The sequence below is a fragment of the Hyla sarda genome, chromosome 1, assembly GCF_029499605.1.
Source record: "Hyla sarda isolate aHylSar1 chromosome 1, aHylSar1.hap1, whole genome shotgun sequence".
Lineage (NCBI taxonomy): Eukaryota > Metazoa > Chordata > Amphibia > Anura > Hylidae > Hyla > Hyla sarda.
Window position 1 is genome coordinate 383,711,408 of NC_079189.1, and position 144,179 is coordinate 383,855,586.

Genomic DNA, 144,179 nt, shown 5'->3' on the forward strand with positions numbered 1-144,179 from the left:
CTGGCGTACGAATTTTCGCATATGTGAAAATTTGCATATATGCAAATTTCCACTTATGCTAATTTGCACATGTGCGAATTTTCGTTTATGCTAATTTTTGCATATGTTACGGTAATTTTCGCATAAGTGAATATTCGCATATGCAAAAAATAAACGCAAATATTACGAATATGCGAATTTAGCGAATATATGACGAATATTCGTCCATATATTCGCGAAATATCACGAATTCGAATATGGCCTATGCCCTCAACACTAAAGATCACCATGGAGGGTATATTTGCCATTATGCGAGAACATCCATCCATCCATGACGGATATATCCATCATGGGTTGTTAAAGGGTTATGGCTCCGGGCCTGATTGTAAAATTTGTTCCTGCTAAGTGCCTTTTATAATACAAGCGTCTTCTTATGACAGTGGGCACTTTGGGGCAACTCAGGTGTCAGGGCCCAGGTGCAACTGCTACCTCTACACCCCTCCAAGTTATACCCCAGTATGCAGAGTATAGAGGTAGCATATAACACAACCTTTAGACTGTAGCTAGCATGTTTGGAGGTTTACTTAAAGGGGTTATCCAGGAATACAAAAACAGAGTCAATTTCTTCAAAAAACAGCACCACGCCTGTCCTCAGGTCGTGTGTGGAATTTAAACATGGCTCCATCCTCTTCAATGGAACTGAGCTGTAATACTACAACCTGAGGACAGGTGTGGTGCTGTTTTGTTTAGAGAGGAAATTAGCTGCATTTTTCTAATCCTGGATAACCCCTTTAATGTTTCTTACTCCACATACATTTACTCACAGTAAAATGCAAGTGGTTTTGGTGCACAGTGATTGACTGCATTACCTGAAACTGCATGTTAACCCCTTAAGGACCAGGGTTTTTTCTGTTTTTGCACTTTCGTTTTTTCCTCCTTACCTTTAAAAAATCATAACTCTTTAAATTTTGCACCTAAAAATCCATATGATGGCTTATTTTTTGCGCCACCAATTCTACTTTGTAATGACATCAGTCATTTTACCCAAATTTCTACGGCGAAACAGAAAAAAAAAATCATTGTGAGACAAAATTGAAAAAAAAACAAAAAACGCCATTTTGTTAATTTTGGGGGCTTCTGTTTCTACACAGTACATTTTTCGGTAAAAATGACACATTCCCTTTATTCTGTAGTTCCATACGATTAAAATTATACCCTACTTTTATAGGTTTTATTTTTTCGTATTTGTGAAAAAAATCATAACTACATACGGGAAAATTTATACGTTTAAAATTGTCATCTTCTGACCCATATAACTTTTTTATTTTTCCGCATATGGGGCAGTATGAGGGCTCATTTTTTGCAACGTGATCTGAAACTTTTAGCGGTACCATTTTTGTATTGATAGGACTTATTGATTGCTTCATTATTTCATTATATAAAAAGTGACCAAAAATGCTCAATTTTGGACTATGGAATTTTTTTTGCGCGTACACCATTGACCGTGCGGTTTAATTAATTATGTATTTTTATAGTTCGGACATTTCCGCACGTGGCAATATCACATATGTTTATTTTTATTTACACAGTTTTTTTTTAAATGGGAAAAGGGGGGTGATTCAAACATTTATTAGGGGAGGGGTTAAATGATCTTTATTCACTTTTTTTTCCCACTTTTCTTTTGCAATGTTATAGCTCCCATAGGGGGCTATAAAACTGCACACACTGATCTTTTACATTGATCAGTGGTTTCTCATAGGAAACCAGTGATCAATGATTCTGCCGCTTGACTGCTCATGCCTGGATCCCAGGCACTGAGCAGTCATTCGGTGATCAGACACCAGGAGGCAGGTAGGGATCCTCCTCGTGACCCACCTCTCCACGTCGTGGCCCCGCGTTATAGAAAGGGAAAGGACTCAGGACGTACCGGTACGTCCTTGGTCCTTAAGAGGTTAAAGGGGTACTCCCGTGGAAAACTTTTTTTTTTTTATCAACTGGTGCCATAAAGTTAAACAGATTTGTAAACTACTTCTATTAAAAAAATCTTAACCCTTCCAGTACTTTTTAAGGGCTGTATACTACAGAGGAAATGTTTTTCTTTTTGGATTTCTCTTATGTCACGACCACAGTGCTCTCTGCTGACCTCTGCTATCCATTTTAGGAACTGTCCAGAGCAGCATATGTTTGCTATGGGGATTTTCTCCTGCTCTGGACAGTTCCTAAAATGGGCAGCAGAGGTCAGTAGAGAGCACCGTGGTCGTAACATAAGAGAAATCAAAAATTTTAAACATTTTCTCTGTAGTATACAGCCCCTAAAAAGTACTGGAAGGATTAAGATTTTTTTAATTGAAGTCATTTACAAATCTGTTTAACTTTCTGGCACCAGTTGATCTAAAAACGGGAGTACCCCTTTAAAGCCTAGATTTAGCATTGCTCTCTTGCTAGTTCTGAAAAGTTTGGCGTGGACAGATCCTGGACTTTTGCATAGAGAGCCATAGGCTGGATCTCACAGGTGAACTGTCAGTATAATAGGTTTAAAGTATAAAAATTGAATGTTTTTCAATAAATAAAACCCTATATTATCACAAAATCCCTATACATAATTGGTATTGCCACGTTCATAATGACTTGTACTATAAAACTATAAGGTCATGTTCATATGTCCGCTGGAGATTCAACAGGATTCTGCTGCACTGTGCACACAGCGGAATTTCAGTGACAGATGCTTCTGGCACGGAAATTTAGTTTTCCGTGTCCGCAGAAAGAATTAACCTGTTTATTCTTTCTGTGGACTCCACATAGAATGCATAGCCGCCCGCACTCTCTGGAATGTTCGCATCCAGATTTTCCGTGCGGACATGCCGGAAGTGTGAACATAGCCTAATGATAACTTTTCTGCATGGTGAACGCTGAATAAAAAAAAAAAAAAAAAAAAAACACAAGAATGACTAATTTTGGTCCAAAAAGTGGAATAGAAATGATCAAAAGGTAGCATATATCACATAAATAGTAGAAATAAAAAGTTGTCACACAAAAATTAAGTCCTCATACAATGAGGTCTGACAAAAAAATAAAAAAGTTATGGCTGTTGGAACATGGCAATACAAAAAAGAGAAAAAAGGATTTTGTTTTGAAAAGGAAAAAAACATATAAAATCTATATAAATAATTGTATCAATTCACAGATAAAGAAAACCAAATTTTTACCACACAGTAAACGCCATAAAAATAATTTTAATAATGTAATAAATAATGTAATAAAATAATGTAATAAAAAATAAACATATGTGGTATTGCTGCGTGCGCAAATGTTAATTAAACCGCACAGTCAATGGCGTATAGATAAAAAATAACAAAGTCCAGAATTGTGTATTTTTGATCACTTCATATATCATAAAAAAGTCATAAAAAGCTATTACAAAGTCCCATCTCAACAAAAATTGTACCGATAAATACTATAAGATCACTGTGCAAAAACATATCCCTCATACATCTTCATATACAGAAAAAGAAAAAAGTTATAGGGGACAAAATAGGGCGATTTTAAGCATAAAAAATTTTTGTATAAAAAGTTCTAATTCTTCAAAAGTAGTAAAACAAAATAAAACCTATTTATATTGAGTATTGTCATAATCGTATGGGCCTACAGAATAAAGTGTTCTTTTTACTGAACAAGGCACTGGCTCAGATTTATCAAACTGTATGAGAGATAAAGTGGAGTGATTTTCCTTTAGCAACCAATCACAGCTCAGCTTTCACTTTACCAGAGCTCGTTAGCTGAGCTGTGATTGGTCGCTGTGGAAAAATCACTCCACTTTTTCTCTCATACAGTTTGATAAATCTGGGCCACTGTGTAGAAACCGAAGCCCCCAAAATCGAATGTTTTTTTACACAAAGTCGCCTCACAAATAATTCATTTTTGGTTTTGGCATAAATCTTGCGGTGAAATGATTGATGTCATTACAAAGTAAAATTGGTGGCGCAAAATACAAGGCCTCATATGGGTCTGCAGGTGGAAAGTTGAAAGTGTTATGGCTAATAGAAGGTGGGGAGGAAAAAACTAAAGTGCAAAAATAAAAATAAACTGCGTACTTTAAAACAGGTTTACTTTATCTGGATGAAGGCAGAAAAGGTTTTTTTTGGTTTTTTTTTCCAGTCATTTATAAGAAAATGCTTGAAGGAGAAGCCAACTCCAGCCTCCTCCATTCATGACACAAGTGTCTATACCAGTGTTTCCCAACCAGGGTGTCTGCTGCTGTTGCAACACTACAACTCTCAGCATGCCAGGCTTTTGTGGGGAAATACTGGTCTGTGCACACAGCAGAACCCAACATCTGACTGTGTACTGACTGCTTGACTCCTCCCCATCATGTGACTGATCACATGGCTGTGACGTCATGAAAGGTCCTTTAGCTCAGTAGTGTAGTTTATGTTTCTTGCAGGATGAGATGCAGTCAGCTGTACAATGCCCATAACATGGAGGAGGCAGGGGCTGCAGTGCTGTACCACAGGACAGTGTGGGGCTGTGGACACCTGGCATGCAGTTAGCAGTGAAGTCAATGCGCCCTCCTCCTAGTGTTCTTTAATCAGGGCTCTCACCTGTCCCTTCATGTTTTGTAGAGATCAGTGGTGACAAGTGACAGATCCAGGCACAAACATGGAGGCACAAGGCAAGTACATGGTCTGTTCTGCTCTATATCAACCTGTTCTGCTCTATATCAACCTGTCCTCTCAGGGCAGCTCGTGTAAGTTCACACTCTGCTGGATTTACTGCGACATTCATGTGAATTGTGTTTATTGAAATCCCAAAACAACCACGATCAGGTACATGGGTTTTCAGTTGCAGATATTAGCAGCAGTGTGTGAACGCACCCTAATAGTCAGATTCCACTGTGGGCAACAGGGACGCTTTTTGTTTGCACTACTTGTTCATCTATCGCTTCATCCAGGCTTTAAAGGAGTAGTCCAGTGCTGAAAAACTTATCCTGAGGATAGGGGATACGTTTCAGATCGCTGGAGCCCCCCGCGATCTCATGTACGGGGTCCTGGCTCGCTGGGCAGATAGCAGTCGTCGGCCACACCCCCCCTCAATACAGCGCTGTGGCAGAGACGGTGATTGCGAAGGCAGCGCTCCGGCTCTGTCACAGAGTTGTATTGAAGGGGTGTGTCAGCCGCCGCTTGGTGCGGTGGTCAACATGCCCCTTTCCCGCTGGCTGCCAGGGCCCAGTACAGGAGATCGAGGGGGGCACCAGTGGTCGCCCCCCCCCCTGCGATCTGAAACTCATCCCCTTAGGATAGGGGATACGTTTTTCAGCACTGGTTTCCCATAGCAACCAACCAGATCCCTTCTTTCATGTTGCAGATGCCTTGTTTAAAATGAAAGAAGCAATCTGATTGATATGGGCAATTTTTCCTCTGCATAGTTTTTGATAAATCTCCCCCTAGGTCTCCAAACTGTGCACCTCCCGCTGTTGCAAAACTACAACTCCCGGACAGCCCGGTCATGCTGGGAGTTGTAGTTTTGCAAAGGCTGTAGGTACACAGTTTAGACACCTAGGTATTAAAGGAACTGTCAGGTTTAAAAAATCTCCTAATATCCTAGCATAATTAGCTGTATACAGTATTTTGCAGCAGATTTTCCTCAGCAGATTTTGCTACCCATAAGTCAATGGGTAACAAAATCAGGTACAGAAAAACCTGCCGCCCACGGGGAAGCACCCTAAGGGTAGGGTCACACGTGCCGTATTTTGTTGCGTAATTTGCTGCAGCCGATTTCGCTACCCATTGGTAGGAAAAATACGCGGTAGCGAAACACGGCACGCGTGACCCTACTCTAAGGGTCCGTTCGCATGTCCTTATTTTTGCTGCAGATTTGCTTCAGCAGATTTTACTGACTATTGACTTCAATGGATGGCAAAATCTGCTACAGCAAAAATGCAGCAGAAAATCCGTACATGTGAACTGACCCTTCGAGTGTATTCACACTTGTAGGATCTGCTGCGTGTTTGATGCTTCGTTCAATTAGTTAGTTTCCATTGAAATCTGCATCAGATACCGTATATATGAATGTACCCTAAGGGTCACACGCAATGTGTAGGCAGCATATTTGACGTTGTGCAAGATCCGCTGTGCAGCCGGGAATATGCTGCATATTCTCCTATGAGCAGACACACAGGGCTATCCAGCAGTAGCCCTGTGTGAGCAGTAAAGGTTTGAAGGTGGGCCCGCTCGTCACAGTCACGTCAGCGTCCTGGTGCCGCCTCCAAACCTCGCTGCTCACACTGTACTGCAGTGTCTGCTCATAGGAGATTATAAACCAAAGATAAATTGAAGTCACTTTGGTACAATAAAATTATATGATTTATTGGTATGCATTAAAAACAATAATATTTCATGATAAAAAAGGAGAAACGGCATCAAAAAAACATAACAGCGACATCACCGGTACATCTGACGAACAACAAAATGGTAATGTGCGGGTAAACGTATCACTAATACACATGTAAGTGCAGAAAAAGAGCAGCAAATGGAACACTATATAGCAAATTTAAACATAAGTACACGGTAAACAGGTTTAAAGTGCCATGCAAATAAAGTGTTAAGTTACATGAGAGACATCAAACTATGGCAATGTATAGGATGCAGTGAATAATACCCACTAACTGTGCATCTCAGCATGCTAACCTTCATCCAACGTGTGTTTTGGCAAGCTAACCTTCATCCTTCACTCTTGGACGAAGGTTAGCGTGCTGAAATGCGTGTTGGAGTGGCGCCATCCCTGTCCCTGCTGTACAACTACTTACTACCATTTAGTGGGTATTATTCACTGCATCCTATACATTGCCAATATGTCTCTCATGTAACTTAGCTTTTTATTTGCATGGCACTTTAAACCTGTTAACCGTGTACTTATGTTTACATTTGTTATATAGTGTGCCATTTGCTGCTCTTTTTCTGCACTTTAACGTGTATCAGTGATACGTTTACCCACACGTTACCATTGTGTTCTTCGGCAGTTGTACCGGTGATGTTGCTGTTATGTTTTTTTGTGATGCTGTTTCTCCTCTTTATCATGAAATACTATTGTTTTTAATGCATACCAATAAATCCTATCATTTTATTGTACCCAAGTGATTCCAATTTTCATTTTCTTTGGTTTATGCTAGTATTCGGAGGTCATTGAATATTGTGCCTACACATACGAGGGTTGATATACTTTTATGGGTACTGCGCCCCACACAGTAACTGCTTCTTGCACATACCCCTCATGAATGTGTTTTTGTCTTTGTGGTTAATTCATAGGAGAATACGCAGCGTATTTCCCTTTAGGGTGTGTTTCTACCTGAAGTATACACAGCGTATTTCAAGCTGCGCAAGATTTGCGGCAGCAGCGGGAAATACGCTGCGTATTCCACGCTCACTATACACACAGGGCTTTCCAGTGGCAGCCCTATGTGTGCAGTGAGTTTTGGAGGCGGGGCCATGTGCCGGCGTGACCGACGCACGGCTCTGCCTCCAAAAACTCACTGCACACATAAGGCATTCTCTCTAGGGAATCCGCTTAGAAATGCATTGCTGTTTATGGTGCTGTCCTAGTGCTGGCATGTTCTGCCAGTGTCTGCTGTCTGTGGAATGTTCAGTGGAAATTTTCAGATGGTAATTTTCTGCTGAAATTACATTGTGTGGAATTTCCTCTGCAGCAGTGTGAATTGTTGTCAGTGGGATTCTGCTACACATTGCACACTATTTAATTTAGCCACTGTGATCTTGGCCATTCTTTTGTCCAAATACATTGCTGTCTATGGGGACGACAATGTCCGTGTGGTCCTAGCGCCAACTGATTCTGTAGGCGATAGCCTTCCTTCTGAATTCCTCAATGTAAACCTAGCCCTAGAAAGCCACAAATAGCGGAACACTGCAACACTGTCAGCACTTTTAATAAACTGTGCTGCACTTCCATTGTCGTGTGGTGGCGCTGGCAGGAAATCGAACTTAGAGGCAAAGTAGGGCTCCCTGCCATTCTTCTAAGGCACAATACCCCCATGTCCTGCACGGACTGGACTAAGTAGCTTTGTAAGATCTGTACAATGGTCTCTTCTATGTGTATGATCCCAATGGTCAGTGTTTTCCAGGCAGGGTGCCTCCAGGGGTTGCAAAACTACAACTCCCAGCCAAATACTGTCCCGGCATGCTAAGCAACAGTTTATGTCACCTTGGTTGTTAAACGCTGCCATAGGCCATGTACAGTCATAACTGTTTCAGCTACAGAAATGGCTAAAACCTACAGCATTGTGAATGAGCCCTAAGGCAGTAAAGAAGCCCTAGGGCTCATTTACATGGCAGAGTATCCACCTGGAAAAATTCTGGGTGGCAGGCACATGTCGCTAGGACCATTTGGAAATGCGTCGTCTCCATAGACTGCAATGTATTTCCGAGAGGATTCCGCTGAAAGAATCCAGAGTTTGAATTTTCGCTGCAGAATTTTCCACCGTGGAAATTTTGCTGTATGCACCAAAATTCCTGTAGATTCCTGAGGAATTTCCTGTAGATTTTATCCCTTTGACTTGCAATGTACTATATTTTTTGTTGTGAACCTTAAAATATATCAGAGCTCTCTAGATAGCACCAGTTATTATAAGGAAGCATAGATTTCACTATGTTGTTTTGCAGAGAATTATTCTTGGTGAGCCCTACTTTCTGTGACTTATAACAATACTTATATTTACATATTGCGTTTCACATACTATTCTAGGCATATGGAACATCAACGATCACTGCTTAGCTCCTTACTCGGACGATGATGAGCTCAAGGAAGCTGTTATAAAGTCCATTGCATATAAGGACACAGACCGATCATATGCAGTGGTTACATTTTTGGATGCCAGAGAAAAGAAGGTTCCTTTTTTACAGCTTTGTAAAGTCTCCGACAGCTCCTGGAACACATCCATGTTTGATGATGAAGATCTGGAGAAACCTAATTTCCCAGGCAGGAAACCTACATCCCCTGCAGAAGATTTTCCATTATCAGACAATGGAATTTGTGTTCCTTACACCATCAATCGATATTTACGAGACTACCAAAGAGAAGGTGTCCAGTTCATCTATGAACACTATGCTCGATCAAGAGGATGCATACTTGGCGATGACATGGGTCTTGGAAAGACGATACAGGTGTGTATTTCCTGAACAGTGGTACACTTGAAGTATGATATTTTGTCATTTATGTGAACATGTCAGTGTCTGATCTTACAATACACTTAAAGGGGTACTCCGGCCCTAAGACATCTTATCCCCTATAAAAGGATAGGGGATAATATGTCTGGTCACGGGGGGGCCCGCTGCTGGGGACCTCCGCAATCTCTCATGCAGCAACCCACCTGTGTGAGCTCCACGCAGTGCTGGAGGCTCTGAGTCTGAAGGCTCACAACCACTGGGCTGGAGTATCGTGACGTCAAGACTCCGCACCCGTGTGACGTCACGCCCCGCCCCCTCAATGCAAGTCTATGGGAGGGGGTGTGATGGCCATCACGCCCCCTCCCAAAGACTTGCATTGAGGGGTGGATGGACGTGACGTCATATGGGGCTAAGTCGTGAGCTGCATGGAGCTCATACAGGTGGGTTGCTGCCTGAGAGATTGGCTACTATGCAATGCAGGATTAGACAGAGAATCATGTATAGGCAAAGCTAGCACTTGCAGATAAAAACATGAAAAACTTAAATGAAAAATATCCATAAAAATTATAGGAACGGCAGGGCAGCACAAGACATAGAAAAATAGCACACGAAGAATTACCCCTCTGTCCTGGCTCACTTTTGACATAGAGTTGCTATACTCCAATATCCCCCAGGATTTGGCTTTAGTTGCTATATCAGATATTCTAGATAAGTTTTCGAACTACACTCTTGATTTCCGCCTGGGTATCTAAGGTCGCCTCGGTTTGGGCTTCTCAGCTGCTCCAAGGCATCCTGTCTGGCGCTCCTCAGAAGGACTTAGGGGATCTCGCTTGTCAACTCTCTCAGGCTGGGGACTTCCTCTGTTTGGCTTCATTGGAGTCTGCATGATGTACGGCTTTTGCCTCAGGTAACTTGGCTGCGATTCGTCGTTCTATGTGGCTGAAGGCAGATGCTGCTTTGAAGAAATCTCTGAGTTGCCCTTATCAGGTTCTCAGCTTTTTGGGAAACGGCTGGATGAGATCATATCCAAAGCTACTGGAGGTAAAAGCTTTCTGGTGCCGCAGAGCAAACCCCGCCCTTCCGTCCCCCTTCCTTTCGGTCCTTTGCATCGGGTTGTCCTCCCAAGCAGGTTCCCTCCCAAGCACGCAAAGCCCCTTTTTTCAAAGCACGTCCTTTCTGGAGACAAGACAACCGTGCTGGTGGTTTCTCAGCCAAGTACGGTAGCCTTGCTATTCCTGAAGGGATGCCCCCACCCATATCCCCCTTTTGTCTCTGAGGGACAAAGGGGGTGGGCAGAAAACCAGGGAGGGAAATCAGGGCCATGGGCGAAGCATAAAGTGTAAGGATATAATCCATAAATCTGCCAGTAAAACCCATGGCATGCATAACTGACCACAGCCACTCCCATCTCACGCTATCAAATGCCTTCTCGGTGTCTATGGACAAGATAGCGGAAGATGGGTGAAGACATACGTCATCTAGGGATAGCCAGGACTTTACGTATATTGGCTACAGCAGCCCTTCCCCTAACGAAACCCATTTGAGAAGGATGAACAAGGCAGGGCAACACCAAAGCCAAACAGTCGACAATAATCTTAGAAAGGAGTTTTAGGTCAACATTGATTAGCGATATTGGACTGTACCCATCTGGAGTGGTATGGTCTTTATCTGGCTTTGGAATAACCTGAATAAACACTGTGTTCATCTCTTTTGAGATACCAGTATCGTTAAGATAGTTATTGTATAGTGTCAGAAGCGTGGGAGTTATTTCAGGCATGAGAAGTTTATCCCCAGAGAAGCCATCCGTCTTGGGGCCTTAGCGGACGGTCAGGATTTAATGGCATTAGATAGTTCTTCAGTGCTAATGGGGGCATTTAAATGATCAAGATCTGATTCTGTCAAGGTGGGGAGATTTGCTTCCACAATCAATCTTCTAACAGGGGAAGAAGAATCACCTGTGTCAGAATATAGAGCCTCAAAATAGGACCGTAGTAAGGCAAAGATGTTTTTTGGGTCAGTCACATGAGTTCCGACCGCATCCCTTAGTAAAGGAATGGGAGTGGGAACATGTGAGCCTTTGGCAAAACGCGCCAGCAATTTGTCTGGTTTGTTGCCAAACCTGAAAAATGTTGCATCAAGGTAGAACCTATTCAGATTTTCCTGCTTTTCCACGTATTGTCATCAGTAGGGTAGTTCAGAACGGTGGTATAAGCCGCCCTCAGGCGCTCACCCTTTTCTGAAATTTGCCGTGCCACCTGTTTTTTGGAGGAAGTGACATATGCCATGTTTCGCCCCCTTAAAACTGATTTTGCTGCCTCCCAGCAAATCTGTGGATCCACATCAGGGGTTGAGTTATGTTGTACATATTCGTCCCACCAACCCTGTAGAAGAGACTGAAACTGTTCATCTTTCGCCAATCCCTGAGGAAAGCACCAGATGTAGTCTGTCCCTCTGGAAAAGACATTCGAGGAAGAAATAATTACTGGGGCGTGGTTGGATCTGACTGTCAGTGATGCAGTGTTGAGTGATTCTGAGTAAAAGAGAAGGAGTGGTGAGAATGTAATCTATTCTGGACTATGAATTATGTGCACTTGAGTAATGTGTATATTCTCTGGAATCAAGATGAATTATGAATTATGTGCACATGAGTAATGTGTATATTCTCTGGAATAAACGTTAAGGCCTACCTGAGATGCCCATGTAGCAATAGTGCGGTCAGCTCTATGTCTCTGTCAAGCTGTGGGCAACTCCATCCTTCTCAACAGTCATCACAGAGTTAAAGCGCAACTGTCATGAAATTTTGGTGCAATAACCTGCACACAGTCTTTGTACTGTGTGCAGGTGGTGGGTATAGCAATATTTTTACCTGATGTTTGCAGGCTTTCATGACTGCAAAAAATGCTTTTATTCAAAGCCACTGACGGTCGGATAGGCGTGGCGTGAGGTACGCGATGCCCCGCCGCCGCCACCCCCACCCCTTCCCCGTATGTCCGCGCTGGGACCTCTGTGTGATTGACACACAGGTCCCAGCGTATGCGCCCTTCAGCTAATCTAACCTGCGCGCCTCTGTGTGTCATCCAGCAAGCGCTCGCTCCCACCACTGTCTTCCTCCGAGAGCAGAGCAGCGCGCAATCGGGTTAGTTCTCGATACTAGGTGCAGAGAGGAAGCTCGCTCTCTGCACCTAGCACTGCGCAGGCGCACTGAGGTGGAAGACTGCGGCGGGAGCGAGCGCTTGCTGGTTAGATTATCTGAAGGGCGCATGCGCTGGGACCTGTGTGTCAATCACACAGAGGTCCCAGCGCGGACATACGGGGTAGGCGTGGGGGTGGGCGTGGCGGCGGTGGGGCATCGCGCCAAGCCTATCCGACCATCAGTGACTTTGAATAAAAGCCTTTTTTGCAGTCATGAAAGCCTGCAAATTTCAGTTAAAAATATTGCTATACCCACCACCTGCACACAGTACAAAGGCTGTGTGCAGGTTATTGCACCAAAATTTCATGACAGTTGCGCTTTAAAATCGCCACCTACAATCTTGTCTCGCACCGCACTGGAGCGCAGTAAAGATGCAAGTTCTTCCAGGAAAAAACGATTATCATCGTTAGGACCATATGCATGTAGGATCTCCTAGTCCCCCAATGCGGAGGTACCGTGTGCCCTACACCACCTCCCGCTAAAGGAAGAAGACATCAACTTGTAAGAGCAGTACTTATTAAACAAGATTAAAAACCCAGCCTTCCTGTCTACAGCTGGAGCCCAATAACCATTCTCCTACCCACCATTTTTGCATTCTAACAAAATCTTCCTCCACTAAATCGGTTTCTTGCAACATAGCAATATCAGGAGATAAACGTCTAAGGTTGTCTGAGGATCATATTTTGTTTGTGGGGAGATTTTAGGCCCTTAACATTCCAGGTAACTGTGCATAAAACAAATATAACAGGTGGAACTGGCAGTGCGAGAATATTACATAATACAGATAAAGTGCTTCCGAGCTACAGCAAATGAACCCCGAAAAAACAAATCCCAATTCCCACCCCCCCCCCCTCCCCAAAACAAACCCCCTGAGAAAGAGCTCACTATAAAGCCACCCATAAGAGCTCCCACAAATATCTTTTGGATTTCGCTTCTTCCCACACAGTATAGAAATGTGCAAAAACAAGAAATTCGCAATAAAAGTTTGTCCACTCCCAGCTTACTCTAAGAGGTGTGCATATAGGATAGCAACAAGAATGCAATCAAGTACTTAAGTGGTGCATGTTTCCGAACTCGCGTCCCGATCAGCAGGTAAGTTCTCAAGGTGCAGGTCCCATGCAGAGATTCTAGCGGTATCTGCGCCAATGCCGCGGCTGGGTGAATGTGATGCCTCCAGACGAGGCGGCTACGGTTGTCATGGAGGAGTGGAGCGATGCCTGCCCCGTGACGATCCTGGTGGAGAATGGGAGGGAAGATCCATGTATTGGGTAAGTCCAGCATGAGCTTCCTCTGATGAAGAAAAGGTGGAAAGCGATCCATTCAGGTGGTATACTCATAGAACAGTCGGGTATAGGAGCGCAAATCTCACCAGCTGTCGGTGGAGAGTGGTGCAGATAGGTGAGAAAAGTTTGCGCTTCCGAGGCACTTCTGCTGAAAAGTCTGCAAATAACAGTAAGCGGTTACCATACAAGAATAGGCCATCACGCTTCTGTCGGTAAGCACGTAACAGTTTGGTCTTGTTAGTGAAGTCCAGGTACTTAGCAATCACCTGTCGAAGTCTATTATGGTGAGCCAAGCCGGGATGCACTCCACTATCCGGCGGCTCTCTGGTCTGGGCCAAGTCGATGTGCCCGCAATGGTGAGGTAAGCCAAGTAGTTGAGGAAGGGTGGACTCACAAAGATGGCAGAGGTCACGTGGGTGGACCTTCTTTGGGGCTCCCACTATCCTAGGGTTGTTTCGTCGAACGATTTTCTATGTTGTGAATCATTCTGAGCAGGTACCTCTCCATAAAGAGGTCCCACAACTGGAGAACCAGGTAGAGCCCTGTGAAGGGCATTAGATGTGGGTAATAGGGTTTTGTGTAGAGCTAGTGGGAGCAGAGTCTAAGTGCCATGCGTCTTTACAGCATGGTGCCGGAACCCGAAGTCTGAGGATCCATATTTTGTGGCAGTAATATTTCATCACCAGGGTTCCCGGCATCTAGGAAGCCCTGCAGTCAGCTGACCTTTGGCCTATTATACAGGTAATTTCCTATTGCACCATCTTCGTGCTGTTTCCAGTATGTTATTTGATTTTATTTGTATGGGAATATTAAAGATATTTCAAAACTAAATTTATTTCTGCACTCCTTGCTTTAGGTCATATCATTCCTAGCCGCAGTGTTACACAAGAAGGGTACACGAGAAGACATTGAAAACAATATGCCTGAATTTCTGCTGAGTACAATGAGAAAGGAACAGTTAGCATCGTTCACTAAAAAGGTATGGATATTAAACGTATGAGAGGAAACTATCATATGCTCAGATTCTTCTGCTATAAGTATCTTGCTAAAACTATTGATAGACTAGTTTTTCAGTGTGTAAGCTATCATTGGTGTGAAGCCTTGTTTATTCCATGGCCCGTTCGCCACTAGTACATAAACTGTCCCTCGATTTAACATTGAAAATAAACCGCTTCCTGTGTGACCTCAAAAGGTGATTTTTTATTTTTTTTATTTATTTATTTTTTTAAAATTTTTTATTTATTTAATAAATTCAGAACATAATATAGACCCTGTTAAAGCAAAAGTCAGCGAAAGCATTTTTCGCATTAGCATTTTGGGAGCTGTGCAAACTTTTGCAATGATTCAAAACAAAATACACATCATTTGAATGATACATTCTCCTCTCTTTGTTTATATTAAAGGAATACTCCTGTAGAAAACTTTTTTTTTTTTTTTTTTTTAAATCAACTGGTGCCAGAAAGTTAAACAGATTTGTAAATTACTTCTATTAAAAACTTAATCCTTCCAGTTCTTATTAGCTGCTGAATACTACAGAGGAAATTGTTTTCTTTTTGGAACACAGAGCTCTCTGCTGACATCACGAGCACAGTGCTCTCTGCTGACATCTCTGTCCATTTTAAGAACTGTCCAGAGTAGGAGAAAATCCCCATAGCAAACATATGCTGCTCTGGTCAGTTCCTAAAATGGACAGAGATGTCAGCAGAGAGCACTGTGGTCATGATGTCAGCAGAGAGCTCTGTGTTCCAAAAAGAGAACCATTTCCTCTATAGCATACGGACCCTAAAAAGTACTGGAAAGATAAACATTTTTTAAGAGAAGTAATTTACAAATCTGTTTAACTTTCTGGCACCACAAGTTGACTTTCATCTGATAATAAATCAGCTTAGCAGTTTGTTCAGGAGGAGAGGCAAGGACCCTGATACAGAATGACAATCTACATGGGACACAGCAGCCTGCACTGTACTTGAATACAAGGAGGCTGTAGAAGAGAAACTAAGCAACATTTTTAATAAAGAACTTAAAGAGGTTGTGCGCTGCCCTGCCTTTTGGAGCTCCGCTCACAGCGTCCGGAAGTTCATTACTCCGAACGCAGTGTGCGGGCTTCCGTGTTCGCAGCCGCGGGGGAGACGTCACGAAGGGGCCGGGCGTGACATCACGCCCGGCGGCTGCGAACACGGAGGCCCGCACACAGCGTTTGGAGTAATGAACTTCCGGACGCTGTGAGCGGAGCTCCGAAAGGCAGGGCAGCGCACAACCCCTTTAAGAGTGTTTTTGTACCAAGTACAACGCAAGAATAAAAAATGCATTCAAAGGTGTCCGAAGCCTTTTGGCTGTATTCTCACCAGACTGCAATATTGAAACCATTATTATTTTTAACCAAACAACACAGTCACCAACTTAATTTTTTGATATGTTGTAGTACTTATGTACTACAACATATCTCTAATATACTTTTATTATTATTTTTTTTCATTAAAAAGGTTTAATTTACATTTAAAAACCGGCTACTGAAAAAGGACTGATTTTGGAGTGGCAATCAGTCCTTTTTCAGTTAGGCTGCACTCGCTCCCTGCCTGTCAATCAGACAGGTGGGAGCGAGCGTATTGGCTCCCCGGCCACTGGCTGGGAGGCCACTCCTCCCGCACATCGCCGCCGCCACCTCGTTGCCGCCGCTGTCCCTGCACGCCCGCTGACGGACTCTGCAGTAACCGCAAGTGTAATGAGGGAACGGGGTATGCGGGGCGGGGGTGGGGGGGAGGGGTTAATGGGCTAGTGCCGTAGCGGGGGGGACGTAGCGCCTGGGGGAATGGGCTAGCAAAAAAAAATAAAAAATAGGATGGTGGGAGCTACCCTTTAAGTTAGAAGCTAGTTACTCCCTGGTCATAGGTCGTGGTGCCAGTTTATATAAGTAGTAATTCAAATGGCATTTAGACATCCCCCGGATGAAGCAGGATGTGAAATGTACATAGGGGTGGGCATACTAGTGTGGATGTTCTGTCCTTTTGCTGTTGGTAAACGACATTGTTTATCTGCGTGCACTCTTTTTCATCTTGTTCTGCTGACACTTGTAGTACTTTAGTGTTTCTGCCATCATAGATGCAGGTTTCCTTATTCTGGTTCAATATTTTTATTGAAGATTTAACAAGTTATATAAAACAAATACAGTCAATTTTCACATGAGAAAGAATAAGCATCACTCCGGACAAAGCAAAGTGCAAACATGGGTATAAACATGAGAACAAGGCACGTTGGGTCACTAATGACACTGTAGGAAATGAAGTCACATAACAAAGCCATAGTTAACAAAGCAGTAAGTAACTTTTTGTCGACTTTACATACACAGAAAAACATTTTTTTCCACTGTTTCCTTCTAGTTATAGACTTATGAGTAGAGGGGAGTGTTGCGTCACATACTAATACAATAATTCACGTCAACACTTTAATGCAACTTCATATTTGTAGGGTGCTGCATAGTGTTACTTCTGAATGAATTATTAAAGGCGATATTGTTCCCAACCAGTGACACTTTTTTTCTAGTTGCTACCTTTCCCTTTTTTATATATCTGTCTTAGATTATTTAATAAAGTGATATTCCTTTATATTGGTGCGCAAGTCTTTTGATTTATTGTAGATGAAAAAAAAAATAAAATGAAGCATCCCTCGATTCCCTGACGCTTCCGTTCTGCCTGCTCAGCCAAACACTGGCTGTGATGTCACAGTGATGTCTTTGCGTAATCTCTTTTAAGGTATAAGAATAATCTTGGTTTAATATAACTCTTATTAATAATGTTCGAAATAATGTTAGATCTATACTTGTTAAAAGATTTTGTGAGCTAAAAATTATGGCCGGGATTTTTTTTATTTTAGTTCTTACTTGTTTGTATTTATTCTGTTTGTATTTCATACTATTCATTTGTCTTCATGTGTGCTGCCTTGACCTTGAGTGACCTAGGGTGGTCTCTATCATTTAACAACCAGCTTCTCTTTGGTGAATGAGATCTGCCCCATAGCAGATTGTGTGCCAGTTTCTGTGGCCTGTTTCTTCTGGTCATCCAGTGTGTCTCTGTGTGCGTTCTCTGAAGCTGTGCCAGTGTTTTCATACGGTTCACTGCACATTGTGCCATTGTTGGAGCATTCTCTTTAGTTTACTTTGTCTACATAACTTTGATAGCATCTATCTCAGCAGCTGAGGATTCAGATGAACCTGGAACAAATAATTACCCAGCATGTACCATGTTATTATTCACAAGCATGTGGACTTGGCAGTACAGTTAGGGGCCTCTTTTTAAGGCTTTAAATCAGCTGGACATACACTTTTTCATCTTCAGCCATGCTTGAGGTTTGCTTCTCGCTGATGCCAGGCTGTTGTGTGCCAGCTTTGCTGGGGAAGACAATAATGGAAGGATTGCCTTGATTGTTTTCAGATTAATTTCACCATATCCGTTTTAATAAAAATTGAGTTTTTTGAAAGTGCTGCACAGTTGTTTCCTTCCATTTCACTTGTGAGTTTATTCAGAACATATGTACTCTATATTGAATGTCTGACTGTTATGCAGTTGACCGTTCAACAGTATTACAGTATAGATAAAGGCAGATTTGGTTTATAAGACGTAGGGTCTTAGGATGCACAGCAACTCATATCTTGTACCGGAATAAATCATTGTTGTCGTGTTGTGGCATTTTCATGAAAAGACTTTATATAGATTATGATAAACATAGCCTTTTTTTTTTGTTTTGTCTTGTTTTGTTTTTTTTGTAGTTAAAGGAGTTTACCCATGAATAACTCTTATCCTTGATTGGGGACAAGTGTTTTATTTGTAGGGGTCCGATCACCTGGACAGTGACTGATCACAGGTACACCCAGGTGGATTGGAGCATGTTGGACATGTCTGCCTCCTCTTATTTCTATTCTGGGCTTACCAAAGCTAGCCAATTACAGTGCTTGCTGAATGGAGGAGCAGCTCACATGTTTGACTTTCACAATTTAACCACCACTTTCGTGGGCATGTAATAAAAGTTGATTGTAGGAGAAACACTTTTTTTTTAAATATTAACATTAATTTATTAACCAGAACAAATCGTACAAACCATACAAAGGGTACAATAAAGAGGACACAGTTGATATCACAGCATCGCATATCTGGGAGTAGAAAATGATGGAGAGTCTAACTACTCAGGATCTCTAGCGTAGCAAATATCTACGGTCATCCAGTCATAGCAGAGACAATATAACGTAACAATATAACATAACTAGTCTAGTTATGTTATAACAATATGACATAACTAGATTTATGGAGAGCTATAGATGTCAGGGGCATGACCTGACATCAAATGAGTTTCTTGGAAGCAAGCAATGCTTGTGGAGATGATGCAGAATCTGCGTCCGTTTCGCCGGAGCATTAAGTCCCTGAGCATTAAAGGAGGCAACGTTGAGTTCCGCCGCCGAGGACATCGGAGAAGAAAGCGCAGGAAAGAAAAAGCGAGGAAGAGGCAAGAAAAAGGGAAGTGAGAAAGAGAAGAGGAGTGAGCAGAGACAAGAGAAAGAAACTACAAAAACCGCAGTAGCTCCACTACCGCATCTCAAGCTAAGAGAGATGTGGTCCAAGACCAGGGAGACGTACATCGGGAGAGAAGCCCGGCAGTGTCTCCACCCTACGGGGGGGGGGGGGGGGAATGTAGGAAACCAGCAAGCAAGAGGGGATCCCAAGCCCAGCACCCCTAACTGAGCCAAACAGAGCAACCAGAATGGAGAAGAGTCCTCCGGGGGAATAGCCGGAGCAGCAGTGGAGACATGGAAAAAAGGTAGAGACCGGAGATCCCTGGAGAGTAAGACAGAAAAACAAAAGCAGGAAGGAAGGGCATGAAGGACAGGGGGAAGGGAAAGAGAGGGGCCAAGAGAAAGGAAAGAGAGGGTAGGAGAGGACAAGAGAAAAGTCACAAGAGAACTCTCCAGGAATCAACGTGAACCTGCAAAACAAAACATCATAAAAAGGCAGTAATAAACAACAAAATGTAATAACATAAAGTGGCAGAGTGGGGCCCTGCATGGGATGGATTAGGGACAGATTCCCAGCGGGTTACTAGCCGTGGATGGCGGGAACCTCTAGGTGGAAGTCCAGGACGGGGTTGTTTGGGGGACTTTTGAGGGGACTGTTGAATTGGCCTCTTGGGAGCTAGGGAAGTGAGGGATGGCCAGTCTGGCAGGGAGAGGGAGGTAATGTCCAAGTCCTGGAGAAAACCTGGAAGGTCATCTGGAGAGCTTAGGGTGTAAATCCTGCCATCCTTCCGAACCGTAAGAGCGAACGAGAACCCCCAGCGGTAATTCAGACCCCGTTCACGCAGGACTTCAAGGAGCGGTCTGAGGGCCGCACGCTGAGACAAAGTATGGCGGGACAAGTCCGGGAACAGCTGTACCCCGATGTCCTTGTAGAGAATTCGGCGCCGAGAGCAGGCCACTCGCAAGATATCATCTTTAATAGCATAGAAGTGTACTCGACATATGACATCCCTGGGGCGTTTGTCATCAGGATGAGGAGGGCGAAGAGCCCTGTGTACCATATCCAGCTCAAAATGGTTATCCGCTGGCCTATCCAACAAGTCATTGAAAATCTTCAACAAAGCAGGATACAGTTCCTCAGGGCCAACAGCTTCGGGTAAACCGCAAACGCGGATATTGTTGCGTCTATTACGGTTTTCAATGTTTCAATGCACTGTTTCCTGAAGAGCTTGAAGCGAGGCAGCGGAAGAGTCCTGAGCAATGACAACCGTGTCCACCCTAGATGATAAGGTGGACACCTCAGAGCGTAGTTGAGCAAATTCCTGTTTGCATTCCCGCACCATTTGTTTAGCCATGAAGGAGAAGTCCTCTCTAGTAGGTAATAAAGATATTAAAGACTGAAGATCCACCAATGTGACCGGGCGATCGGGTGTAGTAGCAGAAGCGGGAACAACAGCAGATGCCATCCCCAGCGCAGGAGAAGCAGGAGAGGACGGGTATGGAGAAGTGCGGAAAACAGGTGGTGTGCCCCTCAAACTCAGTGGGGGGGGGGTCCCCAGGCATTGGGGCAGCCAACTCCCGAGGGTGCAGAGGTTGGCAGCTGTCCCATCTTTAGGGGGAGATGAGGGGCATTGAGGAGGAGGATCCCAGGAGGAGCCAGATGACCACTGTGGGGATGGGGTGCCATGGTCAGCTTAGGAGCTGAACCAGGGGACGGCACAGCATAGATAGTCATCACCGGGGAGGGACACTGTCCAGGTAGTGGGGGCCAATCCAGGTTGGCAGATGGCGGGCCCACTGTGGAGCTCCAAGGAGGAGAAGCCAGAGTCCCCAGGGGCAGTGAACAGGGGGATGGTTGGGGCCAGTGGAGACCCCCTGCAGCAGAGGAGTGGTGGAGGGGGGAAATGCAGGCACAGCTTCAGGAGCGGAGGGCCCAGGTCCCTGGAGCATGGCTACATCGCCATTTATGGGGGATCCCCGGCTCACCTGATCTCCCAAGGGAGCCGGAGGTCCGCTGGATGCAGGTGGCAAGGGACCGGTGTGTGGAGGCAGCAGAGTGTCCAAGGACCGCGCCGCACCACGAGCTGGCGCAGCACACCGCGTCTCCCGGAGCTCCGTCTGCTGCTACTGAGAAGCGCCAGCCTAAGGATGCAGCGCAGCAGAGACAGCGGTGGTTTGTGGCTGGAGTCCGGGAGGTGATGAGGAGAGCACAGGCGCTGGGTCCCGGAGAGCCATAGTGCAGGAGGAGGCATGCAACCCGCCCGCCGGCCGTTCAGCGAGGTCCGCAGCAGGAGATGAGTGATCCGCCATCTTGCCCGGCGGCAGTAAGGAGCTTCGGCACCGCTGTGAGCGGGTAAAGTAGTCGGTAAGGTCCCGCTGGGGAGTTGCAGGTCGGGACTGGGCCCCTTTACGGTGCTTTTTACGGGTGGTGTCCATCAAAATCCCCCGGAGGTCTCGGGGATCACAGGGGTGCAGGATCGGAGCTCAGGCGCACACGTCCTCACACCAGCATGGCTCGCCATGCCCCCCCCAGCAAATTTTTTTTTAATGATAGTGCCCATTTAAGTTTGTGACCTCCAGTTGACACACAAATCCCAAAAGGAATCGGTTGGTCACACTTTGGAGCAGCAGGGCCCTGAAGTGGTTTCCTATTAGGAAATAAAGTGCCTGGTAAGAGTGGGGAACAGGGAAGCCATTTTCCCTCATTATGTATATGCTCGGTGGGCAAAATAGGTTTTGGCTGGAGTGTCCCTAAGATATATTTTCAGGTTGGGAAATGCACATGCATTTTAATTAGGATGCATAAAGGTCTGTTTACTCACAACATATGTATCCTTTTCAATGTATTATATTTATTTTTAGTTCCAAATTGTGCAGCATTCTGCATTTTTGATCCACTTTCAGACATGTGGCCCAATAAAGGACCCAGTTAAGCAAAAAAAAAAAGTATGAAAAGTGTAGCAAAGGGATACCAATAAAAAAATCAACAAAGAAAACTAACTTTCTGGAATTCCCAAACAAAAGTAGACATTGTGGAATTTGAGAGTAATAAGAAAAGTGCGATAGTATTTCACTTACAAATTGTGATCTTGGAGCGCTGGTTAGAACCTTCAGTAATAGATGCAAATAAACCCCTCCAAACTGATGACCCCCTATACACAAGTTGGAACATATCACTATTTGCTATGGCACTGTCTTCTTGTGTGTTTTTCAGAAGTTTTGAGAAGAACGTTACTCTAATCCTAGAATTTCAGCAGGTTTCATTTACGTCTTAGCCACGGAATTAGCGTCTTAATATTTTATGTAGACGTTGTCAATACGTCGTCTTACAATATGTTTTTTTTGTAAGTTTTGTCTGTAGGGGATAAAAATGTCAGCTATTGTCCTGTGTGATTTGCAACACACACAGTATGTACCATAGAGATTATAGGTGTTATTCAGTGACGGATTCAGGAGGTTCGGGACAGGATTGAATTTGTCTGCCAAAGCCTTGCTTTGTTTGATGAAATCTCAGTATGAAAGCATAGTTATGTGTTTTGCCTTCATTTTGTGCTTAAAGCTTTGCTGGAATATTTGAGGTGCATGAAATGGAGATGATGCTTTGCCACCCTTCTATTCAAAATGTATGGAAGCTTAAGGGAGTTCAGTACAAGCACTTTCCATTTGTGAGGGGCTGGGGGGGCTCGTGCCTTTGAGTTTGCTTTGTGGTGTGTGAATGAAAGATTTGTAAAATGTCATGGTTTTCCATTCTGTTCCTTCCTGAATGAGGACTAGAATACATACTGTCTTAACTCGTGTGATTATCTCTTACGTTTTAGTGAGTTGGGGGCTCTGTTCTATTTAAAGGGAAGGCTGAGATTGTTTTCTTTCTTCCTTCATAATTTTCTTTCCATTTATATTGTAATCCCTTAGTAAAGCACTTCTAGTTTTCTGCGTTTGAGAAGTACATTTGGATATTTAATACAAAGCTTAAAGTGGGTTTTATATATATGTTTTTTTCTTTGCCTAGCTATCATTATGGGAACGTTGCCTAGCTGGATAAAAGCTAAGATAACTCTGAGCGCTCCCAGTACGGCAGCATCTTCATGGTTAGACAGAGACATCTTCCCACTTTCAACCCATGGCCCAGTGCAGTCTCAGAGTGCTGATAGGTTTTTATGCCAACTTAAGGACCTAATTAAGACCTTGGGTCTGCCATCTTGGTATATCTATTGTGCCCTGCCAGAAGCCTTCATAGAAATGCTTATTCACTGTAACGCTGTAAGTTTTAAATTTTTTTTCTTCATTCGTAAAAAAAAAGGCTTTTCCATAAAAAGCGATCAATAATTTGCATGTTCTCCATAATGGTAGTAGTCAAAATGTCAACTCCTCTTGCAAAAAGCAAGCTTGCCTGCAGTGACACCAAAACTTAGTGTTTTTTTATTGTCAAGTAAGTAAAGTAAACTGCTGTCCATAATTGTACTGTCTCATAAAATAAAGTTAAGGCTAAGTTCACACTGCCGTTGTGCTCCGACCCGTTTAAAGTCTGTTCAGCTCTCTCTTCCCATCCATCCCCCCAACCACCCCCCTGGACTGAATGGACACTGAACAGCTTGGATCGCAAAGTCCCAATGGATCCCATTGACTTAAATTGTATGGTAAGTGGCGACACATAATAGAGGTTAATATAAAGTGTTCTACTATGCATGGATGTCTGCTCGTACAGCTAAAAATTTGGAAAATGAAACTTTCCTAAATGTCACATGGGCGATAATAGAGCCTGAATAGGCGTGATTATGGTTGTGACTTTGTAAGCCTTATTTAAATACTGGGTTTGATATTTATAAATGTTGATTTCCCCACATTTTTAGATGTACCAACAGCCATCCAGGCATGATAGGACACACATTACCTCTCTTACTTGTTTCCGCTGGTTATATAGGGTAAAACTTAGTGACAGGTTCCCTTTAACAGGAGTAAAGCGGAGGAAACAAACTATTTTTTTTTTTTCTCCACTCAGTTCACACTAAGAAATTTCTGAGCAGAATTCCTTTCCGTATATGGGGATGGCAATGTCTGCATGGTCCTAGCGCCAACTGTTTCAGTCGCTGACTGCACTCAGAAACTCCAGACTGAAAGCGTGAGTGAACCCGGCCTAAATGTATACAATATAGATCTTTTACTTCTTTATGTGCTGTATTATGTAGGCTATGTGAAGGTTAATTTATCACAGTGGCTATTGCTATATGATAAATTTGATTCATATTCAGACCCTGTTGTCTAACTTTATGCCACCTATAGGTAAGTTTAGTTTCTGCCAACATTTTCTGGTGCATTTTATGCTGTTCTCCCTCTTTTTTTATGAGCCCCATTTTTTAGAAGAGCCAGGCTCCTCTGTCTTCCCTAAGACAGAAACCTGTCTAAAACACTTTCCAGTACATTTTGAATAGTAAATCTGGCCCAAGATGTATACTTTTCTCCAGTATTTTAGAAATGTTGATTCCCACAGCTCAGAGCAAATTCAGCTCTCCTGTGTAGGAACTGCAAATAATCTTACTACTGAAAATAGATTTTTGACATGTTTTTCATTACTGTTGAAAGCTTGAGGTCTTTTTTTCGCTGTCATTCGGTAACCCCTTGTAGACCACTTCCCATAAATGACCCCTTTGCCCTCCACAGTGTGAAGTGGAAAAACAAAACAGATTGCTCATTCACAGCCCAGATTTGGACCGGCACATACAAGATAAACCTTGTCTCGACTTGAGCTTAACTCCTAAAACATGTAAAGGGCATATTTTGGAGGAATTTCTTGGCCACAGAAAGGATTTTGAGGGCTGGGCGTTGATGAATTAATCTCCCCAGAGCTGACCTCTTGTATTGTTGCTGCACTTGAAGAGGAAATGAATGTGTATTTGTCCTTCATATGACAAGGTGATCAGATAAAGTTATTAGACCTGAGACACGTGATACAATTTAAAAAATGTGCCCTGGAGGAGCTGGGGAAATCCTTTTTTCTTTTGTTGACCTATTGGGTTGAGTTTTGCAAGAAACATCACATCTTTAACTATAAAACCAGAATTCAGAGTTGTATGGTGAGTGATCTGTAACACTAATAATATGTGACAGATTATGTGCAGTAATATTTAATCATATGTCTGGTGGATACTCATGCGGGTCATTTGTTATTTGAGACCTAATAGATGATATTATTATTTTTATATATTTTATTAGAAATATTGCAATTGCATAAGAAAAAAAGACATTAATAAGCCGTTATTACAGATATAATGCTTGATGTAATAAAGACTTTAAGGGTACGTTCACACTAGCGGATTTTCGCAGCGTATTTCTCTGCGGATCCGCTGGTGAAGGCCCGCTCAATGCTGTCTTTACATGTGCCTGCTCGTAGCGGCAATGCGCCGCTACGAGTCGACACACTGCGATGTGCGAGTCGCAGTATACTCAGCTCAGAGCAGGGAGAGTGGCCACGATGTGCGAGTATGCCACGCACATCGCTGCAGTGTGTCTGCTTGTTGCGGCGTATTGCTGCTACGAGCAGGCACATGTAAAGACAGCATAGAGCGGGCCTTCACCAGCGGATCCGCAGCGTAAAATACGCTGTAAATCCGCTCGTGTGAAGGTACCCTAAGGGGACTTTACGGAGACCAGTGTTTCACACATCGGTTTCAAGTAGGGGGTGCAGTGAAATTTTGGACCAAAAACGAAATTTGAGAATGTGTTCAGCCGAAAACCGGAGTTGTATGCCACAGTGCACCTATAGAATAGGATTTGTTGAATCTTTCTGCTTGAGGTACGGTATATGTTTGGAGATCCTCCAGAAGTTACTTTTGATGTTGGCTCAAAAGGAAATAAGAGCAGAGCCTCATAACTGTCTCCAGTAATAAAGGTAGGCATGACAGTAATGTGAAGAGGGCCTTACTACTATACGTGTATTCTTTGGTGGATATACAGTTTTCAGTATATTTGAAATGTCCTTGTATCTTTTTCAGCTCGTTATCAACCAGTCCATTTACAGATATATACACAGTGCCAATGTGGCTTACTACTCTAACATGTCAGTGCTTATTCTTTTAGACACTCAAGATATTTATAATGAAATGCATTAGACCACTTATGTTCTTTCCAACTCTTCAAATGAAGTAAACATACCTTTTTGTCCTGCTCAAAAATGATATACAACTGAGATACTGTATACTATAATGAAGCAGGTGCCATATAGCTGCCATGGAACTGCAGTGCTGTAAGGTTAAAAAGTATTTAAAATTAACAAAGAAAAAAAAAAGTTTTAGGGTATGTTCACACAAACTATGCCATGGAGATAAGTGACATGTCACTTACCTCTGGTGGAATCAATGGGGCCCTATTGAATCATAATGGGTCAAATCCTTGCTTGTATCTGCCGAATAACTGCATGTCAGATTTGAATCCTTTATTTAACCATAACTTTATATACTATGGGTCACAGCTAGAAAGCTTTAAATGAACGAATGTGTTTATTTTGTAAACAATGAAGGGGGTTAACACGGGGCTTTACAAATCCCGGGCGTCATGGCGACTAGTAATTTTGTGGTGGCGCCCAGGTTTTTGTCAGCCTATTTCAATAAGGATTGACCATCTTTTAATGGACAAACTGTTTAACTTACCTCTGCCTCTGTTCCTGCTCTGATTTCCCTGTCCTGTCTGTGGTCAGCGCTCCAGTGTTACATGAGCAGCAGATGTCAGATGACTGCCACAGCACTCTGGAATAGTGCTGGGCGGTATGACCTAAAACTTATATCATGGTATTTTTTCAGGTTATGGCGGTATCACGGTATTACCGTGGTACCACGTGGGAAACAGTGTAGAAATGCAGCGGCTGACAGTTAACCCCTTCCCCGCTATGGGGACCGTGCGCACGGCCCCTATAGGGGGGAAGGGGTTAACCGTCAGCCGCAGCGCTATCGTGATTCCCCCCACGGGCGCACTGTCAGCTATTTACAAACATTGTCCACCGCTTCAGTTTATAATCCCCGTCCCCAGCCGCTGCAGAGCCTTCTCCCCCCTGTGACAGGCAGGCACAGGGCATCTTATCTTCATCCCCGCTCTGTTCTCTGATCCCCGAGCAGAGATGGGAATGTAAGAATCAGCAGAGCCTTCTCCTCCTGCAAGCGCTGAATGTACTGGCGCGGCAGAGCTTCTGATCCCCGTCCCTGCTTGGGGATCAAAGAACAGAGCGGGGGGATGAAGATAAGATGTCCTGTGCCTGCATGTCACATTTAGTGCTTGCAGGGGGAGGAGGTCCTGCAGAGCCCGCACCTGGGGACTGGTATGATAAACAAATAGCCTGTGGGAAGGGGAGAGGGGGGGCTGAACAGGCTCGGGGCTGAGGGAAACATCAGAGCCAGGGGATGAAGTTTCTTTGCTTTCCCCTGGCTCTGATCACTGAGAACAAGCGGAAGCTGCAGGGGGAGCGGGGATGTGCACCGCACATGAGCTCAGCGGCTCCCGCTCCTGCACATCCCGCCGCTCCGTCACAAGTAATTCATTCGGGGGTGGGGGGAAGGGCCCGACCGGTATGCCGGTATGGGCAAAAATTGATATCGTGCGACAAAAAAATAACGGTATCCGGTATGAACCAGTATACCGCCCAGCCCTACTCTGGAGTGTGGAACATCACCTCCGAGACCGCTCATTGGCTGTGGCATTGATGTCAAACGGGAATGCCAACCAAAGACATGTATAGTATTTCCCACATTGACAGGTAAGGCAATATACAACATAGTTAGAGCGGCATGTAATGGGCTGTTTAATTTGTATTCTGTGGCCACCTAGTTTGATGTTTTTGCCTTTTTTACATAGATTGCAAAAAGAACAGCTCCCGCATTGGAACATTACAATTGGTCGGGTGTCGCTGAGCCATGTTCTTTTTGTCTAATGTTGAATTTTTTTATTTTTTAGAAAATCACCTATAGTTTTATTGCGTTTGTACGTTATAATGGGTTTTTCAACTGTGAACTCTTTCAGATCTGGATCTCTTTGTAATATATACCAATACTTATTAATTATTTTGTAAATAGTGTTATTCATGTGAGTATTAGAAAAGGGGAAACAAAACCTCGTAGTCCTTTTTTCTTTTCTGTTTTTTTGTCTGTGTGGTGTATCCAACAAAGAATCACGAGAAACTGAATGAATGTGTTTTTTTGCTTCATTGACTACACGGAGAGGATATTCACGCATTAGGAATCTTTCACTTTGTTCTTCTAACTGTTTGGCACATAAGTTGGGATCGTTATTTACCCTTTTAATACGAGCTATTCGGCTATATGGAATGCTGTTTTTCAGTCCGACAGGGTGAGACGATTGATAATGGAGGAGGGCGTTTTTTGAGGTATTTTTTTCTGAATCCTGAGGTAATGATATGATTATTTTGAATTTGGATGAACACATCCAAAAATTCCAACTATGAACCCCCAAACACGGAGGTGAAGGTCATATTCATGTTGTTAATATCGTTCAGATATGAGACAAATTCCTGAAAGTGGGCTTCAGACTCATCCAATATCAGGAATATGTCATCGAAATAACGAAACATTAATTTAATATGGCTAATGAAGGGATTAAGAGGAGAGAACATGTAATACTGTTCAAACATAGTTAGAAAGATGTTTGCGGATAGACAGGAGATTGGTGTCCCCATCGCAGTTCCATACAGCTGTTTAAACCACTGCCCTTTATGTTGGAAAAAATTATTATTAAGAATAATGGTGACCGCTTCTGTTACAAATGAAATAAACCCTTGCGATTTTTTCCTAAGTTGTAGGAAGTCTGTATACCCGCCCCGTGTGGAATACGGGTATACAGGCTCTCCACGTCAATGCTAGCCAACTGATAATTTTCTTTCCATTCAAAATCATGGAGAGCTTTGATAAGTTCTCCTGAGTCTTTTAGAAAAGTGGGGATGGAACTGAGGACCGGAGACACCAGCCAGTCAACGTAGCTGGACAGGTAGGCAGTTGGAGCCCCTATTCCAGCCACGATTGGCCGACCCGGAGGGGGAAAAACTTTGTAAATATGAGGTTTTGCAGGGTTAGATGGTAAAAGTTTTTCTGCTGCGGATTCAGATATAATGCGATTCTGGACCGATCTGCGCAGAAAATCCCTCACTACATCCATAGTTTTGGTGGTGGGATCATAAGCAATTTTAGCATAAACTTTTTCATCCATCAATTGTCTGTTTAATTCCCTGTCGTATACATCAGTGCCCCAAAGAACAATCCCCCCGCCTTTGTCTGCTCGAGAGATTTGTAGATCGGTCCTGCTACCTAGCCAGGTAAGTGCCTCCCACTCTTCACGACTCAAATTTGGTATAGCTTGAGGATATAATAACAATTTTACCTCCCGCAACACTGTCTTACAGAACAGGTCTAGTGGGGTGCCCGGAGAAATGCGGGGGGGGGGGGGGGGGGGGGTCAAAACATAGATGGATTGCCTCCAGAAAAATATGGGGAAAAAGAATCCCCTAACAAATTATCTACCTCTTCAGGAAAATGTATTTCCAAATCTCCGGACAATTCCAGCTGTATAGTCTTGTGTGTCAAAACCTGGGGTGATATTAAATCCTAGTGGACCAATTTTACACTGCTGCTCCCCCTCTAATCTAGACACTTCATTCTTGCTTTTAAATTTCTTAGGATTTAAGTTGCGCATCGATGTGAAATATTTTTTTAGATTGATCTTTCTCGTTGCTTTGAAAAACTCCTCCTCAAACACAGTATAGATAAAGTTCTCAGTAAGTCCAAAATTAAGGCCTTTATTCAGGGCAGATATACATGCCGGTGTGAGAGTCACTTCTGTTAGGTTAGTAATTACATTTTGTGTGGGGGGTCGCGCCATGTTCCCGTCCGTTTTTTGACCGGTTTCTTGATTGCATTTTCGTAGGCGACGACGGCCCCCCCCCTCCTTGTCCGTTTCCTAAAGGGGCACTTGCACCTCCTTTGTTAATATGTGACTCTGCTTCATCGGGGCTCGATTCCGATTCCGTCGTTAGATAGTCGGTAGATTTGGTTTTTCTTTTATAGCTTGTTTTCTTTCCAAATGATGATTTATTATGACTCCATGATTGCTGTTGGGTACGGGTTTTATTCCAATTAAAAATCTGACCGAGTTCAGAGTCTTTTTTTGTCCCGTAATAGTTTATCACGTTTTACTTCTTTAATGGAACTTTGCAATAAGGTAAGTTTCTTAGTTAAATTTGTTTCAAACATGGTCTATAAAATAGTGTTAACTTTATTTATTTATTTTTTAGTTTTTTAACGTGAATTAACCTCCTCCCTTATAAAAGTTTGAATCACCCCCCTTTTCCCTTTTTAATAAAAAAAAAAGTATGTTAACAAAAATAAACAAACATATGTGCAAACTATAAAAATATCACATAAATTAAACCGCACGGTCAATAACAAAATTGCGCATTTTTGGTCACTTTTGTGTACCCAAACAATTTATAAAAAGCGATCAAAAAGACCCATCAAAACAAAAATGTGAACGATAAATACTTCAGATCACGGCGCAAAAAAGAGACCTCATACATATGCGGAAAAATGAAAAAAGTTATTGGGTCAGAAGATGACAATTTTAAAGATACTAATTTTGATGCATGTAGTTATCATTTTTTTTAAAGTAGTAAAATAAAATAAAACAAATATAAATTAGGTATCCTCGTGACCGTATGGACCTACAGAATCAAAATGTAATTTTTACTGAAAAGTGCACTGCGTAGAATCGGAAGCCCCCAAAAGGTACAAAATGGTGTTTAGTTATTTATTTATTTATTTTGCCCCACAAATATATATTTTTTTCTGGTTTCGCCATAGATTTTGTGGTGAAATGATTGATGGTATTACAAAGTAAAATTGGTGGTGCAAAAAACAAGCCCTCATCTGGGTCTTTAGGTGGAAAATTGAAAGTGCTATGATTTTTATAAGGTGAGGAGGAAAAAACAAAAGAGCAAAAATGACAAAACCCATGGTCCTGAAGGGGTTAAATGGACCTTCTAGCAGATCTTCTAGGTTGTATAATTTTGTTTGTTTATTGATGTCAGGTTCTGCATTTTAATAAAAAAAAACAATTTAAAAAAATTGGTGCGAGAACATGAGAGAATGCGAGTATGTGAATCTTCTGCATAGGATTGAATATTAGAGATCATCCAGAGACAGGTGAAGCACACGGATACATGTTAGGCTTCTTTCATGATGTCTGTCGAGAGAGCTTGGGAGGATAGTTGGAGGAAAAACGCATCATGCAACATTTTTTTCTTCCTCCCGCTACTCCCGTTGTGAAACGACACCTGAGGGACCCCATAATAGTAAATGGGATCTGTCGGGACACATTGTTTCTCGTTGTGCCCTATTAAAAATAACATCCGTTAAGGCACACGCAAAAAAGTGCCTCATGGATGTTCTCCGACGGGCCACAACGTCAGTATGAAAGGAGCCTTACTATAGGCCAATCAGGTGCAGTAACTTCTCTGCAAGGAAAGGCAATGTCTGAGACAGCAATGTGTACAATGCATATTGCGGTCTCCCATAAGAATAGGTATTATAGAATAGGGAACATGTGCACCAATACCTTTTTATGACGCAATATTGTTGTGTTCATTCTTTTTCAGGTATTTCTGATTGTTTCGCCTTTATCGGTGCTTTTCAACTGGAAAGATGAGCTTGAGACATGGGGATATTTTAAATTGACAGTCATACATGGAAACCGGAAAGATTTTGAACTAGTGCGACTAAGACAAGGAAAATATGAAATAGCTTTAACTACCTATGAGACACTTCGTCTGTGTTTAGATGATCTAAACAGGTAAGTGGAACACAGTGCCAAAGTCTGGGTTTAGCTCTGTAATGCACAGTTGCTGTTATATTACCTAGCTTGTGATGATGATATACTGCACTGTTTTATACATAGCACATCTTGGCATATTATACATGCACTGTTTTATACATAGCACATCTTGGCACATCTTGGTTTTCTTTTATTTTGCAGCCCGGACAGGATAAATGGGGAAAAAAGTGCACACCGGAGTACTCCTTTAAGTACAAGCTAACAAACTGTTGCCTTATAGGGGTATTCCTATATGCATGTCTATCTGCATCCTGTGGATATGCCATAAATGTCTAAAAGATGTGGGTCCCACCTCTGGGATTCACACCTATGTTGACAACAAGGGCCCCAAAGCCTGTCTGGCAATATGTTAGCAGTCAAAGGTGGTCAGGAAGCTGAAACCATCTGAATGGCTTGCTTTGCTCACTTCACATGAAAAACTGTAAAAAGAATAAAAAACAAAGCATACCCACTCAACAATCCTCAGACATATTGTTTTTTTAATACCCTACCTTCTAATGACCTTCATTTTATCTTAAGAATTCCCACACTATAGGTATTTGGTTATCTAGCCAATGATTTCCTATAATTTTTCTCACTTAATTAAATGTTTTACATTAGGGCTCTTTGCCACTGCCACCCAGAATCTCAAGAGAAACAGCTGTATATAGAGGTTACAGTAAAGCTGTATGTGTACAGTACAGTTATTCAAAGTTGAGTAGAACTTATTCAGATAATGCACTGGACCTGGACCTTGTACTTTAACTCTTTTGCCGGGGACTATTTGAATATAAGAATTGATGGTGTGCAGGAAAATGAGTGATTAAATCTAACCCATTCTAGAATGTTCTGTTTGCACATTTTTCAGTACTAGAATCTGGAGAGCTGATTCAGACAGAGCTTGATGCCTATAGAGACGCTGCTTTCTTTGGTGGCACACTGCTGGTTTTGTAAAAACAAAGAAAATATGATTTAAGGGCAGAGACACCCCAGGTAGCACTGTATTAAAATCTGTGTACTGTATTTCTATGTAACCTTTTTAAGGGTCCAGCAATAGAGGGAGGCTGTTTTGCAACATAATCTTTATGGATCTTTGTTTTCTTTCTCTTGAAGGAGGTAAAATAGGTTTGTTAAAGTAAGTAAAGAGTGTGCTCAGCAGCTCCCGTTTCCACTGCTGTAAAAACTATTTTGTTAGAGGCTATGTATTGGCAGATAATTATTCATTGTTTAGATCAAGTTTTTATTAAAAAAATAAAAATAAAGTTTTAAAGGGAACCAATCAGCATATTTTAGCATCTGTATATTTGGCAATGTGTTATATATTATAAATTCATTATCCTCACTATCCCCTGGGGATGTTTATGCCCCCAGGAATGGTGAATATATTAAGTTATAAAGTCCCCCCGTGCCGCCCGGCAAGTAGTCCCCTGGGCGGGGACTTACACTCACCAGCTCTGTTCGCTGCGGCCGTTGCCCCACCCCGGTGGTTTGAATGACAGCTCACGTCACCGCTCTGCTCCCTAAGCAGACCGAGCAGAGTGGTGACACGAGCTGTCATTCAAGCTGTCGGGGTGGGGCCACGGCTTCAGCGAACGGAGCTGGTAAGTTTAAGTCCCCTCCCAGGGAACTACTTACCGGGGGACTTTATAACTTAATATCTTAACCATCCCTGGGGGCACAAATATTGCCCGGGGATGGTGAGGATAATGATTTTAGCATTGCCAAGCTAGCCTCTGAGTATAAGAATGATTACACTAAAAAGTAACACCTCTGTTATGGTAAACAAGGCACATAACACAGGTCACAAAGCTATTGATTTGCATTAGACTTCAATATGACAATATGTTCTTTCCTTTCTTCAGTATAGAGTGGTCAGCTGTTATTGTAGATGAGGTGCATAAACTAAAAAATCCAAAGGCAAGAGTGACCGAGGTAATGAAAGCTTTAAGGTGCAAAATTCGTATTGGACTTACTGGGACCATACTACAGAATAATATGGAGGAGTTGTGGTGCGTTATGGACTGGTAAGTATCTTTGTGATTGGGACATTTTCCTTCTCCTTCCTCCATTTCTACGACTATGTGTAAACAATAAGTATAGAAAAAGCTGCTGGTCTTGGGTTTCTTTGGTTAAGAAGGAACTTGCTCGTGACTTTATTTACGGAGACTAAGCGAGACGAAGCATGTTTTAAAAAATTAGCAAATCAAGGTTTATTGGGAATGTACAAGTGCTAATACAGAAGTAAACAGTATAAAGTAAGGGTATGTTCACACGTGTGCATTTTGCTACCCATTGACTTCAGTGGCTAGGAAAATCAGCAGTAAAATAAGCAGCAAAATATGCACATGCTAATGTACCCCAAAGGTAGGGTCACATGTAAAAAGCATTCGCAGTGTATTTTGCTGCATATTTTCTGCTGCTGATTTTCCTACCCATTGACTTCAATGGGTAGGAAAATCTGCAGCAAAAATTTGCTGTTTGTAGGTTGTAAGTAGACTATAGATGTCCGACATCATTACCTCGATAAATAAAGTATAAAAGGGGAACATAGTAAAATACAAAAACAATTGTTTTGACATTCCTGCAGATGGAGATAGTAGTAGGACATTTCGGTGATAGAGAAGGAGCTCCCTACTACAGCATCCAAATGGCAGGGTACGTTCACACGTGATAACTCACAGCAGGTTTCTTGCTGTGGAAGATCCCCTGTAATTTTTACTACCATGCACTTCAATGGGTCCACCGGCAATCTGCAAATCTGCCACTATAGCAGATATATAGAGGAAAAACATGGATGGGTAGTAGGGGATGACAGACAGAATAAAAGGAGGAGAAGGGGGGGGGTGCACACAGGATAGAAGAGGAGCTACAAGTCAAGAGGTTCCAGTAGAAAAAGTAGCAAGACCATATTGTAAAAAGCGAGGGGAATCGTCAAAGTTTAGCCACGGGCACCAATGTAAGAGATACTGCTCCGATGTAGCTGTTAAAGGGGTACTCCAGTGGAAATTTTTAATTTTTTTTTAAATCATCTGTCTCCAGAAATTTAAACAGATTTATAAATTACTTTAAAAATCTTAATCCTTCCAGTACTCATCAACTGCTGTATGCTCCAGAGCAAGTTCTTTTATTTTTGAATTTATTTTCGATCTGACCACAGTACTCTCTGCTGACACCTCTGTCCATGTCAGAAACTGTCCAGAGCAGGAGCAAATCCCCATAGCAAACCTCTCCTGCTCTGGACAGTTCCTGACATGGACAGAGGTGTCAGCAGAAAGCACTTTGGTCAGACTGAAAAGAAATTCAAAAAGAGAATAATTTGCTCTGGAGCATACAGCAGCTGATAAGTACTGGAAGGATTAAGATTTTTAAATAGAAGTAATTTACAAATCTGTTTAACCTTCTGGAGCCAGTTGATTTAAAAAAAAAATTGTTCCTTTGTACCCCTCTATAAATCTGTACTAATAATTTTTTTTATTACTAATGACAATTACCGTACTATTTAAGGAGACAGCCTGGCCAAATAAAATAATAATAATTGCTAATTTTAAAGTGGTTTTACCCCTATAGACACTTACCTTTATATCTTGTGGATTTGGGGTAATTCTCTGATCTTGGATATCCGACTACTAGGACCTCCTGCAGTCTTGATTGAGACTCAACTGCAGCTCCATTTGTTGTCTACAGAATGCCAAAGCAGAGTAAATGAGAGCAGCGAAGATAGCTTTGTAGAGTGCCAGTAAATACCCCTTTAAGCTAAACTCTGTTCTAATGCTTTAGTTGAACATACTCCTGCTCTAACAATGAAGAAGGTCATAGAGCAGCCTCCTGAGTACAGCCAGATTGAGAGGAATCTCTGATTCTGACTGTTTAACCCTTTGTTTTCCATGGCCCATAAGATGACTCATTGGATCACCAAATTTCCCAGTGACCCAGCCATGGGATAGTTTCTGCAGCCTTTCACTTTCATCATAATACCAGCAGCCCTTCACTTTCATCATGTCATCCCATACAATCCCAGCTATCAGCCAACAAATTAGCATTTGCTATGTTTGTTTAAAAAAGTCCTCAATAAAGTAAATTATTGTGTTTGCCATTTTTTCCTGGATCTCTGTCCTAGAGAGACAGAACTGAATCTGAGTAGAATAAAATAATTTGGTTTCTTCTTAAATTCATGCCACCAAAAAGGAAGTTAAATCACACTTTCAAATATAAATACAGTACCTCCAAACTATGCCTAAAAATTACAATATCCACCATATAAAACTTATTTTTCATGATTATGAGACTATATGCAGCTTTTTAACTGCTGAAATGCAGATAAGCAAAAACTGGAGAAAAAGCTGGTCATTAAAGTATTTTCAGGCATGGTCATTAGGGAGTTAAAGGGTTACTCCGGTGGTAAACATTTATTTTTTAATAAACAGATTTGTAAATTACTTTCTATTTATAAATTCTTATCCCTCCAGTACTTATCAGCTGCTGTATAATACAGAGAAAGTTTTCTAGTTCTTTTCTATCTTCAATGAAGAAATTCAAAAAGAAAAGAACTTCTTGTGGAGCATACAGCAGCTGATAAGTACTGGAAGGATTAAGAATTTTTAACAGAACTAATTTACAAATCTGTTTAACTTTATGGCACCAGTTGATTTAAAAAAAAATGTTTCCACCGGAGTACCCCTTTAAGTATACTTTCCATAATAGTTCATTAAGGCATAGAAAGAATTATGCTTTAGAGTGTTCCTATATCCAGAGGTCAAGCAAAGAAAACTAGAACATCTACAGCATTTCAGTGGGGCATAAAGGGCCCAAGGTATACAGAGCTCAGCAGCCAACAAACAGATCAGTAGTCCATATATCCAATTTAGTCAGATTTTTCACTCTGTGATTGTTAGACTGTTTTTACTGTAGAATACTTTTTAATACCTTCATTATCTTCTTTCCGGTTTTCATAGTTGAGAAAAGTTAACTGCCTTTGATGTGTCTGCAAGAATATTAGTTCTAGTACTCTCTAGAGGACATTTTTTGTATTAAAGACTGATTGACATTTCTTTTAAATGTCTTCCACACCGCTACTAAACTACTTGATTTTGTAACATATTGGCCACATTCATCTGGAAATATTTAAGACTTTCAACTCATTAGGAATAGGACATTTGTAATGAAGTTGTACAGGCTGTATAGAGGACATGTTTATGGGGATTGTCTGCCCTGGGTAATCCCTTTAAATTAGAATAGTTCCTTTCATATAGGCTGATCATGGGGAGCCCCAATGCAGGGACCTCTAGTGATCAGCTGAAGTCTGCAAGGAGTATTTTTAAGAATGTGTTTAATTTTCCTGAAAACTATTGGTAGCCATACACTTTCTATAACTGTCAGCCGAGCATTTGTTCAGCCGAGGGCTATCTTACACGACCTTCCTATGCAAATAAACATTTGTCATGACTGAATGTTCGTGCATTGTCTTGAAGGAAGGGGGTAAGCAGCAGCCAAAGAGCTCCGGCGGCAAACCTGCCAAAGTTAGTGCCTTTGCCCAACTTTAGTTTGAGGACACTTTATAGCATCACATGGTGAATGTTAAAGGGGTTATCTAGGAAAAACTTTTTTTTTTTTTTTATATATATATATATATATATATATATATATATATATCAACTGGCTCCAGAAAGTTAAACAGATTTGTAAATGACTTCTATTAAAAAAATCTTAATCCTTTCAGTACTTATGAGCTTCTGAAGTTAAGGTTGTTATTTTCTGTCTAAGTGCTCTCTGATGACACGTGTCTCGGGAAACACCCAGTTTAGAAGCAAATCCCCATAGCAAACCTCTTCTCAACTGGGCGTTTCCCGAGACAGGTGTCATCAGAGAGCACTTAGACAGAAAAGAACAACCTTAACTTCAGAAGCTCATAAGTACTGAAAGGATTAAGATTTTTTAATAGAAGTAATTTACAAATCTGTTTAACTTTCTGGAGTCAATTGATATATATAAAAAAGTTTTTTCCTGGAATACCCCTTTTAAAGCTGGTAGGTTTTCTGTGTATCCAGAGAGAGACACTGTTTTGTAGCTATGCTACACTCTCCTTTATTATGGATCTCCATTAATGAGCACTCTCTTACCAGACAACCACTATACGTAAGATAAATATTTTGGTTTAAAGTATAAATATAAGGTTTTTTTTTTTTACATTTTATTATCTATTTATTATTTATTATCTATTTTATCTATTTATCTAACTAACTTATACAGAGTATGTTACCAATGTGTGTTACCAATGTCAGGACCCAATGTTCCAAGGCAGCAGTACTAACAAAGTTAAGGATGTAACTTATGTAATGCTTCAAATACTCTAGTAATGTGTTCCTTTTTAAAATTAGGGCAGTGCCTGGATGTTTAGGCGGCAAAAACCATTTCATTGAAGAATATTCACATCCTATAGAACTCGGCCAGAGGCATAATGCCACCAAGCGGGAACTAGCCACAGGAAGAAAAGTTATGCAAAAGTTGGCATTGAAAATGTCTTCATTGTTCCTAAGACGTAACAAGGCACTTATAAGCAACCAGTTACCAAAAAAGGAAGATCGGGTTCGTAGGCTACTGTTATATACTGCTTCAAGTATGATTGGAAGAACAATGTACATGTAACATTTTTGTTTACAATTTTTATTTCTAATAGTGTAAATCATTTTGCAGGCCTGTCTATATCAATAACAATGCCAGATGTTGTTAGGAGGGCACACGTGAAATATGTGGATACGCTATGATGAAATAAATCTATGAGCTTACAGTAGGAGCCTACAGTATTCCACTTTATGCTTATACAGTAGAATGCGTTGTAGCCTTTCATAGGTATACATCGGGAGATTCTCCCGATGTACACCAAGCCTTAACTAAAAGCAACTAACCACCAGTCTGTAGGAATAAGGAAATGGTTGGATTATTTGCTCATATATACAATGACTAGTGAACTTCAGTAAAAGAGAACATTGTTCTCTGCTTTAGACTGTGAACACATTTGACAATGACTGAATAACTCTGGATGTGCATGGATTAAAAGGGCTTGTTTCTTATAGAAATAGCACCACTGCTTTCATTAGTTTGTGTGTGGTATTGCAGGTCACTTCCTTAGAAAGGAATGGAGCTAAGCTGAAATACCACACGTAACCTATGGACAGTTGTGGCGCTGTTTTTGGAAAAGCACAGTTTTATGTTTTTCTAATCCTGGATATCCCCTTTAGCGTCGATTTATGCACTCAGCATCCTGTGCATATTTGATGCGCATTATTTTCAGATTTTATGCTGCAGGTTTCAATGTAAACTAAATGACAGGACACAGCATCAAATCTGCAGCTTTAAATCCTGCACATCAAATATGTGTAGGATACTGTATGTGTGAATACACCCTTAGGGTACGTCAAACACGTACGGTATCCTGTGCAGATTTGATGCGCAGGATTTTCTGCTGCATATTTCAATGTAAACTAAATGACTGAGCACAGCTTCTAATCGGCGGTTATAAATCCTGCGCATCAAATCTTCATGAAACCTGTACGTGTGAATAGACCCTTAGGGTGCGTTCATGCGTGCGTATTTTCTGATGCAGATTTGCTGTCACAGATTTTGCTAGCCATTAAAGTCAATGTGCAAAAACAATCTACAGCAGAAAATCTGCAGCAGGTGCGTGTGAACGCAACCTTTTTGCTGCAGACCCATAGGGGTGCGTTCACACATGCGCATTTTCAGCTGCAGATTTGCTTCATCAGATTTTGCTGCCCCTTGAAGTCAATGGGTAGAAAAATCATCATCAGCAAATCTGCAGCAAAAATACTCACGTGTAAACATGCCCTAAGGGTACGTAAACACATGCATATTTTCTGCTGCAGGTTTGCTGTAATAAATTGTGCTACCGATTAAAGTGAATGGGCAGCAAAATTTGCAGCAAAAATATGCACGTGTGAACATACCCTTAAGGAACACGTACGTTCACTGCGCAGATTTCACGCACATGATTTGTAACGCAGATACAACGCAGATGTAATGCTGTGCTCAGTCATTTAGTTCACATTGAAATCTGCAGCAGAAAATCCTGCGCATCAAATCTGCTAAGGATCCTGTACATGTGAATGTACCCTGTAAGGGTTTTCTGTTATGTAAGTAATGCTTAATCATTATATTTTACATAAACATAAGTATTCAGACCCTTTTGTATGACCCTTAAAATTTAGCTTCAGGGTCCTCCTATTTCTCCTGATCATCAGGGAGATGTTTCTACCCCTTGATTGGGGTCACCTGTGGTAAATTCAGATGAATGGACAAGATTTGGAAAGACACACCCCGGTCTATATAAGGTCACATCAGAGCAAAAACCAAGCCACAAGTAGAATAGAACTGGCTGTAGAGACAGGATTGTGTGAAGGCACAGATCTGGAGAAGGGGACAAACATTTCTGCTCCATTGAGAGCTCTAAGAGCAATATGGCCTTCATAATTCTTAAATGGAAGAAGTTTGGAAAAACCAGGACTGTTCTGAGAGCTGGACTCCTCACGAAACTAAGTATTCGGGAGAAGGTACTTGGTAAGAGGTGACCATAAACCCAAAGGTCCCAAGGGCTGAGTCTCTCCCAAGATCCTCTGTCCAGATTGGAGCAACTTACAGAAAGTCAGCAATCACTGTAGCACTCCACCAATATGGGCTTGATGGCACAGTGGCAGAAAGAAGCCTTTCCTCAGTAAAAGACACATAAAAGTCTGTCTGGTGTTTGCAAAAAAAAAAAAAGCACTTAAAGGACTCTTAGACTGCAAGAAAGATTCTCTGGATCTAAGAACCAAGATTGAAATTTGGCCTCAATTCTTCTCATCATGTTTGGAATAAACCAGGCACTACTTATCAACTGCCCAATACCATGCCTACAGTAAAGCATGATAGTGGCAGCATCATGTTGTGTGGGAGTTTTTTTTAGCAGTTGGGAAAAAGAGACTGGATAAAGTTGATGGAAAGCTCTATGGAGCAATGTACAGAGATCGGGTGCGTTCAAATTGGGTAAATCTTGCTGAATCTCCGCTCGCGGAATTCAGCGAGCGGAGATTGTCTGGCAGTCTCCGCAGAAATACTTAAGCGGTAGGACACTGCGCCGTCACCATTGACTGCTATGCAGAGCTTGCGGAATTCCGCTCAAAGAATGAACATGTTCATTGTTTGCGCGGAACAATTTCTGCGGCAGAATTGCCTGCTGCTGAAATTGCTCAGTGTGAACGGGTCTCACGGAAGACCCATTACGTAGTGTGAACGGACCTATATTTTTAATAAGAATCTGATCCAGACTCGTCTGGACCTCAGACTGAGCCAACGATTCCCCTTCCAACAAGACAATGAACCAAAGCACACAGCCAAGACAACACAAGAGTGGCTATGGGACCACTCTATGGATGTCTTTGAGTGGACCAGCCAGATCCTCTACTTAAACCCAAACATCCATGAAGAGACCTGAAGATAGCTGTCCACCAATAGTCCACATCCCACCTGACAGAGATCTGCAGAGAAATAGCAGTTCACAAAAAGCTAGCCACAGCGTTATGGTAATCTCCCAACATAGCCATTTAGCCCAAGACAAGCGCAGATCCTTCCTAGGCATGTCCATTACTGTCTGGCAGGTACTTACTAAAATCACCTTATGGTGGATAACTCCTTTAACTTGCCGATCTACTGTACTAGGAGTTAGCTACACTGTTTACCCACCTCCTATTAGTCATTGGGAGTTATGCAAATTGTGGAAAAACAAGTAATTGCATAGCCTGTTTTCAGATTCCTGACCACCTCCAGCAGCCACAAGCAGGCCCGAGGTGGTTGGGGAGCCCTCAGTCTAAAGATTCAGGTCTCAGGTAGCAATACCCCTTTAAACTTTTATTAACTTAAAATCTTGAAACCTTTTTAAGTTTACATAAGTGCTTAGAATACAAACTAAACTAAGCGTTTGCTATCAATTTGCATTTCTTTTATTTGCAGATAGTTTACTGTTCCATGTCAGAGTTTCAGAAGGCAGTTTACCAAGCAGTCCTGGAGACTCCAGATGTCAGCTTGGTTCTTCGAGGAAGTGAACGGTGCAGTTGTGGTAGTGGCAAGAGAAGAAGAAATTGTTGTTATAAAGTAAGACCACTGTTGTGCTATTTAAAAAAAATATTTTTCCATATTGTCTCCCATACCTAATGATGTTCAATGTTATTGTGTGTTCAAATTCAGCTTGATTCTTTTCCTACATTAGTGCTATATTCCTGTCTTGTGTTTTTATTTTTTTATATATATATATATATATATATATATTTTTTTTTTTTTACTGTATTTCTTCATTGACTACTACAGTCATTTTATACCTGTGATCAGGGCCACCAAACAGTAAAGCTTCTTTACAAATGGACGTTAAGGACTTTTTTTTTTCATTTTGACCGCTCTTAACGTCCGTTATTGTAACTGAGCCTATCGGGAGTAATAAAGGGCAAAGAGGATCCCATTCACTTGAATGGGATTCCTCTAACGTCTGTTATAACTCCCGTTTTCTCGGTCGTTCTTTATTGGGGGACACCTAACTGATGGGTATATGCTCTTGCCACTAGGAGACGCTGACACTAGGAAAAAAAGTTGGCTCCTCCCTGGCAGGATATACCCGCCCACCTGCAGTGAGGTAATCAGTTTTAACTAGTGTCATCTAGGAGGCAAGACACAGGTTTGGGAGCTCCCCAGACCTTGTCTTTTTTTGTTTAATTTTTTCTGCCGCCGCAATGTTTGTCTCGCTGTTTCCTGCTGTACAGGGGGAATAGCTGGCGGGACCCTTGTTTTCTGCTGAAAGCATTCTACAGAGCCTTTTCCTGTCTAGGCTTGTGGGCTTACGGTCAACTATCACAGCCTGGCTCCCTCTCTGTTTTTGATTGGCTACTGCTGCTCCCGCAGTCTGGCTCTCTCCTCTGTTGAAGTTTGTACATTCTCCCTGGTAGGGGTGGGTTTTTTCCTTCGCCTTTGTCAGTGTCAGTTGTACTGCACGGACACCAAAGTCTTCTGGAGTAATCCTTCCTGTGCATAGATCCTGAGAATCCCAACTGGGTTCTCATTTGTTTCTCCCTCCATTCCCATTCTGGCGGGATGTTTCTTTACTGTGCACTGGTCAACTTAGACCTCCGGGGTCTAGGACTGGTTGGTCTTTCGCTTGGACTCTGTCCTAGGATGCGGGGGCGTACCTTCCTTTTCGGCGGCTCATCCGGTTTCCTCGGGCATGGGTGATGGTTCAGGCTTTGGGCATGTGGCGTGTTCCTGCCAAGACTCCTCCACGATCCCATTAGTTTGAGGCGGTCGTTTCTGTTTGGCACTCCTTCACTACTTCACGGAAGTTTGTCGCCCGGATAATTTTTTGTGCACGTTTGTTTTCCATCTTTCTTTTTTCCTGTGGTTTTTTGTCTCTCTATGTGACCTATGTCTTGGGTCTCTACAGGGACGGCCTTTTCCTTGGCGTCCTAGTCCATCTCCTTGGACGGTGTTCTTCCAGGAGTCCAATTTTTGGGCCTAGTGTGTTTCCAGCCTGGGGGCCTCGTTCGCAGGCCTTGTGGACATGTGAGTCCAGTCTTAGGAATGATTCTTTTTCTCTGGTGGTTGTTTTTTTCCCACCCTAGAGGACTGCTTTGGTACGTCCCATCAGTTAGGTGTCCCCCAATGAAGAACGACCGAGAAAAGAGGATTTTTGTGTACTCACCGTAAAATCTCTTTCTTGTAGTCTTCATTGGGGGACACTGCACCCACCCATTTCTTCATCTTTTTTCCGGACTATTCTTTCCGGTTCTTAGGTTGTTCTCCGGGATTCCTTCTATAGTCTTTCAGACGTATTTCCTTGTTGGCTTCTCCTACTGCTTTGTGACAAAACTGATCACCTCACTGCAGGTGGGCAGGTCTATCCTGCCAGGGAGGAGCCGACTTTTTTTCCTAGTGTCAGCGCCTCCTAGTAGCAAGAGCATATACCCATCAGTTAGGTGTCCCCCAATGAAGACTACGAGAAAGAGATTTTACGGTGAGTACACAAAAATCCTCTTATTGCGGCCAAAGATAACAGGAGAAAAAGACGTGTCATGCACAAATTTTTCTCCCGCTATCTTCCTAACTGACGTCACCTACCGGGCAAAAACGATAGTGTGAAAGGAGCCTAAAATGGGATAGACGCTCTCCCATGTCTCAAAGATTTCTAAGCAATAGTCATATTGTGAGCCGTAATGGGCTTTGGAATAGACATTAAGGATTAAAGGGAAATTGACAGTTGGTTCACCCGCACTAAACCTAATACTCAGGGTTATAGTGCGGGTGAACCGCGTTTAAAATTATGTATCATTTACTCCCATCGCATGCGTCTTTCCAAGCTTGCCTGTCTCCTTCCTTCTTGCTTCTTGCTCAGAAAAGCTTCTCTGCCTCCTTCTTCTGTGCTCAGATAAGCTTCCCTGCCTCCTTCCTCCGTGCTCAGATAAGCCTTCCTGCCTCCTATCTCTGTGCTCAGATAAGCTTCTCTGCTTTCTTTCTATATTCTCGGATAACCCCTCCCACTTCTGAATATACATAAGTCTTCGCTCTCACGTCATAATGACATGAGAGCCTATGACCATGTGACCGTCCTGCATTACTAGCAGAGCAAAGGCGATGCTCCCTCACTGCAAGTCGGGTGTGGCAAGGGAGCTGTGTGTGCGCTCTGCTAGAATAACACAGCAGTCACATGGTCATAGGCTCTCATGTCATTAGGACATAAAAAGTAAATAAACCATATTTTCGAAATCTTATCTGATCTCGCAGAAAAGTGGCAGGGTAGCTCAGAAAGCAGTCTCCCACCTGCATTGTGCAAAGGACGGCATTATCACATTAGCAGCGGTGACTGTCAGTTTCCCTTTATGCTATATCTTTTCAGTGTAAGTGTGTCAGAGTTCGGTGTCATGACATTGATAAAGCTCCCTTATTTTGGAGGTTTCTGGTGGATAAAAATGGTTTAAATTAAAATACTATTGATGCTTTTGAAAGTGACAAGATATTTCTGAAGGTGAATGAAGCTTATCCTTCATATAAATGAAAAGATGGCCTTCTAAAATAATTCATAACATAGTACTAGCCAATACTCCAGGCAGAGCTCTTTTTAAAATCAAGTTAATTTGGTAAGTTTTGGCTCTAATTCCTATGAAGCCATATTTGCATCTTGGTATGTCCCCTTTGTGACAAGTGCACAACTATAAATTATAGAATGCGTCTTTGATATTCTGTATTTTGGTACTATAAGGGGATAGTATTTTCTTTCCTATTAATGGACTCCTCTAGAGCTTTGGACATTGAAGTCTGTAGTTGACACATATGTGACCTTACAGTTTATGTGTCTGCTTGCTTAAGTAGAGAGACAAATAAAGCATACCCTCCAGTGCACTGGAAACATTATAAAGTCATGTCTTGGGAAAGACTGTTAAAGCGTCTGTTCCTATGATTTGTCTGTTGCACTAATGACTTTGTGATATATGGGGCCTGTTGTTCTTGGCAGGTTGGAATATTACACTCATTCAGGCTTAGCTAAGGAAACATGCAATTATCTGATGTCATTACAACCATTTGCACAGCTTACAAAAAATGGTTTTTAAAACAGTGCGGCACTGTGTGGAATCTGAACAAATCTCTGCAACCAGACTTAAAATAGAACTGGATGTTTTATATTACTGTACATTCTTCTAACACCGGGGCAGATTTTTGATACTCCGCATGGAATTTTAGTTGTAGTTTGACACATTTTAAACGTTACCTAATAGAACAACTAGAATGTGAATAAACATTACACAAAAGTATTGCCTATTGTAAATATTTAATCAGAGATGACCACACTGGATATTAATGCTCTTGTATAGATCCAGCATGGTTAGCTTTCACAAAGAAGGGGCAGTAGTATCACCACCAGCAATTCAGCCCTTACCACTTCTTTTTTACAAATGTGGTGAGTGAAAGCCAGCAATAGGTGGTAATAAAAGAGACTGTGGGGGAAATAAATAGAGTTGGTGAGTCTGGATGTTGGCACCACCTGGATCTGGCTTTTCATAAATGAAAGCAATGCAAGTCTTTAAAGGGAATCACCTGCAAAAATAAACGTATCCCCTATCCACAGGGGATAGCGCCGGGTCCTTTCCTGGTGATCTTGGGGGGTCCCAGCGCACGGTTCCCCTATGATCAGCTACTTATCCCTTATCCTGTGGATAGGGGATAGGTTTATTTTTGCCAGATTTCTCCTTTAACAATTTCATTAATACACAAAGTTAAACTTGGTAAACACTGCACCAAGTATGCAACAAAAAATGATGGGCGACATCATAAAAATAAGTACTTTCAAGCAAAAAAAGTAATGGTTTGGACGAAAAGTGGGGAAGATTTTGGCACATCATGTACAAAATAGCCCATGCACAAAATAAGAATAAAAGGTCTGACGTAGTTTTGTTTATTTCTCTTATGGCTCCCCGGCTGAGGTTTTTGTTTCATATAATAAAAACAAAGAAATCACAGTTAACCTGTTGTACTGGAGAGTCTACACAGAGCAGTCAAGGGTCGACATCGAGAACTACAGTTTTGTAGACAAAAATAAAAAAAATATAGGGGGGAATGGTCAATAAATAAATATATAGAGTAAAACATGACAGAAGCTATACAAATTGGGTATCGGTATAATTGTACCAATATGAAGAATACAGATAAGGTCAAATGTACCGTACAGTGAATGGTGTAAAATTTACTTTAGTGTCAAGGGGTTAAAAGCAGCATGAGAGATTGAGCAAATTGTTGCTTTGCAATTTGTATACACTACAACCTAAATGAGTGTTTTAATTTACCCAGGAATGGTGTACACTGAAGTGTGACTTAATTAGAGACACCCAGCTTCTTGGGCTTCACAACCACAGCAATTCATGGTGGCATAGTGTACTCACATATTGTTAACAGTCTGTTCTACCTCATCCCAGAGATACCCTGGATACTGTGTAGGGCAGGGAAACTATCAGGTTCCTGGAACCAGTTCTTTACTACTTTTATCCATATGGCATTTTTCATTGCTCGGCTGAAAGTGCTCTCCTGCTACAGTGGAAACAGCTGCCACGAATGGATGATCAAACTGTTGTTTACACTTTCATAAGCCCTGCTATCCAAATGTCCATCCACAGGGAACCTGTCATATCTGTCTTGCTTCTTGTACCTAGGCAGCATTAAGCAAACAAAGCTCCCTTAGTACTATGACCGATGTGGTGTTTCATAGAGATCATAGTTTTAGAGAGAGTGTTTCATCAGAAAATGACCTGTTTAAAGTTTTGTTTAAAGTGATTTTTGGGTATCTATATATTATAAAATAATCCTGAAATCTTCCAGTTTTTAGTTTTTAGACTACTAAGCCTAAAACTAAGCTAAGACTTGCTATTCTGTACAAATCATTTCTCAGCAGTGCCCTTCTTATCAACACAGAAGGGAGTACAGTAAATGGTGACACCAGTATATTGACAATACAGAAAATTCCACCCTTTACAATAGCTTTAGCTCAGACCTCCCCCTTCCCTGTGGGATGACCTCTGCACAGGTCACAGAATATGCCTAGTAAACTATACCATTCATTTCAATAGGGTCCGAGCCAAACTTTTGTTTCTATGTCCATGAGGCTTGCTGGAAAGCATATCTCCAAATGCTGTTAAGAACAGCTCAGGCGAGATGGTTGCCCCATAATAATGTACTTAAAAAAAAATATATATAAAAAAAACTCACGTTGATTATCAATCTTCTCTCTATGTGTGTATGGAGTACGACTTGTCAGTCAAGCTTTTCTTCAAAGCCATGATTTCCCTAAAATACTGTAGCAATTCAGTGAATTACATGTAATGTTTAACCCCTTAAGGACCAAGCCCATTTTCACCTTAAGGACCAGGCCAATTTTATTTTTGCGTTTTCGTTTTTTATTCCTTGCCTTCTAAAATCCATAACTCTTTTATATTTTCATCTATAGACCTATATAAGGGCTTGTTTTCTGCATGACCAATTGTACTTTGTAGTGATACCTCTCATTTTACCATAAAATGTACGGCGAACCCCAAAAAATATTTTTTTAGGGAGGAAATTTAAATGAAAACCACAATTTTGCACATTTTGGAGGGCCTTGTTTTCACACTGTACACTTTTTGGTAGAAATGACGTGCTCTTTATTCTGTGGGTCAATACAATTAAAATGATACCCATGGCTAGATACTTTTATATTTTTGTACTGCTTAAAAAAAAAACTAAAACCTTTTGTACAAAATCAGTAATCTAAAATTGCCCTATTTTGACCACCTATAACTTTTTCATTTTTCCGTATATAGGGCAGTATGAGCGCTTATTTTTTGCGCCGTCATCTGTAATTTTTATTGATACCACATTTGCATATATAAAACTTTTAGATCATTTTTTATAATTTTTTTGGCAATAAAATGTGTCAAAAAAGCAGCATTTTTGGATTTTTTTATTTTTTACGTTTACGCTGTTCACCGTACGGGATCATTAACATTATATTTTTATAGATCAGACATTTACGCACGCGGCGATACCAAATATGTTTAAAAAAAAAAGTTTTACGCCTTTTGAGGGTAAAATGTGAAAAACTGACAATTTTCATTTTTATTGGGGGAGGGGATTTTTCCCTTTTTTTTTTTACTTTTTTTTTTTTACATTTTTCAACTTTTTACACTTTTTATGTTCCCATAGGGGACTATCTATAGCAATTATTTGATTGCTAATACGGTTCAGTGCTATGCATAGGACATAGCACTGATCAGTCTTATCGGCTATCTTCTGCTCTGGTCTGCTCGATCTCAGACCAGAGCAGGAGACGGACGGAGGCAGGTGAGGGGACCTCTGTCCGCCATTACAGATGATCGGATTGCCGAGGCAGCGCTGTGGGCGATCATCTATTTTAACGTGCGCATTGCCGCAGATGCCATGATATGTACTGATCACGGCATCTGAGGGGTTAATGGCGGACATCCGCTGGTAGCAGCCGGAACCTGCCGTATATGACACGAGCACCGCTCCGATGCTCGAGGTCATACACAGGACGTACATTTACGTCCGTGGTCGTTAAGGGGCTAAATGGGCACTATTGGATCCTAAAATCCTTTTGTAATATGGTTGTTTAACATTTTTTGAATATTTGATAAAGAAAAAAGGCTCCTGAAAATCCCACCACTAGGGGCCCCCATACCTACTGGGAAACTAACCAGACCTGCAGCAGCATCAGGCTTGTTCATGAGTCATGTACAAGAGATGACTCATTGGTGTCTCTGCTCTTGCTGCCTGGTCAATCACCTCCCACCACAAGGAGGGCCACGCCCCCATCCCCACTGTGAGCTAATGAAAAGAAGTATTTTTATAATAAATATAGGTGATAGAGGCATGCAAATTAGATGCTCATGGTCAGGATTAGGTACTGAGTAACATTTTTATTATTTTTTTTGTGGGATCTGAGAGGTACGCTTTAATGAGTACCTGTCATATCCCACACAAAATATTTATATGTTATAATATATCAATAATTTTTTATTTGTCTAGCACCTATATTCTTCTCACAAATACCTTCTATCTGTTTCTCAGTTGCTTTGTCATTCTGTGCTTTGGAGGGGGCATGTCCTCACTCTGCATGACTCCTCTTCCTCCCTGAGTCTGCTGTGTCTCTTCATCCAATCACTGCAGGCTGCTCTGTAACCTCCTCCTCTCTGTTTTCATGCTGCAGTCTAATAGGACACAAGTGAGCACTGAGGATTGCTAGTCCTGCCCTCACTCAGCTGGGACAAAGATAATGCTGCAGCAGGACAAGGTTATATTCTGGATTATATGGGGCCCCTTAGTGATTTCTATAAAAAGGAAATACATTTTTCTTATGAAGTATATTAGAAAAGTTAATGTCTTGTGACCTTGTACCAATTCACATTAAGAAAAGACACATCCACAGGGATTGCGATGGAATGTTTACTTTATCCATAATTTTTCCTCACTTACAAAAAAAAGTGCAATGTGCAGGATACAGAACATAATAATAACCCGGTGCGGATAGATTGCAGTCCACTAAACTCAGCATGGTGTCTTCAGAACATGTTTATCCCAATCCCGGGCATAGCGTTCCTGGCTGTCGCGAATTGCTTTCTTGTGGGCTAATCCAAAGCACTCGCTGGAAGGCGAGCAAGTAATAGGGACGTTTCAGGAGTTTCCTCCCTTTCTCAACCTAACTTCCGTGCACCAATCACCAATACATATACAGGTGAACTCTCGCGAGATCTTCCTGCCTGGAGCGTTAAAATAATAAAGACAATATTCATATTAGATTCGGTGTAAAGGTACAATAAACTGACCAGGGTTGCACATATTACACAACAGTTATACAAATTACAAAAATACATTAAATGTAAAGAAAAGAGGGACACCAAAAAAAGAAAAAATGAGGATAGGGGTTTCACTTATCTTTCTACATACGATGGACATGCTAGATTAATAAAAAAGGTAGTCAAAAAATATTGGCGTAATCAAGCAGATGAAGTATATGGGAGTTTATTTAAACAGAGACCCAGGTTTACCTATCGGAAAAATAAATCTATAGCTAATTTCTTAATCCGTTCGTATATTGCAGAGAAGAGAGTCCAAGCAGAGTTTTTTTTTAAACTAGGAGGAAAGGGACATATCCCTGTATATTCTGTCAGAACTGTAATGGAATAATTAAGGGAGACACAGTAACCCAGCCTATGAAAGGTAATAAAATCCCGATAAAAGGCTACTTTACGCGTGAGTCCAAACAAGTAATATATATGCTAAAATGCCCTTGTGGGATGGCATATATATGTCATTATGACTTTCGGAGTATCACACTGCCAGGTTTAGACGGGGGAGCTCCATACTGCGCTCTCCTAGATGTAGGCCCTCCAATCTCCTCAATACATCCGTAGTATCCCTCACATGGGAGGGTAATGCATACACGAAGGGGCGCAATATCTGGTCAATATATTCACTGGGTCTCTGTGTAAGATTGTCTATCCCAGAGACAATTGGGCGCCCTTTCAAAGGTGGGTACCCTTTATGTATCTTCGGGATACTATAAAAACATGCCACTTTTGGTGTTGTGGTTTTAAGATAATCAAATTCAGTTTGGTCTATTAGCTTATCTTGTGCTGCCTGTTCTAATATTACCAATAATTCTTTACTGAATTCTTTTGTGGGATCCTTTCTCAATTTAGTATAACATTCCTTATTATTCAAAATATCAAGGCACATTGTACGGAAGTCCTCCCTGGTCATCAATACAATGTTTCCACTCTTGTCTGAGGGCTTGATGACCAGGGAGATATCAGTTTCCAATGATACCAATGCCCTTCTCTCTAGCAGTGACAGATTCTGATGTTCCACTTTTTTATTTTCTAGCCTTTTTATTGCTTCTGTCATCACACTAACAAAAATATCAATGTGTGCATAGTCCCCCAATGGTGGGGGTCTAGTGCTCTTTTTCTTCAGTGTGGTGAACGGACCCATAGCTTCTTGGACTTGGGCTTCGCGTACCAGATCCGTCATGTCTCTGAACAGGGGTACCTCTGACTGTTCCAAACCGCGTGCATCCGCCATGCGTTAGTCTGCAAGTGAAAAATATTTTCGCCATTTTAACTTGCGGGCGTAAAGGTTAATATCCTTTACCCAATGGAATGCACTAAATTTAGTTGTTGGCACAAAAGATAAACCCTTACACAACACAATTAATTTCTTCCTCCTTCAATTCACGGTGGGACAGATTAACTTTTAATTTGTCCTCGTTAGTCCCTACTTTCTGTTCCTCAACGGGTACTGGACTGGAGGAGCTTCGCCTAAAAAAATGGAGCCTCTCTTCTTGTATGGTCCCCTTCCCCTGCCTCCCCCTCTTCCTCTCCCTCTATATTGAGCTGAGGATGGCTGTTTTATGCCTCTATCCGAATCTCCCTCCTCACACTCGGACGATGAAATGTCCGTTTCCTGTTGTATTATAGGTGCCCTTCTTATAGTCTCGTATTCTCTCTTTTCTTTAAAGTCCGCTAAGTCCCTTTTGAATTGCTGGTGCTTTCGTTCTTTCAAATACGCTATAAATCTTGATATATTTTCCTCTAGGGCTTTCTCCTTCTTTTCAAATGTGGGGTCTCCTTTAAAGCCATTGGTTTGCTCAATTGCTGTATTTAATTTTCCTGTAATATTTTCCAGCTGAATTTTTTCCTCCTCTAGGAGGACTCTCATTAATCTTAGTGAGTTTTCCGTCGCTTCTCTCTCCCACCTCTCTTTTATATTGGGGGTCTGATGTCTGGGGGCTGTCATTAGAGGGATCCGCAGGCCTCTGGGTACTCTGTTATTGCTCAGATAGTTTTCCAGGCTGTATACTTCCCACCATGTTCTGGCATGGTCTTTGTAAAATTTTCTAACTATTTTAAATGCAGTTTTCAGGGATGCTGCTTGTGAACTAAATACCACTTCTTTCTCTGAGAAGACTTCTTTTACATCTTCTAGCCATTTGGATGTATCCACTTTCCCAGACAGAAATTTTAGCCATTCCCTTTCTTAAACAGGGTAATTTGAAACTATATGATATTGTGATTCCACACACTTCAATTATTGGTCTCCATGACTGTAGATATGACTGAAAATTCTAGAGACTTTAAAACATCACTTTTATTAGTATTCTCCTTAAAATATTACCAATAGTGTATATATATATATATATATATATATATATATATATATATATATATATATATGTCATACATCTCGACCTATAAAGATTAGGCTTAATGAACATAGATGTTTCATAAGGACTTTTAAAAAGAAATTGCAAGAAGGAAAATGTGTGGAAAAACTTGATAAATTTGGGGAAACTAGCCTAGAGAGACACTTTGTAGAAAAAAGACATCAGGTATGTGAACTAAGATGGTTGGTGTTGGAAGAAATTGTAGACGATAATAGGGAACAAGTTAAAAAGAAATTAGGTCATTGAGAAGTATATTGGATACAGAGGCTGGCACCGAAGGGTATTAATGAAAGCTGGAATTGTTGTGTAATAGGTCTACTACCCTGGTCAGTTTATTGTACCTTTACACCGAATCTAATATGAATATTGTCTTTATTATTTTAATGCTCCAGACAGGAAGATCTCGCAAGAGGTCACCTGTATGTGTATTGGGGGTGGGTGCACGGAAGTTAGGTTGAGAAAGGGAGGCAACTCCTGAAACGTCCCTATTACTTGCTTGCCTTCCAGCGAGTGCTTTGGATCAGCCCACAAGAAAGCAACTCGCAACGGCCAGGAACGCTATGCCCGGGATTGGGATGAACATGTTCTGAAGACACCGCGCTGAGTTTATTGGACTGCAATCTATCCGCACCGGGTGATTATTATGTTCTGTATCCTGCACATTGCACTTTTTTGTAAGTGAGCAAAAATTATGGATAAAGTGAACATTCTATCGCAATCCCTGTGGATGTGTCTTTTCTTAACGTGAATTGGTCTATGGAGCTGGGGAGACGGAGCCTCTAGCAAAGACATAAGGGAGCCACCCAGTAATAACTATTGGAAGGATTAAGATTTTTTAATAGAAGTAATATACCAATCTGTTTAACTTTCCAGAGCAAGTTGATATATAAAAAAAAGGGGGTGCTCCGGTGGAAAAAAACTATTTTTTTTTCTTTTTTAAATCAACTGGTGCCAGAAAGTTAAACATATTTGTAAATTACTTCTATTAAAAAATATTAATCCTTCCTGTATTTATTAGCTGCTGAATACTACAGAGGAAATTATTTTCTTTTTGGAATGCTCTCTGATGACCTCACAAACACACTGCTCTCTGCTGACGTTATAATAATAATAATAATAAGTCTTTATTTATTGTTGTCCTTAGTGGGATTTGAACCCAAGGCCCCAGCACTGCAAGGCAGCAGTACTAACCACTAAGCCACCATGCTGCCCTTAGCATACATCTGCTATGCACGGTTGCTAAAATGGACAGAGATGTCAGCAGAGAGCACTGTGCTCGTGATGTCATCAGTGTTCCAAAAAGAAAGGAATTTCCTCTGTAGCATTCAGCAGCTAATAAGTACTGGAAGGATTAAGATTTTTTAATAGAAGTCATTTACAAATATGTTTAACTTTCTGGCACCAGTTGATTTAAAAAAGAAAAAAAAATAGTTTTTTTCCACCGGAGCACCCCCTTTAAGCCCTGCTACATCAGTACATGAGAAGTGAGTAATTTATCAGTATATTGATGTGAATTACATGTTTTTGAAGAATTTGCTGTGTTTTTCTGTACTAGGAACTTCAATTGACCTATTTGTTAGAAAGATCTATTGAATATATGGCATTACTGTTCTTCTTCTCTCAGAAAAATCAATATGGTGAAAGTGTGAAGACGATATATTTCAGCTACCTGGCTATTCTTCGAAAGGTTGCAAACCATGCCGCTCTGCTCCAGTCGGACTCGAACACAAGCAAAAAGCAAGTGAGTCTGCATTTAGATACTTTTATATAATACACGCAATGTACTCCTTGTTGTTTCATTATTAATGATTGGATTCCCATGGAAAGAAAGCTATAAAAGATAAGATTAGAAATTAAGAAGTGTACATAAACCAATACATTTTGCAATAAGCAGTCAGCCATGATCCATGTAATTGCTAACAGATATTCTCATCCATTTTAGCCTTTTCAGATATAAAATTGGTTAAGATTCTAACATGCGCCAAAGATGCTCCAAATCTATAACAACAGCATGTGCCCCCGAGGCCTTTTTGGTGCATTTTTGGCTTCATTCAGTTGAGCAATTAAAGGGGTATTCCAGGCAAAAACCTTTTTATATATATCAACTGGCTCCGGAAAGTTAAACAGATTTGTAAATTACTTCTATTAAAAAATCTTAATCCTTCCAATAGTTATTAGCTTCTGAAGTTTTCTGTCTAACTGCTCTATGATGATGTCACGTCCCGGGAGCTGTGCATGATGGGAAAATTTCCCCATAGGAACTGCACAGCTCCCGGGACGTGAGTCATCAGAGAGCAGTTAGACAGAAAACAGCAACTCAACTTCAGAAGCTAATAACTATTGGAAGGATGAAGATTTTTTAATAGAAGAAATTTACAAATCTGTTTAACTTTCCGGAGCCAGTTGATATATAAAAAAAAGATTTTGCCTGGAATACCCCTTTAATTATATCAATATATATTGCATGATCTCTCAGTTTTGAATTCGGGTACTAAATAAATAGTTGGCTTTGACTGCATTACTGAATGTATATAAGTTATAGGCCACAAATTCTTAGCATGTGTTTGCATCACTAGCTGCTATCAAATATTCCAAACATATCCATGGATCCCTATTAATCCAAGGGAAGCCAAAAGAGTTTTGCATACACCTGAGCCTTCTGTTGTGAGATACTTGCCTGGATACTGCTGATGGAAGGCTCCGACAAGATGCAGACAGGTTGTTATCACTGTAGTTTGCCTCCTACAAACACTGCATGAAGTGTCAAGGTTTATCTGTTATAATGCCGCAACAGTAAAACGATCAGATGTGAAGGAAATATCCTAGCATGGTTAAATATGGAGGACTATATGTTATACTAGAGCTGTGCTGCCTCTTTCATCAGCTATGTTGATCATCTATTTGTAATACTTTTAATTCATGGTAAGTGTGTGACTGTTTTTACAGGAAGATCATATCCGTAGAATCTGTAGTGAGGTATTTTCCAAGTTTCCAGAGTTTATACAGCAAAGTAAAGAATCTGCATTTGAAACAATCTCTGACCCAAAATACAGTGGAAAAATGAAGGTAGAGTTGTAATATTTTTATTCTCTTGACTATTAAGATATTGTAGATGACTTTGCGTTTTAGACTTGCATTCCAATAGTTAATAGTAGTTATCTAAGAAATTCTTTACATTTTATTATGTACAAGTGTGCTTAATGTTGGGTCAAATGTTAGGAATAAAGTTTTTATATACACCTTTTCTATACTCTGGTTGCTGTCACTTTTTCTGGAATTGCTGTCAATGAGAGGCCAGTTGATTCCTAATCTTGTTGATCATGTGTCTGTTGCTTTATTTTGCTTTTTTCTTTTCTTTTTATGCATACTCAGAACAGGTCCTCAAAATGATTGATGAGGTGCCAACAGCCGGCATGAGGCCAATCACCTTTTTGACACAGCCACAGCACTTGCATATACAGAGAATGAAGAAGACAGCTTCATATAGTGAGCAGGCTGAGCTGCAGTAACCCAGCACGGCCATAACACAATGTATGGCACCCTTTGCTCCTGGCTCCATTGTCTATATATGCAGGCTCCACAACTCTAATAGGCAGCGGTTTGATGAGGTGTCAGGTAGTGACACCCCACTGATAGATCATCAAAAATGTTAGCCCAGGAAACCCCTTTAAGTAAGGGAAAGGAAGAATTAGAAAAACTTGTCAATTTTACAAAATAGCTTTTTAGACATGGGCCGCAACTGTTTGCAGTAAACATGGTTTTTTATTAACATGAAAGGGGGAATTTTCTTCCCATTGACCAAGTATTTCTGCATGTTCAAATTGCGCAATCTAGGTTTCTTTAACGTCTGCCATCAAGCATAAACCCATTTTTTATATTGTAGATTATTATCAGGAGCCACTAAAAGCCAGTTTCAGTCCCCGATGCTCCCCACTGTATAAGGCTAGTTCACACTAGGGTTTGTGTGTATCGGAGGTTACTGAGACTCACTTTGAACTTGAGAAAATTACTTGTGGTCCACATTTTAAGCATTATGATCAGCTTATAACCTGAGAGCAGCGGGCACAGAAGTTGGCATCATATCAGGGGGAATAAAGCCACCAGTAAGGGGAGCAGGGCAACCCCTTACTTTTACCATGCTCCATGAGAGGAGAAAAAAAGTGTATGCCCCTTAAATCAAAAGTATAATATTGAGAGAGTTATTTATTCAGTAGATCATAGTGAGCAAACCAAATACAGTATGTAGTTTAGTTTCCTGAACTAAGGCTACATGAGTATTGTAAAAGTAAGCGCTATGACAGTATAGAATTTTCATGGCTGAAGTGGCATCCGAACAGTTTGACTTAATATTTTCCTTCCCACCTGCAGTATTCTTGAAGTGTGGATTGTTGGCCTGCCACTGGGTATTCTTGATGTAAATATTTATATCAGGATAAATCTAATGGTTTAAATATTTATTACCCACTGGGAGCAGCCAGCTTTACTAGTGAAGAATTCCCTTTTTCCCATAAAGCACTGCATCAGCAAACTCACATGAAACTCAAATTGCCAGATGTGGACATGCTTTTCTTAAAAATTACAGTCTTCACATTGTACGCATCTTCACATTGCTTACTTCCTCACCAGAGGAACATCTTGTGAGGGCGGTCTACTGGCATCTCAAAGTATGACAAGAATATGAGAAGTCAAAATCTTCTATAAACACAATAAGGTGGGAGAGGAGAGTGCACATCTTACAGATTGTTTTCACAAGCATCGCTCCATGAAGACTTTATTTTCAAGCAATGACTAAAACTAGGAAAAGAGTATCCCATATAAATCAATAGAAAAATGGTATACATATGTATAATATACACACATATCTGTCTGTCTATTATAAAAATAATCACAGGAAATTCTTCAATGATCATGTCCCTTTAATGGAGCATACCCAAATCATATGACCTCACTGGGTTTTAAACATATGTAGCATGGGAGACACCTACTCACCCACATAGGTACATCTGGACTGTCTAATAGTACCCAAAAGTGTATGCAAAGGAACACCCAGACACACATTGATTGCTTTGTCTGGTGGATAAGAATGACATAAACTGATATTTTTATACATAGGGATTAGAAGTACTGAAAGGGGCCAATGAGGTGACTGACAGTGTGTACTGTAAGCATTTCTAATAGGATAATCCTGCCTTTGTACATTTATTTACCATTATTTCTGATAAAAATCTGGACATAATTTTGTGTAACACAGTAACTTTTGTATCTTGTACTGATTGTTAGTGATATGATTTTTGATTCTTCACTTATACATAAAGCTAAGATTCCGCTTGGATTTCTAGTGTACCAGTGCATTATGTAATTTAGTTTTTAGGACCAGCCAGCAGAATTTAAAAAGTTCTTTAAATTTAATGAGTAGATGAGAAAGACACAAAATTGCTAAAAAAAAAAAAAATTACAAATAAAATAAATCAAGATCGGGCCAACCTATATGTAGATTGAGATAGTAAAGTGTTGTTGAAATAGGAAAATTAAATATGAGTATTAGCACATCTGATTTTTGTTTCTAAAATAGACCAATTAGAATTACACAGTTTGTCCTGTTAATAACATTTTATGACAACATTCCGAGTGTAACATCTTATTTACTTAAGAATGTTGCTGCCATTTCTGCATCATTAATAGTCCTATAAAATATTGCCCAGCATTCACTGTAAATTTTAGATCACTTGGGTCATTGCTGTCTTGTGGTTCATTTACAGGTCCTTCAGCAGCTCTTAAATCACTGCAGAAAAAACAAGGACAAGGTTCTTCTTTTCTCCTTCTCCACAAAGGTGAGCACCATATGATGCCTGCCATGGTTGGTTGCTTGGGCCATAACTTCTAATCGATAAAGCAAATGATCTTTTTACGACAGCTGTCAAGCACATTTGTGAAGTGCCACTCAATAGCATAATAAAATGCTAATGCTTTATCTTTTGGTTAAAGTAATTATTTGCTTAACTATTTTTTTTGTGTACCTTGCTGTGTTACTAACATATTGGCATCTGTAGATGTACCAGAGATTATATATAATCCCTACCATATCTACAGAATGTTAAAATGTAAGCAAACCCTGAAGGGTTGCACAATTACCCAATATACTTTCTGAAACCCCAAGGGTTTTAAAATGTCTGCTTAAAGGGTTTATCCAGGAAAAAACTTTTCTATATATCAACTGGCTCCAGAAAGTTAAACAGAATTGTAAATTACTTCTATTAAAAAATCTTAATCCTTTCAGTACTTATGAGCTTCTGAAGTTAAGGTTGTTCTTTTCTGTCTAAGTCCTCTCTGATGACACGTGTCCGCCCAGTTTAGAAGCAAATCCCCATAGCAAACCACTTCTAAACTGGGCGGTTCCCGAGACATGTGTCATCAGAGAGCACTTAGACAGAAAAGAACAACCAAGATTCACAAATCTGTTTAACTTTCTGGAGCCAGTTGATATATATAAAAAAAGTTTTTTCCTGGATAACCCCTTTAATGTTATTCAGTAGCAAACTTTGGTATCCAGTAGAGATAAATCTGTTCGGGCAGTGTGATGAATATAGATGTACACGGCTTGTTACTTCACTGGATGTAAACAAGGAAGAATTCCATTGAATGATGGCAAGCAGACATTTATTTTATTTTTTTTAAATCATATCGACTGTCATGCCCCCTCCCATAGACATGAATGGAGGGGGCGTGGCTTGACGCCATGTCTCTGGCCGCAGAGACCCAGGGTTATAAACATACTGTTTAGAATGCCGGGTGCTGCACGAAGATCACGGGGGTCCCAACGGCACGATCCCCGCGATCAGACATCTTATCCCCTATCCTTTGGAAAGGGGATAAGATTTCTGTGGTAGGAGTACCCCTTTAAAATTTACATACAGAAAAAAGATAAAATATCCAACCCCACCTCCCCAAATACAGCACCCACCCCCAACAGAACAGTCCCAAGTCCACCTTAAGTCCAAGTCCATGTGCGCCATCCTTCAAAATAAACATAAGCTCAGCAAGAAGTTCCAGGTTTCACCCAACCAAACTTTACCCAAAGAGGTAGTGGGAGACCACAATTAGAGTGGCACAAATGAATCAAGACACGTGTATTCTTATAATTAGGAATAAAAACAACCACTTTAGACACACAGGAACACAAAAGAGCTTGAGAAATAGATGGGAGAAAGGTATGAGGGCTCATTATTTGCAACGTGATCTCTATTTTTTGAGGCATCCCCCTTAGGCCCCAACCAATACAAGGGAATAGAGTTGATTAACCCCTTAACGACATCCTAAATGTACGTTCTGGTACTTAACGCACTAAGACATACATTTATGCCCTGTACATGACGTGAGCACTGGATCGTGCACGGCAGATCCCAGCTGCTATCAGCAGCCAGGGACCTGCTGGTAATTGTGGACATCAGCGAAATCGCTGATGTCTGCCATTAACTCCTCATATGCTGTAATCAAGGTAGATCACAGCATCTGCAGCAATGCAGGAGTTCAAATGGATGATCGGATCGTCTACGGCGCTCCCCCAATAAAAATTTGAAATGTGTGGGCCAACTATTAGCTGTATTTAACTGCACCAGGATTTGTGCCATAATTTTGTGTTGCAGGACCTTGCAAAAAAAAAGTGTAAAAAAAAAAATGTCTAAAACTTAAAATAAATGAAATGTAAGTCATGCAAATTGTGCCAAAATTGCACCCAAATTCTGGCACATTTGCGATTGCAAATTTGAGCCAATGTTGTTTGTTGCTTTCATTAGCTTCACAAGGCATTAAATCTCTGTAACCTCATACTTGTCTTTCAGCTGCTTGGTGTTTTAGAGCGATATTGTATGGCTTCAGGTCTGGAATATCGGAGGCTTGATGGAGGCACGAAGGCAGAAGATAGAGTTAAAATAGTGAAGGAATTTAACAGTATGCAAGATGTGAATATATGCTTAGTTTCCACTATGTAAGTCAAATCTGTTTTTCATGTTATTACAAACATGTAAACTGAACTGTAATCTTTTCATTGCTGTTTATGATCTCTTTTGTTACCTGAAGGGCTGGTGGACTTGGCCTCAATTTTGTTGGAGCAAATGTAGTTGTAGTCTTTGACCCAACTTGGAATCCGGCCAATGACCTTCAGGCAATTGACAGGTAATTTTCTAAGTGATTTTGACAAATAGTAATTTTCCTATCCCAAGCCATTTCATTTTTGCTTTTTTTCTTACCTTTCATATGAACTCTAACATAAATGCAATATGTTTTTTTTTTTTTTATATTACAGAGCTTATCGAATTGGACAGTGTAGAGATGTAAAAGTCTTAAGGTTAATATCACTCGGAACAGTGGAGGAAATCATATATTTAAGGCAGATTTACAAACAGGTATGTTACCATAAATTTCAAAATAATTTCATATGATGCATATGAGAAAGTATATTCACATAATTGTACAATATCTTATGCCAGTAATATTAGAATGCCTAATTCTTGAGAATTTTTAGCTTGAGTTAGACATCTAAGGCTCTGTTCACATCTACATCAAATGCTTGTTTCTAATTTTTGTCAGATCCTCCATCAGGTTTTCTCTGCTGTTACAATCAAAGTAAAGGCGCCCCTTCATAAGTCAGTGTCTGTTTATCTGGGTACAGATAGGATCCGCTGCATATATGAACACAGCCTCATAATGATACACTATGGCCTAGATTTATCAAACTGTGTGAGAGAAAAAGTGGAGTGATTTTCCCACAGCAACCAATCACAGCTCAGCTAACGAGCTCTGGTAAAGTGAAACCTGAGCTGTGATTGGTTGCTGGGGGAAAATAATTTTTCTCTCACACAGTGTGATAAATCTGGGCCTATATGTGCCTTACATAAATCTATTCATAAATTATTCAAACGCCTTCTCTTTTGAGAACAGAACAATACAGAGTGTTTTTTTCAGATTTCATACAAATTCAGCTAAAAAAAAGTTGTGGCATTTTCCATCAGTTGTATTATGTTCTAGTGAAGGATAGCTCGACTCAATAAAACCCGTGAAAACTTATTGTGTAAATATTTTGATGTCAGAAATGACCATAACAGGCTGTATTTACACCAGCATCATGGTCTCCGCTTTAATTTACAGTGCCTGACAGATCCCTCTAACTAAGGCTGCTTTCACACTATAAAGTTGTTCCGTTTTAAAGACCCGTTATAATATCTCGTTAGGAAAACCCTTAAAAACATCCGTTAAACGGTCGTTACATGAATAAGGGACGTTATTTGTGACGGGAGAAAAATTAGTGCATGTAACATTTTTTATCCCGTCACAAATAACGTCCGTTATTCATAACTGGCTATAACGGGTAATAACGGCTAATTACAAAATCCCATAGACTTGAATGGGATTTCGCAATGGCTGTATGGGATTTTTGTAATGGTCGTTTAACGGCCGTTTTTAAGGGTTTTCCTAACGGGACATTATAACGGGTCTTTTAAACGGAGCAACTGTATAGTGGGAAAGCAGCCTTATAATGGGATCCATTGGGTTTCATTGTGGTGGTCATTGGTTGAACAGGAAAACAGTCTTATAATACTACTATCCTATGATACTATACTACTGTAATTCTACTAGGAGTATGCAGTAGCATATGTGACCCATAGCTCCCATGCTTAAAAAAACTATTATATGTAGTTTACATTTTATTGTGTGATACCCCCGGAGTAGTGCAGTGCGGTATGTAATTCCATATTACTAAAAAAAAGATACTGATGAAGGACAAAGAACATTCTTTTCTCCTCTGCCAGATGAATGGAGGTCTATAGATACAGTGACCCCTCGACCTACGATGGCCCCGACATCTGATAATTTCAACATGCGATGGCCTCTCAGAGGCCATCGCATGTTGAAGGCAGCATCAACATACGATGCTTTTTTATGTCGGGGCCATCGCATAAACGGCTATCCGGCAGCGCTGACTGCTTCAGCTGCCACCGGATAGCCGTTTACAGTGCCCTGTGAGCTCCGGTGATGTCTCTTACCTGTCCTCGGGGCTCCCGCACGTCCTCTTCAGGATCCTCTGCATCGTCGGCCCTCTCCATCGTCATCATCATGTCGCTGCGCACGCCGTCACGTCATCCAATAGGAGCGGAGTGCGTAGAGACGTGATGGCGGCGACGGAGAATGCGGATGCCGGGGAAGCAGAGGCCTTGCCGGAGCGTCGGGGACACCTCGGGGACGCGGCGACAGCGCTGGACGGCGACATCCCGGGCAGCGGTGACGAGCAGGGACAGGTGAGTACAACTTCCTCTAACTGCAGTCTTCAACCTGCGGACCTCCAGATGTTGCAAAACTACAACACCCAGCATGCCCGGACAGCCAACGGCTGTCCGGGCATGCTGGGTTTTGTAGTTTTGCAACATCTGGAGGTGCGCAGGTTGTAGACCACTGTCCTATACTTTACATTGCACGGATCCCTCAACATGCAATGGTTTCAACAAACGATGGTCCGTTTGGAATGGATTACCATTGTATGTTGAGGGACCACTGTACATGTGACTTATGTGCTGAACGTTTTCCCTATGCAGACTCTGCACAGTGTGAAAGCAAACTTTGGTGGAGTTCACACACCGTGTATCGGTCAGTATTTTTGGTCAGTATCTTGATCAGTATTTTTAACCAAAACCAGGAGCGGGTCCAAAACACAGAAAAAGGTGCAAACTTTTCCATTAAAGTTTTTCTCTGTGTTGGTTCCACTCCTGGTTTGGCTAAAACTACTGGCCAATATTGTGTGACGCAAGCCTTAGAATTTGTAATAACTTATATAAATGTTTGTATGTATTACAATAATAGATGAAGAAGAGTTGTCTAGAGTAATTTTTATATACATATATATAATTTTAGTTTGTTTCCTTTCTGTGATCTACACCTGGCAGTTACACATCAATGAATACAGGAAGTCTTTTTTTTCTGTTTGTTTCTGTGTTTTGCAGCTGTGTACCTACTGTCTTAGATATGTTTAAGTTAAATTTCTTTGTGTTTCACAGCAACTTCACTGTGTGGCAATTGGGAGTGAAAATGCCAAACGCTATTTTAAAGCTGTACAAGGGTCGAAGGAGCATAAAGGAGAATTATTTGGTGTTCACAATCTGTTCAAAATGAGAATCCAGGGAACCTGCCTGACCAGGGATATTTTAGAGGTAACTTTTAGGATTTTTATTATCCTCAGATTCTATGTTCAATTCTTGAAATAGATACATATATATATATATATATATATATATATATATATATATATATAATAGGAACTGCTATTTATAATGTCATGTACAATTGTTATGAATAATTTACAGATAAAAAGATAAAAAGTTGTGTGACTGAACTTGTTTTCTTGCACTGATCTTAAGGTTCTGCATATCTGACAGCCCTTTTAATCTCATTCATGCGTTGGTAATTCTGCAGGCTATTGAGCTCAAATATCTTGTTCACGATATTTGTCCAGTATCTGAGCAACTCTGTTAAATTGTGTATTATGAGGTTGGAGCTTTGTATGGTACTGTCTAATATAAAAGTCACAATGGTGGGCACAGCTTCATGGTTACAACCCTGCTAAAACATAATAACATTTTGTAGGCAAGGTCCACAGACCTAAAATGGCAAAATGCACCAGGTGGTGCATAATATCAAAGAACAGTACAGTTAATTCGCTAACCAAATAATAAGAATTGGAGAGGCACTCACCAGATGGTGTATAAACTGCTTTCTTTATTTCAGTGCAGCATGCATGACCAAATGAGCTAAGATGTCATGCAGATCAACTAAGGTTACAGCTGTTTTGTGTTGCAGTCACACTGTAATCGCACTTCATCATACCATGCCAAACAGAGTGGTGTGATGCAGTGCAAAACAGCTGTAAGCCATCTGCCTGACATCTTAGCTTATTTGTTTATGCATGCTGCATTGAAATACGGTAGTTTAAATACCACCTGGATAGTGTCTTTTTTTTCTTGGTTTGTATTGTACTGTATTCTGCGAGTTGGTGCTGGTTGTACACAATACTGCAGTATTCTGGATGCAGCTGGAAATTATATTGGACTGTGATTTATGCTGTGACCCTCAGTTAGGAAATGTGGCTAAATGATTTATGTGGATTTGGCTCTGTTCACAAACTGATTGTGCTGCACATTTGATGTATCCAGTGAAAACAAACCATATGTGATTAACATGTCTATAACTCATAGAAGACACAAAGTATATCAAAATAGTTTTCTTTTGACTTGTGTTTGGACTGTATCAGGATATTCTTAACACTTTCTAAAAAGGCGGTATCCTGCAAAAAATAAACCGTGTATACTGTATTGGTGTTTAAAATTACCTGCTATTTCAAAATAATTGTATTAGAAAATATAAATATCCTGGCAGCATGTTTTATATATGAACATATGCCCATGGAGTAGGTTTTTAAACACACCTTTACATAGCTGCTGCCGGTATTATGAAGCTACTGCCACTGCTGTGCAACGCTCCTGGGTTCGGGGATGTGACATCATAGGCCTGCTCAGCCAATCAGTTGATGAAGCAGAACAACGCCGTGGTGGATAATTGGGTGATTGGGCCTATGACATCACGTAGTATGGAATAGAGTGTTGTTGTTGTTGTTTTTTTGTCTCAAATAGGTGAAAAGCAACACCTCTTGATCTATTTGTGTAAGTCTTATATGAACCCTCCACCAAGCCACCCTTAAAAATAAATTTGATTTAAAGGGGGAGAAAAAAAAGTTATTTTAAATCAACTGGTGACAGAAAGTTATACAGATTTGCAATTTATATATTGAAAAATCTCAAGCCTTCAGTACTTTTCAGCTGCTGTATACTACAGAGAAAGTTGTGTAGTCTTTTAAGTCACACACAGTGTTCCCTGCTGCCATCTCTATCTCCGTCAGCGACTGTCCAGAGCAGGAGCAAATCCCCATAGCAAACTACTACTCTGGCCAGTTATGGACACTGATAGACCTGGCAGCATGAAACACAGTGTCTGACTGGAAAAAATACATGACTTCCTAAAGGGCCTACAGCAGCTACAGTGGGGCAAAAAAGCATTTAGTCAGCCACCAATTGTGCAAGTTCTCCCACTTAAAAAGATGAGAGGGTCTGTAATTTTCATCATGGGTATACCTCAACTATGAGAGACATAATGAGAAAAAAAATCCATAAAATCACATTGTCTGATTTTGCTAATTATGGTGTAATATAAGCATTGGGTCAATAACAAAAGTTAATCTCAATACTTTGTTATATACCATTTGCAATGACAAAGGTCATCTGGCTGGGCCACTCCAGGACCTTGAAATGCTTCTTACAAAGCTACTCCTTCGTTGCCTGGGTGGTGTGTTTGGGATCATTGTCATGCTGAAAGACCCTTCCACGTTTCATCTTCAATGCTCTTGCTGATGGAAGGAGCTTTTCACTCAAAATCACACGATACATGGCCCCATTCATTCTTTCCTTTACACGGATCAGTCGTCCTGCGCCCTTAGCAGAAAAACAGCCCCAAAGCATGATGTTTCCAACCCCATGCTTCACAGTAGGTATGGTGTTCTTTGGATGCAACCTGGTATTCTTTCTCCTCCAAACACGATGAGTTGAGTTTTTACCAAAAAGTTCTACTTTGGTTTCATCTGACCATATGATATTCTCCCAATCCTCTTCTGGATCATCCAAATGATCTCTAGCAAACTTCAGACTGGCCCAGACACGTACGGCTTAAGCAGGAGGACACGTCTGGCACTGCATGATTTGAGTCCCTGGCATCATAGTGTGTTACTGATGGTAGCCTTTGTTACGTTGGTCATTCACTAGGTCCCCTTGCGTGGTTCTGGAATTTTTGCTCACCGTTCTTTTGATCATTTTGAGATCTTGCGTGGAGCCCCAGATCGAGGAAGATTATGAGTGGTCTTGTATGTCTTCCATTTTCTAATAATTGCTACCACAGTTGATTTCTTCACACCAATCTGCCTGCCTATTGCAGATTCAGTCTTCCCAGCCTGGTGCAGGTCTACAATTTTTTGTTTCTGGTGTCCTTCGACGGCTCTTTGGTCTTGGCCATAGTGGAGTTCGGAGTGTGACTGTTTGAGGTTGTGGACAGGTGTCTTTTATACTGATAACAAGTTTAAATAGGTGCCATTAATACAGGTAACAAGTGGAGGACAGAGGAGACTCTTAAAGAAGAAGTTACAGTTCTGTGAGAGCCCGAAATCTTGCTTGTTTGTAGATGACCAAATGCTTATTTTCCATCATAATTTGCAAATAAATTCTTTAAAAAATCAGACAGTGGGATTTTATGGATTTTTTTTTCTCATTATGTCTCTCATAGTTGAGGTATACTTATGATGAAAATTACAGACCTCTCTCATCTTTTTAAGTGGGAGACTTGAACAATAGGTAGCGGACTAAATACTTTTTTTCCTCACTGTAAGTGCTGGATGGTTTGAGATTTTTTTAAAGAAAAAATTTTCTTTCTCCTGAATATAATCTTTTTAATCAATGTAGATACATTGTTGCCTTGCACAGATATGTTTTTTTTTTTTACATGTGTCGCTCAGCGTGAAGGTCAAGTAGAAGCTGGAATTATAAGTTCCACTGTGTATGTGAGTCAGCAATCCAATTCAAATGATGCGGTAAGTGTACACACACACACATCTATTGTTCTATCTATCCATCAACTAATCAAGTATTGTGATACATTACATCTACAGAAGCTTTTAGGACATTCCTTTTTCAATCCATAGCCATTAATACTGTATGTTGTTTGTCCCTCCTTTGCTGTTATAACTGTTTTCATGCTTCTGGGAACATTTTGGAGTATGCATGTGGGAATTTTCCCATTCGTCCAGAAGAGCATTTGTGAGGTCACAAACTGACTTTTGGTTGAGGGGGCCTGGCTGGCAGTCTCTGTCCAAAATGAGACATTAAGATTTTCCTTCACTGTAACTAAGGGGCCTTGTCCAACTCTGGAAGACAATCCCCAAGCATTATCCCTTTTCCACCAAGCTTTTCAGTCGGCTCAAAGTTGTCTTGCCAAACCCAGAATTATCTATCAGACAGAGAAGAGTGTCTCCTCACTCTAGAACATGTCTCCAATGCACTTTGATAAAGAATCCAAGGTATTCACAGCACTGGTAAAACGTCCATTTATTTAATCCATTAAAATCCACATGAAACAAAATAAGGTGCAATCCAACATGTTGAAGGTCAGAAACCTCCCACTCTGATGTGTTTCCGCCCTATCGGGCCTTAAAGGGGTATTCTGGGCAAAAACATTTTATCCCCTATCCAAAGGATCTCGGGGGGCGAACTCCCTGCAACACCCGCATTCTATGCGGGAGCTGCTTCTCCAGTTTCGGAAACCCCGGGTTTCCGGGACTGGGACGTGACGTGACGTCACGCCCCCTCCATTCATGTCTATGGGAGGGGGCGTGACGGCCATCTCGTCCCCTCCTATAGGCATGAATGGAGGGGGCCTGGCATTATGTCACGTCCCCAGTCTCAGAAACCCGGAGGTTTCCGAAACTGGAGACGCAGCTCCCGCGATCAGACATCTTATCCCCTATCCTTTGGATAGGGAATAAAATGTTTTTGCCCGGAATACCCCTTTAATCATGCACTTTGATCCTTGACATTGTCCTTGGTGATCTAAGGCTTGCACGCAGCAGTTCAGATTATTATTCTTATAAGAAAAATCATAATAATGTTTGGGTGAATGTATATATACCCTACAACTTTAGCAGGAGTGTTTACGGCATGTGTGTAGTGCTTGTTTTCTGGCACAGGACTATGTGCATGTGACTGTTTTTAAGTGGTCGTGCTTAATCTATCTCATGGTGAATGTAACCTGGGTGTGCAAAGTATGCCTTATAAACATGATAAAGCCCTGACTTAAGATACGGTCAAGTAGTGCAACTACATTATAAAGCCATTGCATTTATTAAGCTAAAAACTGTACACAATTACTGCTTTTGTAACTTGAGATTAAACATATTTATGTATAAAAATGTGGAGATGCTGTCTATGTAATAGAAAAGAATAGATTTAATAGAATCTTAATGCCTTTTAATATGCATCTCTTGATGATATTATAAGCTCTTTTAAATATGGCAGCCTTTTTTTTTTGTTCAGCGGTTCTTTCATGTGCCATATTCCCAGCATCTTTTCCATTTTACCACCCGCTGATCATTACGATGTGTCTGTGCCTCAAGCTAAATACACACATTTATATAGCTTACTAGAAATCAAAACAGATGACAATATTGCCATTGCCTTCCACAAATGTAACTTTCTGCCAGATTTGCAGATGTGTGAGGATATTTTGTCTAGCTTTGATATATGGACAGACCAAGTTTTACCACCTCACCCTAGTGAGTCACTGGCACAGGATAAATAGTGTAAGTCACAAGCTGCATCATCTGTAGAAACACAATAGATTTGTTTTCCAACAATATGTATGGACGAAAATATGTCTAAATTCAGAATATTCTTTAAGTAAAGTAAGTGAAGTATAAATAAAGTGTACCTGCCATTTCTGGTGTAAATATCTAGGATAAGCTGTCATATATGCATAATGAACAGCACTATTTCTGGCCATTATATAACTTGTATATGTCATTTTTTCACCACTTTTACCTCTGCAGGTTCAATGTTAAAGTTTCAGCTTTTCATGAGCTCAGCTCCAGAGAGGGTAAATTATAGCTCTTCCAAAGACAGGACACACAAATAACAAATCCCACTTCCCTACCTCTCTGCAAAACCCTAAAAAGTAGCAATAGCATGGTGCACATTGTAGGGCAGTGATGACCAGCATAAGCCATGTATCCAGCATTAGATAAAACAGCAAGGCCACATGTGCACATGGCAGAAACCTTGCTTCTGTGCTGAAGCTCTTTTCATTCAATTGGACCTTAAAGGGTACCTCTCATCAAAAAAAACTTTTGATATATTATAGATTAATGTATGCAGAATAACTTTACAATTGCATGTTATTAAAAAATATGCTTCTTTCTATTTAATTTTCCACTTTGAAGAAATGACCACTAGGGGTCTCCCTACCAGTCCTGGCAGCAAGCATTTCAGACTCATGCTGGAGTCCTAAACACTACGAGCTGCCAGTCTGCTTTGTTCACAAAGGAGAACACTCAGAGCTGCCAGCCTGCTTTGTTCACAGCCTGTTTGGCTGTGAACAAAGCAGGCTGGCAGCTCTGAGTGTTTAGGACTCCAGCATGAGTCAGAAATGCTTGCTGACAGGACTGATCAGAAAAATACAATAGAAAGAAGCATATTTTTCATTAACATGCTATTGGAAAGTTATTCAACATTCATTAATCTAAAATATATCAAAAGTTTATTTGATGAGAGTTACCCTTTAAGAGCGAAACCACGTCAAAATAAGTGACCTGCTGTAATATTTTCACACAGCTCACCATCTTCCATTTAAATCAACTGAAAATTGGTTTGTGGTTTTTGGCACACAAATTGGCACAGTTAATACCAGTGTGAACATGCCCTAAGTCAGCAGTGTCTGTGTTTGTAGTTCTTTTTATGCACCTTATTCCTCCTCCTCTCCCAATAGCCTTCTATGGACAGTGTAACCAATCTCTCAGTAAAGCTGAATTCCACTCTGCTCTATGGATTCTCCTTAGTGATGAGAGAAAGTTGTTGCTTGTAATAAAAGTTATGTACATAGAAGAAGCAGAAAGTCCAGCCACTAAGGACAGATAAAATGCACAGCTTTATTGGTCCAGATAGAAACGGCCATCTCCGACATATTATGAATTTACCATACTTGATGAAAGTCCATAACATGTTGTTAGTTTCCACTTTTCTTCTCTGTATATGATATGTTTTTACTTGGACAAATAAAGCTCTGGATTTTATCTACCCCAAGACATTTTACTTTCTGCTTCTTCTGTGTATATGCTTATGGGTGTGTCAGCTGCTGGCCCATGCGCTCGGTCAGTCTCGACAGGTATGCTGGACTGTTACAGGGCTGTTAGCTGATGAGAAGTTAAAATGGCCATAGGAGTGATTCAAAAATAAACCAATAGAGCAATTACTTGTGACAATAAACATCAAATTTATACATTTACTCTTATGATTAGAGTCTAATCACACATCACTGACTGAAGCTTCTGGGGATTTTATTAAAGGTATTTACTCATACACTCTGCACTAAACTTTTGATGACAATTTCCTTAAGGGTCTATTCAAACGTACAGTATCCTGCGCAGATTTGATGCACATGATTTGAAGCTGTATTCTGTCATTTAGTTTATATTGAAATCTGCAGCAGAAAATCCTGTGCATCAAATCTGCACAGAATACTGTACATGTAAATAGACCCTAAGGGGGTGTTCACACGTGTAGTATCCTGTGCAGGATTTTATGCGCAGATTTCATGCTGCAGATTTCATGCTGCAGATTTCAGTGTAAACTAAATGACTGAGCACAGCTTCTAATCTACAGTTACAAATCCTGTACATCAAATCTGTGCAGGATCCTGTATGCATGGATTTACCCTTAGAGTACGTTCACACGTACAGGACCTGGTGCATATTTTTTGCTGCATATTTTCTGTAGATGATTTTGCTTCCCATTGAAGATAATGGGTAGCACAATCAGTGGCACAAAATATGCAGCAGATCCTGTACGTGTAAATGTACCCTAAAGAAGCAAAAAAAAACGATTCTCTGGGTCATATTTTTCTTTTTTTTTTTTTTTTTTTTTTTTTTTTAACCTTACTACTTAACAAATGTTACAATTTTTTTGTGTGTGTGTGAGCAGGACAAGCAGGTCTCTGTGCAGGCTCCTGGGTTGTCAATCAGCCTGCTGTGTGAGCCAGTGGTATGTCACAGAGCTTTAATACACAGATCCCTGCTTGTCCTGCCCACACTTCCTGTATTTTGTCTCGGCACAGAGACACACAGCTAATAGCTGAAGACAAGACAGCATTTTTTCACCCAAAAATATAATATTTTTTTAACATATGTATATTATAAATATACATATAATGTATATATATAAAAATGTTCTTGGATGTATACATATAAAAATGATCTTGGCTGACAGATACACTTTAATTTTCTACTTTTATTGCTTGTGTTGAGTTTGCTCATGCTTATTGATCTTTATTTTTCAATACAATATATGTGTTTGTTGTCCACATTGTAGAATCTAATAGCTCACAACTACCTTCAGTATCATTCTAGCATCTTGATGCTTCTTCCTGTGAACTTTAAATGTTGCTTTGTAGAAAACAAAGAATAATACTTTATTACCTTTGGGTGGATTTATTAGTTTTAGAACCCAAAAGACCCAGTAAAAAAAAGGAACAGAGGTAAAAGTAAAAGACCTTTTTATAGCAAACTGTTGTTCTTAGATTGTTAAGTGTAGCATAGTTTTCATGATATAATTCCTCATGGGACATTACACATTGTGCTATAATCATATAAACTTTGCTTGTTACATTATACATTGGGGAATATATTTCATATAGTGTCTCACATTTTTAAATAATGGTAGATTGCTTCAATAGCAGACTGCAACATATCGATGTCTGAAATGTTCTGCCCTTTGCCACATTTGCTTTAGTTTTTCTACAGTCTTTACTGGTAAAAGTATTATAGAATGTGCCTATACATTACTTATCACCATGGTATCTGGCCTTTAGCTAGCTGACACTATGGCCCACCCCTGCTGTATGTTTTCCTCGTAAATAACTTGATTATGTAATGTTTTGGCCCTGAAATGTTTCACTTGAAAAGTCGTATAACTTAAACAGTTGGCGGGTGCATTCAAAATGGGGTTTTCCATGCTATAAATCAAACTGCTTGCCAAAAAACCTGATTGGATAAAAATACTTTATTCTTAGAGGTAAATAATATTATGCTCTCTGATACTCAAACTTATTTACACAGCATCAAAACCTGTCTTGAGTATGTTAATATCTTAAAGAAAACATGTTAATATCTTAAAGAAAACATACTAGGAGCTCCGGCAGCATGGAACAGGGCAGGCACCCCTTAATTACAATGAACTATGATTTAGTCAAAAGTGCTGCAATGTTTTATCGATATCAAAGTTTATACAAAAAAAAAACAGGAATGACCCCTAAAGTCAAGAAAGTGGGTTCCCCCTTAGCTTCTCCCTTTTTCCTTGCAAAGATCGATAGGTCTTTCCCTTTTTGTGAGTAGACAGAGACTTGCCATGCATGCCCAGCAGGGTGTGGAGTAGCCAGCATAGAGAGCTCCTTGACTTTAGGCCTCCTTTCTAGCTCATCTTTAAACCTATGAATTCTTTGAAACACAAATTTAGTAGAATTAAAGGGGTACTCCCATGGAAAAAAAAAATTCATATCAACTGGCTCCAGAAAGTACTTAACAGCTGCTGTATACTACAGAGGTTAAGTTGTTATTTTTAGTCTGACCACTGTGCTCTCTGCTGACACCTCTGTCCATGTCAGGAACTGTCTAGAGGAGGAGCTAATCCCCATAGAAAACCTCTCCTGCTCCGGGCAGTTCCTGCCATGGACAGAGGTGTCAACAGAGAGCACTGTGGTCAGACAGAAAGTACAACTCAACATCCTCTGTAGCATACAGCAGCTCATAAGTACTGGAAGGATTCAGATTTTTAAATAGAAGTAATTTACAAATCTGTTTAACTTTCTGGCACCAGTTCATTTGAAAACATTTATTTTCCACCGGAGTACCCCTTTAATCATAACTCATTGTAATGAGGGAATCTTTTCATACTGCCTGTGGTTCAGGCAACATGAAGCACCTGTCAGGTTCCCTTTTATTTAGTCTTAATTACCAAATTGGGTTCAAAGTGACATTTTGCAAAGTATACATAAAATAGTGTATGCATTACGTACTTTTATGCTCTTTTATTCTTTCTTTTTCATTATTTAATTTTCTGGTTGCCTTCTTACTCGGGATAAAACGCTGATTAAGAACCCTGTTTAGATACTGATAACTATCCAATAAAAAAAAAGTAAATTGAAAATAAATAATAACTTTATAATATAAGTTTCCCATGGATTTATGGCTTTATAGACTCTTACATGTTCTCCTCTGTTTGTAGGATGCAGTTTCTGATGGCAGTAAGACAGCCATGAATGTAAAATCAATTCAACCCATTCAGAATGAGGCCTTTGATTTTAGTAGTGAAAGCGATAATGATAAGGAAACAACGAAAAAAGGAAACAAAATCACTGTGAATGCTGAAAATGGAAAGCAGCTTACGCTCCAGCAGTGTGGACTTTCAGCACTTCTACAGAAATTACCCGAGCAGTCATATAAAAGTAAATTAGATGAATCTAGTACATGTAAAGATGACAAAATAGCCAAAACGGTAATTATTCAGAGTTGTATAAGTAACCTTGATCAAAATCATGGAATCAGCAAACATAACTGGAAGATTTCATCTGACACTGATGAAGAATCCTACTCAGCAAAAGAAAAAAAGAAGTTTCCTAAAGCCATGCATGCAGTTATAGAAGCCATGAGTAGCCCAAATGAGAATGATGACATTGTCCTTCCTACACAAGTCCATAAAAGCGGAGGAATAACCCTAAAGTCTGAAAAAGTCAAGTTTCCTATTCAACAGGCAACAGACTCTAGTGACGAATGCATTAGTGATGAGTCTGATGACATTCCAATACCAAGTAAATCACTAAATAAAGCCAATTTTTCAAGCTTAAAACATAAACATTGTGATAGAAATTCCCAAACAATTGAAGCATTTTCCTCATCTGATGATGATCAGCTTCAGAGCAAGAAGATGTGTATTGCACCGAAAACCAGAAAGGTTAAAAAACCAAATCGAATAGAGAAATGGAACCCTTTCAGAAGAAAAGAAGATCACTGTGTCAGTAAAAGCAAAGTTGAAAAGCATGTGGGGACTCTAGACCAAATTTTAGGTAATTATTGCTTTATATTTGAAGAATGTTTTATGTTTTGGAGGCCAGTTATAATTTATTCTCAATTACAGTTATTGCTCTGCTACTGCACTCTTAACACATGTTATCTACTTAAAATGCAATAAAGATTAAAATGTATAATCAAGGCCAAAAGTTTTGAGACTGACACACATTTAGATATTCACAAAGTTTGTTGCTTCTGTGGTTTTACATCTTTTAGTTGTATGTTTCTATAAAATTCTGAAGTACAGTTTTAAGCTTTGTTTTTATGTTTTTAAACTTTTATGGACAAATACATCAAGTCAATGCAAAGACTTAATAGTCTTGAGCCATCTTTTCAAGATTCCTACAATTTACCTTACCATGCTGGATATTTATTCTAAGCCAAATTCTAATAGTGCTAAGAGTTTATCACAATTTCTGTTTTATTTGTCCACTCTCATGTTGAGGATTGACCACAAGTTCTCCACAGGATCATTCCTCAACAAGTGGTTGGACAAACAATAACTCAGATATTGTAATAAACTCCAAGCACTGACTATGCAAGAATGTGTTGTCTTCAGTCAGGATTTGGTCCAGAAGCTGATATTCAGCATACCAAAGGCGAATTGAAGAAGTCTTAAGAAAAAGAAGGCAAACACTTTAAATATGTAAAATACTGTAACATATTGATATACCGTATTTTTCGTCCTATAGAACGCAACGGCGTATAAGACGCACCCAATTTTTAGGGGCAAAATCTAAAAAAATAAAGATTTTGAACCCAATAGTGGTCTTCAACCTGCGGACCTCCAGATGTTGCAAAACTACAACTTCCAGCATGCCCGGACAGCCGTTGGCTGTCCGGGCATGCTGGGAGTTGTAGTTTTGCAACATCTGGAGGTCCGCAGATTGAAGACCACTGCAGGAGGAGGTAATACTCACGTGTCCCCGCCGCTCTGGACCCGTCACCGCTGCCCTGGATGTCGCTCCATTGCTGTCGCCGTGTCCCCGTCGCTCCAGAACGTCTCTGCTGCCGGCTGGGTATCCTCGCTCTCCGTCGCCGCCATCACGTCGTTACGCACGCCGACGCACGTACGCGACAATGTGATGACGAGGAAGGAGAGCGCCGGCCATACAGGGGATCCCTGAACGGAGAAGACACCGAGGAGGCAGATAAGGTCCCCCCCCCGGTGTCCTGTAAGCACTAACCCGGCTATTCTGTCGGGCTGTTCGGGACCGCCGCGGTGAAATCGCGGCGGTCCCGAACAGCCCGACTGAACAGCCGGGTTAGTGTCACTTCCCCTTCAGACGCGGCGGTCAGCTTTGATCGCCGCGTCTGAAGGGTTAATACAGGGCATCACCGCGATCGGTGATGTCCTGTATTAGCCGCGGGTCCGGGCCGTTGATGGCCGCAGGGACCGCCGCGATAGGGGTGTATTCGCCGTATAAGACGCACCGACTTTTTCCCCCCAGTTTTGGGGAAGAAAAAGTGCGTCTTATACGGCAAAAAATATGGTAATTGTCAATTTTTTTTTTTTAAACTCAGGAAATGCCTATAATTGTGTCACAACTTTTGGCCACGACTGTACATATCTTTAAGTAAAAAAAGAACAAAAAGCAAAACTTTTGACATTTCATAGAGATCAGTAGAACGAGTCACGAAAGTTGCGCGCTTAGTGCTTTCTCTCCCAGCTCTATCTCTAGTTACCATGGCAGACTCCTAATGTAAGTCTAGCTCACATAGACACATAATGTTAGAGAAGTACATGGCAGTATGGTTCTCTCCCCAGTCATTATACTGAAGTGCTGAGGTAAGAACAATTAGACCCCAATAAAAAACATTTCTTTTAATATTTGTAAATAAGTTGCAGAGTTTGATTTTTGATATTATCATTTAGATGGCGTTGCTGAAGTTGCCTTCATTCATTCAAACCAAAATGTGGTTGGATCAAGCAGAGCGGAGAATCACATGAGCCGTTGGGCAGTACAAGATGTGTTTGAATTCAATCAGTTTTCCCAGCTTCCTGCCAATGTTACATCACACACAGCAGAGGTAAGAGAATGTAGTTTATTTTATATCTCCATGTTAATTTGAGAGGGTTTCTATTTGTTGTATAAGCAAAAGAGAACATCATGGTTCAAAGAAAAAAGCTTAAATAACAATGTGCTTTGCACCTTGCCATTGTATTTCAGATTTATCTTATGTATAGTATGAATGACAGCATATTTTCAGAGGTGCCAGCTATATATGGATGATGGGTACTTGCCAATTTAGGACGATTGTAACAAGCAGGGTTCGATGCATGCTCCTGGCTTGTCAATCAGCCTGCTGTGTGAGCCGGCGGCATGTTGTAGAGCCTCAGTGAGGGAGGAAATTCCAATATAAGATGTGAGGGCAGGTGTTATGCTTGTCCAAGGAAACTCCCCCACCGCATGCAGTGTGAGTAACAAAAACAAGGTAAATAGGAGCCATAAAAGGGTTAAAAACAGGAATTAAACACATAAGATTAACATCAGTTAAATAGTAAGCCTGGAGTATTTATTTATTTCTTATACTCGTACACTTTAAAATACAATGGAAATTTGCCAAATAATGGTCTAAAAAGCGCTTTAAAGCTCAGTATATTGGGAAATTGGGTATATAACACATATCGGCAATCACTGTAAAGGGGTACTCGGCCCCTAGACATTTTATCACCTATCCAAAGGATAGGGGATAAGATGCCTGATCTCCAGCTCAGCACCCTAGTCATCCAGTGCACGGAGCAAACTCCACTCCATGCTGGATGACAGGCGACCACAGCCGGCACGCCCCCTCCATTTATGTCTATGGGAGGAGGCGTAACAGGTATTGTACTAGCCATCGCGCGTCTCCCATAGGCATAAATGCAGGGGGTGTAGCGTGACATCACGAAAACAGAAGCCCCTGGCTTCCATGTTCAGAACACTGCAGCGCTGGCCCTGAGATTGCGGGGGTCCCAGCAGCTGGACCCCCGCAATCAAGCATCTTATCCCCTATTCTTTGGATAGTGGATAAGATGTCTTGGGGCGGAGTACCCCTTTAATACTCAAGCTCAATTTACCCATTGTCGCTGAGGAGAGTAACCATTTCTGGGCCCCCACAACGGCAAAATCTGTAATCTATGTGATGGTGGAACTGGAAAAAGTGTAAAATATAAACATGTTAAATCCACAGCCCATATAATATGAACCAAACTAATTGTGATAAAAAATAGACATAATATAAGCATATTGGCCATGCTAGAACTATACAAAGTTATATGCTTACAGTATGTCTATTTTTTAGATGCATTATGGGGAAAAAAATGTTTATCCCTATTTACCATTTCTCTAATGCTTAAATATACAAGATCTCTTGGTCACAACCTTGGTCCCGTACCCAACAGTTACATACAAGTTTTTTCAATCAGTTGCATGATTTTCGTTTAAGTTTACATAAAGTTTTGCTGAAAAGAATTGTACAAAGACAACTATTCAGTTCAGGATTAATCACTATGGCAACCAAAATGTGGTGACTGAAATGGGGGAAGATTGCAGTCCTCTCCATTTCCTACTGCCTGTCATATGCAACCTCTGGGGTAAGTACTCAAGCCAAAGCATAGAGGGATCTCAGCACTAAGAAACCATATCTATACTTTTTATAAATTGGTACAAGTATCGCTATAAAAGAAGACTTTAATCCTTTAAACTGGATGACAGTCCCTTGGCTCCTTTTCTGGTGTAGGACAGGCATATAACAGAATGCTTTGTAGTCAAAGCTGGATTATTAGTAAACCCCTCTTTATGTTATGGCAGTGTGGTGTAAATGAAAGCGCTAAGCTTGCTGTCATAATTACATATGTGGGGCACTACTGACTACTGTATATACAAAGGTTGTGTTATTCTGCAGCATGTCTGTAAATGATCATTTTCCATTGCTTTAATCAGTTATTTGCAAAAATCTATCTTGTCTTAAAACTTTATGAAAGGATTTTCCAGTGTCATGTAGCTAGCACAGAGTTTACTGCTTTATCCTAGAAGTCATTCTACAACATATTCATGTACTATGACACAAATGGGTGTATTATAATTAAATAGAGAAAATAGGAGACGGGTGTAAAGCTAAGACTAAAATTAATAAGCTCTAGGGCTCTATGGCCCTTTAGACCATATAGACACCATCCTTTAAATTACTTATTTTTCTCTGGTCCATAGATGCATCATGTACGTATGTTAGCCTAGGGAACCCCTGACTATTGTTTACACTTTTTCCTCAAAAAAGTATAAGAGCAGGCAGCGTATTCTATAATTCTACAAGGCCAAAATCCTTTACCAGTAAAAAAAATACCTAATAAAACATGCAGAATCCAGAGTGGAGTCAGCACTCGAGAGACCCAACAAAAATGCAAGCGTGCAACCAGCTTGCCAGAGATGGATCAAGCATACTCCATTGTAAGCAAAGACATAGCACAGATGATGGTGTTCAGGGTGAAAAAAGTGGCTCTGTTTTTATTGCACCGATAGATATGACATGCCATAATAAAAAATGCAATAACTACAAATTCTGGTTTAAATAGAGTAAATGTGCTTGAAAAATCCTAATCCTCTGACCTCTGCTTTTTGCTTACATACAGGTTTTTGGTTAGCAAAATGCAGAGGTCATATGATTAGGATAAATGGTAGTGGAATTAAGATTGACTGGAGAATAAGGGCCTGTGCACACTATGGAAATTCAGCAAGGAATAAATGGTTGAAAAAAAATGGGCTTTTGGGAGCGGATTCCGCAAAAAATATGTTCATTCTTTCAGCGGAATCTGGACCCTAATTGGAAGTTCAGCTATGGATCTTCTGTAGTTTTTACTGAGCAGCAGAATTCCATTGAGATCATTATTGATATTATTGGTAATCCTACTTACTAACATTCATAATCAATACTCCACAGTAAGATGTAATGTTATATTTTGTAATTCGGTTTAATATGAAAATGAATAAAAACATCTTAAACAAGAGCCCTAAGACAACAAATTGTTTGAATATTCCTATGGAGACATTGTAAAGGGACCAGTAAAAGGAAGATAGTTGCACATAGTTTGTAGTAGACATTTGTAGATGGAGACAAAATCAGCCAGAAGGTCTGTATCAGTTTGTCAATCTCCAAAACCCCTGCTTAATTATTTTTTTCTGTATGAGAAAAACAGAGCACAGGCTCTTTTTTGCATTAAATGCATAGCAATTGATGACACCAACCACTAATCTGACTGCAAAGGAAACTATGGGATCAATTTTGTCATCATTTTTCCCTAAATTTTCTGTACTACTCTACAGCAATTACAAACTGGTTGGACATATGACAGGCAGTCAAACACTATAGCCACTGACAGATGAAGCGAATAACCTTGCTTATCTGGTTATAAATGGCGCCTGATAACGTGCAGCATAATATATCCAACCACTTAACAGTCTGTCCTTATAGTTGATGGAAACAGGAAAAATGGGCAATGCTGATGGCTAGACATCTGAGGGCATCACCAAAATGGCAGGCTATGTGTGCGCTGTTACCAATATACACTGTATCTACCAATAAATGGTCCAGGGAAGAATAACCAGTGAAAGGACAAGTATTATGGACAACCTAGGCTCACTGATGCATATTGGTGTAACAACGCCAGCTGGTCACAAAAACGGCTCAACTGGACTTCACCTTTTAGTAGTTGCTTTTATTTGGTCCTAACAGTGGCCCCTAGTTTGCAGAACTTATACTAAGACCAAGTTGTGCAACAATTAGTCACAAGAACTGATAAAAGCATTCCACTGGGTAGAATTGCCCCAAAAAAATATTAAATTAAAAAACTAACCTGCACAGCTGACCCCCAACACTAAAAACAGGATGTCTGTAGAATCCAGACACCAAAAACAAAACTAAAAATAGCAATACAACAAAATCAAACTGGGAGAAACAGGGACTGCACAAAAATGAGCCAAGAACCAACTGGAACTAGACTTCTTAAAAATAAAACTATACTTTAGCATGGTACTGGACAAATTCAAGAAATACTGTGTTTATACCTACAGTGCATACGCTATAATTCACACCACTGCAAAAGTCAGGGTTACTCAAAAGTTCATTTAAGTTTTATTTTTTTAACAAGAAACTATAGGTGATTTGAAGTGTTTTTGCATGTTATTTTATTACCCTATTCTGCCCCTCTGTGTGCAAAATTCTGACATCCCCCCCCCCCATTCCTAAAGTCCTGTTGCAATGCCCTGACCATACACAGAGCTGCACTGTGTCTTGCTGCTCCCATTGCTCTTAGCTCTAAATGGCTCTGCTATATGCAGTACCCAATGCTAGATATAGAGAGCATGGAGTATGGCATCGGCTAAAGCTATTGAGAACTAGACTGAAAGCAGCGGTAACAGTAATAAACGTTTATGCTGGGTATTAAAGAAAGTTTCTAGAATACTCAGGGCATCAATGTTTGGGTCTGTGATGCTGCTGATCCCAATTTACTGCTAAAAGTACCTACAATGGGCACATCAACATCAGAATTACTATAGAGCAGTTGAAGAAGAGGGCCTGGTCTAATGAATCACATTTTCTCTTATATCATGTGGATGAACAGGGGTGTGTGTTTTGTTACTTAGGAAAAAGATCATCCCAGGATGCACTATGGGAAATGGACAAGTTAATAGAGGCTTCGGGCAATATTCTACAGAAAAATCTCCTGCTGCTTCTGTGGATATTATTTTGACATGTACCACTTACCTACCGTATATACTCGGTAGGCAAGCCGAGTATTTCAGCACAATTTTTCGTGCTGAAAATGCCCCCCTCGGCTTATACTCGAGTGAAATTTTTTTAAATATACCGTTGGGGGGGGGGGGGTTTGGCTGGGCCATCAATCTTCGCTGCAGGGACCATCCGACTAGTGACACTGCATTGACGCAGCCGCACAGGGACATCCGGCGCAGCAGACGTCCATGACGTCAGGGGCGTCCCTGCGCACGGACGTCCCAGCGCGGCGGTGTCAATGCAGCTAGATAGTGGACCTATCTAGTTAGAACCACCCCTAGTGTAGGGTAAAATAGGGGGTACCAGGAGGCACAAGGTTTAAGGTACCGCTCTTCTAAGGGCGTCAATGCCGCTTATGGTGATTGTACTCTGTCTAGGGTAAATCAGTGTCAGTTTAGGTGAGGTTATTTTTATCTACTAGATCTCTAGATACGGAGTGGGAGGTTATCTGTTGAGAGGCCAACTATACACATTTCCACTAGTTCCATAACTTTCCCCAGTGATCGTTGGTCAGAGTCCCCCTGTCGGAGTAGTTTCCACTTTAGGGTCATATTTCAGTGTTTTACCTAAAAATTATTTCAACTACAATTGAGTCAGTAATTATATCCCACATTTACCTCTCATGGTCCCATATCTACTCAGGTGTTGCTGTTTGGGACATTGCTGTCCTGCAATCCAATTCACAGCCTGTCCCGACTAGTTACACAGAAGGCTATATATATATATATATATAGCATTATCCTGTATTGTATGCTATAGTGCACTGAACAGAAATTTTTATATATATATATATATATATATATATATATATATATATATATATATATAAATATATAAATTTCTGTTCAGTGCACTATAGCATACAATACAGGATAATGTCAGTTCTCTATCATTTTTGGAAGAATTTATACTATCCCTTTAAGAGGGGAGACATAGGAAGGGTTAACATTTTGATAGGCGTGAAGTCACTGCGTTCGCCACTACCCTTACCTTTATAATAAAGCCTGCAGCCTTAAAAACTGTTATTTAATCTTATGATCTTTTATTGATGTTATTATACAAGGACTACCTGTAAGCCTGACCATAAAATCAGATATTTTAAATGTTAGTGATGACTGTGATCGCGGCACACTGACGCCCTCACAGGATAACATGGAGCATAGCTCCGAGTTCGGTCCGCCTCCCAGCACGGGATCTGAAGGGGCGGATCGGTGGGCGTTAACTTAAGTGTTCATTTGATCATAAGAACACCGGCGTGTACAAGGCGCGCGCAACTCCGGCAACAGGACGGGAGCGCTACCATTGCAGCGTGTATATTCTAAACGTGAGTTTTATATGAATTTTCCCTGACTATGAGTTAGTCGTACTATAGAAGCATATATTTAGTCTGCCTATGGCATATTCTTGTATTGTAGATAGTGTCGGCTCTCAGGGGCCCCCGGCGGCCATGTAGGTAGCGATGCTTTTGGGGTAAGCTTTAGTCAACTAACAGTAGACCTGTTTATTATTTGCCCCCTCCTCATTTGTGTTTTTCTTTAGATCCCTTGGTTACACTACACACCGAATGGGACTAACTACCACTCGCTGGGAAAGGACATCATGACGCTAATGTTGAGAGAATATTAAGGGGTCCACTGACTTTGCTTTACTACTTTTGATTTTGTGTTTTCTACTGTGGCTACACATGAGCAACACTAGCAATATATTTTATAGATGTTGCTATAATATACTGTATAATATTTTCCCCTTTAAATTCCCCTAAGGAAGCAGGTGTCACAAGAGTGTGGCTAAACAGACACCCGCAGAAACACGTCTGGACTGGGGACCTATCACGTGACTCATACATTCTGAGTCAGGTGTACAGTAATTTCATGTTTGCCTATGGATCATTTCCATGTGTATACTTTCTTGATCTATGAGTAACAATATGATGAACCATACATTAAAAAATGCTTGAGTAATTGTGCATTCTTGTTACTTTAGTGATACCGGGACCACTAAAATTGCGAGTCAGTGGTACTATCAGTCCTTTGTGGACTATGACAATATTTTTACTATTATTTACTGTCTTCCTAAGTTGGTATTCACATTATCAGTGTGTGGGTGGATTTTAAGCAATAATCTGAGTAAAGGTTAAGTTTTAAGCACCTATTTTTTTTCCCATTGGGATTCTATATACCGGAGGTGTTGTGAAGTCCAAGATTTTTCCAGGTTGGAGACATCATGGCTGCACAAGGGGACCTGTACAATATTAGTAAAGTGGTTATCATGTTATGATTGATTGTTGTGCATTTATACCTTAAACATGTAGTAAATTTGAGTAGCCGTATTAGTCCAGTGATGCAGATGCAAATCATAAAATGTTGCAGTATCTTGTAATACCTTTTTTATTGGACTAACAGCATTTTGTAGAGACAAGCTTTCGGGATTCCTCCCTTTATCAAGTCCAAAGCAAATCTAAGCTCACAGCAGATGACACAGTAGAAGACACAGTAGAAGAACAAATTTGTGAGATGTAACCTGTGTCTTCTACTTGTGAGCTTAGATTTGCTTTGGACTTGATAAAGGGAGGAATCCCGAAAGCTTGTCTCTACAAAATGCTGTTAGTCCAATAAAAAAGGTAATACAAGATACTGCAACATTTTATGATTTGCATCTACCTTAAACATATAATACTTACATGCTAAAATTGGTGCATTGCCCATATTGTTGGCTCCAACTGTTCGGTGAAATATTATACTTAAATTACTTTGAAGATTATTTGCAATCCCATTATTAATTTTAATTAAAAAGTTATTTCTGTTAGGGTGTTAACCATAAAACTGGTTCTGTTGTAACAAACACATTTTAAAGTAGTGAAACATGAACATTTCATTGCACATTTTGCAAGTTACATATTTGATTTATTTGACTTCATAAACACTCAAATGTTCACATTTTAAATCCGGTTCATTTACATATTGTATGTTTGTATATTTACTGATTATAATTTTTTTTTCCGGAATTATGCCATTCATCTGTAACCTATATCAACCGGTTACACCATACCTTTTTTTTCCCATGAACTGAAATCTGTGTGCAGTTGGGGGAAATGGTCGGGTGCTGAAAACAAAAATGACTGTGTTGCGCAGTTTGCATTACTCTGACAATAATGGAAGTTGTGCGAATGGTGTAGCAGTGTTAATTTTGACTGCAAATTTTAAATTTAGTTTTAGTCATAGTCTTTTAACTAACATGACATTTAGTTTTAAATACCCTTGGGGAACTTCAGGAGATCGAAAGATCCTCAGGAGTCTATAAAAGCAGTTGGATGTCTGGAGATGGTGCACCTGGCTGTGAAAACAATTTCTATACTGGAATAACTGGACAAGATATATAAACAATAATAAAGGTTTATTAAGTTGGACTACGCATTTCAAGGCTCCTTCCCACTTCCTCAGGTCCTTTGTTACAGACCTGAATAAGAGGGCTTGTTTACATACTAGGCCAGTCTCAGGATGATAAGTACCAAAAGGGCATAACTGTTGATATGAAAAAAAAATAGTCATATATTAATATTAATGAGATAACGTAGATGCTCTAGTTGCAATAATGGGCAATATAAAACAATACTCATATTGATGGTAAGACCACCGCAATGTAGCTATTGACTGTATATAGGATGGCTTAGATGAGCATAAGCTTGTTTATCAAAGCAACATGCAAAATGATGATAGACAGAGATCAGTTTACTTCTACTTAAATAACCACCTCTGTTCAAACCTAGAGGTGATAATATGCCTAATTTGTATATTAATGTTATTTTCTTCTCTTGAGTTGTTCAAACCTATTGGAAGCATTTTAAGTATGTAATCCATGGGAATGACAGTAATTGGATGAGGGTTATTAGGATGAGACACAGACGCTGAGATGCTAAATAATTGAAACTTCTTTAACTACTACTTTAATGGCCTTTCTTGACGGGGGCAATGGCATTGTGAAAGGGGCCCAAGATATGTCAGAATACAGCAAGTGTAGAGATGAGACTCAATTCTGCAAAGCTAGAGGCATCATGAGAAATGTAGGCAGCAATAGTAAACCATATAAGATGGGAAATAAAAATCTATTTGACAGGCAACCCATGCGTGTCATTTCAAGGAAAATAGGTATGCACAAGACATACACCTGAAACTTCACATTATCCTCTAATAATAGCATATGCTGCCCTATATAAGCAAGGAATAAATAAACTCCCTTAGTGCTTCTTTGAAGATACCCTACAGGGCAATATTTCAATCACCAGGAGCCCAGGAGTATAACTGAAGTGCATTAAAAGGCATACACCTGTTGACCAAATAATTACACTATTATAACTGTTACTATTTTTATGTCCATAGTAGGATCGGCCCATAGTGGGTAGCCTGCTTCTTGACTGGTCCCTGTTAGCAACTGCAGCTTTTTCCATGGACTACACACTTAAATAAAATTGTATTGTTAGAGATCGAAACAGAAGTAGAAATAATTCAAGATTTATCTAAAAGTAAGGTTGTGTTTAGTTTACATCATTCACAAACCATGAATTGATGCAGTTAGAGTTGTAAATCTTTAGTTTAGGATTGTAGTCTTGTCTACAATTCTTGGAATACAAAAGCTGGAATCCATTATAGTTCTGAATGATGATGCTTCAGGATGATCGGCCTTTTCATGCTTTGTCTTTGTATATGATCAGTTTATGCTCTGACGTAATGTGCTTAGATCTCTTTATCAAGCAGCAGATTGTAAAATGGGCTGCTGAAAATGAAGATATTAGAAAGATCTCTTTTCACTTGGAACACAACAGACAGTTAAATGAACTCTTTCAGTGTGCGTTTGTGGTAGGTCTTGTAACTGATTGGCATGGATCCCAGAATGCTGATTTAAGACAATTCAAGGATAATTCATGGTTGCCTGAGGCTTACACCAGAATTAAATCTTACAATATTATGTTTACTGTAACATTTTGTATCCTCAGGCAAAAATCCTTGACCAGTTGAATTGTAAAGAGCGAGAGTTTCTTAACATGTTTTCACAAATGCAATTAAAAGATTTTTTTTTTCATTCTTTTGAGCTCCAGATGCCATCTGTGTTGACTTATTTACAATACATGTTTTTACAGTCATTTGGGTTTTCTTTTTTTCCTTGCAGAGACAAGTAAGTGAGTGACTTTCTAATTTTATCGGATTTGGATGTTATTCCAATAAATGTGTTTTCATCTTCTCTGTTTGAACAGATGTGTAAACAAAACGTATTGTTGCTTCATGTTCTATACTTTTAAAAGGGAATTAAGTTACTGCCTATTAAAGTTATAAAATTGTTGGCAAGACTATACTGGTAATGTATCAAGCTGTTACTATTCATAATTCTTAAACATACCCATTTGATTACATTTTTAACATTGTATCTATGCAGAGCAACAGTCACCATCAAATTGCTGGAGGCACTCAATTGTATTTTCTCTAGAGATTTAGCATTCAAATGTTCAGTTGAAAGCACAGAACCACTTAGAAAGGTCACTATATTTAGAGAGTATCTGTTGTTTTATTTACTTTTTATACCTTCCAAATACACCTGAAATATAAATTGCAATTGCTTTTGGTCAGAATTGTAGACTCCTAAAGCAAGCTACACAACAGGGTTGTAAGCCACATGCGATTAGTCATTGTTTGACATTGGAAGGGGGGAAGAAAAGGGAACAAAAATGTCCTATTTTTCAAAAATTTTTATTTAGTACTGAAGTCTAAACTTTAAGTGAGTCTAAACTTTAAGTGAGTCCTGTCTCCTGGTCGAAATGATTAGCTCTCTGATTTATTCTAATGGCGCTGTAGAGGTGAGGACCCCCTTTAAAAATATTTATAACATAATTGTATTTTTCTATTCAGGTGGGGGGAGATGTTATGGGGAGCTTATGTCTTCAGCATGATCTATTGACATTTGCTGGACTCTATTATCAGAAATCTGTCTCCTAAATATGCTCCCATTTACATAGGGCAAAATATTAAAGGAAAACTGACAGCAGGGTCAGCTGCACTACCTCTCACAGCAGCAGCCACCTCCAGTGCAGTTGAGAAGAAAATACCATACAAAAAGATCAATGTCTCCTGAACGGTTGCACCGATTTTCAACCAGTAGAAACATTATAGGGGTCACTCGCACTATTTTCCTGTATATTAAACTTAGTGTCGGTGACCCTGCTGTCAGTTTCCCCTTTTAAGCTGAAAAATCCACTTTTGTTTTTCAATAAAGTTATCCAATGTAGAGCAATATTGTACCAGTGTTAAAGTTTTACTGTCTTTAAAATTGACATTTGACATGTTATGCTGACATGTCAAAAGTTAAGATCGGTCATTGTCTCAGCACTTAGACTTCTCCTATTGTTGGCCAGCCGGGTGAACACGGTATTCACTGGTTTGGCACTTAAGGGGGTACACCGGTGGAAAACTTTTTTTTTTTTTTTTTTTAAATCAACTGGTGACAGAAAGTGAAATAGATTTGTAAATTACTTCTATTAAAAAAATCTTTACCCTTCCAGTACTTTTTTAGCAGCTGTATGCTACAGAGAAAATTCTATACTTTTTGAATTTCTTTTTTGTGTTGTCCACAGTGCTCTCTGCTGACACCTGCTGCCCGTATCAGGAACTGTCCAGAGCAGGAGAAAATCCCCATTGCAAACCTATGCTGCTCTGGACAGTTCCTGATACGGGCAGCAGGTGTCAGCAGAGAGCACTTTGGACAAGACAAAACAAAGGGGAGTGTTCAGGAATCCTCTCCAGTCAGCCAGATGGAAGTTCAGGTATCCCACTGCCATTGTGCATTTCCGAGCAAGTCACCCCTTGTTGCTCCATGGGCACTATACAATGCGTCAAAGGCTGGTTGGCGGGGTTTGTTACCTTACCAGGTCCCTCTCTACATGCCTGCCGCTCTCACTGCTAAAGGCTGGTAACCCACCTTCGGTGTGTGGTTCTGAATGCGGGACCCGGTGTGGCCATGATCTCTATGCCAGATAGCAAGACTGTATGTCTACATGGGTTTTCTAATCCACCAGGTCTCATCCCCCATTCCTGCCGCTCTCATGACTGCAGTCCGGTCACTCACTTCCATGTCATGTTCCACATAGTGTGTCTCTGTAGGTTCATTGGACCTTTTATACCTGTCAGTCAGACTGTGTCTGCATGTTTCCCGCACCACAGACATCCTTCATCCCTTGCATCTGCGATGGCAGTCCTGGTGTGTTACACCATTAGGAGATGAGGTGTGGGCGTTTCCTGCAGGTTCCATGGCCTTTCACATCAACAGCAGCACTCTCTGTTCCCCTTCCTAAGGGTGCAACGTTGGTCTGCTAAGGGCATGGTTTGTGACCCACCATTGGGTACTGACCTGTCTTTCATACTGCCAGATTTTTGGAGGTCTGCATTTTCTTTTGTCTGCAGTCTTGGTACCCCATTACCCGTGAGTTAACCATGTCTGTGTCCCTACGTCTGCTAAGGTCCTCCTGCACGTGTTGATCCCACCTTCCCTTCTGTCGGTGGGGTGTGCCTCGGGCCTTCCTGTGATCTTATTTTCCTCAGGTCTGCAGCGGTTGTGCACCTCTGTTCTGGCATGGGGCCTGATCGGGCCACACAGTCAGTTCACCCTCCCCCCCCCCCCCCCCATGTCTCCAGGTATCTTCCTGGGTTCTGGGCAAGGTGGCTCAGGCACCTGCTCTGTTGCCTTAGACACAACTGGGTTGGCTCCTTTGGCACCCATCTAGACCGGGTCCTGCTGGGGTGTTCCTCTCAACGCTGTTGGTGGCTGTGTATCTGTGTGCGCTCCTTACTTGCATTCGTAGTCATATCTTTGCCCAGCACCAATGTCCAGGATTCCGATCCCTCTGAGGACACACATTGGCTCCTCCATACCTCGATGTGTTATTGCAGAGTTCCTGGTGGCTATGCCCACCCAGAACTTTGTTCTGTTGCTGTATGGCGGCATTCCCCTTTTCCTTCAGTTCCTGGCACACTTGACCTTCCCCCTTCCACAGGGGGTACGGGGATCAGGGAGCTTGGCATGGTCAGTGCCTGGGTTTCCTCTCGACCACCCCTTGTTTTCCCCTCAACTAGGGGAACTATTTCGCTGAGCGCTTTCTTCTACCAAGATGGAGCCTTCTCTCTCTTCCCACTATATAGGTGGGGTATCTGGCTGGGCCCTTGTTTTTTGCTGTGAGCATTCAGAAGAGCTTTTCGCTGTCTATACTTGTGTGCTTACTGCATACTATTGCAGCCTGGCTCTCTTCCTGTTTCTTGGTTATCTACTGCTGCTCATGCAGCCTTGGCACTCTCCTCTAGGTCTAGCCACTGTCTGTTGTTTGGGCCCTGCCTCTGCTCTCCTCCTCCCTCTGCACATTCTCCCTGGAGGGTGTGTTCATCCTTCCCGTTGACCGTGTCAGTTGCATTGCACTGACGCCACAGTCTTCTGGATTAACCTTCCTGTGCCCAGAAACTGGGAGTCCCAGCTGGGTTTTTCTTCCCCCTCCGTTATATGATTACCTCCCTTCCAGTGGGTGGGTATATCCTGCCAGGGAGGAGCCAACTTTTTTTCATAGTGTCAGCGCCTCGGTGTCCCCTAATGAAGGCTACGAGAAAGAGAAATGTTACGGTGAGTACAGAAAAATCTCCTTATACCAACTCCAGTCAGACATCTTTATAATCAGTTCCACATCCTCTACTTTTCCATCCACATCACTCATTTTTGTAGACTTGCTACAAGGAGTTAGTTTCATATTCTTACAAGCAAAATTAATTTCCTGCCCTTGTCCACCAGTCGTCATTATTGGTTCATTGGAAACTAAAATGTCAATGTTTGGTATTAACACACTGTAAAACCTTCCTTTTATAGTACTTGAAGAAAAGTTGACCTATAATATATGATGTTGAAGTTGATGGATGTGTTCCTTCTGCCACAGTTGTCACAAAATGTGAAATACAGCAGCTTAATGTGAAATCCAAAGATAATTTTCAGGGCTGTTTTTTAGATCAAGACCTCCTTGCTCAACTGAGCTGCCCAGTGGTGTTTTGCTAGGTTACACTGACTTGCTTTTAACAAGCTGTATAAAGAAATGTGAAATACCTCTTCAGATGTTACTGGAAGAGTGTAACTCGGATTACTGCAGTGATGTAAAAACAAACTTAGATAATAGTGAATGAACACCTTTTAGCTATTGCTTTCCTATAAACAATGGGGGACATTTATCATTGTTTGCTTTGGTAAGCAAGTTCTGTAGGCATTTTTTTTTTTGCTTTTGGTTTGCTTATGTGTGACATATTTATCATAATTGGATTTTGGTAGTTAAAGAAAAATTTCTCCAGACGTGGCGCTTCTCCCATACACATCTTGTTAAAGAGCTCGGTACGAGCTAGAAACTCGTTGAAAGTGCTATCACCATCCTTTTTATACCCTTGATGTTGAAATGAAGAAAATCTCTTTATGGGAGAAGCGCCACGTCTGGAGAAATTTTTCTTTAAAGGGGTACTCCAGTGCATACACATCTTATCCCCTATCCAAAGGATAGGGGATAAGATGCCTGATCGCGAGTCCCGCAGCTGGGGACGCCCGTGATCATGCACGCGGCACCCCGTTTGTAATCAATCCCCGGAGCGTGTTCGCTCCGGGTCTGATTACGCTCGACCGCAGGGCCGGCGGCGTGTGACGTCACGCCTCCGCCCCCGTGTGACGTCACGCTCCGCCCCTCAATGCAAGCCTACGGGAGGGGGCGTGATAGCTATCAGCTGCGGGACTCCCGCGATCAGGCATCTTATCCCCTATCCTTTGGATAGGGGATAAGATGTTTAAGCACGGTAGTACCCCTTTAACTACCAAAATCCAATTCTGCTTGCCGACCCTTTTGGAGGATTAGGTGCTCCAAGGCTGCTGACCCGCTCTCTAGATGTTATGCTCTAGATGTTATGCTCTGAGCATATCCAACTCCGGTGAGCATAACTTATTTGCAACCCTTGCTCGTATATACTATGGTAATACACTAGGATTGCGCTCCTCTCTCTCTTTTTGTCTATTCAATTAATATTTATCATACTATTATTTGGCACACATAAGCAAAAACCAATAAAATCACTTTGCAAATACAATTTTCTTAGCACACATAAGCAAAAAAAATAATTTATATGTGTTTATTACATTTTTTTAACACTTTTTTCCCCCTAAATGTATTAACCCATTTTTTGTTTGTTTCTTTTTTCTTTTCATTTCAGATCTGTGTATCCTGTGGATAACTTCAGATTTAGTGGACTATGATGACCAGCGTTTTTTTTGTTTAATATTAACAACATTTTGTATTGGGGGTTTGCGGGGGAGTGTTTTTTGGAATAAAAGTTTTTTTTTTAAATGTGTGTTTTTTTATTTTATTTACTTTACAGGCTTAGTAGTGGAAGCTGTCTTATAAATTGAGTCCGTTATTAAACCGGGGCTTAGTGTTAGCCCCAAAAACAGCTAGCGCTAAGCCCCAATTATTACCCCGGTACCCACCGCCACAGGGGTGTCGGGAAGAGCCGGTACCAACAGGCCCGGAGCGTCAAAAATGCCGCTCCTGGGTCTAGGCGGTAACAGGCTGGGGAGGGCCAGTAACAATGGTCCACCCCCACCCTGGTAACGTTAGGCTGTTGCTGTTTGGTATCAGGCTGAGGATAAAAATACAGGGAACCCTATGCATTTTTCTTTTATTATTTAATTATTTATGGGGGGGGGGGGGGGGGAACGCATAGGGTTCCCCATATTTTCATTCTCAGCCAAATACCAACCAAGCAGCAACAGCCTGACGTTACCAGGGTGGGCGAGGACAATTGTGACTGGCCCTCCCCAGCCTAAATAATGCCAGCCTGTTACCACTTAGGCCCTGGAGCGCCATATTTGACGCCCCGGGCCTGTTGGTAACGGCTCTTCCTGGCACCCCTGTGGGGGTGGGTACTGGGGTAATAATCAGGGGTTAGCGCTAGCTGTTGTTGGTGGGAATGCTAAGCACTGGCTTAGTAATGGATGCTGTCTACAAGACTCCTTCCACTACTAAGCCTGTAAAGTAAATAAAAAAATAACGTTTTAAAAATCTTTTATTCCAAAAACACGCCCTCACAATCCCTAGTTAACCATTTTATTAACATTAAACGAAAAAAAACACACACACTGGTCATCGTCATAGTCCACAGGATACGCTGATCTAAGGAAGGAAAAAAAAAAAGGAAAATAGTTTAGTACATTTATTGTAACTCACCGACACATTTCCCACCCCCCACCGCACCGCACCGCATGACTAGAACTAGAACCTTACAGTAAGAACATGCTGGGAGTTGTAGTAGTGTTGCGTGGGCAGGAGATGTGTAGGTGGGTGACAAGCTCCTACCTGCTCGTCCCACTGTGCCTGTGAAAATGAAAGTAAAAAAAGTCTCCCCTGCGACTTTTTGAAAATGCTGTCATAGGCAAGTTTGTAAGCCAGGTCTGACCTTGCATACACTCGTGACTTTTTGAAGGGGGTTTGCGACTTTTATTTGCTTACGTGCGACTTTCTCAATGATAAATCCTGGACCACTGCAAAGTAAAAACTGAAAATTGCTCAGGTAGGGCAGATTGGTATTTTTTTGCTTACCCACAAAAGTCACACAAAAAATTGCTTTGGCGCACGTGCAACTTTTTGTGCTACTTTTGTAAGCGAACAAAGATGCTTAAAGGGGTACTCCGGTGAAAAACTGGTGCCAGAATGTTAAACAGATTTGTAAATTACTTCTATTAAAAATTCTTAATCCTTCCTGTACTTATTAGCTGCTGAATACTACAGTGGAAATTCTTTTCAGTTTGAAACACAGAGCTGTCTGCTGACATCATGAGCACAGTGCTCTCTGCTGACATCTCTGTCCATTTTAGGAACTGTCCAGAGTATAAGGAAATCCCCATAGCAAACATATGCTGTTCTGAACAGTTCTTAAAATGGACAGAGATGTCAGCAGAGAGCACTGTGCTCGTGATGTCAGCAGACAGCTCTGTGTTTCAAAAAGAAAAGAATTTCCGCTGTAGTATTCAGCAGCTTATAAGTACAGGAAGGATAAAGATTTTTTAATAGAAGTAATTTACAAATCTGTTTAACTTTCTGGCACCAGTTGATTTAAAAAAAAAAAAAAAAAAAAGTTTTCACCCGAGTACCCCTTTAAATCCCTTGATAAATCTCCCTCATTAAATTTTTCATTGTTGCTTCATCTGATAATTTTAATTCACAAAATTGTCTATTTTAAAATCATAAAATGTATTCAAATCTCTTTGCAGAAACAACATGGGTTTGTTAATATAGTTTTCTTTGCTTGTTTTGAGTATAGAAATGTAATTTGACCAACGAAAATGGACTTTCACAACAAAGTGGGGTTGACGCACCTGAGGACATTCGCTCTAATCCAGTGATCCACAAAGAGAAAAAAGTCCTTCAGGCTGGTGACACTATGTTTTTGGTGGGCGATACACCTAAAGTAATTAGAAAGTAAGTAGAATGTATTTATGTATTTATATTATTTATTTATGAAAAAATAGAATTGTAAGCTGACTTGAATCAGATTTATCCCTAACAGCAGTATATTTAGTTTAGGGATCGACCGATATCGTTTTTTTAGGGCCGATACCGATACTCTGTGGAGGTTAGGGGCGATAGCCGATAACTTTTACCGATATTCCAGAATAAGTTATCGGCTATTTAACACACACACACACACACACACACACACACACCCCCGGCGACACCGGTGCAGATCATTGATTTAAAGTGGGCACTTTAAATCAATGAACTGCAGCGGCTTTTGCGGTGCCGCCGCCGCTACCCGCTTCTCTCCCCCTGACTGTCCTGAGTCCTATCCCCATGACCGCCCTCCGCACCGCAACGCACCAACCTCCCCCCCCCACCGCGCTGCACCCCCACCGCACCGCCCCGGCCAGAGACTGCAGCCGCCTTTGCCCCATTGCCTCTCCCATTCCCGGTTTTATAATTACCTGTTCCCGGGGTCCGCTCTACTTCTGGCTCCGGCGCGGTCCTACTGAGCTTTCACTCTGCGCACTGACGGTGACGTCGCGTTGAGGACGTCACTCGTCATTGCGCTGCGCAGCGCACAGTGTAACACAGGACGCCACAGGAGCCAGAAATAGCGCGGACCCCGGGAACAGGTAATTATAAAATCGGGAATGGGGGAGGCAATGGGGCAGCGGCGGTGCGGTGCGGTGGTGGGGGGCGCGGTCCGGTGGGGGGTGGCGGTGATAGGACTCAGGACCCCAGGACAGGCAGGGGGAGAGAAGCGGGTGGCGGCGGTGGTCTCTGGCACCGCAAAAGCCGCTGCAGTTCATTGATTTAAAGCTCCCGCTTTAAATCAATGATCTCCAGCGGTGTCCAAAATCGTGAATATCGGCCTATAATCGGTCGATCCCTAATTTAGTTTTTTATAGACAGAAAGAATTCAGTGTAATATTGTGATAAATTATAATACATTTACAGATATTTTGGTTTTCTGCTCATTTTTCCATAAGAAATGTTTTTTTATAAGGCTGAATTGACAGTGTGTTGGCAGTTTCTATTAGATGTATGCACTTTTTTTTTTTTTAAACTGTGTGGTATAACTTAGACTATATTATTTCATATGGAGGCATTCTGTAAAGAAACTAAATAAACTTTTATTATCATGGGTGCCTATATGTCACATATATTACCCACAAGAAGAAGTAGCATGATCTAGAAGTAGCAGTCACCGATCTAGCTCTTTTAGGAGGTAAAAACTAACTGACATTGTCCCCACAAAGATAAAGAGTCTAGAATTTGCTTACTCAATTCTGGTAGTAACAAGATGTTTTTATGCTGTCATAAGGCACTGAAATACTCACTTTGCATCAGCTACTTAAATTTATTTAAAGCGTACCTGTCAGATCCCACAAACAAACATAATTGATATGTTACTCAGTAGCTAATCTTGACCATGTACATCTAGTTTTTATACCTCTGTCACCTATATTTATTTAAAAAATACTTCTTTTCATTAGCTCACAATGTTAGAAGAGGTGTGTCTTTCCTTCTGGAAGGGGATCGATGGGTCTGCTTATGCAGCCTTGTCCATGAGTCATCTCTTGTCTATGATTGATCAGTTACTTAGTACTACAATTCCGAGAATTTGTTGCTTTCCCTCAGCTCTTCATCAGTCTATCTCCCCTTCCTGAGAAATCCTGCTGCTTCCCATCCAATGCTGTTGCATAACTTCTCATCTCACAGCAAACTATCGCACAATTAGTAAGGTTGCAGCACCTGCTGTATGCGTTCCCTATTAGCTCCTCTGCCTGTGGCATTGTTCAGTACAAGGCAGCATGCTGTAAACAAACCTCACTCTCCCTATAGCGCCAAATAAAAAAAAAATATATATATATATGTGTATATGACAGGGAGAGGGTGATGTAGGCTGTAGGGGCTGATAAAAAGTGGTAAAATCACTTACAGCTTTAGTTAAAAAACAAGATCTAGCCACGCCTCCTAAGACGGCAGATGATCATGTGTTGTCTTGGGAGAAAGGGAGGAGTCTGTAAGCTGGAGACAATATCACATTGAAAATGAAAGAACTTCATGACTTCCTTTTAGAGGTGAAAAATGTAAAAGCATGCTATAGCCAGTACAATGTGGGATAACAATATATTAAGTTATATCATTAAAAGGGTTGTTTAAATGCAATTTTCTGAAACTGGTATACCCCTTTACTGTGCACTTGTCTGTAAGGAAGTATGAGACATTGTTATTTTTGTGTACGTTAAAATCCAGCAACTTAACTTTTCATGTCTTAAGTTATGTTTCCTTTGAACTAGAATTTGAATTTCTGCAACAGCCAAAGACACAATTTAGAGAGTTTTGGAGTCTATACAATTATAAAGTGTAATCTACCCTAACATTTCTGAGGCTTTCATACAACATCCTGAACTATACATTATAGGAAGGATAAGGAGTAAAGCCATTTCTGGTTTCTGAGAAGGTCACACTGTCAGGTTAAGACTGAGGTCATGTTCTTGGCAACTGAAAGATAAAGTTTTCTTGGCAGCTGCATACCAAACTGGAAACAGGCTTAGTAAGGCTACAGTATTTCACTTTTGCTATTCCTTAATCTCCCAAAAAACAAATATTTATTTGCTAATCCTTCAGAATGGACTTTGGACAGATTTAATAAACTGTATATTCTTGTGTGACCTTGTGTAAAATCGGTGCAGTGGGCGCAGAGCTTGGAAAATATTTTAGTGCGTAGATAAGCCATGACATTACACCAAATAGCTTAATGAATATTCTTTCTATAAAACTGTCCAACTAATTAAAAGGGAAATGATGCCAGAATGTGGCTTTTTCTTATAATCTTGTTTACTAGAAGACCATAATAAGAGTATTTACTAATTTAAAGGAGATTGTTTATCAGTTTTGAACCTTTCAGACCTTTTACAGTCCTATACAGAGGGCAGGTAAAGGTGTTGAATAATACCTTGTGTTCAGTCATACCACATGCATGACCAGGAAAACATTGTGGGGTGTTGTACCACCATGGCAAGTGCCCAGGAGATGGGCTCGTCTCATTAGGTGCCAAGAACTTCCTGTATAGATAGTTATTCTGATCCCTCCTCTCAGGTATGATTGACTGCTTTGGCGCATTCCAATAAGACGACCACTAGCGTTACTCTGCATTAGAAAGATAGATTTTGCAATCTATGGGATCTGCTGGGGGATCATTTGTAAATTTCTGCAATAAAATAAAAAAGTACCTAATGCCATTTTTATGACTGTTCTAATTTTTATCACTAAAAGGGAGGTGTTATTTATAAATTGGCTGGCACATTTTTGCTAACAGCAGCAGTAAACACTATTATGTAAAAACTACCTTTAGTAGCATACACCGTATTTGGGATACAGTATTTACTGCAATGTCATTTCGTTCTGCCCTCCTACAGCTACATTGTGGAACTTAAGGGTTTCCATGCAGATAACCTATATTGAATTGCACAAGTTTGTATTGGTATTGCTAATTGTTGAAGTAGTAAGCATTTGAGCACTTTGTAACATCTAAACTGACTGTAATTCATGGTTGTAGTGATAATTGTGATGACAGATAAAAGGATTTCATAGTGTACTGTACATAGCATCAAGGCTTTGTGTCTAACACAGAAAAATGAATAGCAGCGACTTATGAAATAAGCAATTCAAAGGTCTCAGCCAATAACTGTCCTTCTGTTAGGTTTATATGAATAAGGCTGAAGTAAAGGTTTAGTAGTATTGTCTGCATTAAAATAGTGAAATAGTTTAGGTTTAAATACACATGTCCATATAAATTATAGTCATGATATGAATATGCATCTGTGTTTTCTTGATATCTTGCCTGGAAGATTTTGAGCTGCTGTTGTAGATTTTCATGAAATGTAGAGGGACAAGGGAAGAAAGGAGAGAATAACAAGGAGTTTGATGTCCCCATGTCAGCACTGGCTGTTCTCACACTAAACATAATCAAAACTCTGCACATATGTGTTCAGGAACCAGTTTACATGTCACAAGAAAGGTATGGTCTTCATTAACATTGAGAAGCATTTTGAGTAAAGCCCACTTACGAGAAAAATCATAACAAACCAGATCAAGAAGTTTACAACTGCATAAAAATAAAGCTATGACTGTATTAGTTGACTGATGTCTTGATCACAGAATGTTTGCATGTGTTCTTTTTTTTATCATCATATATTGCAATGAAAATTTTATCAAACTAAGATTCAGAAATCTGGAGGTGCCCAAGTGTAGACACACTAATCTGCAGGTTTTGTTAAGTCATACACTAGTATGTTTTTGTTTTTTTTCCACTTTGACAGTCCTAATTTGCAAAGGAAACAGGGTAATTCATGTACACAAATAGTTAACCATGATGGTTATGCATGTCCCAAATGTAGAAAGGTTAATTGGGATCAAAGACTAGCAGAAGTGCAAAAATACCATACATTCATAAAATACCACCTCATATGTAGAAGTTCATGACTTGTCTTATTCCTTTACTTCTTAGAAGCCTGTTGCATGAAATAAAAGATGTAAAAATGTTATTCGATTTGGGGCAGATGCAATTTGGTCACTCCCTTTTTGTAAGCAATTTCTCACAGCTTTTATTTAAATTTTAGGTTTTCACACTATGGTTTAAAAGCTGGACCCCCTGAAGTTATATTGATCTTGGGTTATGGTTCAGTACTGGTTAAAGGGGTATTCCGGGAATTTGTTTTATTTGACTATGCTACAGGGCTGTAAAGTTAGTGTAGTTCATAATATCGTGTCTGTACCTGTGTGTGACGGTTTTCTCCTGTGATTTCTTCTGTGATTTTCACCCCAATATTTATTTTCAACAGCATACAAAATGACTGTTGTCTCAGATTTTTCCCAGGTTGCAATGCGACCGAGACCTGACTCACTAGTGATAGGGAGCCTGTCTGCTTCAATGGGTGGAGGGATGACAGGGAGCCTGTCTGCTTCAATGGGTGGAGGGATGGCTTGGTGGGAGAGAGATCAATCTGCAACTAATGCAACAGTTGTAGGCACCCTGATTGAAAACCACAGGACTTTTGAATGGATTCAGCTCATTTATGTTTCAATGGCTGGGGTGGCTGATGTATTTAGCTCACATTGTGAAGGGGAGGGGGGTTGTCCCTCCTTTGTAGTGGTGGGAGGTGATTGGTGTGTCTGCTCATGTAGCCTTGTAGATTAGTCATCTCTTGTCCATGACTCCTGGACAAGCCTAGTGCTGCTGCTGGACTGCTTAGTGTCCCAGTAGGTACAGGGACCCCTAGTGGTGGGATTTTCAGGGGCTGTTTTCTTTATTAAATATATTTTAAAAAAATACAACATATGTAACAACATACAAAAAGTTTTTGGATCTGACAGTGCCCATTTAAAAAAGTACTATTACCTATCACTATCTGTTGCCAGATTGTATCTCTCACCAGCATGGACAAAGGGATGTGTTGTTTTTTTCTGTTCATTAGCTGTAACTTGGTTATTCTTAATAGTCTTTATATTAGTTATTGTTTATATATTCCTGCATAAAGATGGTAATGAAAACATGTATTTTTTTTTTCATTTGTTTTTTTCTAGGAGACATTTTGAGCAAATGGTGACATACTTCAACATGGCTTCTGCAGAAGAGCTTGCTCAACATCTTGTTAATGTGAAGTCACATATAAGACAAGCCATGCTTAGAGAATTTTATACTAAAAGATATTCTGAGGTGGAAGATCTTTACCCAAATAATCAAATTCCAACAATTGCAAAAGAAATGAAAGACAGTAAATCTAAGGTAAAGAATAACATAATCAAAATGAAAAAAAGAAAGAAATATGGAACTGTATCTCCAAAGTGCGTGAATAAGAAAGACATATCTGTGGATTTAGATAGTAGTGATGAGATTAAGATGACAAAAAAGGATGTTCTCACATACAGGAGGAATACTGAACCATCTCTAAGTCTGTCCATGGAAAAGAGTAGTAGTTGCCATGAAAGTAAACAGTCTCTACACACAGACTTGAAAGAGACAGAACCTAGTACAGGTTTTTCCAAAGATATGAACTATTTCACAGAAGGTCAGTTGTTCAACCGTGAAGATCTGCCGGAAAAAATAAAGAAAGACTCTGTTGCTGAACTCCTTGGTGACACATCAATATTGGAGGATCTTTTTGCCCCTCAGGGCAGTCATCGCTCTGCTGTCCCAATGATGCCTTCTCAGGGTGAACCTTCAACAACCAAACCAAGGCACCGTTCTAAAGACTTCTGGGATATTCTCAGTGAACAAAATGATGAAACTATCAACAGACTCACTGACTTATCTGTAATTCAAAAAGTTTGTGAGACTTCAATTTTGCCTTCAGTTTCTAAAAAGGACAGCTGGAACGATTCGCTTTGGGCAAAGAATGAAAAGTTCTTGTGGAGGAAGAAGGAAAATCCACAAGACTGACATCAAGATTGTAATTCATTAGTTCGGTATTGTGTAGATTCATTGTGCTGCCACTGTGATCAACATTATGGAATTGAATGTACTAGGATTTTTTTTTTAAATGGGTCACAAACCATACCATTTTTGTTCATGGGCTGTTTCTGGTAATGCCATGCATTGTTATGTTCACACTGTAAAACAAATAGCAAAATATGTCCATAAAATACATTTGTTTTAATCTAGTAATGAAAGCCTTTGATAAAAGTGGTACACACTGTTTAAAAAAAAAAAAAAAAAAAACATTGGAATTACAGACTTTTTTTTTTTTTTTTTTTACTGACCTATTTTTGCCTTAATTTTACACTGTGAACATAGCCTTAACTTGAATAGGACTGAGCTGTAATACCAGTTTACAACTAGAGACAAGTGTTGGTGCCTTGTCAGATGCTACTTGTTATGAAAAAACAAACATTAGCTAAAAAGACACCTTCAAACATTTTATTGTTTTAGTCATACTTATTTTAGTTTTGTCCGTTTTTATCTCTATGCAATTAAGTTTATGTTCATAGACTTTGAAGTTGTTTTCTCTCCTATTTCCACTTGTTTGTGGAAAGCAATTATAAGTATACCCCTAGAGGTGTTAAGACTTAAATATTTTAAAACACTATAGTAAGTACAAGCACTCTTTTTAATGTGTAGGTAATTTAGATTAAACAAAGCATTGACACTTTGATATAACATTATTTTCCTTCCTCCAGAGTATTACAAAAGTTACATTATTTATGCACAGAACTAATTAGCAGATGTATTGGGCCAAATGAAATACCATGGCCTTTGCACATCTTCTATTCGCAAACCTAAACTTGCCAGTTGACCAGAAGGATTTATGCAGCTCCAGAATAAATTACAAAATATATTTGACTAACTTTCAGTATACACATTTTGTTTTAAATATGCTGCTCTTCATACTTTTCTAAAAACATCTTTTAAATTATTGTCATTATGCCATTTAATTAATATTTTTTTTTTATATTTCTTTTTGAACAATAGCTGCTGCATAAATGTATAGGAACCATGAATCTAAATATTGGTCGCAGTTTTTACATTTAAAAATTCTTCTCAAATGTGTGACAACAGTGTTAACCCCTTAAGGACCAAGCCCATTTTCACCTTAAGGACCAGATCATTTTTTGAACCTCTACCACGTTAAGCATTAATAACTCTAGGATGCTTTTACTTATGATTTTGATTCCGAGATTGTTTTTTCATGACATATTCTACTTTAACATAGTGGTAAATTTTTGTCGATAGTTGCATAATTTCTTGGTGAAAAATTCCCAAATTAACCCCTTAAGGACTAAGCCCTTTTTCACCTTAAGGACCAGAGCATTTTTTGAACATCTGACCACTGTCACTTTAAACATTAATAACTCTGGAATGCTTTTACTTATCATTCTGATTCCGAGATTGTTCTTTCGTGACATATTCTACTTTAACATAGTGGTAAAATTTTGTGGTAACTTGCATCCTTTCTTGGTGAAAAATCCCCAAATTTGATCAAAAAAATGAAAATTTTGCATTTTTCTAACTTTGAAGCTCTCTGCTTGTAAGGAAAATGGATATTCAAAATAAATTTTTTTTGGTTCACATATACAATATGTCTACTTTATGATTGCATCATAAAATTTATGAGTTTTTACTTTTGGAAGACACCAGAGGGCTTCGAAGTTCAGCAGCAATTTATACATTTTTCACAAAATTTTCAAACTCACTATTTTTCATTGACCAGTTCAGTTTTGAAGTGGATTTGAAGGGTCTTCATAGTAGAAATACCCCATTATAAAAACTGCACCCCCCAAAGTATTCAAAATGACATTCAGTAAGTGTTTTAACCCTTTAGGTGTTTCACAGGAATAGCAGCAAAGTGAAGGTGAAGATTCAAAATCGTCATTTTTTACACTCACATGTTCTTGTAGACCCAATTTTTTAATTTTTGCAAGGGGTAAAAAGGAGAAAATTTTTACTTGTATTTGAAAGCCAATTTCTCTCTAGTAAGAACACACCTCATATGTCCATGTAAAATGTTCGGCAGGCGCAGTAGAGGGCTCAGAAGGGAAGGAGCGACAAATGTTTTTTGGGGGGCATGTCACCTTTAGGAAGCCCCTATGGTGCCAGAACAGCAAATGGCATACTATTTTGGAAACTAGACCCCTCGGGGAACATAACAAGGGGTAAAGTGAACCTTAATACCCCACAGGTGATTCACGACTTTTGTATATGTAAAAAAAATAAAAATTTTACCTAAAATGCTTGGTTTCCCAAAATGTAACATTTTTAAAAAGGGTAATAGCAGAAAATACCCCCCAAAATTTGAAGCCCAATTTCTCCCGATTGAGAAAACACCCCATATGGGGGTGAAAAGTGCTCTGCTGGCGCACTACAGGTCTCAGAAGAGAAGGAGTCACATTTGGCTTTTTGAAAGCAAATTTTGCTCTGGGGGCATGCCGCATTTAGGAAGCCCCTATGGTGCCAGAACAGCAAAAAAAAAAAAAAAAAAACACATGGCATACCATTTTGGAAACTAGACCCCTCGGGGAATGTAACAAGGGGTAATGTGAACCTTTAATACCCCACAGGTGATTCACGACTTTTGCATATGTAAAAAAAAATATATATTTTTTTACCTAAAATGCTTAGTTTCCCAAAAAATTTAAATTTTTAAAATGGGTAATAGCAGAAAATACCCCCCAAAATTTGTAACGCAATTTCTCCCGAGTACGGCGATAACCCATATGTGACCCTTAACTGTTGCCTTGAAATTTGACAGGGCTCCAAAGTGAGAGCGCCATGCGCATTTGAGGCCTAAATTAGGGATTTGCATAGGGGTGGACATAGGGGTATTCTACGCCAGTGATTCCCAAACAGGGGGCCTCCAGCTGGAGGCTCCGTTATGGAAACAGTGGCGTACCAGATGTTTTTGATTTTTATTGGGGAGAGGAGGGGGGCTGTGTATATGTAGTGTTTTTTACTTTTTATTTTATTTTGTGTTAGTGTAGTGTTTTTAGGGTACAGTCGCACGGGCGGGGGTTCACAGTAGTTTCTCCCTGGCAGTTTGAGCTGCGGCAGAAAACTTGCCGCAGCTCAAACTTGCAGCCGGATACTTACTGTAAACCTCCGCCCATGTGAGTGTACCCTGTACGTTCACATTGGGGGGGGGGGGGGGGGAATACCTCCAGCTGTTGCAAAACTACAACTCCCAGCATGTACAGTCTATCAGTGCATGCTGGGAGTTGTAGTTTTGCAACAGCTGGAGGCACACTGGTTGTGAAACACAGAGTTTGGTAACAAACTCAGTGTTTTGCTACCAGTGTGCCTTCAGCTGTTGCAAAAGCTACAACTCCCAGCATGTACAGACAGTGGAAGGGCATGCTGGTACTTGTAGTTATGCAACAGCTGGAGGCATACTACTTTGGCTGGGGATTGTATTTATGCAACAGCTGGAGACACACTGGTTTGCTACTTAACTAAGTGTTTCACAACCAGTGTGCCTCCAGCTGTTACAAAACTACAACTCTCAGCAGTCACCGACATCAAGCGGGCATGCTGAGAGTTGTAGTTATGCAACCAGCAGATGCACCACTACAACTCCCAGCATGCACTTTAGCTGATTGTGCAAGCTGGGAGTAGTAGTTATACAACAGCTGAATGTACACTTTTCCATAGAAAAAATGTGCCTCCAGCTGTTGCAAAACTATAAGTCCCAGCTTGCCCATAAGGGAATGCTGGGAGTTGTGGTGGTCTGCCTCCTGATGTTGCATAACTACAGCTCCCAGCATGCCCTTTTTGCATGCTGGGAGCTGTTGCTAAGCAACAGCAGGAGGCTGTCACTCACCTCCAACTGCTGCTCCACGCCGCCTGTGCCACCAGTGCCACCTCACCCCTGCTGGCTATGGCTGTTCGGGGCCGTCTCCGGCCCCGATCAGCCAGTAATTCCGGGTCAGACTTCGCCGCAGATCGCTGGACTGAATTGTCCAGCGATCTGCGGCCATCGCCGACATGGGGGGACATAATGACCCCCCTGGGCGATATGCCGGGATGCTTGCTGAACGATTTCAGCAGGCATCTGGCATCGGCTCCCCTCCGGCTCGGGGCGGGGGCCGTAAATGCGCAGTGCGTATCCATACGCCCTGTGTCCTTAAGGACTTGGAAACGGGGGCGTATGGATACGCCCTGTGTCCTTATGGGGTTAAAAATGTTTGCATTTTTTTTAACTTTGAAGCTCTCTGCTTGTAAGTAAAATAGACATACCAAATAAATTATATATTGATTCACACATGCAATATGTCTACTTTATGTTTGCATCATAAAGTTTACATGTTTTTACTTTTGGAAGACATCAGAGGGCTTCAATGTTCAGCAGCAATTTTCCAATTTTTCACAAAGTTTTCAAAATCTGAATTTTTCAGGGACCAGTTCAGTTTTGAAGTGGATTTGAGGGGCCTTCATATTAGAAATACCCCATAAATGACCCAATCATAAAAACTGCACCCCACTGAATGTATACAAAATGAGATTCAGAAAGTTTGATAACCCTTTAGATTTTGAAGATGGAAATTCAAAATCTCCTTTTTTTTTTTTTTTTACACTAACATGTTTTTGTAGACCCATTTTTTAAAATTTACAAAGGGTAAAAGGAGAAAAAGCCCCCTCAAAATGTGTAACCAATCTATCAAATAAGGAAATACCTCATATGTGGATGTAAAGTGCTCTGTGGGTGCACTAGAGGGCTCAAGAGCGACAATGGGATTTTCGAGAGGGAATTTTGCTGAAATGGTTATTGGGGGGCATGTCGCATTTATGAAGCCCCATAACAGCAAAAAAAAAAAACTTTCCACATGGCATACTTTTTTGGAAACTACACCCCTCATGGCACGTAACAAGGGGTACAGGGAGCCTTAACACCCCACAGGTGTTTGACAACTTTTTGTTAATGTCGGATATGTAACTGAATTTTTTTCACTAAAATGCTATTTTGAGGTAATAGAAGAAATGGGGTTACAACTTCTGGGGGCATTTTCTCCTGAGTGTGGATGTAAAAAATAGTGCTCTGTGTGCAAACTACAATGCTCAGAAGAGGGTGCACTACAGGACTCAGAAGGGAGGGAGACACATTTAGCTTTTTAAAAGCAATTTTGCTGAAATTGTTTTTGGGGGACATGTCGCATTTAGGAAGCCCCTATGGTGCCAAAACAGCAAAAAAGCCCCACATGGCACACTATTTTGGAAGCAACACCCCCTCAAGGAACGTAACAAGGGGTATAGTGAGCCTTTTATATCCCACTGGTGTTTTTTTTTTTTTTTTCTTTAAAATAGTATGTTGGTATATTAAGGTAATAGTATGTTGGTATATTAACAACAGCTTATTACAGCTTCCTAGGTATAATAGAGGGGAGTAAAACAGTGCTTTGGTTTAAAGCCGCCAAAGCCTGGGGGAAAGAAAGAAGAGAGGAGGAAGAGGGAGGAAAGGGGGGAAAGAGGATAAGAGGAAATCGGAGGTGAGTATGGAGTGAGTGCGGAGAAGGGTGTGGAAGGAAAGGTGGGAGGAACAAAGAAACAGGGGATGAGATGAAAAGAGGGGTGGTATAAAACAAACAGGATAAACTATATACAAACCAGACAGTTTGTGGCAACTATAACAGCATATGTATATTGCAGAATTGTCTAAAGCATTACAACAAAACTTTTAAGCACCTCAGGGGTGATGTCCACAAGGGAAGGTGTTAATGTGACAGAGGAATACCATGTCAGGAGAATCTTGATGATTGGGAGAGTGATGAATCGAAATAGTCAGCCAAGGCCATAAATGAGTTACAGCTAAAGGCGCGATCTAGGAGTTTTCATGTGGTTGGTGAGATAGATAACTAGTGAGTGAGGAGCGGAACTGCTTCCATGGGGACCAAGTTTTCAAAAAGGCATCGTGTCTCCTAAGCTCCCAGCTAACCAGCTCTTCCATGCGGTATATATAATCAATTTTTGCATACCAAGAATTCAATGTGGGGGATTCCGTTTGACGCCAACCCACTGGTGTTTGCCAAATTAGATTTTTAGATGAAATTAGATGAAAAATTAGATTTTTTTCACAAAAATGCTGGGGTTACCCCACATTTTTCATTTTCACAAGGGGTAATAGGAGAAAACCCCTCCTAAAATTTTTTGCCCCATTTCTTCTGAGTATGGAAATAACCCATATGTGGTTGTAAAGTGCTCTGCAGGCGAACTACAATGCTCAGAAGAGGAGGAGCGCAATTGGGCAATTGGAGAGAGAATTTGTTTGGCATGGAAGTCGGGGTCCATGTGCTTTTACAAAGCCGCCCCCCCCCCCCCCCCCCCGTGGTGCCAGAACAGTGGACCCCCCACATGTGACCCCGTTTTGGAAACTACACCCCACACAGAATGTAATAAGGGGTGCAGTGAGCATTTATGTTCTGGCACCATGGGGTCTTTGTAAACGCACATGGCCTTCAATTCCAGACACATTCTCTCTCGAAAAGCCCAATGGCGCTCCTTCTCTTCTGAGCCCTGTAGTGCAAAAATTATTGGTTACACTCTAAAAATAACACAGTTTTGAAAACAGTTGGGTATAGCATGCAGTTTTATCTCACAGAGGTTTCATAGACTGTATTAGAATTTGATGTGAAAGTTATTTTTTTTGTTGTTTTTGTTTTGCAAATGTATATAGTTTCACACTGTGTGTACCTGTCCTATGCCACAAATAGTTGTTAATACCTAATCCTGATCATGTACGTACAATTTTTAAATACCTTCCACCTGTTGTTCACTTGATTTGTCATTCTGTGCTTTGGAGGGGGCATGCCTGACTCTGCATGACTCCTCTTCCTCCCTCAGTCTTCTGTGCTTGGTCTCTTCATCCACAATTACCCCGTAGGCTAAAAAAGCCTGAGGTACAAAAATTCTTATTATAACTGACTGCCTAAAACTTAACTTTTAATGTATTGAAATAAAAAATAAGCCAATGATTGTGACTGTTAAAAACACATGTTACTATATCCTGTGTAATCTCTCTTTTTGGTGGATAGTCATCCACACTTTCTATTCTGCGGGGACCTGTCAGGTGCCACCCCCTAATATGACTCATTTGTATATGCCAGAACCATAATCAGGTATATAGTACACACGCAATTAAAATCAGTTTTTTATCAATTTTTTATTTCAATTTTTTATTTCAATACATTAAAAGTTAAGTTTTAGGTCGTCGGTTATTATAGGGATTTTTGTACCTCTGGCTTTTTTAGCCTACGGGGTAATTGTATTCAGTTATAATTTGGAATCCCGGACTTACCTGAGGTAATTGGATGAAGAGACTATAACCACAGTCACTGCAGGCTGCTCTGTAACCCCACCTCTTTTTTCATGCTGTAGTCCTAAAAGGAAAGGAGTGAGCACACAAGAGTGCTACTACCACCCTCCCTTACTGGCCTTTGTCCCATCCTGTGCTTCAGCTTGGTAAAGATGCAGAATAGTGTTCTAGTATGGGGACCCCTAGTGGTGTTTTTTGTAAGCCATGATTATGTATCTTATGAATTATATATTAGAAAGGTTAATGTTTTGCCAAGATGTACAACATACAAAGTTTTTGAATCAGACAATGCTCATGTAAAATGTTTTTATTTTCACAAGGAACAGGGGAGGGAAAAAAAAAATCCCAAAACTATTTTTTATTTTTTTTGTATTTTCTCCTGACTATATATATATTCCATCAGTAACACAGTACGCCGCCAGGGACTCAAATCATGCAGTGCTAGACATGTCCCCCCTGCTTAAACCAGTACAAGTCCGGGCCTGTCTGAAAGGGGTACTCCAGTAGAAAACATTTTTTTTTTATGGACATATGTCGAACCGGTACGTCATGAGTCTGCTCCCCTTCTATAATGCGGGGCCACGGCGGAACCCGGGGCTAATAGTGCGCGGCACTGATCACTGATCTCGCTATTAACCCTTTAGACGCGGCATTCAAAGTTGAATGCCGCATCTAAAATGAAAGTAAATCATTGCCGGTTAGCTTAGGGGGCTGTTCGGGATGTCTGTGGTGAAATCGCGGCATCCCGAACAGCTGTGACACAGCAGGAGGGTCCCCTACCTTGCCTCCTGGTGTCCGATCGCCGAATGACTGCTCAGTGCCTGAGATCCAGGCATGAGCAGTCAAGCGGCAGAATCATTGATCAATTGTTTCCTATGAGAAACCATTGATCAATGTAAAAGATCAGTGTGTGCAGTGTTATAGCTTCCTATGGGAGCTATAACATTGCAAAAAAAATGAATAAAGATCATTTAACCTCTTCCCTAATAAAAGTTTGAATCACCCCCCTTTTCCCATTTAAAAAAAAACTAAATAAAAATAAACATATATGGTATCGCCACGTGTGGAAATGTCCGAATTATAAAAATATATTGTTAATTGAACTGCACAGTCAATGGTGTACATGCAAAAAAAATCAGCGATCAATAAGTCCTATCAATGCAAATATGGTACCGCTAAAAACTTCACATCATGGCGTAAAAAATAAGCCCTCATACCGCCCTATATGCGAAAAATAAAAAAGTTATAGGGGTCAGAAAATGAAAATTTTAAACGTATAAATTTTCCTGCATGTAGTTATTTTTTCCAGAAGTACGACAAAATCAAACCTGCATAAGTAGGTTATCATTTTAATCGTATGGACCTACAGAATAAAGTAAAGGTGTCATTTTTACCAAAACATTTACTGTGTAGAAATGGAAGCCCCCAAAAGTTACAAAATGGTGTTTTGTTTTTTTTCAATTTTGTCTCACAATGATTTTTTTTTATTTCGCTTTAGATTTTGGGGTAAAATGACTGACATCATTACAAAGTAGAATTGGTGGCGCAAAAAAAAAAAGCCATCATATGGATTTTTAGGTGCAAAATTGAAAGAGTTATGATTTTTTTAAAGGTAAGGAGGAAAAAACGAAAATACAAAAACGGAAAACCCTTTAAGGACCCAGCCAATTTTCACTGTAGGACCCGGCCATTTTTTGCACGTCTGACCACTGTCACTTTAAGCATTAATAACTCTGGAATGCTTTTACCTTTCATTCTGATTCCGAGATAGTTTTTTCGTGACATTCTACTTTAACATAGTGGTAAAATTTTATGGTAACTTGCATCCTTTCTTGGTGAAAAATCCCAAAATTTGATGAAAAATTTGAAAATTTTGCATTTTTCTAACTTTGAAGCTCTCTGCTTGTAAGGAAAACTGATATTCCAAATAAAAAAAATTTGGATCACATATACAATATGTCTAATTTATGTTTGCATCCTAAAATTGACAAGTTTTTACTTTTGGAAGACACCAGAGGGCTTCAAAGTTCAGCAGCAATTTTCCAATTTTTCACAAAATTTTCAAACTCACTATTTTTCATGGACCAGTTCAGGTTTGAAGTGGATTTGAAGGGTCTTCATATTAGAAATACCCCATAAATGACCCCATTATAAAAACTGCACCCCTAAAGTATTCATAATGACATTCAGTCAGCATTTTCACCCTTTAGGTGTTTCACAGGAATAGCAGCAAAGTGAAGAAGAAAATTCACAATCTTCATTTTTTACACACGCATGTTCTTGTAGTCCCAATTTTTTAATTTTTACAAGGGGTAAAAGGAGAAAATTTATACTTATGTTTGTAGCCCAATTTCTCTTGAGTAAGCACATACCTCATATGTCTATGTAAATTGTTCGGCGGGCGCAGTAGAGGGCTCAGAAGCGAAGGAGCGACAAGGGGATTTTGGAGAGTAAGTTTTTCTGAAATGGTTTTTGGGGGGCATGTTGCCTTTAGGAAGCCCCTATGGTGCCAGAACAGCATAAATAACCAGATGCCATACCATTTTGGAAACTAGACCCCTTGAGGAACGTAACAAGGAATTAAGTGAGCCTAGATACCCCACAGGTGTTTCACGACTTTTGCATATGTAAAAAAAAAAAAACATTTTTTTTCAGTAAAATGTGTTTCCCCCCAAATTTCAAATTTTTGCAAGGATTAATAGCAGAAAATACCCCCCAAAATTTGTAACCCCATCTCTGCTGAGTATGGAGGTACCCCATAAGTTGACCTGAAGTGCACTACGGGCGAACTACAATGCTCAGAAGAGGAGGAGTCATATTTGGCTTTTTGAGAGCAAATTTTGCTCAGGGGGCATGTTGCATTTAGGAAGCCCCTATGGTGCCAGAACAGCAAAAAAAAAGACACATGGCATACCATTTTGGAAACTAGACCCCTTGAGGAACGTAACAAGGAATAAAGTGAGCCTTAATACCCCACAGGGGTTTCTCGTAAAAAAAAAAAAAAATTTTCACTAAAATGTGTGCTTCCCCCCAAATTTCACATTTTTGCAAGGGTTAATAGCAGAAAAGACCCCCCCAAAATTTGTAATCCCATCTCTTCTGAGTATGGAAATACCCCATGTGTGGACGTCAAGTGCTCTGCTGGCGCACTAAAATGCTCAGAAGAGAAGGAGCGCCATTGAGCTTTTGGGAAAAAAAATGTTTGGAATGGAAGTCAGGGGCCATGTGCGTTTACAAAGCCCCCCGTGGTGCCAGAACAGTGGACCCTCCCACATGTGACCCTATTTTGGAAACTACACCCCTCACAGAATTTAATAAGGGGTGCAGTGAGTATTTACACCCCACTGACGTTTGACAGATCTTTGGAACAGTGGGCTGTGCAAATGAAAAATTAAATTTTTCATTTTCACAGACCACTGTTCCAAAAATCTGTCAGACACCTGTGGGGCGTAAATGCTCACTGTACCCCTTATTACATTACATGAGGGGTGTAATTTCCAAAATGGGATCACATGTGGGTATTTATTTTTTGCGTTAATGTCAGAACCGCTGTAAAATCAGCCACCCCTGTGCAAATCACAAATTTAGGCCTCATATATACATAGTGTGCTCTCACTCCTGAGCCTTGTTGTGCGCCCGCAGAGCATTTTACGCCTAGATAAGGGGTATTTCTGTACTCAGGAGAAATTGCGTTACAAATTTTGTGGGTCTTTTTTTCCTTTTGACGCTTGTGAAAATAAAAAGTATAGGGCAACACCAGCATGTTAGTATAAAATTTTTTATTTTTTTACACTAACAAGCTGGTGTAGCCCCAACTTTTCCTTTTCATAAGGGGGTAAAACGAGAAAAATTTGTTGTGCAATTTCTCCCGAGTACGGAGATACCCCATATGTGGCTCTAAACCGTTTCCTTGAAATACGACAGGGCTCCAAAGTGAGAGAGCTCCATGCGCATTTGAGGATCGCATAGGGGTGGACAACAGGGTATTCTACACCAGTCATTCCCAAACAGGGTGCCTCCAGCTGTTGCTAAATTCCCAGCATGCCTGGACAGTCAGTGGCTGTCCGGAAATGCTGGGAGTTGTTGTTTTGCAACAGCTGGAGGCTCCGTTTTGGAAACACTGCCATACAATATGGTTTAAGGGGTGTATATGTTGTGTTTTACTCTTTATTAGGTGGTAGCGTAGTGTAGTGTTTTTAGGGTACATTCGCACTGGCGTGTTACAGTGAGTTTCCCGCTAGGAGTTTGAGATGTGGCGAAAAATTTGCGGCAGCCCAAACTTGAAGCAGGAAACTTACTGTAAGCCTGCCAGTGTGAATGTACCCTGTACATTCACATGGGGGGGCAAACCTCCAGCTGTTTCAAAACTACAACTCCCAGCTTGTACTGACAGACCGTGCATTCTGGGAGTTGTACTTTTGCAACGGCTGCTGACACACTGGTTGGAAAACCTTCAGTTAGGTTCTGTTACCTAACTCAGTATTTTCCAAACCAGTCTGCCTCCAGCTGTTGCAAAACTACAACTCCCAGCATGTTCTGATCGCAAAAGGGCATGCTGGGAGATGTAGTTATGCAATAGCTGGAGGTACGCAACTACAACTCCCAGCATGCCGAGACAGCTGATTGCTGTCTGGACATGCTGGGATTTGCAGTTTTGCAACATCTGGAGGGCTACAGTTTTAGAGAACACTGCAAAGTGATCTCCAAACTGTGGTCCTCCAGCTGTTGCAAAACTACAATTCCCAGCATGCCCTGACAGCAAACAGTTGTTTGGGCATGCTAGGAGTTGTAGTTTTGCAAGATCTGGAGGGCTACAGTTTAGGGACCACTATATAGTGGTCTCAAACTGTAACCCTCCAGCTGTTGCAAAACTACATATTCCAGCATGCCCAAACAGCTGTCTGGGCATGCTGGGAGTTGTAGTTTTGCAACATCTGGAGGACTACAGTTAGAGACCACTGTATAATGGTCTCAAACTGTACCCTCCAGATGTTGCTAGGCAACTCACCGGCTTCCGTCAGATCCAGCCGCACGTCATCGCCGCCCGCCGATCTCCGTCGCCCGCAGCCTCCGTCGCCCCCCCGGATCGGTAAGTGGATCTTCGGTGCCGGTCCCCGTCGTTTCCCCGTCCTGCCCCGCCTATTGTGGGAGGGCAGGACGGGGAAAACGAAAGTAAACCCCCCCCGCCCCCGATCTGCTATTGGTGGTCGCATCTAGACCACCAATAGGAGGGGTGGCCCCCGTGCCACCTCACTCCTATCGCTTCAGCGGGATCCTGGGTGTCTTAGACACCCGCGATCCCCCTTACATTCCGGGTCACCGGGTCACTATAGACCCGTAATGACCCGGAATTCACTTGCGATTTGCCGTATAGCCGACATGGGTGGGGGTCTGATGACCCCCAAGGGCATTTGCACGGGATGCCTGCTGAATGATTTCAGCAGGCCTCCCGGTCCGATATCCGCCCGGCGCACGGCGGAGACCGGAACTGCCCATGACATAACTTTTAAGTCATGGGTCCTTAAGACCCAGGGTGTCGGGACGTAACGTTACGTCATGGGTCCTGAATGGGTTAAGGGGTTAATCAACTGGTGCCAGAAAGTTAAACAGATTTGTAAATTATTTAAAAATCATAATCCTTCCAGTCCTTATCATCTGCTGTATAATACAGAGGAAGTTCATTTCTTCAAAGAAAGAGTCTCTGTGTAGACTGTGCAAAAAGCCCAACTATGGAGATTCACCGTCTCCACCAAACACGTGTATAAGCAAAAGTGGGCTACACTTTCAATTCAATAAATTCCAGCACTCACGGTTAGATGATTCTTTTTTTCTTTTATTCCTTATTTCGGATCTTTTCTGTAGTACAACACAGTAGTAAAAGATAGGATGTCGGCACACATACAGTACAGCAGAGATCTATGTTCACTATCTGGGAGCCATCAGGGTCGTGACGCGACGTTTCGGGGGACCTCCCCCTTACTCATGCTTACAAGATCCTGGAAAACGGGAGGAAGATATAGGAGTCTCACACCTGTATTGGATTCAATCAATACCGCTAAGGTAAAGTTAGTGTGTTTTCTCTATGTGTATAATGTCCAAAAGGACTAATATCTAAGAAATTAACATATTGTGTGAGACTACTAATCTAAACCGACATGAGAAATAAATATTTTACAAAAAAGCTTTATAACTACAGACTTCATTTAAGCCTGATGGGGAAGTCGTTTCCATAAAAGTAATCCAATAGGCTTCCCTTTGCAAGTGACGCTTGCGGTTCTGTGCTTCATTCGCTTCTATGCGAATTTGCTCCAATATTTGCCATCGGAGCTCGTTCACATTATGATTATTTTCTAAAAAATGTCTCGTTACTGTAGTCTCGCTATACTTAGTAGATAATCCTACTTTTTTTTTTGTTGTTAATGCTTTCCTAATATTTTTATGTTCTGCAATCCTTAGTTACATTTTTCTACTAGTCTGACCTATATAGTTTTTACCACACGGGCATTTCAACATGTATATGACATTTTCGGTGTTACATGTGTAAAAGCCTCGACATGGAATGTTAGACCCTTTTTTTGGATGGTGAATATTTTCACCTTTTATAATATTGTTACAATGAGAACAAGATAAGCACGGGTATGTACCTTTTTTCTTTGTTCCCAAAAAGGTTTGAAAATCTTTTTTCTTTCTTGAGATTTCACCTCGTATTATTTTATTACCTATAGTCTTTCCTTTGCTATGTACAAACATGGGGGGTTCTTTGAATAATTTTCCATATTTAGTATCCGATTTTAATATTCCCCAATATTTATTAATTGTTCTTTTAATTAAATTAGTATGTCTATCATATGTACCAATGTAAATTACTCTCTCAATCTTCTTTTTATTTTTCTCTTGTTTCTTAAGTAAATCTGTTCTGTCTAGTGTGGATACTTCATTCTCTATCTTTTTTAATTCTTTTCTAGAATAGCCTCTATTTTCAAATTTTTTCCTAATGATGTTTTTATTTATTTCGTATTCTTCTTTTTTATTAATTATTCTTTTTGCCCTGATATATTGACTTTTAGGTAAACCTCGAAAAATACTAGGATTATGGAAACTATTTTTGTGTAACATATTATTTTTATCCGTATTTTTACGGATGTGGTATCAAATGTTTTTTCATTTTTCGGGACTTCTACGTCTAAAAATTGAATTTTATTAGGATTATATGTAATAGTAAATTTAATCGTAGGGTGTACCATATTCAGTTCCCCCCCCCCCAAAGCATGAAGACATCGTCCACATAACGTAACCACGTCAGTGGGGTCTCCATGTCTGGGGAGGAAAAGATGAATCTCTCCTCGAATGCATGCATGAAAATATTTGCCAAACTGGGGGCGACGGGAGACCCCATCGAAGTCCCGCCTACTTGTAAGAAGAACTTTTTGTCAAAACGGAAATAATTTCTATGTAGGACAAAATCCAGAATATTCATCAAAAATGAAATCATTTGATCACTTAAATTTTTGTTTTTACAGAGGACCTCATGTATACATTCTGCACCTTCTATTTGAGGGATATTAGTATATAAAGTTTGTACGTCCATTGTACATAAAAATTTTACATTTGTAGCATCAATGGCATTAAGACATTGTAGAAAATGAGTAGTATCTTGAAGACAACGATCTAACTTTTTTACCTCAGGTTGGAGGAAACTATCCACAAGGATCGCGAGCGGCTCCAACAGGGAGCCCGTATCCGAAACGATCGGGCGTCCCGGGGGCCGGTCGCGATCCTTGTGGATTTTTGGGAGGAGATATAGAACTGGGACGCGAGGAAAATCCACCAACAAACTATTGTACATTCTTTTAGAAATAATACCACTATCAAGGGAATGACTAATAAAAGTATCAATATCTGTTTTTAGTTTGGATGTCGGATTCTCTTTTCAACGGTTGATACACACTTGTATCATCCAACTGTTTGTTAGCCTCGAATAAATAATCTTCCCTTCGCATCAATACGATTGCCCCTCCCTTGTCAGCACGTTTGATGACAAGGGAGGGGTCGTCTTGTAAATTTTTCAATGCAATTTTTTCTTCCTTTGAAACATTAGAACGAAATTTTCCTACGTTATTCAATTTTTTTGTGAAAATGCATCTGCACTATTAGGCTAGGTTCAGACTACGGAATCTCCAGGCAGAAAATTTCCGCCCAGAGCATCCGAGTGTGCCCAGCGCCGGCTGAATCAGTAGGCGCTAGGACCGGACGGACACTGCAGTCTCCAATTTTCGCCTGAAGAAAGAGCCCAGCCTTTCTTCAGGCGGAAATTTCCAAGCGGATTGTCCATTCACAAATTCCGCTTCACAAATTCCGAAGTGTGAATTTGTGAACGGAAAATCATTGACTACACTATATATTTTAGAAAGCGGAATTTCCGCCTGCAATTTCAAAGCAAAATTGCAGGCGGAAATTCCGTAGTCTGAACCTAGCCTTAGAGACTATTTCGGGAATAAATGTAGATTCTTTTCTAAGAGAATCTGGAATGGTTTGTAATGGTATTTCGACCCGAGAAAAAACTGTCTCATTATCGTGCAGAAACATTTTCATTTTAATAGTTCTATTCAATTTAAACATTTCATCTTTGAAATAAAAAAATGTCCTTATCACGAGTTACGACAAATCCTAAGCCTTTGTTGAGAATCAATTTTTCGTGTTCAGTGAGAACGTGGTCAGAAATGTTCACTATTAAATCATCTTTTTTTCTTTCATTTTTTAAGGTTATTTTTTTTTTCTTCTTTTTTCCAACATTGCTTTCTTCCTCGGTGTTCTCTGAACTCTTGTTTTCTCTTTTCTCCATTTTGTTGATTTTTTTCTTTCACTTTTCCTAAAAAAAGCGGCTTTCTTCTAGGTGCCTGTACAGACCTGTCAGTATCGGACGTATCTGAAGTTGTATATTGATTAAATCTTCCCCTTCTCCACTGTCGTCTCTCCTCAGCCCATGTATATACTTTGTTTTGCATATAGTCTCTTATATCTCGTTCAAATTTCAGCAGTTTATTTTGTAAAGTTGTAGTTTTTAATTTTTCCAGTTCTGCAGTCAATTCACTTTGTATTTGTTCCATTTCTAACTCTGACTTCATAGTTCTTAATTTCTCATTTATTTCTGTGATTTCTTTTTTAATTGGATCTATTGCAAGTTGTAAATACTGTACAGTAAGTAACATCAGGTCGAGAGAGTGTCTATTATTCATGGCATACCATTTTTGCTGATATACCGCATCATCTGGTAGCAAAGTTGGTGTCAATTTACATCTTAATCCACGAGGGATTCTTTGGATCTTTAAATATTCCGTTAATGTAGATGCATGAAAAGACAGTGTGACTTCTTTTTTAGATAGTTGTTCAAGTTTTTGCAAAAATCTTGTTTGCATTGATCTTTTAACGCCGTGATCTCTGCTGCACTGAATGTGTGCCGACATCCTATCTTTTACTACTGTTTTGTACTACAGATAAGTTCATTTCTTGTTGAATTTCTTTTCTGTCTACAGGAATTGTCCAGAGCAGGAACAATTTCCCATAGCAAACCTCTCCTGCTCTGGACAGTTTTTGACATGAACTGAGGTGGCAGCAGAGAGCACTGTTGTCAGACAGAAAAGAAATTAAAAAAGAAAATAATTTCATCTGTATTATACAGCAGCTGATAAGTACTGGAAGGATTACGATTTTTTAATAGAAGTTATTTACAAATCTGTTTAACTTTCTGGCACCAGTTGATTAAAAAAAAAAAATACATGTTTTCCACCAGAGTACCCATTGAAGTTTGCTAGAGAGTATTTGGATGATTCAGAAGAGTATTGGGAGAATGTCATATGGTCAGATTAAACTAAAGTAGAACTTTTTGGTAAAAATTCAACTCGTCCTGTTTGGAGGAGAAAGAATGCTGAGTTGCATCCAAAGAACACCATATCTACTGTGAAGCATGGGGGTGAAAACATCGGGGGGAGATTTATCAAAACCTGTCCAGAGAAAAGTTGCTGGGTTGCCCATAGCAACCAATCAAATCACTACTTTCACTTTTAACAAGGCCTCTGCAAAATGAAAGAAGCGATCTGATTGGTTGTTATGGGCAACTTTTCCTCTGCACAGGTTTTGATAAATCTCCCCCATCATGCTTTGGGGCTGTTTTTCTGCTAAGGGAACAAAACGACTAATCCGTGTAAAGGAAAGAGTGAATGGGGCCATGTATCGTGAGATTTTGAGTGAAAACCTCCTTCCATCAGCAAGGGCATTGAAGATAAAACATCTCTGGGTCTTTCAGCATGACAGTGATCCCAAACACACCACCCGGGAAACGAAGAAGTCGCTTCATAAGAAGCATTTCAAGGTCCTGGAGTGGCCTAGCCAGTCTCCAGATCTCAACCCCATAGAAAACCTTTGGAGGGAGTTGAAAGTCCGTGTTGCCCAGCGACAGCCCCAAAACATCACTGCTCTAGAGGAGATCTGCATGAAGGCATGTGAAGACTTGCAGAAAACGTATGACCTCTGTCATTGCCAACAAAGGGTATATAACAAAGTATTAAGATAAACTTTTGTTACTGACCAAATACTTATTTTCCACCATAATTTGCAAATAAATTCTTTAAAAAAAAGATATTTTTTTCTCATTATGTATCTCATAGTTGAGGTATACCTATGATGAAAATTACAGGCCTCTCTCATCTTTTTAAGTGGGAGAACTTGCACAATTGGTGGCTGACTGCTCAAAAAAAATAAAGGGTACACTAAGATAACACACCCTCGATCTGAATGAATGAACTAATCGTATGAGATACTTTCGTCTTTACAGAGTTGAATGTGCTGACAGCAAAATCACACAAAAATTGTCAATGGAAATCAAATTTATCAACCCATGAAGGTCTGGATATGGAGTCACACTCCAAATCAAAGTTGAAAACCACACTACAGGCTGACCAACTTTGATGTAATGTCCTTAACCCCTTAAGGACTCAGGGTTTTTCAGTTTTTGCACTTTCGTTTTTTCCTCCTTACCTTTTAAAAATCATAACCCTTTAAATTTTCCACCTAAAAATCCATATTATGGCTTCTTTTTTGCGTCGCCAATTCTACTTTTCAGTGACATTAGTCATTTTACCCAAAAATGCACGGCGAAACGGAAAAAAAAATCATTGTGCGACAAAATCGAAGAAAAAACGCCATTTTGTAACTTTTGGGGGCTTCCGTTTCTACGCAGTGCATATTTCAGTAAAAATGACGCCTTATCATTATTCTGTAGGTCCATATGGTTAAAATGATACCCTACTTATATAGGTTTGATTTTGTCGCACTTCTGGAAAAAATCATAACTACATGCAGGAAAATTTATACATTTAAAAATGTCATCTTCTGACCCCTATAACTTTTTTATTTTTCCACGTACAGGGTGGTGTGAGGACTCATTTTTTGCGCCGTGATCGGAAGTTTTTATTGGTATGATTTTTGTTTTGATCGGACTTTTTGATCACTTTTTATTCATTTTTTAATGGTATCAAAAGTAACCAAAATACGCTTTTTTGGACTTTGGAATTTTTTTGCGCGCACGCCATTGACCGTGCAGATTAATTAATGCGATATTTTTATAGTTCGGACATTTACACACGCGGTGATACCACATATGTTTATTTTTATTTATTTTTTACACAGTTTTATTTTTTTTATGGGAAAAGGGGGGTGATTCAAACTTTTATTAGGGAAGGGGTTAAATGACCTTTATTAACACTTTTTTTTTTTTTTTTTTTGCAGTGTTATAGGTCCCATAGGGACCTATAACACTGCACACACTGATCTCTTATACTAATCACTGGCGTGTATTAACAGGCCTGTGATCAGCATTATCGGCGCTTGACTGCTCCTGCCTGGATCTCAGGCATGGAGCAGTCATTCGCAGATCGGACACCGAGGAGGCAGGTAAGGGCCCTCCCGGTGTCCGGTCAGCTGTTCGGGATGCCGCGATTTCACCGCGGCGGTCCCGAACAGCCCGACTGAGCAGCCGGGTCACTTTCAGTTTCGCTTTAGAAGCGGCAGTCAGCTTTGACCGCCGCTTCTAAAGGGTTAATACCACACATCGCCGCGATCGGCAATGTGTGGTATTAGCCGCGGGTCCCAGCCGTTGATGAGCGCCGGGACCGACGCGATATGATGCGGGATCGAGGCGCGATCCCGCTTCATATCGCGGGAGCCGGCGTAGGACGTAAATATACGTCCTGCGTCGTTAAGGGGTTAAGGACCAAGGACGTATGAGTACGTCCTTGGTCCCGCTCCCATGATATAACGTGGGGTCCCACGGAGACCCCGCATCATATCACAGCGGGCCCGGCATCATTGTGAAGCCGGGACCCACCTCTAATAGCGCGTGTCACTGATCGCGGTGCCGCGCTATTAACCCTTTAGCCGTGCACTCAAAGCTGAGCCACGCGGCTAAAAGTGAAAGTAAAAAGTGGCGGTTAGCTCAGGGAGCTGTTCGGGATCGCCGCGGTGAAATTGCGTCATCCTGAACAGCTGTACTACAGGAGGAAGGTCTCTTACCTTCCTTCCTGCAGTCTGATCGCCGATTGAATGCTTCAAGCCTGAGATCCAGGCTGGAGCAATCAATCGCCGAAAACCCTGATCAATGCATCCCTATGGAGATGCATTGAACACAGTTAAAGATCAGTAAATGCAATGTTATAGCCCCCTAAGGGGGTTATAATATTGCAAAAGAAAAGTGTAAAAAAATCATTAACCCTTTGAATTATCCCTTCCCCTAATAAAAGTTTGAATGACCCGGCATTTCCAAAATAAAAAATAAACAGTGTAAATAAAAACAAAAATAAACATATGTGGTATCGCCGCGTGCGGAAATGTCCGATTTAAAAAAATATACCATTAATTTAACCGCACGGTCAATGGCATACGCACAAAAAAATTCCAAAGTCCAAAATAGCGTATTTTTGGTCACTTTTTATATCATGAAAAGATGAATAAAAAGCGATCATAAAGTCAGATCAATGCAAAAATTGTACCGACAAAAACGGTGCAAAAAATGAACCCTAGCCCTGAACACGGAAAAATAAAAAAGTTATAGGGGTCAGAAGATGACAATTTTAAACGTATACATTTTCCTGCATGTAGTTATTTTTTTCTGAAGCAATACAAAATCAAACCAATATAAGAAGGGTATCATTTTAACCGTATGGACCTAGAGAATAAAAATAAGGTGTCATTTTTACCGAAAAATGTACTACCTAGAAACGGAAGCCCCCAAAAGTTTCAAAATGGCTGTATTTTTTTCAATTTTGTCGCACAATGATTTTTTTTCCCCGTTTTGCTGTAGATTTTTGGGTAAAATGACTGATATCATTACAAAGTAGAATTAGTGGCACTAAAAATAAGCCATATGACCTCCCTACAATGCCTGGACATGCTCCTGATGAGGTGGCGGATGGTCTCCTGAGTGATGTCCTCCCAGACCTGGACTAAAGCATCCACCAACTCATGGACAGTCTGTGGTGCAACGTGGTGTTGGTGGATGAAGCGAGACATGATGTCCCAGATGTGCTCAATCGGATGCAGGTCTGGGGAACGAGTGGGCCAGTCCATAGCATCAATGCCTTCCTCTTGCAGGAACTGCTGACACACTCCAGCCACACAAGGTCTAGCATTGTCTTGCATTAGGAGGAATCCAGAGCTAACCGCACCAGCATATGGTCTCACAAGGGGTCTGAGGATCTCATCTCGGTACCTAATGGCAGTCAGACTACCTCTGGCAAGCACATGGAGGGCTGTGCTGCCCCCCCAAAGAAATGCCACCCCACACCATTACTGACCCACTGCCAAACCGGTCACGCTGGAGGATGTTGCAGGCAGCAGAATGTTCTCCACGGCGTCTGTCACATGTGCTCATTATGAACCTGCTTTCATCTATGAAGAGCACATCTGTGAAGAGCACAGGGCATCAGTGGCGAATTTGCCAATCTTGGTTTTCTCTAGCAAATGCCAAACTTCCTGCAAGGTGTTGGGCTTTAAGTACAACCCCCACCTGTGGACGTCGGGCCCTCATACCACCCTCATGGAGTCTGTTTCTCACCGTTTGAGTGAACACATGCACATTTGTGGCCTGCTGGAGGTCATTTTGCAGGGCTCAGGCAGTGTTCCTCCTTCTCCTTGCACAAAGGCGGAGGTAGCGGTCCTTCTGTTGGGTTGTTGCCCTTCTACGGCCTCCCCCACATCTCCTGATGTACTGACCTGTCTCCTGGTAGCGCCTCCATGCTCTGGATGCTACACTGACTGACACAGCAAACCTTCTTGCCACAGCCCGCATTGATGTGCCATCCTGGATGAGCTGCAGTACCTGAGCCACTTGTGTGGGTTGTAGACTCCGTCTCATGCTACCACTAGAGTGAAAGCACCGCCAGCATTCAAAAGTGACCAAAACATCAGCCAGGAAGCATAGGAACTGAGAAGTGGTCTGTGGTCACCACCTGCAGAACCACTCCTTTATTGGGGGTGTCTTGCTAATTGCCTATAATTTCCACCTGTTGTCTGTTCCATTTGCCCAACAGCATGTGAAATTGATTGTCAATCAGTGTTGCTTCCTGAGTGGACAGTGTGATTTCACAGAAGTGTGATTAACTTGGAGTTACATTGTGTTGTTTAAGTGTTACCTTTATTTATTTGAGCAGTGTACTTTTTTGCCCCACTGTATACCCTTCAAGGAATGTAGAGAGTAGTTGGAATTTTATATATGTTTCATCACATTTTCTAATATCAGGCTGTGAAAATTAAAAGGACGGTATGCATTTTGGAAATCTATGGAATGCACTTTTTGGAGAGCTATGCTTGGGCAAACTTGGATGTTCAAACTGTACCAATCAAAACTGGACTTAGGGCTAGTGGGGTACTGGGGTGAGACCTGCTGAGCTGTATAGACCTGTTTTCTCTGTTTTTGAATGGTTTGGCACACCGTTAGCGGACTATTGCTGTTAACATATATGCATGCAATTAGACACGTTAAAACCTAAAGGATATCTGGTGTACCTGTGCGCCCTAGTCCTGCTCCCATTTTATGAAGCGTGCTCAGGAACTGAACTTGCCTCATACCCGAAGGGTCCTGTTTGTTGTTAATTTCTTCATTTTCTTATCTTATTTACTGTGGATAGGGGATATGTTGTCAAACACCAGATAACCCCTTTAACCCCTTAAGGACATACATTACAGACCAAAAGTTTGGACACACCTTCTCATTCAGAGTTTTCTTTATTTCCATGACTATGAATATTGTAGATTCACACTGAAGGCCTCAAAACTATGAATTAACACATGTGGAATTATAGACATAACAAAAAAGTGTGAAACAACTGAAAATAAGTGGAAAGTGTCTCCAAGTGCAGTCACAAAAACCATCAAGAGGTACAAAGAAACTGGCTCACATGTGGACCGCCCCAGAAAAGGAAGACCAAGAGTCACCTCTGCTGTGGAGGATAAGTTCATCCAGTGGCGTACCTGGGGGGGGGCGCGGGGGGCGACCCGCCCCGGGTGCCACTCTCAAGGGGGGTGCCAGGGGCAGACCGACCCGCCGCCGCAAAATTAAAGTTTTTTTTGTGTTTTTTTTTAACACTTTGCCGCCACTTGCGCTGTTTGCCGCCGCCCACGCTCTGTGTCTGCCCGCAAACACCCCCCCCCCACCCAGAGCCGTGCCCCCAACCCACACGCCCCCCCCCTTTCCTTACCTCCCAGGCAGCCTGCGGCGGGTGGCCCTACAGAACCACTGTGGCTGCCTAGGAGAAGCGTCATCACGTAAGTGATGACGCGTGAGACGTGGTGCCGGCAGAGAGGAGCGCGCTGGAGATGAGCATGCGCCCTCCAGCAGAATGTTGCAGCGCCAAGCCTCTCGCTACTGTGGCCGTACAGGTAACCAGCTACCCACCTGCATGGCCTCCCTCCCATCACCCACCACCATATAGGTAACCCCCCCACCTGCCTGCCCCCCTTCTACCTCCCCCTTCAACCCCTTTGGCTGTCCGGGCATGCTGTGAGTTGTAGTTTTGCAACAGCTGGAGGCACCCAGATTGGCAAACACTGCCTTAGGGCCTAAGCCAGTGTTTCCCAACCAGGGTACCTCCAGCTGTTGCAAAACTACAACTGCCAGCATGTCCGGAGAGCCTTTGGCTGTCTAGGCATGCTGGGAGTTGTAGTTTTGCAATAGCTGGAGGTGCCTGGGTTGGCAAACACTGCCTTAAGGCCTAACCCAGTGTTTCCCAACCAGGGAGCCTCCAGCTGTTGCAACACTACAGCTGCCAGCATGCCCGGAGAGCCTTTGGCTGTCTAGGCATGCTGGGAGTTGTAGTTTTGCAATAGCTGGAGGCGCCTGGGTTGGCAAACACTGCCTTAGGACCCAGAGTATTGTATTATACTCCAGAGCTGTACTCACTATTCTGCTGGTGATCACTGTGAAACAGAACCACTTTTTTTACATTTATTATTTTATTATTATATAGATGTATAGAGGGTGGGGTGTAGCTCTGTATATGTATATGCAGAGCTTCACCCCCCCCTCTTCCCCATAGGTATATGCAGAGCTACACCCCCCTCTTCCCCATAGGTATATGCAGAGCTACCCCCCCCCCTCTTTCCCATAAGTATATGCAGAGCTACACCCCCCTCTTTCCCATATGTATATGCAGAGGTACACCCCCCCCCCTTCCCCATAGGTATATAGTGTAACTCTGCATATACCTATGGGAAAGAGGGGGGGGTAGCTCTGTATATACCTATGGGAAAGAGGGGGGTTAGCTCTGCTTATACCTATGGGAAAGAGGGGGGGGGAGTGTAACTCTGCATATACCTATGCATATAGCTATGGGAAAGAGGGGGGGTGTAACTCTGCATTTACCTATGGGAAAGAGGGGGTTTCCTGGCTACCCACCTACCTGCCATTTTACTGTGCAGGACACCAAGGAGGGCATTATTACAGTTTGTGGGCCTATAGATGGGAAGATTGTAGAGGAGGGGAGGGCACTGAATATATGCAGAGTCTGACATGTTTTTCCTGCAGATATTAAGAGATCCACATGGCGGTCTTATCCGGACAGAGAAGAAAAGGAAAGAGGACGCCGCTGATCAGAAAAGATGTAATTGTGAGTCCCAAAATGTAACTGTAATCACTTATATGGTGTACACATCCTGTGTACAGCTGATATCTACCGCCATATGGTCCTGTATATAATCACTTATATTGTATACAGATTCTTTATAGTATACTGGTCTGTGTATAGTGGTTTTATTCAGTACAGTATGGCTGTATTATCCCATTATTGTGTGGTGGTATATATTTAATCCTTGTATACCAGTATTATTGGTCATGGAAATTTACTTACGCTAAAGTGTTTCTTACATATATAAATTTTAATTTATTGTGTGTGGGATTTAGGTGGAATAGGGGTGTGGCAGAAGATTGACGAGCTGCAGGGGTCCTTGCCTTTTTTTTGGTCCGGGGGCCCCGAGTGTTGTCAGTCCACTCCTGGGGGGGGGGGGGGGGGGGGGGGTGCCAAACAAAGGGTCCGCCCCGGGTGCCAAATGCTCTAGGTACGCCCCTGAGTTCATCCGAGTCACCAGCCTCAGAAATCGCAGGTTAACAGCAGCTCAGATTAGAGACCAGATCAATGCCACACAGAGTTCTAGCAGCAGACACTAAAACAACTGTTAAGAGGAGACTGTGTGAATCAGGCCTTCATGGTAGAATATCTGCTAGGAAACCACTGCTAAGGACAGGCAACAAGCAGAAGAGACTTGTTTATGCTAAAGAATGGACATTAGACCAGTGGAAATCTGTGCTTTGGTCTGATGAGTCCAAATTTGAGATCTTTGGTTCCAACCAAAAAGGTGAACTTATGGACTCTACATGCCTGGTTCCCACCGTGAAGCATGGAGGAGGAAGTGTGATGGTGTGGGGGTGCTTTGCTTGTGACACTGTTGGGGATTTATTCAAAACTGAAGGCATACTGAACCAGCATGGCTACCACAGCATCTTGCAGCAGCATACTATTCCATCCAGTTTGTGTTTAGTTGGACCATCATTTATTTTTGAACAGGACAGTGACCCCAAACACACCTCCCTCCAGGCTGTGTAAGGGCTATTTGACCAAGAAGGATAGTGATGGGGTGCTGCGCCAGATGACCTGGCCTCCACAGTCACCAGACCTGAACCCAATGAAGGCCAAAGGGCCAACAAGTGCTAAGCATCTCTGGGAACTCCTTCAAGACTGTTGGAAGACCATTTCAGGTGACTACTTCTTGAAGCTCATCAAGAGAATGCCAAGAGTGTGTAAAGCAGTAATCAAAGAAACCTAGAATATGACATATTTCCAGTTGTTTCACACTTTTTTGTTATGTCTATAATTCCACGTGTTAATTTATAGTTTTGATGCCTTCAGTGTGAATCTACAATTTTCATAGTCATGAAAATAAATAAAAAAAACTCTTTGAATGAGAAGGTGTGTCCAAACTTTTGGTCTGTACTGTACGTCCTGATCTGCTGGATGGTGCTCGTATCATGCACAGCAGGTCCCAGCTGCTATCAGCAGCCAGGGACCCGCTGGTAATGGCGGACATCAGCGATCGCGCTGATGCCTGCCATTAACCTCTGAAATGCCATTATCAATACAGATCACAGCATCTGCGGCAATGCAGCATTGGAATAGTTGATAGGATTTTCCGCAGCTGCGGGGATCTGATCATCCAAGATGGTTGACGGAGGGGCCCCACCTGCCTCCTCCGCTCTCCCGAGGACTTCTTCTCTGATCTGACATCGAGCAGACTAGAGAAGAAGATCGCTAATAATACTGATCAGTGCTGTGCCTATGCATAGTACTAAATAGTATTAGCAATGTAATGATAGTTACATAGTTATATAGTTAGTATGGTTGAAAAAAGACATACGTCCATCAAGTCCAACCAGGGGATTGAAGGGAAGTGTGTAAGGGAAAGGGATGTAGTTTTATAATTCTGCATAAGCATTAATGTTATTTTGTTCCAGGAATGTATCTAACCCTGTTTTAAAGCTGTTAATTGTTCCTGCTGTGACCAGTTCCTGAGGTAGACCGTTCCATAAATTCACAGTCCTCACGGCAAAGAAGGCGTGTCGCCCCTTTAGACTAAACCTTTTCTTCTCCAGGCGGAGGGAGTGCCCCCTCGTCCTTTGGGGGGGTTTAACCTGGAACAGTTTTTCTCCATATTTTTTGTATGGGCCATTTATATACTTATATACGTTTATCATATCCCCCCTTAAACGTCTCTTCTCAAGACTAAACAATTGTAACTCCTTTAATCACTCCTCATAGCTAAGATGTTCCATGCCCCATATTAGTTTAGTCGCGCGTCTCTGCACCCTTTCCAACTCCGCAGTGTCCCTTTTATGAACAGGCGACCAAAACTGAACAGCATATTCCAGGTGAGGCCGTACCAATGCTTTATAAAGGGGGAGTATTATGTCCCTGTCCCTCGAGTCCATGCCTCTTTTTATACATGACAATATCCTGCCGGCCTTGGAAGCAGCAGCCTGACATTGCATGCTATTCTGTAGTCTGTGATCTACAAGTACACCCAGATCCTTCTCTACCAGTGACTCTGACAGTTTAATCCCCCCTAAGACATACGATGCATGCAGGTTATTAGTACCCAGATGCATAACTTTACATTTATCCACATTGAACCTCATTTGCCAAGTGGATGCCCAGACACTTAGTCTATCCAAGTCATCTTGTAACTTATGCACATCCTCTATAGACTGTACCGTGCTACAAAGCTTGGTGTCATCTGCAAAGATAGAAACAGAGCTGTTAATACCATCCTCTATATCATTGATAAATAAATTAAACAACAGCGGTCCCAGGACAGAACCTTGGGGTACACCACTAATAACCGGGGACCAATCAGAGTACGAATCATTGACCACCACTCTCTGGGTACGATCCATGAGCCAGTGTTCAATCCAGTTACAAACTAAAGTTTCCAAGCCCAAGGACCTTAACTTACCTGTCAGATGTCTGTGAGGGACAGTATCAAACACTTTGGCAAAATCCAGAAACACTATATCCACAGCCATTCCTCTGTCAAGGCTTCAATGATTGTAATAAATAATCCCCCATCGGGACATAAATAAAAAAAATTGAAAAATCCCCACCCCCATTAAAAATGTAAATTGCCCCCTTTTCTCATTTTACCCCCATAAAAACATAAAAACATAACATAAAAAGCATAAAAACAAATTAAAGGGGTTATCCAGCATAAGGTGATTTTAGTACATACCTGGCAGACAGTAATGGACATGCTTAGGAAGGATCTGCGCTTTTCTTGGGCTAAATGGCTATGCTGTGAGATTACCATAACACTGTGGCTAGCTTTCTGTGAACTTGTGTTTCCTGTTTTCAGTTTTCTTGTTTGCCTACAAATCCCATGATACAATTTTTCTCCTTTCCACACATCAGCTACCCCACCCATTGAAACATAAATGAGCTGCAGACCTGTGGTCTTCAATCAGGATGCCTACAGCTGTTGCATTAGTTGCAGATTGATCCCTCCACCCATTGAAGCAGACAGGCTCCCTGTCATCAGCTGTTTAGTGAGTCAGGTCTCGACTGCATTGCAAGCTGGGAAAAATCCGAGACAGCAGTCATTTTGTATGCTGTTAAAAATAAATATTGGGGTGAAAATCACATAAGAATTGTGAGAAAACCGTCACACACAGGTAAAGACACTATATTGTGAAATACACTAACTTTACGGCCCCTGTAGCATAGTCAAATAAAAAAAAATTCCCAGAATACCCCTTTAACCTCATAAGGACCCAGCCATTTTACACCTTAGGACCCGGCCATTTTTTGAACATCTGACCACTGTCACTTTAAACATTAATAACTCTGGAATGCTTTTAGTTATCAATCTGATTCCTGAAGATTGCTGAAGGATTTCAGCAGGCATCCGGTTCCGATCTCTGCCCGGCGCGCGGCAGAGAACGGAAAACGCCAGGGCGTACTAGTACGCCCTGGGTCCTTAAGGCCCAGGGTGTGAGGGCATATCCATACGCCCTGGGTCCTTAAGAGGTTAATAAACGTGTGTGGTATCGCCCCATGCATAATTGTCTGAACTATCAAAATATAATGTAAATGGTCCTGTACGGTGAACAGTGTAAATGCAAAAAAGGGGAAAAAAAGAAAGTCCAAGATTGCTGTGTTCTGGTCACATCACATTCCCCCAAAAAAAAAAATGCGATCTAATGGTCACATATACACAAGAGTGGTACCAAAAAAAAAAAACTACAGATAACGGCGCATAAAATGAGCCCTCATAACAGCTCCATATACGGAAAAATTTGGAAGTTATAGGTGGTCAAAATAGGGCAATTTTAAACATACTTATTTTGTGAAAAAAGTGTTGTTGTTTTTTTAACACGTTAATGACCATGGATGTGTATACATGGGGGCTATCACACTGCACACACTGATCTTTTACATCGATCTTTGTTATCTCATAGGAAACCATTGATCGATGATTTTGCTGCTTGACTGCTCATGCCTGGATCTCAGGCACTGAGCAGTTATTCGGCAATTGGCAACACAGGAGGCAGGTGAGGACCTTCCTTGTGTCTGCCAGCTGTTCGGGACGCCACAAATTCGCTGATGCAGTCCCAAACAGCCCACTGAGCTAACCGGCAATACTTTACTTTCACTTTAGACAACGGTGATCAACTTTGAATGCCGCGTCTAAAGGGTTAATAGCGCGTGATACCGCGATCAGTGCCACGTGTTATTAACCACGGGTCCCTGCCGTTGTTAGAGGCCAGGCCCGACCCGCTATAATGCGGGGTCACGCCGTGGCCCCATGTTTTAGAAAGGGAGCGGACTCGGGGCATACAGGTACACTCTGCGTCCTTAAGGCGTTAAATGAATATAATAAAAAATAAAAATGCATAATGTGTAGGATCACACGGCGCACATCCACAGCATATTACATGCTGCGGATGCCCACCAGCAGTCACAATAATGAGCTCAAACATCAGATGGAACTAGACGGTTTATGGATGTTATCGCAAGTGCGAAGCACGGTCGAATGCCTTCTCTGCTCCTATCCTTGGATGCGGAGAAGGCATTCGACCATGTTCATTGGGGATACCTAGAAGCAGTTCTGCGTAAATATCATCTTCCCCCAGAATTTATTAAGGCTACAACTGCGATGTATTCAGAATCGTCCTCAAAGGTTTTCACTGGGGAGGCCCTCTCTAAATCATTTAAAATTTATAACGGAACCAGACAAGGTTGCCCATTGCCCCCCCTTATTATTTACCTTATTTTTAGAGCCGTTTGCCGAATATATACGTACCTCAGTAGAAATCTCCAGAGTTGAGATAGGAGGTAAACATCATAAAATAGGCTTATACGCAGATGATGTCCTGATAGCACTAACATCCCCACATACGTCACTTCCAGCTCTTATGAATCTTATTACAACATGCTCAGCTGTTAGTTATTATAAAGTAAACATTGGTAAATCAGTCATACTGCCTATAAGCATAACAGATGCCCTTAAGAATGATATAGCTGTTGGATATACATTAAGATGGGTAGAAAACACCATTACATATCTTGGGGTAGAACTTTCAACAGACTTTGTAAATCTTCCTTTGTTGAATATAGGTCCCCTTATCTCCCTTATTAAGGAGAATGCTGATTTATATTTAAAAAATCACAATGTCATGGATAGGTCGAATACCGGTGGTAAAAATGTTTTTTCTACCTAAAATTATATATATATTGCAGAATCAACTATCCTATACCCAGCGGGCTCCATGAGGCAATTGCAATCCTATATATCGCAATTGGAAACATATGGAAAGGACAGAAAGCAAGAATAGCTGCCAATATATTACATACACCAGTCCCGCTGGGGGTGATGGGTTATCCTGATCTCGCTGTATACCACAGGGCGGTAATACTTAACCAATTAAAAGCATGGTGGCATAATCATTATGATAAAACCTGGGTCTCAATAGAGACAACCATGATGAAACTACCAGATGCAGATTTAGCCCTGTTGTCTACAGGGATTTCCCAATATAAAATTATTATAAAAACACCTATGGTAAAGGCAGGTATTAAGATATGGAAGGGGTATTATCTAAAAATATTCTGAACCCTATAAAATAGGTATTAAGAATTAGGTATTAAGAAATTATCAGATATAACTATAGCAGGGAAATTGATGTCCTTCTCGGATCTCTGTAGTAAATTTGGGATCCCCAAAATCAACTTTTTTAAGTATCTACAATTAAGTCACCTCCTGACTACTCTAAAAAGGTGTTTATTAACAAATAGCTCTGTATATGAGAGACTTTTTCTTAAAGGGGACAATATGGGAAAGGGAGTATCCCGGGCATATACTCATATGGTTTCTATAAAAAAAATCTGATACTTTCCCATTTCAAAAAGCTTGGGAAAGGGATTTAGGTCGTAGTTTTTCATCGGAAGAATGGCACTTTATCTTTAGTTTACCTTCTGTAATCTCCAGATGCTCCAACCATCTTGATATCTCCAGAAAGATAATGTATAGATGGTATTGGGTGCCATATCGACTTAATAAAATTTCACTAGACTTTTCGAAATTTTGCTGGAGATGTAGGGAAGAGGTTGTTTTTTATTTCCATATTTGGTGGGAGTGTCGGGAGATTCAAAAATATTGGAAACAAATATTTACTTTACTCGGCACCATCTTAGAACGCCACATAGACGGAAGCCCTGAGGTGGCATTATTATCTTTAACAACCAATACCTTACCTGATTTTGAGCTTACAATAACAACACATATTCTGTTTGTGGCCAGGTTACAGATAGCAAAGAGATGGAAATCGGATGCAATACCCACTATCCCTGAGTTAATAACCATAGTACATAGGAATTATAAGATGGAAGGCCTAGTTGCACAAAAACTGTTGGCCATTAGCCCATATGAATCAAGATGGAGGCTTTGGAAGGAGTTTATGAGGAATGAATAGGCTCTGTCCCAGGTAGTCTTTTTATATTCCTGCGGATTGCAGGTTTCATTGAAATGGATAATGAGCTATGTGGTATCCTCTGGTGTATGTATGTGTATGTATAACTGGAATAGATTGGAGTAAATGGTTTGTGTGTTCCCACCTTTCTTTTCTTCTTTACTCTTTATGTATTTGTATTTGTGTATTTATGTATTTGTTGTATGTATTATGTCTATGGAAAAATAATCAAGAGAATTGGGCAAAAAATAATGAGCTCCCTGCTGCAGCTGGGTAGCCTTGTGTGTCCACTCATAGCGGCGGCCGCCAGTCATGAGTGGACACCCTGAGCTACCCAGGTGCAGCAGTGATCTCGCCCTTGTGACTCCCGCGGGGCATTCGCGGTGTGAAATACGCTGCGGATGCGCTCTATGTTCAAACTGCGTTTCAGCATTATGTTAGAGGTATCCGTCAGCGTCATGTCAAAAAAAGTGATGCTGACGTATACTGTAGGAGCTCCATTCATTTCTGAATGAGACTGCTACAGTATACATTGGCATCTCTTCTTGGACATGACTCCAATGGACACCTATACTGCAGAAATGCAGTATGAATGGGGACTATCACCCAACCAGCTCCGATCCTTTGCAGGCATGGAGTAGGGTCTATAATTCATAAAATTATGCCCTGAAAGCCAAAATGGGCTCCTCTCCTTCTTGGTCCTACCAGGCGGTCAGGCAACCAGATATGGCCTAAGTAGGGGTACTGCCCAGCCCGGGACATACAGGGTGATAAAATATGGGGCGCATTTCCTCCATTTCAAAAGCGACTTACTAAAATGATATCCCACAAATTAAAAATTTGTAGGAAAAAAAAGCTAATTGCTATTTTTACCACAGACTTTGAAATAATTCTAGCCACACAATAAGGGCTCAACGTACTCACTTTTGCCCTAGGTGAATACTTTAGGGGGTCTAGTTTTGAAAATGGGGTCACTTCTGGAGATGCAGTATTGTTCTGACAGCTAGAATGCTTTTCAAGTTGAAGTGCGGCCCATAATTTGTATAATGATATCCTGAAAGCCAAATGGTGCTCCTCTCCTTTTGGGTCCCACCATGTGGCCATGCAACAAAATATGGCCTAAGCGGGGGTATTACCGAACACGGGACGAACAGCGTAATAAAATATGGGGCGCATTTTCTACTTTTCAGATGCAAAAATATGTCCCACAAATGATGTATTTGTGGGAAAAAAAAGCAAATTAAAATTTTTCCATTGACACAAAAGGACTCAAAGTATTCACCTAGACCAAAAGTGAGTACTTTAAGGGGTGTAGTTTCCAAAATGGGGTCACTTGTGGGGGTTCTGTATGGTTCTGGCAGCTAAAACCCTTTGCAGGCATGAAGTGCGGCCTATAATCCATCTGGCCTAAAATGATGCCCGGAAAGTCAAATGGCGCTCCTCTCCTTCTGGGTCCTACCACGCGGCCAAGGAACCAAATTTGGCCTAAGCGGGGGTATTTTCAAACACGGGCCGAGCAGCTCAATAATAAATAGGCAGCATTTCTTTCAATATCAGAAGCGATGTACAAAAGATGTCTCACAAATGATGCATTTGTGAAAAAAAGCTAATTTCGCATTTTTAACACTGACTGTGCAATAATTCCCACCAAAAAACTATGGTGTTAAAATACTCATTGTACCCCCTAGCAAATACCTGGAGGGGTCTAGTTTTTTAAATGGGGTCATTGGGGGGGGGGGGGGGGGGGAGAGAGGGGGTCCTATATTCCCACCTTCAAATTTCACATAAAAAAAAGATGTACTTTTCAAATGTTCTAAATTTCAAGTAAAATTGTTAGGCTTCTAATTCATTTAAAATGTTATAAAAAAAAAAAAAGAAATGCTTTCAAAATAAATAAGGCATCTGAATGTATAAGTTTTCATAAACTATTTGGTCAGTAAGTATAAATATATGCAACCTATTAGTGTTAAAATAGCAAAAAATCATAATTTTTTTAAATTTCATGATTTTTTGCATTGTAAAAAAAAAAACTACAAATGATATCAGCTTACTTTTACTATGTACATGAAGGACAACTTGTGACAAAAAAAAAATGTCAGAATTATCGTGATTGGCAAAACATTACCAGAGTTATTCTCTAATAAATTCAGACATCCCCGATTTGAAAAAACGGGACTGGTCTTTAAGGGGCTTACAGACCTAATTGTCTTGGTCCTTAAAGGGGTACTCCAGTGCCCTGCTTCGGAAGCTCCGCTCCCCAGCGTCCGGAAGTTTACTGTTCTGAACCCTGCGTGTGGTCTTCCGTGTTCAGGGCCGCCCCTCGTGACATCACGCCCGCCCCCTCAACGAAAGTCTATGGGAAGGGGGCGCGATGGCCGTCACGCCCCCTTCCCATAGACTTTCATTGAGGGGGGCGGGCATCACGGACACGAAAGCCCGCACGCAGCGTTCAGAACAATAAACTTCCGGACGTTGGGGAGCGGAGCTTCCGAAGCAGGGCAGCAGAGTACCCCTTTAAGGGGTTAAATCAGTACAATAATAGAAAAGAATGTAAACAAGGGTATCATTTTTATCGTATTGACCCACAGAATCAAGAAAAAATTTCGTAAAGTGTTCAGCATGAAAACAAAACCCTACAAAATGTCTAATTTCCTCACAAATAATAACTTTTTGGGTTTGTTGTAGATTTTAGGGTAAAATGAATGTCAATACCAGTGGCGTTGCTAGGGTTGGTGTTACCCGGTGTGGTAAAAGATGGTGTCGCCCTATACCCCCCTGAGCAAAGCCCAGAGTGAAGAGCAATGAGATGGATGCCCAGTGTGAAGTATGTCATGGAATTATGTCAAGTATAATAATATACTAATTGCCAAGTAAGTGGACAGTACTGTAGAAGTTTTTAATATGTGAAACTACATATCACTGTGTCCAACTGGTTTTGTCAGGTGACTTCATCGGGGACTATGGAGATAAAAAAAAAGAAATGTGCGGAATCCTTTTGACTAGCCCTGTTTATTTACACCCACGTTTTCCTGCTGACAGGTCCACTTTAAATAATCATCTCATTTCCATCTGAGGCCCTGTAAAATACATCCACTCTCACAGATACATTAAAGGGATAAACTGGCATGAATAAAAAAAATCTTAACACCTGTCACTCCAGTTTTCCCCACTGGAAGTGCTACACAATGCCCTAGTACATTGAGCACATGATGTGCAAGCAGGGATCGTGAAGGGTTGCGTAAAGCTTTCTATTAATTTATATAACAATCCTATACATTTTTATTCATAATAAAAATAATAATCGAAAATAAGCTGAAAACCCTTTTTTTTATATGGGAGGATCCTGACAAAGAAAGAATAGCATAGTATGAGGAGTATTTGACCCCATTTTACTACAAGTAGACACCTTTGCTTACAGTCAACAATGTAGCGGCAGACATTAGTGTCTACCACCACATAATAAAGAATCTTGACCTCCAAGCTAATGGACAAATAAGTAAATAACTTTTCATCTATATTTTACTTTTATTAAAATTCATAAATACCTATTCAAAAGTGGGCTATATTCGAAATAAATGGCTTGTTTACAGTTGCCCCAAAATATGAAATTAACTGTATAGCTAACAAGTTAAAATATAATTTAAAAAAAATACCTTGTCTTAGCATGAGGCCATATTATGACCCTCCCGGCCATTGGATTTAGGTCCCTTAAAAGGGCAGACCCCATGCTGGAAACTGTCCCTACTGTCTACAATTAAATCTTGTACTCTAAATTTTTATCTGGGAAAATGGAAAGGTATTGTAGGGAATTTATTAGAATAGTCTTAGGTAGTTAAAAAAATAATCCACCTGTAGGCAAAACATGCATTAACCCCTTAAGGACTCAGTTTTTGCACTTTCGTTTTTTCCTCCTTACCTTTTAAAAATCATAACCCTTTCAATTTTCCACCTACAAATGCATATTATGGCTTATTTTTTGCGTCACCAATTCTACTTTGCAGTGACATTAGTAATTTTACCCAAAAATTCACGGCGAAATGGAAAAAAAATCATTGTGCGACAAAATCGAAGGAAAAACGCCATTTTGTAAATTTGGGGGCTTCCGTTTCTACGCAGAGCATATTTCGGTAAAAATGACACCTTATCATTATTCTGTAGGTCCATACGGTTAAAATGATACCCTACTTATATAGGTTTGATTTTGTCGTACTGTTGGAAAAAATCATAACTACATGCAGAAAAATGTATACGCTTAAAAATGTCCTCTTCTAACCCCTATAACTTTTTTATTTTTCCACTTACAGGGCGGTATGAGGACTAATTTTTTGCGCCGTGATCTGATGTTTTTATCGGTACGATTTTTTTTTTATCAGACTTTTTGATCACTTTTTATTCATTTTTTAATGGTACAAAAAGTGACCAAAAAATACGCTTTTTTGGACTTTGGAATTTTTTTGCACGTACGCAATTGACCGTGCGGTTTAATTAATGATACATTTTTATATTTCGGACATTTACGCACGTGGTGATACCACATATGTTTATTTTTTATTTATTTACACTGTTTTCTTTTTTTTATGGGAAGAGGGGGGTGATTCAAACTTTTATTAGGGAAGGGGTTAAATGACCTTTATTAACACTTTTTTTTTTACATTTTTTTTGCAGTGTTATAGCCCCCATAGGGACCTATAACACTGCACACACTGATCTCCTATGCTGATCACTGGCGTGTATTAACAAGCCTGTGATCAGTGTAATCGGCGCTTGACTGCTCCTGCCTGGATCTCTGGCACGGAGCAGTCATTCGTCGATCGGACACCGAAGAGGCAGGTAAGGGCCCTCCCGGTGTCCTGTAAGCTGTTCAGAATGCCGCGATTTCACCGCGGCGGTCCCGAACAGCCCGACTGAGCAGCCAGGATACTTTCACTTCAGACGCGGCGGTCAGCTTTGATCGCCGCGTCTGAAGGGTTAATACAGGGCATCACCGCGATTGGTGATGTCCTGTATTAGCTGCGGGATTTGTAAATGACTTCTATTAGAAAATCTTAATCCTTCCAGTACTTATCAGCTGCTGAATACTACAGAGGAAATTCTTTTCTTTTTGGAACACAGAGCTCTCTGCTGACATCATGAGCACAATGCTCTCTGCTGACATCTCTGGCCATTTTAGGAACTGTCCAGAGAAGCATATGTTTGCTATGGGGATTTTCTCCTACTCTGGACAGTTCTTAAAATGGACAGAGATGTCAGCAGAGAGCACTGTGCTCGTGATTCAGAAGAGAGCTCTGTGTTCCAAAAAGAAAACAATTTCCTCATTAGCTGCTAAATACTACAAAGTACTAGAAGGATTAAGATTTTTGCCAGTTAATTAAAAAAAAAAAAGTTTTCCACCGGAGTACCCCTTTAAAAAACAATAATCAACTCTTCAATCAGTTTTGCAACAGTGTATTCTCCTGGGGGAGATTTATCATAACCTGTGCAGAGGAAGAGTGGTGCAGTTGCCCATAGCAACCAATCACATTGCTTCTTTCATTTTCCCCAGGCCTCTAAAGAGGCCTGTGGAAAATGAAAGAAGCAATGTGATTGGTTGCTATGGGAAACTACAACACTCTTCCTCTGCACAAGTTTTGATAAATCTCCCCACTGGTGAGTATTCCCAGGGGAGCACATTAATTCTCAAAAGGACAGTCCGAACAGTAGAGGGGTTCAAGCCAAGGTTAATTCCGCCAATGTTAGACTAGTATTTAGAAATGAAAGAGATTGTGACAGGTGAGTCCATTACCTCTCCCATGTCAGGCTTAGAAAAATAAAGAAATGGTGTAAATCGTCAAAAATAAAGTGTACTTGTCAAATTTACTGGTGGAACAAAAAGAAAGTCCTTTGGTTAAGACCATTACCACTTGTAACCAGCAGCCTGGCTTCCCACATTTCATCCACGTGTGATTGATAGGTTATATCAATCTGTGATATGTTGTTTATTTTCCTGAGTATCAACTGTGTTAATCCTTGTTTTTTACCCCTTTCTAATTTTGTCACATCCTATTATTCAAGAAATAATATTTCCCCATACAATTATGTTTATTGCAGATTAGGGCAGTGTACTGTCAAGTAAAACTGCCTACACATCGCAAGGTACGTGCAGTGAGGACAAAACCATAATTAAAGAAGTGCTATTGTGATACGTTTGGTGCTGTTTCTAAGTGTTCAATAGTTACAATTAGTTTGGTTGTGACTGTTTATCTATATATATAAAACTCAACGTGTGTGTATGTTCCAGCATCACGTCCAAACGGTTAAATATATTAACATGAAACTTGGCACACATGTTACTTATATGTCAACAACAAACATAGGATAGGTGAGTTAACCCTTACTCACCCCCATTTGCCAGGGGCGGAGTTTATGTTTAAAGTGCCATACAAATCAATGGGAAATATATGTTACTGCATAACTTCCAAACGGCTGGAGATATTTCGATAATACTTGGTCACATGTTACTTATATGTCCACTTAAAATATAGGATAGTTAATTTAACCCTTAACTACCCCCATTTGTGAGGGTCGGGGTTTTGGTTTAAAGTCCCATGCAAATCAATGGGAAATGTATTTTCTCATATAATTTATAAAATATGGCTGTAGCTATTTTAATGCTTGGTACACATATTACTGGTCGGGATGGGAGGTCGGGATCGGAGGACGGGATAGGAGGACGGGATAGGAGGACGGGAAAGGAGGTCGGGATAGGAGGTCGGGATAGGAGGTCGGGATAGGAGGTCGGGATAGGAGGACTGGATAGGAGGACTGGATAGGAGGTTGAGAAAGGAGGTCGGGATAGGAGGTCGGGATAGGAGCTCGAGATTGGAGGTCGGGATAGGAGGACAGGATAGGAGGTCGAAATAGGAGGACGGGATAGGAGGTCGAGATAGGAGGTCGAGATAGGAGGATGGGATAGGAGGCCGGGATAGGAGGTCGGGACAGCAGATCGAGATAGGAGGAGGGGATAGGAGGTCGGGATGTGGGGGATGGGATATGACAACAATATATGAGGACTGCATATGAAGTCAAAAGCTTCCTCCTTTGTTTATTTTCCTCCCCAACAAAGATTAGGAAGGAAAAACCGGGCAACGCCGGGTACTCAGCTAGTATATATATATAAAACTCAACGTGTGTGTATGTATGTATGTATGTGTGTATATTCCACAAAAACTTCCAAACGGCTAAAGATATTAACATGAAACTTGGCACACATGTTACTTATATGTCAACAACAAACATAGGATGGGTGATTTAACCCTTACTCACCCCCATTTGGCACGGGCAGGGTTTATGTTTAAAGTCCCAACTCTATGGGAAATATAACTGCATAACTTCCAAACGGCTGGAGATATTTTGATAATACTTGGTCACATGTTACTTATATATCCACTTAAAATAGATGGTTAATTTAACCCTTAACTACTCCCATTTGTGAGGGTCTGGGTTTTTGTTTAAAGTCCCGTGCATATCAATGGGAAATGTAAGTTCTCACATAACTTCTGTACGGCTGGAGATATTTCAATACCTGGTACACATATTACGGGTTGGGATGGGAGGTTGGGATAGGAGGACGGGATATGAGGACGGGATATGAGGACGGGATAGGAGGTCGGGATAGGAGGTCGAGATAGGAGGACGGGCTAGGAGGACGGGATAGAAGGACGGGATAGGAGGTCTGGATAAGAGGTCTGGATAGGAGGTCAAGATAGGAGGACGGGAAAGGAGGACGGGAAAGGAGGACGAGATAGGAGGACGGGATAGGAGATCGGGATAGGAGATCGGGATAGGAGGTCGGGATGGGAGGACGGCATAGGAAGACAGGATAGGAGGACAGGTTAGGAGGACAGGATAGGAGGATGGGATAGGAGGTAGAGATAGGAGGATGGGGTAGGAGGTCGAGATAGGAGGACGGGAAAGGAGGACGGGATAAGAGGTCAAGATAGGAGGTCGGCATAGGAGCTCGAGATTGGAGGTCGAGATAGGAGGACAGGATAGGAGGTCGAGATGGGAGGACGGGATAGGAGAATGGGATAGGAGGTCGGGATATGGGGTTGGGATATGACAACAATATATGAGGACCGGATATGAATTCAAAAGCTTCCTTCTTTTGTTTATTTTCCTCCCCAACAAGGATTAGGAAGGAAAAACCGGGCAACACCAGGTACTCAGCTAGTAAAACCATAAAGTAGGGCTGGGCGGTATGACTAAATGTGTGTATCACAGTATTTTTGTAACTCTTGGCGGTTCCACAATATATAACGGTATTTCCTACTCCTCTGCCAAACTGTTCCCCCCCCCAAATTAATTATCAGGCCAGCGCTGCCCCCATCGGGGTAAATACTCACGTCACCTGCAAGCGCTGCCCTCCTCATCCTCCTGTTTGTTGCGGGCTGCCGGCACTGACACTCTATACTATGCGGTATCCCTATGCCCGGGCTGCAAAAAGTTAACAAAATAAACGAACGCATGTTCCTACGTCGGCCTTACGCTGGGGACGGGAACGTCAGACAGCCGTCAGCCTATCACCGGCCGCAGCAATGTTCCGCCTCGGCCGGTGATAGGCTGAGCCCACTGTCATGTAAGGAGCTCTGGCCGGCTTCTTACATGACAGTGGGCTCAGCCTATCACTGGCTGAGGCGGAACATCGCTGCGGCCGGTGATAGGCTGACGACTGTCCTACGTTCACTTCCCCAAGAAACAGATTAGGCCGGTATCGGTCCAACGGGAGTTAAAGTTTATTTTGTTTATTTTTTGCAGCCCGGGCATAGGGATACCGCACAGTATAGAGCAGTGGTCTCCAACCTGCGGACCTCCAGATAGTGCAAAACTACAACTCCCAGCATGCCCGGACAGCCGTTGGCTGTCCAGGCATGCTGAGGGTTGTAGTTTTGCAACATCTGGAGATCCGCAGGTTGAAGACCACTGGTATAGAGGAGGGCAGCGCTTGCGGGTGACATGTGAGTATTTACCCCGATGGGGACAGCTGATAATTAATTGGGGGGGGGGGGGCAGAACAACGCTCGCGGGTAACATGTGGGTAGTTCCCCGATGGGGACAGCGCAGCACTGGGCTGATAATTCATTCCCGAGGGGGAGGGGCCAAACCAGTATTGCGGTATGGGGAAAAATTCATATCGTGCAGCACAAAAATTTCAGTATTCGGTATGAACCGGTATACCGCCCAGCTCTACCATAAAGTATGAACTATCTATAGTTAAGATATAAAGTTATCTTTAAGACTCCTACTAATCGTGTCAGTATGCTCGACATAGGATGTTTAACTGTGGGGTTAACTTTATATAAGGAGGAGGTATTTGTATAATGTGCTGTTGAAACTGCTCCACAAAAGCACACCAATCTTTCTGATGTTCTGACATGTCTGAACTTTAGACAGACGAGACCTACAGCATTTGTCTATGTAAAGTGGTGCTAGATCTTGTGGTCTGGACTGAAGCCCAGAATAAAATCATCTCAAATCTGATATGTACATTCTAAACTAGGGATAGCAAGCTTACTCAAGCTTCACTTTGTCTATCTGGAAAAATGACATAAATCTATTGCAACACAAAACCTCTACATAAATGTTTCAATGGAAAAAAAAAATCATTTATCGCCTTGTACCTGCTTCTTTAAGTACTTATCAAGTAGAATATATCAGCTGTACCACACTTGAGTCTGTGTATTAAGACTTTGTATTCACAAGGCATCAACAAATAACTAATGTCTCCAATCACTTAGTGCTAACTCAATAGCTTTCTCACGTATACAAATATGCAGTGTTATTTTACTAATATGGAGAGTCATTTCACATGGTGTTTGAATAACGGAATGTCAATTCTGTTTATAACGTACTGCCTAATACAGTATACAAGTGATCTAGAACAGTTTTTATTGACTTTTATTTTTCCTAAAGAAGAGTAAATATAGTGCACGTGAATATAGGGGAGACAGGACAGACTTCCGTATACAGCCTTCTAAAAGGTGTTTTCTCATCATAGAAAGGGATGTATATTGCTAGCATATGCCGTCACTATTTGATTGGTGGAGGTCCAACTTCAGGGATCCCCAACTATACTCTTTTTTTATTTATCCTAGAAATATTTCTATGCACAGTGGGGGGCCAAGAGCACTGTTGTGCAGAATAAATCTCACCCCAGTGTGAAATTTGTATGCACAGTGTAGGGAATGAGATTTGGAAACAGGACTTGGCTTCCAGCTGACTGTCAATCAAGCAGGAGCAGGGATGGGATGGGAACAAACCTCGTTGACACTTTGCTCCCATAACATGCTTTTTTTCTCCTCTGGTGCAAAGATATATGGAAACTACCATGTGTCCCCTTGTCCAAACAGCTATCTAACAGTGTTAGCAGTTTGAAATGGGAATTACTGTTGACAGATTCCCTTTAGGACCCCTTGTACAGGCTGTTACAGGCTGTATAAATACCCCAGAGCTGCATTCAATATTCTGCTGGCTAAAATTCTTTACGATTGCTTCCTGGCAAAATATCTGTACAACGCCTGCACTGCTGTAATAAGCAACTGATCAAACGTTTGAACAGCTGCACATGTAAACCATCATTGCCATATGTAAAAGGAAATGTATTATTTTTGTGAAGGTAACAGCAGTCTGAATTACATTCTCCAGTCCAACATTTTCAGGTACACTTTTTTTTTATCTGGCTGGGTTCACACTACGTTTTGTCCCATACGGGAGCGCATACGGCAGGGGGGAGCTAAAAGCTCGCGCTCCCGTATGTCACCGTATGTGCTCCCGTATGTCATTCATTTCAATGAGCCGGCCGGAGTGAAACGTTCGGTCCGGTCGGCTCATTTTTGCGCCGTATGCGCTTTTACAACCGGACCTAAAACTGTGGTCAACCAAGGTTTTAGGTCCGGTGGTAAAAGCGCATACGGCGCAAAAATGAGCCGACCGAACCGAACGTTTCACTCCGGTCGGCTCATTGAAATGAATGACATACGGGAGCGCATACGGTGACATACGGGAGCGCGAGCTTTTAGCTCCCCCCTGCCGTATGCGCTCCCGTATGGGACAAAACGTAGTGTGAACCCAGCCTTAGTAGTAAGAGAATCTTTGTTGTTCATTACAAATTATCTGCAAAGGCGTACTCTGCTTCTAGACATCTTATCTCCTATCCAAAGGATAGGGGATAAGATGTCTTATTGTGGGGGTCTCGCTGCTGCCCCCCCCCCCCGTGATCTCCCACAGCACCTGGCGTTCTAAACAAACGCAGGGTTCCTGCGGCAGTGGTCGTGACGTCACAGCCACGCCCCCTCATGATGTCACGCTACTCCCCCTCCAGTCATGTCTATGGGTAGGGGGGTGTCAGCCAACACGCCCCCCTCCCATGAACATGAATGGAGGGGGTGTGACCATGATCACAGCCTCTGACTTTGAGCATTCTGAATAAAATGTTCAGAATACTGCAGCAGCGGAGTACCCCTTTAAGCTTTAGTTAGAACCTGAAATATCATTTACACTGGTTGGTGGATCCAGTGATATTTTTCTCAATAATATAGGTCGGGTCTAGAGTGAAATTCTCTGAATGTTAACAAAAGCTCTTTTAAATCCCAGCATGGCAACAGGTATACTTCAGTTTGTTTCTGTCTTGAATATTCATTGACATATACTGTTTTATCAGCATGTCTTGGTTTAATGCAGAATAAATATATATTTTCCTTGGGTGACTGAAGAAGTATAATTACTGCATTCATTCCCAGCCAGCAACCTTGGGAGTAAACCATACTTTAAACCGCCACAGACAGATCCAAACCACAGAGAGGCTGGAATTTTCGGGGGCTTAGTGGTGGATGGGAGACAGGGTCACAGCTAATTGTGTCAGGAATTATATCATGGTTACATTATGAGCAGAACTCACAAATCACAAGTATATTATCATAACAAATTAAGCTGCAGATAGAGGTTCTAATCCACCTTCATTTGTTATTTGGGGTTGAACTTTTTTTTTGTTTGACAGTCGTAATCGTAAAGCAGGTAAATCATTACTCAATTCTCTACATTTTTTCCAACGCTTTATATATCATCCACACTGTATTTTATTCTTGTTCAGCATACGTAAAGATCATTTATTGTAGGGATGAAGGGAAGGAAATTACCAATTATGGTGAGTGACGGATTCATAGGGGCTGCTTCCTTCCACTAAGCTAACTCCTTAT

At 41.0% G+C, this 144,179-nt stretch overlaps 1 protein-coding gene across 2 annotated transcripts; it reads left to right on the forward strand.

Moving 5' to 3' along the window:
• The first annotated feature begins 4,391 nt into the window (after positions 1-4,391).
• ERCC6L2 (ERCC excision repair 6 like 2) lies at positions 4,392-102,783 on the forward strand. Of its 2 annotated transcripts, XM_056524878.1 has the most exons (19): positions 4,392-4,648; positions 8,731-9,149; positions 14,485-14,607; positions 31,772-31,965; positions 33,849-34,010; positions 38,361-38,568; positions 41,986-42,126; positions 54,402-54,518; positions 55,724-55,843; positions 58,537-58,608; positions 60,616-60,761; positions 60,854-60,949; positions 61,080-61,179; positions 63,823-63,975; positions 67,377-67,451; positions 73,906-74,743; positions 76,624-76,778; positions 93,884-94,041; positions 99,676-102,783. In XM_056524878.1, the coding sequence occupies exons 1-19, from the start codon at positions 4,636-4,638 to the stop codon at positions 100,529-100,531; spliced, it is 4,146 nt and encodes a 1,381-aa protein (XP_056380853.1). In that variant the 5' UTR covers positions 4,392-4,635; the 3' UTR covers positions 100,532-102,783. The 2 variants fall into 2 exon arrangements, with proteins under 2 accessions (XP_056380853.1, XP_056380860.1); XM_056524885.1 differs by lacking the exons at positions 93,884-94,041; positions 99,676-102,783 and adding an exon at positions 83,058-83,850.
• Positions 102,784-144,179: the final 41,396 nt, after the last annotated feature.

Excerpts from the sequence above, each read along its gene's own strand:
- ERCC6L2 (XM_056524878.1), top strand. Across the intron at positions 34,011-38,360 it reads TTGTGGTGCGTTATGGACTG|GGCAGTGCCTGGATGTTTAG; the intron begins GTAAGTATCTTT and ends TTTTAAAATTAG. Across the intron at positions 74,744-76,623 it reads GACTCTAGACCAAATTTTAG|ATGGCGTTGCTGAAGTTGCC; the intron begins GTAATTATTGCT and ends ATTATCATTTAG.